Below are 144,179 nucleotides of genomic sequence, written 5' to 3'. Positions count from 1 at the left end.
AGAACTTGTTCTTTATTATTTTTTTTTTTGGTTTTTCGAGACAGGGTTTCTCTGTGGTTTTGGAGCCTGTCCTGGAACTAGCTCTTGTAGACCAGGCTGGTCTCGAACTCACAGAGATCTGCCTGCCTCTGCCTCCCAAGTGCTGGGATTAAAGGCGTGCGCCACCACCGCCCGGCAGAACTTGTTCTTGTGGGTGTTTTACAGTCTTTGGTCTCCTCAATGCCATGTGCAATATTCCTTCCCACTTAGGTTCTAATGGGGCACTTTCTTCCAGGCCCGAAAGAAAGTGAAACTCAGCTTGATTTTCTTATCTAAAAATTCAGCTTTCCTGTCTGGTCCTCTCTGGTCTCTCTGTCTCTTTGAGTCTTCAGCCATTTTATCCTGTGACTTCGCCTTATGTACCCTCCTTACTGGGTCACTTTGGGAACTCATTGTGCCTTGTTTTGTCCTTGACCTTACATGGAAAGAATGACTGCATCAATTGTTTTTGCCTCCCTGCCTCCTACTCTGTCAATGTCTCCTGCTTTCTCTGATGACCTGTTTAGCTGGCTCCTCTCTGCTCTGTGTAAGGTGACACTGTTTTGTGTTAGTCCGCTTTGTGTCCCCATCAGAAGCAGCCCCCTCTGATGCTGGCTTCCCTTTAGGGGCAACCTTTCTTCTGCAAATTCAACATTCAGAATCCACAATGTACCTGCTTTCTGTATCTCTGTTTCTCCTGAGCAGCAGTTGACCCTTCCTGCTACTTCCATTTGTACAACTTCTCCCACATTTGTGTTATATCCAAGATTATTTTCCAAAAATGACTGAATCAGATTAATACAAGTTTTTCCTACCTGCTTCTCTTTCAATTTTTCTTTTCACCTAACAATGTGTATGTGCTCTCAGATTTTAAAATCCATCAGTGGTTCCTAATTTATCTTTTATTCTTAGATTTTCTCACCCTTATTCCATTATAAAGAAGCCTGTGCTCTTCTCTATTTTCTTTTATTTAAATAACATTTTAAAAATTATTTTACATACCAAGAAATTTCCCTCCCCCCTCTCCTCCTTTCCCCTTCCTTTTTTATCTACCTTTCTCCCCATCCACTCCTCCTCCATCTCCATTCAGAAAGGGACAGGGCTCCTATGGGCTTGCACAAAGCATGGCCATCAAGTTGAGACAGGTCCGAACTCCTCCCCTGCCAGGGCCAGGGAATCCATCAAGTTACCAGGGGAAGTTCTGCTCTGCTAGAAGCCTTACTAAGACGCCAAGATACAGAATGGTCACACACATGCAGAGGGCCTAGGTCAGTCCCATTCAGGCTCTCTGACTGTTGGTTCAGAATCCATGAGCTGTCTCTGTGGGTTTCCCCATCAAGAACCCCCTGGTTAGTATAATCCCTCCTCCTTTTCTTCCTCAAGACTCTCAGCAGAGCACTTTTCTGTGGATCTCTGCCTCTGCTTCAATCAGTTACTGGATAGAGTATCTCTGATGCCAATTGGGAAGTCACCAATCTGCTTACAGTAGATGGCCAGTTCAGGCACCATCTCCACCATTGCTAGGAGTCTTAGATGGGGTCATTTTTGTGGGTTTCTGAGAGTTTCCCTGGCACCATGTTTTTCCCTAACCCCAAAATGCCCCCCATCAAGACATCTCTTTTGTTACTCCTATGCTCTTCTTTCTAAAGCCTGAGATTACCAACCACTTGCCTGAATTTACAGATGGAAGAAAGAGGATTGTGTGTGGGGTGGGGGGGACCCAACTTCCTGCCAAATATATACTTCCAATACCCATGATATCTGACTAAAGATGAAATTATAAATTATAAAAACACAACAATAGGATCTCTGTGAGTTCGAGACCAGCCTGGTCTACAAGAGATAGTTCCAGGACAGGCTCCAAAACCACAGATAAACCCTGTCTCGAAAAACCAAAAAAAAAAAAAAAAACAAAAAACAAAAAACCAAAAAAAAAAAACCACAACAGTAAAAACAGTCTTACAGGCATTACACAGATGAAGAGGCAGAAACATGTACAATTGAGCAATGTGTTTATTAGGAGGAAAAACTAATTAAATAAATACTGTGCAGGAAGTTTTGGTCAAGTGCTAGCAAAATGGCCCATTGAGCAAAGGCTTCTGTTGCCAAGTCTGATGACATTAGTTTGATCTCTGAGACCCCAATACTGGTATAACACCTGATTCTGTGTTACCCTCTCAGTACAGTTGGTGTGCCACTGTACAGTACATGAGTCAGGCAAGGGCCTGGAGATTGAAAGAACACATAAGAGATTTACTTGAGCTTGCCTTTGGCTCCGGCACCATGAAACCATGAAGATGATGCTCCAGCACCTATAAGCACTCCTTAAGGAGGCTGTGCCTGCTCAGTCCTTAATAAGTCTGCCCGCAAATTGGAGCCCTTTAAGTAAGGTCTCAGCACTGGTGGGAGGAACCCTGGTATAGTTAACTAGAATAATCTCAAGAGCCAATTTGTAAATAGTGCACTTCAGGGCTCGTGAATAACAGCAATAAGCCTTTTACTGTATAACCTAGCAGTGTCCTTCAACCACAACCAATACATAATTAACTGCAATATTCATTTGTAAATTTAGCTCAATTTGGATGGCCAAGGCATTTGCAACCTGCTCTGAGAAGGTATTGATTGTTCTAGCAGAAACAACTGACTAATGAAAAATCTAGCAGCCATAGCCGCTCTGGCAGCCACAGCAATCACCGACATTATCATGGGATGGGTTTATAGAGGAATAATCCTTAGCACTCGGACTACTACAGCCAGCTCCTCAGGATCCCAGCAACTCTTCAGTTGACAAGCCAGTGTCTATTTGATCTCTTGGCTCTGTACTGTCTTTAGGCTTCTGGACAGAAAAATCGACAGCATGCACCAGATGCTCAGGTACCCATATTGGACAGTCAGTGTCCTGTGGGAAAACACAAACAGTCCCTCTTCCCCACACCAGTACAGGATCTGGACCATACCAGGTGCCATCTGCTAGATTCTTCCATTTGACATGAGGCATCCTGGAAGAATCTGGCCGCCAATGCCAGTCGAAACAGTATGAGATTGAGCATCAAAAGTCAAAAAATTTAAAATGTATAAAATAAAAGACAAATGGTCTCTGGGGGTGCAACCATATTCCCCCTTTTTTGTTTTATGCAAATAGGCTTTGAGCTTACGATGTGCTCGCTCCCCTATAGCTTGTTCTTGAGGAATAGGGTATTCCTGTTTTATGAGAAATGGAGAACTCAGCAAAAATTAGCAAAGCCAGTGCTGGTGTAGGCTGGCCCATTGTCAGTTTTTACAGTTTTTTGGAACTCCTATGTTCCAGGCAAAAGCCTGGAGACAGTGACTTCTAACATCCCCTAATTTTTCTCCTGTATGGGCTGAGGCAAAAATAAGATGAGAATATATATCCACAGTAACATGAACATATTGCATGCTCTCAAAAGAAGAAACATGGGTAACATCCATTTGCCATAAATAATTAGGAGCAAGCCCACAAGGATTAACTCCTAAACGGGGAACAGTTAAAAGTTCTGTACACAGAGAGTATTTTTAAACAATATCAGTGGCTTGTTCTTGAGAAATCTTAAAATGAAATCTTAAAGAACCAGCATTGAGATGAAAATGACTATCAGCTTTTTCTGTAGCTTTATAAAATTTTTGACTCACTGTACAAATTTGTTGGTTAAGCTGATCAGCCAATGTATTCCCCTTGTTCAAGGGACCAGGAAGGTCAGTATGAGCCTGCAAATACCCTATGTAAATGGGAACAGATTGGGCCCAAAGCAAAGATGGAATAACCAATAACTAAATCTGGACTCGAGATACAAAGGCAAAATAAGCTGCAGTTTCCAAAGGAGCAAGAATTTTGCTTATATATTGACTGTCAGTAAAAAGGTTAAAAGGAATATCAGCATATTTCTCTAAGGCCATTTGTAAGGCGATCAATTTAGCCACCTGAGCAGATTTAGCATTAACAGGCTGAATATCAAAATCAGGAGGGGAGGCCACCACAACTCACCGGGTGGAAAACCCATCAGTAAACACATTTCGTGCCCCTGCCAGAGGCTGCAAAAAAAATGACTTTAGAAAAGCATACCGGATGATTGAAAAAAGGGGATCAGCTTATCAGAAGAATAACAAGGTTATGCTGGGGGAAACCTGCAGAGATTAGTGTATAAAAACAAGGTCCAGGCCGGGCGGTGGTGGCGCACGCCTTTAATCCCAGCACTCGGGAGGCAGAGACAGGCGGATCTCTGTGAGTTCGAGACCAGCCTGGTCTATAAGAGCTAGTTCCAGGACAGGCTCCAAAACCACAGAGAAACCCTGTCTCAAAAAACCAAAAAAAAAAAAAAAAAAAAACAAGGTCCAATCTTTAGCAAAATTTTGCGGCCAAGTTATTTCTGCCTGGGTATATGGTGTAATAACCTTATTAGGTAACATTCCAAAGGCTTGCTAACAAAGTTTGTACCCTTTCTGAATAACATGTAGCACAGTAGATGGACAGGAGATAACAATTTTTACAGGTAACACATGTTCATGTACCCATAGGATGGGTCCTTACTGCCAAAAAACTCCAGTAGCACTATGCTGAGAGGGAAAAATTATCAACAGAAGTGGTTGACTATAATGAATATGAGCAAAGGCAAACTTTTCCTCAATTAAAGTAATACATTGCCTTGTCTGAAGTGTCAACTTACAAAAGGAGGTTGCATCTGGATTCCCCTATAAAATGTCAAAAAGTGGTTTTAAGAATCCAGTATGAAGCCGGGCGGTGGTGGCGCACGCCTTTAATCCCAGCACTCGGGAGGCAGAGGCAGGCCGATCTCTGTGAGTTCGAGACCAGCCTGGTCTACAAGAGCTAGTTCTGGGAGAGGCACCAAAGCTACAGAGAAACCCTGTCTCGAAAAACCAAAAAAAAAAAAAAAAATCCAGTATGAATTCCCAGACTGGGCCAGACCCAATTGAGGTCTCCAAGCAATTTTTGAAAATCATTCTTAATTACAAAGATAGGAGTTTCCAAGGAGAAGTGGATGGCACTACACGTCCAGCTTCTAGCTGTTTTGGAACTTACTGTATGGACCAGACTGGCCTTGAACCCACAGATACCCATCCTACCACAGCCTCCCCCAAGTGCTGGGATTAAAGGCTTGTGCCACCACACCTGGCTTTTTCCCAGGTCTGATTAACCTTCCCTTTACCCACGCATGGCAATTCCTTTTTACGAATCCTGACCTCTTGCAGACAAAAACAATTCCTTGATCTAGCTCCACCTGACTCTCCCTAAGGGCAGAAACAATTACCTGAGCCACACGTGAGTGCCATCAAAGTCTCCACACAACCAATAAAGTTATTTAAATTACTATTTCTAAGGGGCATATATCCTCTTGACACTATTTGTTAGTATTTTCCAAGGATAATTGCTTTATGACCTGCATACCTGAGTCCACAACCCCAAAAATGCAACTTTCTACGTGTAACAGGTGGTCAACCAACTCAGAGTAAGATTCTGAAGGTCCTTGAAGGACCTTAGACAGCAGTTCCCTGCTCCTTTGTTAGGTAGAGCTTTCTGCACTTTATCGCAGCTGAGCATAAACAGCAGGATCATAAGTGATCTGTGCTGCTAAACCAACATACTGTCCTGCACCAGTTAACATGTCAAGGTTATGCTGGGGGAAACTTGCAGTAGCATTACTCAGTGTGGTATTTTTGCAATTTTCCTGCATTTCACCTCTCCATAACAAATAACACCCCCCCCAAGACAAGTCCTGCAAAGCTGCATCCAATCACTGGTGTAAAGTTGAGTTCTGCAAAGGATTCCATTAAAGCCGCAGTGAAGGCAGCATGAGTTCCATAGGCCATAACTGCTTCTTTTAGTTACTTCATGTCCTAAAAGGCCAGAGGGTTATGCTGCCTGATCCTCTGTCCTTGCGGATCAATAATTTAATCTGTGCTGCTAAACCTAGGTACCTTCCTGCACCAGCCAACATGCCAAGGTCATGCTGTGGGGAAACCCCACCATAGCATCACAATTATCCTGCATTTTACCTCTCCACAAAAATCTCTTTCTGGCCAGGCGGTGGTGGCACACACCTTTAATCCCAGCACTCGGGAGGCAGAGGCAGGCGGATCTCTGTGAGTTCGAGACCAGCCTGGTCTACAAGAGCTAGTTCCAGGACAGCCTCCAAAACCACAGAGAAACCCTGTCTCGAAAAACCAAAAAAAAAAAAAAATCTCTTTCTGAAAGACAGGCTCTGCAAAGCTTTCTTTCCTTCTTTTACTAACTTCTTTTGTATCAGTGCAATCTCCTTTTCTAAAGTTTCTTTTTTCTCTTTTAAATCCCTTTTATGGCATTTAACTTCCCACTCCTCAAAACTCTTAATAGAACTCACAGATTCTACATCCTGAATCTCCTCAAAGGTTTTGGTCAAATTATCTAATTGCTCTTTTACTTTGACATCATCACTGAGAAGAACATCTCTGACTAAGCACCATAGTGAAAATATCACTGTGGGGAATTCTTCTGGCCCTCACTCTTTCAGTGCTTTTTGAAGGTCAGCCTTTACCTTTTCCCAATTAGTAATATTAAAGCCCCCTGTGTGTAGAAACCAGGGACTAAACTCTCTCAAAAAATTAGGCAATAAGCCGGGCGGTGGTGGTGCTCGCCTTTAATCCCAGCACTCGGGAGGCAGAGGCAGGCAAATCTCTGTGAGTTCGAGGCCAGCATGGTCTACAAAGAGAGTTCCAGGACAGGCTCCAAAGCTACAGAGAAACCCTGTCTCGAAAAAAAAAATAGGCAATAATCTACCTTACACAAAGAAAACTGTCTTAAGGAACTCTTGTGCTGTCTTATTTTAATACCGGTGCCTAGCTGGGCGATGGTGGCACACGTCTTTAATCCCAGCACTCGGGAGGCAGAGGCAGGCAGATCTCTGTGAGTTCAAGACTAGCCTGGTCTACAGAGCTAGTTCCAGGACAGCCTCCAAAACCACAGAGAAACCGTCTCGAAAAACAAAACAAAACAACAAAAAAAAGATGAACCCCAGGAGCAGGGGTAGACCCAGACCCTACACCTGGAAAGACAGAAATGAGTCCCACAAGTTGTCCTCAGACCTACACACACACACACACACACACACACATGACTATTCCAGTGGTCACTTTGGACTCTTCCTTTTCCTCACAAAGGAATTAACCAAGGTAGCTCAGCTACCTAAACCCCTGTTTCCTCTGACTTACTTTCTAAGTAATGTATATGCTGTATGGTATAATAGAAAGGAGAGCTGTAACTATAAAATGTATTGGTAAATTATGTGTCATTATAAAAAAATAACTGGGAAAAACTTAAAAAGAGGAAAGTCTCATTTTGGCTCCAAGTTTTAGAGGTTTCCATCTATGGTAAATAGGTTCTGTTACTGTGAGCCTGGGTACAGGTGGAAGAGCTAGTCTACCCATCTCATATTAGCTGGAACTGGAGGGAGAGGGAGACTGGGAAAGAAAGGGAGGGAAGGCCGGGTGGTGGTGGTGCACGCCTTTAATCCCAGCACTTGGGAGTTCGAGACCAGCCTGGTCTACAAGAGCTAGTTCCAGAACAGGCTCCAAAGCCACAGAGAAACCCTGTCTCAAAAAACAAAAAAAAACAAAAAAACAAACAAACAAAAAAAACCAGAAAGGGAGGGAAGGAGGGAGAGGGAGCAAACAAAATATACTCTAAGGGCATGAGCTCAGCAACCTGATGCCTATAACTACACAATTCGACCAAATCTCCAAAACTTTTCAATGCCTCTTATCAGGCTTTGAATCCACCAAAGACTTTATTGAACAATCCACTCATAATCTACAGAACACTGTGGAACTGGAGAGCAAGCCTTTAGAACATGAGCCTTAGCTCAGAGTATTTTACCACAGCAGCAGAGAAGGAACTATGACACCAGTGATGAAGGGTAAAAGAGCCTCTTGCACTGCTAGCAGTAAAGTCCTAGAGAAGAGTTACTAAGTCATTCCAGCTATAGTCACATTGACAACCAAGAACAGTCATCGCCTGGAGGGTCTTTTTTTTTTTTTTTTTTTTTTTTTTTTTTTTTTGGTTTTCCGAGACAGGGTTTCTTTCTTTTTCTTTTCTTTTTTTTTCTTTTGGTTTTTCGAGACAGGGTTTCTCTGTGGCTTTGGAGCCTGTCGTGGAACTAGCTCTGTAGACCAGGCTGGTCTCGAACTCACAGAGATCCGCCTGCCTCTGCCTCCCAAGTGCTGAGATTAAAGGCGTGCGCCACCACCGCCTGGCCACCGAGACAGGGTTTCTATGTACCTTTTGTGCCTGTCCTGGAACTGGCCTGGAACTCCCAGAGATCTGCCTGCCTCTGCCTCCTGAGTGCGATTAAAGGCATGCAACACCACCGCCCGGCGAAGGTCTTTTTTTTTTTTTTTTTTTTTTTTTTTTTTGGTTTTTCGAGACAGGGTTTCTCCGTGGTTTTGGAGCCTGTCCTGGAACTAGCTCTGTAGACCAGGCTGGTCTCGAACTCACAGAGATCCGCCTGCCTCTGCATCCCAAGTGCTGGGATTAAAGGCGTGCGCCACCACCGCCCAGCGAAGGTCTTAAATCCAAACCAAACCAAAAATTTAGGTGCCATATTATCCAACTATTCTATTCCCGAGTGTATATTCAAAAGAACTGAAGTCAGCCCACAAAAGAAATGCCTGCATGCTTTTGTTTATTGAGAAAGTATTTACAATAATGAAGATATTGAATCAACTTAGATTTTCATAAATAGAAGAATGGATAGAGAAAAAATATACACAATTGAATATTATTGAACTATGAAAAAATGAAATCTTGTACAGTCAAATAATGCAATTAGGCTATAGCGTTAAATGAAATAAGCTAAACACAGAAATCAGAGTACCACATGTTTGTTCTCTCATGTGGAAATCAAAGCAATCAATGTCCAAGTAGAATAATTTTTACGAGGGGTGAAGAATGATATGAAGGCACTGTGAAGGTAAATAGGCAGATGGTCATGTAAGATCAATCTTTAGTACATAGAAACATAACATTGTCTCATTAACTTATATATATATATATAATTTGTATGAATTAATAAAAGCTAAAAATATAATAAAAACAATTGAGTTCTTAGAGAATTCCCCTTGGATAACAGTACCTGAAATTGAAGCAAAAGCCAGTTTTTTTTTTTTCGAGACAGGGTTTCTCTGTGGTTTTCGAGCCTGTCCTGGAACTAGCTCTTGTAGACCAGGCTGGTCTCGAACTCACAGAGATCCGCCTGCCTCTGCCTCCCGAGTGCTGGGATTAAAGGTGTGCGCCACCATCACCCGGCTCAAAGCCAGTTTTTTTTTTTTTTTTAAGATTGAAAGATGATAAATGAATATTAGTTTATTTCTGAGATACCTAATGGTCATTTTCCAGCATCACAAATATCTAAGTTCTACAGAATCATTATCAATGGAAAGCCAGTTTGCACAAATGTGTCACCTTTCCTTGGGATCTGTAAGGTCTCTGCTACAGATAGGAAGACCTTGGTGAGAGCAATATAGAACATTTAGGAGGTTGACATTGAATGAATCATTGAAGCTGCATTCAGCCTCCATACTGTATTCTTTATGGATAGACACAAGCATTTGTAAAGTGTGCACAATGTCTTGCAAGTTGTGTTATTCAAATATATTCCTTCTTATCCATACCATATTTCTTTCTGCTAGGTAGTTTCTATGGCCATTCTGTAAGTGGGAAAGCGTGAATTCACAGAGAAGTGATCTGTGCTCAGGCCTCACAGCCAGTAAGTGGCTAAGTGGGAGTCAATAATAAAGTCCATTTGATTTGACCCTCAAACCTGCCCTCAAATACTGAAGCACAGCACTTGGATAACCCAAGACAGGGTGCACGTGAGAGGGCCATTTATGAACCAGGACTGAGGTCCTTAGGACACAGCAAATATGCAGACACTATTGTGAACAGCATACCTCTCCATGGACAGACCACTGAGGGAAGTTCTAACATGGGCCCAAACTCACATAGACAGAGAAAGACGCAAAGAATCAATTACCTTAGAGACTGTCCAAATTCTGGTGATAAGACTGTGGGCAGAAACATGCACGGTAGAAGCTGTGCAGGTGAGGAGCACATTACTGGGAACTGGAAAAGGTTCTGTCACACAGAGTCAATGACCTTGACTGCATTGTTCCTGTGTTCCAATGTTTTCTGAGTATTAGCCTTCAGAGTTATAAAGGGTTGGATATTTGCATGAAGATGTTTCTAAAATGGTTCAGGTTTCTGCTGAACGTCTATAGTAAAATGCAGAAAGATAAACACTCAAAGACAGAGTTCTTAATTAGAATACGACATGGGTTCTTAGCTTAATAGTACAAAAAAATGAGAAAAGTGTGGTGAGTCAGCTGTCCAATGCTGAGATTATTAGTAAGTGTGGGCTAGTGGCTTTTCAGAAATGACCTTACACACTTCTCAGGAATGCTCACCATTGCCACACACATCATACCTCAAGCAGCCAGGGCATGACAATTGTTTCAAAGGAAGGGGCCTAAACCTTTCTGCCCAGCCCTCCTCAATATCATCATTGCTCAGCTCACTGTACCGTTATAGAGTTTCTGCATTGCTTCAGGCATAGCTCCAAGGAGCTCTGGGGGTGGTGGTGGAAGCTTCTTCTAGCTCCTGGGGGTCAATGCAGATGCCTCCCCCTAGAAGCTTTCAGCAGATCCCCTGGTGAGCCACAGAACCCACCCAGGAGGCCACTTTAGGATTTACTTAGCTTTCAGATTAATAGATGAACAAAAATGAACTTCTACTCCAAGATGGCTGTAGGTACGCGACCAAGGAATAAAGTTTCTACTGAGCTGGGACTATGACCTGAAACTGCCTTGGGAGACAGGGCTCCCCAGTACCACCAAGGCAGCGTTCCACCTAGCTTCAAAGACAAGGCCTCTGCTCTGTTGAATTCACATGGCAGAGAACTGAGTCAATAAAGGTGAGTCTGCACTTGGACTTGCTCAGAGTCTATTACTGCTTCCTTCATTTGTACTGCTCCTGTGCTGGGATGTCGGGTCGTGTCCATATTGGTTTGATTACACCAGTTCCCATTCGGTGTAATCCCAATTTATCCAAGAACAAATGGCGACTGATTTAGATGGTTTTCAGATCGAACTTTAACGTTTAAGTTAGGTTGATGCTGAAATATATAAAGATTTGGGGATTGTTTTTTCTTTTCTTTTTTTTTTTTTTTTTGGTTTTTCGAGACAGGGTTTCTCTGTGGTTTTGGAGCCTGTTCTGGAACTAGCTCTTGTAGACCAGGCTGGTCTCGAACTCACAGAGATCTGCCTGCCTCTGCCCCCCGAGTGCTGGGATTAAAGGCATTCGCCACCACCGCCTGGCTGGGGACTGTTTTTTTTTCATTGGAATAAATCTATTTTACAAAATGCGAGTGACATAAATTTGAGACACTTGGGCCAAAAGTATTATGGTATGAATACTTGTTGTCTACATGAAAATGTGTGTGATTGTGTATATTTTATTGTTTATTCACATATAATTCATACCCCACTTGCCTCAAACATGAGTATTCAAACAAAGGAAACCTCAGAGTAGTATAGACCTGATTGTCATTGATGGCATAGTAATAAAGTATGCTAATGCATGACCCATGGCATTTCCATCCTCGTCAGGATGACTGAGGCCTCAAGCACTACTGAAGGTTATCCCAATCTGATGACCCAAGGGATGGGATTGTGTACAATGACCATCAAGGAAGTCACAGAGTGAGGTAGGGTCTTTTGTGGGTGACAAGGTTTTTGGGGGAAAGTCTAAATAAGTAATATTTGTACATTTAGAAAACAGGCCTTAGCCGGGCGGTGGTGGCACACGCCTTTAATCCTAGCACTTGGGAGGCAGAGGCAGGCAGATCTCTGTGAGTTCGAGACCAGCCTGGTCTACAAGAGCTAGTTCCAGGACAGGCTCCAAAACCACAGAGAAACCCTGTCTCGAAAAACCAAAAAGAGAAAAAGAAAAAAAGAAAAAAAGAAAACAGGCCTTTAACTACTTAAGTTACCCAAAAACATGGCAAAGAGCTGGCTGTCTAAAACCTATGAGTAAGGAACCCTCACCAAAGACAGATGATATCGCTAATTGATTATGGGCTTCTCCACCTCCATAACTGATCAGTGAACTGATCAGTTCTTTCCAACCAAAAAAAAAAAAACTGATGGCATATTGTTTTTAAAATATTTATTTAGCCGGGCGGTGGTGGCGCACGCCTTTAATCCTAGCACTTGGGGGGCAGAGGCAGGCGGATCTCTGTGAGTTCGAGACCAGCCTGGTCTACAAGAGCTAGTTCCAGGGCAGGCTCCAAAACCACAGAGAAACCCTGTCTCAAAAAAAATAACAAAACAAAAAACAAAATTTATTTATTATGTATACAGGGTTCTTCCTGCATGTGTCCTACAGTACAGAAGAGGACACCAGATTTTATTACAGATGATTGTGAGCCACCATGTGGTTACTGGGAATTGAACTCAGGGCCTCTGGAAGAGAGGCCAGTGCTCCTTGCCTCTGAGCCATCACTCCATCCCCCCGATGGTATATTTTTGTAGAAATTAAATTATAGTGAGATACCATGTGGTACTTAGAGGATATGCACAATACCGCAATGTTTTAATATAGTTGTCTATTTTAATGTATAATTGATAAATATGTATATATACAAGAGTGTATGTTTGTGTGTGTAGGTACAGGTTTGCTATGGTTTGCATATGACCACACCAAGTTAATAGGCTTTCTGTACCCAATAATAGTTTTCTTTGCCAAAGCATTAAGACAGATCAAGCCAAATTAAAAAGTAAAATACCAGATTTTTGCTGAGCAAAGCAACTCACTGGTGACTCCTTCAGCCTCCAAAGATTGTGCCCAATTATGGTACCCATTAGTCAGGGTCTTGTGATGTTGGCAACTTCAAACTTTGGGGGAGGAGCCAAAAACATCAAGAATGTGGAACTGAGCTTTTGACATCTTTCTTTGGAAGAAGGTCTCTTTCTCTGAGATAGTGGGATTTGGGCAGAGAGAACCAGTAAAGAGAGAGAGAAAAAGAGAGTTGAACATTAAGGACTTCTCAGGAATATGTTCTTTCCTTCCACCTTATTCGGAGGCAGGGTGTCTCTTGTGCTTTCTGGCTGATGATACTCTGTATACACCAGGTAACACATTTTGGAGCTTCTGAGTCTGTCTCTACCTGCTTTCTCTCACTAGGGGCACTGGGATTGCATTGCTCCATATCTGTCTTTCTATGTGTGTTCTGAGGATCAAACTCTCTGACCTATCTTCCCAGCCCATGTCTAACATGTTTAAACCACGATTTTATGGATATTCAGCATTCATATACATTTTTTCTAAAGGAACATAACTAAAAGAGACAGTCAACAATACTAGACAAATAGTACCATTAGCATGAAAATTTGCATAATGGTTCAGTGATTGACTAGATTTTTGAGACTGTACCCTCTACATGGGGATGAATGCCTGTCACAGTACAATAAAGACCAAAAAGCACTTGGCAGGTGTGAGTCACATCTAGACTCTTGTTCTTTACACCTTGGTAATCCAAATAAATGCTTGCATCTAAGATCCTGCTTCAGCTGTTCTGCTGGAACTGGAGATGATGAGAGGCACAGCGATGGGAGTAGATACGTTTTGTGTTTTCAGAGTCTGTCAGCTTCTATCCTTCCAGAGGGTGAGCTGGAGCACACTCAATAGCCCCTCCGACATAAGCACCCTCTTCAGTAATGTGATCATAGCAAAATATGCAAGATCATTTGGTGTCAGTGTTGTCAGTGTGTGAGCAGGGACTGTGATTATTTTTCGTACTAAAGAGAACTAAAGGCATTGTGTTCTTTTTTTTTTTTTTTTGGATTTTCTGAGACAGGGTTTCACTGAAGTTTTTGGTGCCTGCCCTGGAACTAGCTCTTGTAGACCAGGCTGGCCTCGAACTCACAGAGATCCACCTGCCTCTGCCTCCTGAGTGCTGGGATTAAAGGCGTGAGCCACCACTGCCCAGCAAGGCATTTTGTTCTTATAATTTTGACTATAGAATACAATCTATAAATTGTCTGAATTATGATCACCATAGGATGGGGTGGGAGAAACTCCTGAGCAGCTTAATTTTTATGGGAACTGAATAATTGAAACCTCTCTCCAGGACTATTCCCTTGGGTAGTGACTGTGTTTATGACTGTGGGCTCATCAGACCCAGAGTAAAACATTTAGAAGTTCCAATTCTTCAGAGACAAACATTTGGTTACTTTTTTATGTATAATTCATATCCCACCTGGCTCAAAACATTTGTTACAACAAAGAAAAAGTTACAATAATCTATACTTGATTGGTACTGAAGGCACAGGAATACACTATGTTAACATGCACATAATACGCTATGTTAATGACTGGTGTATAGTATTTTCTTTCCCTTCAAGTTGACTGATGACTCAAAGACCATTCCAGGTTCTTCTTTCTGAGGCTCCTCCGGGCACAGCAAAGGTAGAACAAAAACACTTAGAGATAAAAAACACCAACAAAGCCTTTCAGGATCTGATGATCCAGTTTGATTTCTGTATAGATACACTTAATGATTCCAAGTATTCAGTGCCTTCCTATTTCAAACCATTTATAGATAAGCACGTTAGCAATACAAAGGGTTAAAGAAAGATGTTTCTTTTTTTTTCTGGACGAGGTAGGTATGTTTAAGAATGGTAGGAATATTTCTGGAAGACATCAGAAGTAGCCGCTATTAGAGCTGTTGTCTGATTTCTCACTGTAGAATAACCTACTTAGGAAAATAATATGAGACACAGCTGCTCCCATTTTAAAAGACATGGGCTTAGGTTCTTAATTCTCATCACTCTGCATAGAAATCCATTTCTCTCTTTGCTATCCTTTTCAAAAAACCTTTGTTTAATAATGTTCAGTAAATTAGGCCTCCATAGGCTTGGCTTTACCCCATCCAACCAGTTGCCTTCCTTTGTTGTTGTTGTTTTACTGGGTTTGTGTGTGTTGTGTGTGTGTGTGTGTGTCCCCCCCCCAGTCCTTAAAATAGCGGCTCAAAGTCCTTGATTTGAAATGTTAATTAAGATGAGCCTGGCCTCGTGTTACAGTTTGTATCTCTTTTTACATGCAAAAGGATATGCTAATTAGGCTACTTTTCACCCAGGGTCCAAGAGAAAGGCAGTCAGAGTCACTGAAGTCCAGGAAGATCCCAGTTCTACTGTCCTTCTCCCAAGGTAAGACAGATGCTGAAATGTGTTCTCCACACAGGAGCACATGGGGTTAATGTCTAGCCACCCTTTCCTTTCCTAATCTCATGGTGTTATTTGTACACAACTACCATAGATAGGAATTGATTTAATTACTGTTCATAAAGTCCATAGACTCAAACAATCCCTTTTTACTGATTCAAGCAGTCAGACTACCTTGAGTATTTTTGAAGCTTGGATGATGGTCTCAAGGGGATTTTTCAGTGGGGTGTTTACTTTTAGTCTTTTGGTAACTTTTAAACATAGAGATGTTATTAGTCACACTGAAGTACTGTTGCTGATGTTCTGTGCACTGTGTGTGGTGTGGGTACAAATGGGAGGTGGCTGGAAATAGTGTGTACGAGGTTGCAAATGTGCTCACTACACAGCCCTACTGGCAAGCAAGATTTAGAAAGGCAATAATCTACATTTGAAAGCAAGGTCATCCTAGGTGTTAGCTTTAAATTATGTAATACGGGGTACAAAGAAATTTATATTGTTGTGGAGAAGTATTCTAAATTAGCCTCCAGAGACAGAAATTGCAAAAAAAAAATTGCAAAAGTTATACCTTTAATTACTGCTGTGGAAACTTTGAGATTTTGAAACATGATTTTGTAGAAATAACACTGGAAAGTATTCGCAGACACTTTTGAGTATAATGTTGGAGATGAGGACTGGTAGATTTCATTATTCTCATACTTGAGATGTTTAAAGTTTTCCCTTTTATTAACGTGAACATATTGCGTCTGGAGTTGATAATCATTCAGGCATACACAACGGTATTGAGTAAGGAACGTCTATTTTCGGGAGTCTCAGCTCTCTGGTTCTTTTCCTCATGGTGAGGTGGTCTTCCTTTCAAGCCGGAGTTTTAGTATGTGATAGAAAAGAGAGATGCTGGTGTATAGTAACCAGGGCTAAGGGCTCCAGGAAACGTTGTGAAAGCTGTTGATTCAATGATTTGTGTGCCTGTTCCATAAACTGGAAACAGTTCAGAGTCTTTGGATCCTCCATGAACAAGGCCGGTGGCATATGTGCCTTACTGCTTATATATGATAAGATGTTTTGTTTTTCTTTTTTTTCTTTGTTTGTTTGAGACAGGGTTTTTCTGTGGTTTAGGAGCCTGTCCTGGAACTAGCTCTTGTAGACCAGGCTGGTCTCGAACTCACAGAGATCCACCTGCCTCTGCCTCCCAAGTGCTGGGATTAAAGGTGTGCGCCACCACTGCCCGGCGAAGTTTCGTTTTTCTGTGACACAGACAATATTCTGATTTCATTCAAATCAGACTTTGATGTGTTTAGGCTTTGGCTTTAATAATTTTGACAATTACATGAAATGAAGTCTGTTAAACACGAACAACCATACCTCCCCATCCCCGGAAACCTACCAATTTTTGAAAGTAGTCAGAATTGAGAGAGAATCCCTACCTGCTGGTGTCAGCTTGGTATAGAGGGTTTTTGAAAGAGGAACTCCTTAGTAATGTACTCTGCCTTTCAGACACATTGGAGAGATGTGTGGTTGAATGATTTTTATTTTCTTCTTTAATATAATTTGAATGCTATATATTGTGGTTCCAGCATTTTAACAATTAAGTGTATCAATGTTTTGGTTTTTTTTTTTTTTTTTTTTTTTTTGGTTTTTAGAGACAGGGTTTCTCTGTAGCTTTAGTGCCCGTCCCAGAACTAGCTCTTGTAGACCAGGCTGGTCTCGAACTCCCAGAGATCCGATCCCCCTGCCTCTGCCTCCCGAGTGCTGGGATTAAAGGCGTGTGCCACCAACGCCTGGCATCAATGTTTTTAAGTACTGTGGATGGCATGCTTTCTTTGTTTTAGTATGTGATAGGAAAAAAAGATGCTGGTTTATAGTAAACAGGCCTAAGGGCTCCAGGGAACTTTGTTAAAGCTGTTGCTTCAATGATTTGTTCGCCTGTTCCATAAGCTGGAAACAGTGTCTTCGCGTCCTCCACGAACAAGGCGGGTGGTGTATTTTATGTGTTAAAATGCTTTTAACACATAAGGCTAATTTGTACAGACTAATTCTCCTGTAAAATCTGGAATTTTTCTAAATATAGAAATGTAAATGAAAACAGAGTATAGCTATGTTTAAGTAAACCTTGAAATTGAAAAGCATGAGTTTACGTTCATTCAAACTGTCTCTTCTAATAGTACAAATAGCCACCCTGCCTGTGACACCAAAAAATAAGTAAAATACATATGTATTCTTACTACAGTGATTCTCAGCAACAGAGTCTCACAGTTAAAGTCATTCTTTTCCTTTTGGGAAACTGATTATGTGAGCCTGGGAAGGTGAATTACATTAGGGAGGACCCAAGATTCAAGGAACTGGAGGAAATCACTTCTAAGTGTCCCCCTCTTCTGCGTTGAAATATCAACCTGCAGCTTCTAGATTCTTTTCTAGTTCTCGTGTTCTTTCCCACATTCTTTCACTTCATTTTTTTTTTAATTTTCTTCCACAGACTTGAGCAGGATTTTGGACTCTTGTCAATTTTATTCCTAGTCTGAGGATTCCCCCATATTTTAAAAACATAGGTAGCTTCTTACTTACACAACTAGTAATAAAAAAGATTCCACTTATGTTGTTATCAGATAATTTCAGATTGGTCCAAATTCGAAAGCTTCATATCGATTAAATTTCATGTCAGGAACAAAGAGATCTGTTTGTGACTTTAGTAAATCCCATTAATTTGGTTTTGTGATATGGTATCTGTTTCACAAAATGCTAAACCATTAACAAAGTTACTTTTCTGGTGTTTAAGCTGTGTATTTTAACTACAATGGAAAATAAATTCCATCAGATGCCCTTACATTCTGCAAATACGGCCTTTTGTTTTCTGTTTTAAAATATACTAATTACTTAGTTATGTATTTAGCATTTTAGTTTTTATTTCTCCATAGTTCTTCTAACATCAAAAAATGAATAGAAACAAATCAGAGAATAAAATATTCTTGTTCTCGATCAAACAATGCTTTAAAAATGGAAGATTCATTGCAGAGTGTTCGAAAGGAACACATGTTTTGTATTACCTGCAATTCCCAGACTCTATCTTCTCTATTTTACTTCATTTATGAAACAAATACTTTATTATTATCAGATGAATTAAGTGAAATGTGAAGGTCCTCACCTTGCCAAGTTCTATAAGCAACAAGGGGCTGTCCAGGCCGAGCTCTGCTCTTTCTCCAGTTCATTTGCATTCACGTGTGTGGGAAAACATGTTTGTAACTATCCAGAATAGATCAGAGACCATCTTCAACAGAGCCCTCTGTGAGCTTAGGGAATCAGAGGATGCAGATCCTGTGTCTGCATTTTAACAGTGAGAGTGTGAGAGATTTTTTTTTATATAATTTCTCACTCAAATACACCCTTTCCAGAGAAAATCCAGCCCACTGTTAGCTGGAAGCCATTCTCACAATGCAGCTTACTTCATTTCTGACTGTAGGTACAGTACTAAAGAATGGGTAACTCAGACTCTGGTGGACGCCCCTGGCGCACCTCGTTCCTGAGTCTGCAAGCTTGATTTGGCTGCTGTTTCCTATGTGGCAGTGTGTCCCAGCTCAGCATTTACCAGCCCCTGAAGAGGTTAGACTTTCATAGCCCTGCGGTTATGTCAGAAAAGATATTCTGAAGAAGTCCACCCTGATGGAAACTGAGAAAATTAAAGCCCTTCTCTTTCTTACTTCTTTTTGCTGCTAAGTTTCTGTGGATCTGTTAGGGAAATCACGATGATGCCTGGTTTAGAACAGTAAATGTCATTAACTTCTATCATGGGCATTCAAGCAAGGTGAGTGGTTGGGAGGAGAATAAGGAATCAGAATATTTTGTCTTCTATTCCCAGGCTCATTACTGACTTGCTAGGGCTGGATGAATACATCACAAATAAATAAATAACCAAAACACTTAACATTTCTTCAGTTTAGTTTCAGCACAATGTGAGCCAAAGCCTTTAGTTTTTAAGGGCTTTGAAATCATCAACTCAAAGAGTGGCAAAGCTCATTAAGTTCTCTGTGTCTCAGCCTTTTTTATTGTGCTCTGAGTGTTTGCTTTTCATTTTGGAAATGAAATATTTCCTTAACACTGATATGTGGTAACTATAGAAATTAGCGAAACCTGCCAGTTTCTCAGAAAAAATCAGTGGACAAAGGAGTCAGGCAGTTAATTATGTGAAAGAATAGATTAGGAGAAAGGACAGCTTCGGGAGTCTCCAGATTGTTGTCCCAAGTCCATGGTGACAACTTTGGAAGGTAAAAGAGAGGGTGCAGGTTATAGAGATGAAAGGACCAGGTTCCTGCTTCCTAGCCCAGCTCTTCCAGCCTCTGCCAGGATTTCTTAAGGATTTGCATCCTTTTTACTTGCAAGACCTACAAGCTCTTCCTGCAGGGTCAGACTTCTCTGCTTTGTAATTTTTAGGCCATTGCCATTCCTTGATATGCTGTTAATTATGGAAAAAAACCTACTTTAAGAAGTCATGTTCATAATTTTCTTCTATATCATCTGCAAACATATCCTTGAAAGTACAGGCACACATCCCTTCGCATATGTACAAAGATGCAATAAATACACATGTAATTTTGTTGTTTGCATGAGTGACAGGGAGTAAAACAAATCACACTGTTAGTCAATTGCTATAATTCTCTTAATAATTTTTAAATAGTGAGTATAGCGAATCACTAAAACATTGAAATGCTGAAGCATTACCATCATTTTGCTTCTGTGCATAACGCAGAAAAGAAGAGTTATGGTTTGTTGGCCAAATGAGATCTGTTATACTTCTTATCAATCTTTTATTCAGTGTGTTTTGTCAAAAGTCACTATTATGTTGGTGAAAAGCATAAGGTGCAGCAAGAAATGAGTTTTTATAAACTTGCATCATGTGATGAGCTTTCTGTTGCATTTTAATAGATCTCACTTTTATTTGAATTTGGGGTTGCATTTTAGTGTGCATGTGAATAGGCCCTTTCCTTAAGATTTTGTGGACTCCACGCTTATTTTTTTATATATGGATGCACAAAGCAGTTATCAATAACAATGTGTGTGTGTGTCTTCAGCTTTTGCTGTAGCAGGGTTTGTCATAGAACAATTCTCCAAGCAACTACTGTAAACACACCAACAAGCCACAGATCTGTTGACACACATCCAGATATTGTCCTTGTGTTGATATTATTTGAAGGAAATCTTAGAGTGCTCGCGAATTTAAATACTTTCCTATGAGCCACGTAAATATATTGATTAACAATCTGCTATATTCACAATTAAGGACATGAGGTTTAGTGTTTTCCTAATTACATAGACTCGTGTGGGAAGCTGTGACTACTAAAGAAGATTATGCCATTTGTATTTGTTCATCACTGCCTTATAGCATTAATGCAGAAACTCAGTCCCGCTGCATTGAAGGCTGAAGAATTTGATTAGCAGAGCCATGGAGCCAACCAATCTTGGCTTGAGATGGCAGACTCCGTTAATTGTCTACCAGCAGTGTATTAGCTGTATCATCTACCCACAGCCTCGTTATTGATAAGGACATTTGAAATCTGATGAAAATTACTGTTTAATAATAAAGAGTTGGAAAAAGCCCACTTGGCAGATGCATTTCTTACCCCCCTTCACTTATGAATGAGAGAGAAAAAAAAACAAACCTTGCCAAACTTACAATATTGATTTTTTTCCTTTAAAATATAAAAATATTTTGGCCAGGCTGTGGTGGCGCACGCCTTTAATCCCAGCACTCGTGAGGCAGAGGCAGGTGGATCTCTGTGATTTTGAGGCCAGCCTGGTCTACAGAGCAGAACATAGGACAGCTAAGGCTACACAGAGAAATCCTGTCTTGGAAAAATAAAAACAAATAACAGAAATAAACAAAAAACTAAATATGCTGGCAAAGGAGGGAATTAAATTTCATTTCTTGTCATTCATTTCCTTTGCTTTGCTTCACAGTTCTCATGAGCACTGTTAGCCTTATATTTCTCATGCCCTTTTATGGTTGAATATGGGGGCTGCTCATGGTGGTGGGAGTTTCCACTTAGCTGTGGCTCTGAAGCTCACCATTCTGTACAATTCACACAGGGGGCATAGCCATTTCACATTGTACAATCAGGAATCTGGTTAGTATTTAGTCACATGTAGTAGCTTTTATTTATTGTGTGTGGTATATTTGTTTGCCAAGGCTCATAATCTGTGTGGGTCAGAGTTAAACTTGAAGTCTGTTGACTCCTTAGAACTCTCAGGGAAAGAATTTAGGTCATCAGGCTTAATAGCAAATACGTTTTTTTTTGATGAGTCTCTGACCCCTATATTACATAAATGTAAGCATGCCAATTTCAGTATGGTTTTTTTTGTGTGTGTGTGCCTGTGAATGTGTGTGCACACACACACATGTGCACTTGTAGAACAGAGGTGTCATTTGAAATAGTCTTATATTCTTCTTCCACCTTATTCCCTTGAGACAGAGTTTTCCAAACAAACCCAGAGTTCATTGATGCAGTGTTCCCCATATCAGCTTGCTTGTGGTCCCTCCCTTGGCCTCATCCATCTGAATCAGTAATTACAGGAAGGCTGGCACTTGTAATTGGGCATTGGCATTGGGCATTGATGCTGCTCCTGTTGACACAAACTTGGGCCTCTTGCTTTCTTATAACCCTTCAACCATGGAATCCCTCAGAGATAGAGAGTCAAAGATTTATTTATTTTTATTCTGTGTGTCTGAATATTATGCTTGAATGAAAGTATGAGCAGCACATGTAAGCTGGGTGCACATGGAACTCAGGTGGAGTCAGATCCTTTGGATCTGTGGATGGTTCTGAGATATCATGTGAATGCCGGGAACCAAACCCAGATCCCATGTAAGAACAGCCCTCAGTTTTATGTATGATGAGTTTAGTATAATCCCCAAAAGGAAACCTTTTGTTTATTAAGAAAAATTTTTGTTACATACATAGCACTCTAAAACCGAACGTATTGGATGGGGTTACTTGGGCAAGCTGGGTACCAAAGCAACCAGGCCTTATTTGCTAGGTTTGAAGAAACAGATATTTATTGATGTTAGACGTTCATATCCTCCCACTCAAGTGAGCTTCCCAGAGAGTTTTTTGTTAAGAGATTTTCAGTGTTTCGTTCCTGAGTGCTGACAGTTCTGTGCACAGAAAGAGTCCCTTAAATGGTCCTCCACTTTTCCCTGAGACAAAGTCTGCAGTGAGCTTGTGAGCATACCAAGCACTGTCACTCAGCTCTGGGAGCCTCACGCTGTATTTTGCAGGCCTGAATTTCAGATGGAGCAGGTTTGCAATTACTTGAGTTAGACCTTTACTGTGGGCCTCTGAGTCTGTATTGTTACGGGAGAGATTCTGTTCTGGGAGCATGCCTAATACACGCTTAGAGAACCCTGCTAAATGTTTTGTATGCTCTCTTCTCAGCACTTGAATTTCTGAGAAGCCCTTGTAGAAACACAGAAATGAAGGATTGGAGAAACAGAAAGCAGGCTGGTGAAGGGAGAACAAACAAAATAAATGCTGCTTTAGTAATAAGAACTCAGCAAGATTCTCCCAGTAGCTGATAACTGAGAGTTGGTTTCTAGCTCCACACCTCCTGCAGTGAACAGTCTACACATTGAGAAAAGCAGCTTGATAACCTAGGTTTAGAGTCACGTTTTGAATCTCAGCCTTGTGGTTTTTTTTTTTTTTTTGTTGTTGTTGTATTTTTTTTTTTTTTTTGGTTTTTTTCTAGACAGGGTTTCTCTGTGGTTTTGGAGCCCGTCCTGGAACTAGCTCTTGTAGACCAGGCTGGTCTCGAACTCACAGAGATCTGGCTGCCTCTGCCTCGGGAATGCTGGGATTAAAGGTGTGTGCCTCCACTGCCCGGCTAGCCTTGAGTTTTTTAGACAGGAATGCTTACACAGATCATTTCTTTTCTATTTTTCTTTTCTTTCTTTTGGATTTACAAGTCAGGATTTCTCTGTAACAGCTCTAGCTGTCTTTGAACTAGCTCTTGTAGACCAGGCTGGCCTTGAACTCACAGAGTTCAAGGCCTTTCTCTGCCTCCTGAGTGCTGGAATTAAAGGCGTGCATTACCACCGCCAGGCTACAGATGATTTCTATTAAGTCCCATTTTCCTTGTTTCTGATTATGCTTGCAGGCAAAGTGGTACATACATACATCGAAATGAACAGAATTAGCAAATAACCCCATATTCCTTGAGAAGCCTCATTAGAGGCTCTCCTTCCAACCTAGTCATTCCTTTAATACATGTATATTGATATGCCTGCTTATCCTCTGCAGAGCCTAGTTATTCCCAAAAGTTGATCTTAAGACAGTAGGGGAAAAATGATGCAGATACTTCTGAAAAATTTGGAATAGAAATCGTTTTTTTTCTATCCTTAATCTATGAAGGATGCCAGTTGTCTAGGTGTATATTTTGCCACTAATCATTAAAGGGTCCATTTATTATATAAATAAGTATAACTATAAGTATAACTATATATATATCTATATATATAAAATCTTGGCATAGTTTTTTTTTGGGGGGGGGGAACAGTCTCACTGGGTGTCCCAGATCATCATCCAACCGTAAATCTTTCTGTTTCATCTTCCTATGTAGCTACAAATGAGGTAATCTACTACCTAATTTTGTATGTCATTGTATGTCCTTTGACTGTTAGTACTGACTGCTCAAGTGTAAGATAATCTTTGACTCAGCTACACTTTGGAATGTTTATTACATTTGTTCTCTAGTGACTGCATATTAAGCTAAATCAGGAAAGAGAAGGGATCATCCTTAGTATTTTCCAGATAACAGTCATTTTAAAAGGAAGGTCTACTGGATGGAGGTGGGTGGTCCTTGGACTTCCCACAGGGCAGGAAACCCTAATGCTCTTTGAGCTGGTGAGGGAGGGGAACTTGATCCAGGGAGGGGGAGGGAAATGGAAGGTGGTGACAGGGAGAAGGCAGAAATCTTTAATAAATTAATAAATAAATAAATAAATAATAAAAAGAAAGGTCCAGGACCCAAATAAACATTAAACAAAAATAAAGCTAGGGCACAGAGATTGTTCATTCTTCAACTGACAACTGTGCTTTTAAAAAAAGTAAAATTGAGCCGGAAAATGGTGGTGCACGCCTTTAATCCCAGCACTCCGGAGGCAGGCAGATCTCTGTGAGTTCGAGACCAGCCTGGTCTACAGAGCTAGTACCAGGAAAGGCTCCAAAGCCACAGAGAAACCCTGTCTCGAGAAACCAAAAAAAAAAAATAAAATTGTATTTTTAGATTATCCTTTCATCAAATAAAGTTACCATCTGTAATATAAAACTCTTTCACATTGTCAGTTTATAGGTTATTTTCAAACTGGCTGTCAGTTATGCATCCAGCTCAGAGGAGCAGGGAGCTTATCCTTTTCAATATCTTTCTTAAGACTTTATTATGTTATTGTCCATTGATGAAATGGGTGAATGGTGTGAGGGAAATTAGTCTCAACACGTGCACATGTGTGTCAGGTTCCAAACTGTTCAGAATTTGTAACCAAACATTTCTTCTAGATTTTGAGAATGTGAAATAATTGTATGTTTTCTTTGTTAAGGGTTGCACATTTACCCAATGTATATCCATGGGATTCTTCAAAATCAAAAGTGATAAGAGATTATAGTATGAGACTTACAATTTTCCACACGAGATAGTATTTGAATTGAAAGTATATTGAATTCTTTAAATTTAAGGAATGTGGTTCCTATTATTACTTGATTCATCAAAAACAATAAATAATATGTACAAAATTGAAATCCATAGGTAGTTAAAAATTCCAGTAATTAATTTGTATACAAGATTATAGAGAATAAAGTGAAAAATTTTTTGATTGGTGGTAAGATTTTTGTTTGTTTGTTTGTTTTTTGAGACAGAGTTTCACTGTGGTTTTGGAGCCTGTCCCGGAACTAGCTCTTGTAGACCAGGCTGGTCTCGAACTCACAGAGATCCGCCTGCCTTTGCCTCCCAAGTGCTGGGATTAAAGGCGTGTGCCACCATCGCCCAGCCTCAGTCGTAAGATTTTTACAGTAAATATATGCACGGAAAATATTTGACAAAAAAATATTAATTATGAAACTTGGTTGTAATAGTTGCAAGTTAATTATTGTGACATGAAATGAATATCAGCAGGAGAATAGAAATTGATGTCAGGTGAACGTGGAAACTCCCTGGAATGCACTTGATCCCAAATGCAGTGCCTGGAAAAGCAAAAAGGCTATTGTGATGTGGGCACACATCCCTTGACAAAGCCCAATTAATTCTAAAAGTTGATATTAAGTCAGTGGGGGGAAAGTCCCCATCGATCCTTTTATAAGAGTTTGATTAGATTAGCCTGTTTCCCATCTTTAACGTAGGAAGAATGCGGTTTGTCTAGGAGAATATTTTGCCACTATTCATTGAAGGGTCCACTGAGCCTTTCATCCACCACCTTCCTCCTCCTGCAATTGTTTCAGGTCCCATAATACTGAGTGTAATTTGTTCTTTTTTTATTTTCTTCTCTTTATATTTTTAAATTTTTTATTATTTATTTTTTTTTATTGAAAAAAAATTTCCGCCTCCTCCCTCCTCCTGCCCCTCTCCCCCTCCCCCCACTCCTCTTCTCCTCCCTCTCGAGTCTGAAGAGCAGTCAGGGTTCCCTGCCCTGTGGAAAGTCTAAGGTCCTCCCTCCTCCATCCAGGTCTAGGAAGGTGAACATCCAAACTGGCTAGGCTCCCACAAAGCCAGAACATGAAGTACGATCAAAACCCCGTGCCATTGTCCTTGGCCTCTCATCAGCTCTCATTGTCCGCCATGTTCAGAGAGTCCAGTTTTATCCCATGCTTTTTCAGTCACAGTTCAGCTGGCCTTGGTGAGCTCCCAATAGATCAGCCCCACTGTCTCAGTGGGTTGGTGCACCCCTCATGGTCCTGACTTCCTTGCTCAAGTTCTCCCTCCTTCTACTCCTCATTGGGACCTTGGGAGATCAGTCTGGTGCTCCAGTGTGGGTCTCTGTCTCTATCTCCATCCATCGCTAGATGATGGTTCTATGGTGATATGCAAGATATTCATCAGTATGGCTATAGGATAGGGTCATTTCAGGTTCCCTATCCTCAGCTGCCCAAGAAACTAACTGGGGACATTGCCCTGGGCACCTGGTAGCCACTCCAGGTTCAAGTCTCTTGCCAACCCTTAGGTGGCTCCCTTAGGAAAATATGTGCTTCCCTGCTCCCCTATCCAACCTTCCTTTATCCCCAATCATCCCTTTCCCCAAGATCCCCCCATCCTCTCCTTCACACTTTTCTCTCCCCATCTCCCCTTACCCCCATCCCACCCCACCCCCAAGATTCCATTTTTTTGGCCGGCAATCTTGTCTACTTCCCATAGCCAGGAGGATAACTATATGTTTTCCCATGGGTTTACCCTGTTATTTAGCTTATTTAGGATCACAAATTATAGACTCAGTGGCCCCTATCCATGGCTAAAAACCAATTATGAGTGAGTACATCCCATGATCTTCTTTTTTGGGTCTGGGTTACCTCACTCAGGATAGTATTTTCTCTTTCCATCCATTTGCATGCAAAATTTGAGAAGTCATTGTTTTTTACCGCAAAGTAGTACTCTAATGTGTATATATTCTACACTTTCTTCATCCATTCTTCCATTGAAGGACATCACGGTTGCTTCCAGGTTCTGGCTATTACAAATAATGTTGCTATGAACATAGTTGAACAAATGCTTTTGTCATATGATAGGGCATCTCTTGGATATATTCCCAAGAGTTGTCTTCTCTTTATATGAAAGGAGAAGCATGTGGCTTTTAGATTCTTTTGTTTCATAACATGGCAAATTAGGGATCCTTCCACTAGCCTGGTTTTGACATTTCATTAATTCTGGGCCAAGCAATGAGAGGAAGAAAGCACTGACAATACTGGCAAAGCGACATCTCTTGATTTCTCTTTCTTGTTTCAGCATTAGGTGTAGAGGGGCTGGGAATCTCTGCTGATGGAAGCTGAAGATGTTTTAGCTGTTTATTAAGCCTGTGCTATCTATAAAATCTGTATTGGTTTACTGTCAGCTTTTGTTCCTAAACTTAGAATTTTAGGAGACAAATGTGAAAAGCATACACATCTATATTTCACACAATTTCTAATAGTTGCCTTAATATTTAAAATTAAGGATCTAGAAATTGAAGAGAAGGCTCAGGGGTTGGGAGCTCTACTGGTCTTGCAAGGCTGGAGTTCTATTCCTAGCACCTGGGATGGGCAACTTACAACTCCAGCTTCAGAGCCTCAGTGCCTCTGGCCTCCAGGGACACCTCTACTCACATGTAAAGTCTCTGCTCTCCATATGCATAATTAAAAATAAATAAGCAAGGAAATCTTTAAGAGAAAGAATTGAGGGTTACAAATGGACACCAGGAGGATGTTCTACCGCCCTCCTGGTTTGACTTGGCAGATCCAGTATACACACTGTCCAGGTACACACATTAGCCTCTTTTGTCTTTGACAGTGCTGCATGAGGAGTGTTAAATGTGGTTCTAGTAGTAATCAGAATTAAAGAAAACATGTATCTAACATACCACCTTTGCCATAAAAAGAGAAACAATCAAAGGCTTGTTTATCATGATTCTGATTCCTTAAAGCTATTCCCTGGGATACCATCAATGCATTTACCCCTCTCAGGTCCTGGCCCTGAATGAACTAAGCTCATTTTTCATTTTCACACCCATCCTCTTTATAGATGGTGTTGTAGATGGAGTACTAAGAAATAGTACTAGGGTACTATTTCACGTATTTTAGTGTATGAGGCTATTACCTAGAAAATGAGTTGACTAAATATTAATTTTATGTGTATGCATGGTATCTGAGTGTGTATTTGTGCACCATGTACAGGAGCCCACAGAGACCAGAAAAGGCATTGGGTCACCTGGAACTGGAGTTACAGCAGATTTTAATGGACACATGAGTACTGGGGACTGAATGTGTGTCCCCTGCAAGAGCAGCAAGTGCTCTTCTGGCTTGAGCATGCTCTCCAGCCTTAGATGACTGAATCTTACAGCATATTCCCTCTTTCACAGTTGTCCTTGCTGACATCTCAGCTCCGATTATGACACCCAGCAATTGTCCCCCACATTATTTTGTACTGTTTCATTTTGAATGTCATTAGATTTTCATAGATGTCATAACAGGTATTTGTGGGTGCTTAGCAAAATATTGCTATTCCTAGATGTTACAGTAGATAGTGTTTTCTCATAAATGAAGTTGGTTTTGAGAGCCTGAAATTATTTCACAAGGGCCTAAGTCTCTTCTAAGGAACAGAGTATAAGCTCATACGTACAGCAATATGCAGCTGAGTCATCTCTGGTTTTCACTCATGTCCTTGTACTTGCTACCTAAAAGATTCCATGACAATCTGTCGTCCTTTTCCTTACAAGCTCTTGTCCTCAGAAAAACCCTTATAGCTGCTGGGATTCGGTGAGTTAGCACCCTCTTCCTCCATTATGAAGCCCTACATTGTTCATAGCTTGTCAGTTTTCTACATAGCTGTGTCTGCTTTGGAAAAGAAACATTTTTTGGGGTGGGGTGTTATCTAGTGTATTAACATGTATGTTCATGTTACAGGGATTTAGTACATACATTTCAAAATTTAACTGTGGGAAAAGCAATACATTGTAATATGAAATAAATCTACCAAAATTACTATAGCTTATTCCAACATATAATAGAGCTTCACTTGCCCTGTTTGGTGGGATGAGGTGCATTGCATATGGAACATTTGAAGATTATAAAGGCATATTTATGGTCCCATTTTTGACAGCTACATTTTCACTAAAAATGGCTCTTATATGTATGGAATGTTTTCATATCATAGCATGATATGAAATATATCATAGCCAACAGGAGTTAACATTTTCTTAATGACTTTAGGGTCTTTATCATAAAAATCAATTGTTCTGCTCTCTGTTACCCTTAGAACTTCTGACCTCTGTGCTCTTCTAGAAAATACCAGAGAGGTGAGGTTGCACTATGATTTTCATGTTAGTATTGCTGTTTTTTCTTTGTTAGAATACAGTTTTCACTTGGCCAACAACACAGTTTTAGGAAGACTAGAGACACTGTGAATGAGTTGGAATCAGAGATCACCCTGGGAGTTCCCTTCCCAGACATCTTTGAGTTACTGCTTCATTATCAGCTTTTGAATCATTTTCAACAGACTTCTCTGCTTTTGTACTATTCAAATGTATAGCATAGGGATGGGGAGTGGTGTTTGTGTACTGTCCTCAAGAATTGGCTAACCTTTCCTCAGGTGAAAAGGAGCCTGTGCTGTCACTGCCTATACAAGCCACCAAGTTACAACAGACATATTTCCTGCATTTCATTTAAGGGGGAGGAACATTAAGGTCACTTTCTGCATTTGAATAGATGAAAAAAACAAGTACCTCTATAAAATATGGATAAAACATCAATCAAAGCTGCTTTTTGCCCCTGTGTATGCTATGGTAATACCAGCTATATGGCTCAGTTGCCTTTTATTTTTAAACACAACTAGAACTAGTACATTGGCAGCTCTTCTCTCCTTCTTTTCCTTCTCCTTCAACTCCCAACTTTAAAAAAGACAGAGCCTTCAAACTCTTTTCATTGCCAGGCTTGGAAATGCTGCCAGGTTAAAAAAAATGTTTTTGAAAACCTTTCTCCCCTTATAGGCTCATTTTGACAGGAAATCTTTCAGAGGCAGCGGCAGTGAGGTGCCCAGAGATTTCATCTCTCTTCTTTTGCTTTAGGAGATGCTGAGCACAACGCTTCCTATTAGGCAAATAGAAAGAGCAGCAAATCCACCCCCCACCCAACAGTCATCTTCTCCTGGTGCCTAGGCTGACAGCCTTCTGTGCCCTGGACCTCCAGACAGAGCTGGCACTGAGGAGCCTAGCATAAAGATGCATGTGAAAGTTTCTGACAGTGTCTCACAAAAAATATTTTTTTGTCTCTATTTACAGATTATTTAGTGCTATAAATTTTGTATGGCCTAATCAGAATACAATCTATGATCCCCAGAAGGCATTCCTTTGCAGGGTCTCTATTTCTGTTCTACAGAGTTTTGACATGGGCTTCCTGTCTGGGTCTGTCCCTTTGTCACTGTGTGTGATTGATTGAATTTCATGAGCCATTAGCAGCGACTTTGTAATATTTGATAAGAGGAGACTGTTATTTTCAGAGTTTTTTCTTTTTGTTTTTTATGGGCAGAAGTCAAGTTTAAATTTCAGACAAACAGGGGCTGGAGAGATGGCTCAGTGGTTAAGAGCATTGTCTGCTCTTCCAAAGGTCCTGAGTTCAATTCCCAGCAACCACATGGAGGCTCACAACCATCTGTAATGAGGTCTGGTGCCTTCTTCTGGCCTGCAGGCATACACATAGACAGAATATTGTATACATAATAAAAATTTTAAAAAGAATTCAGACATGGCCGGGTGGTGGTGGCGCACGCCCTTAATCCCAGCACTCGGAAGGTAGAGACAGGCAGATCTCTGTGAGTTCGAGGCCAGCCTGGTCTACAAGAGCTAGTTCCAGGACAGGCTCCGTAGCTACAGAGAAACCCTGTCTCGAAAAACCAAAAAAAAAAAAAAAAAAAAAAAAAAGAATTCAGACAAACATATCAAAATACAAAATGCCAGCTTATGGAAATGTTGCAAAAATATAAGCAGATACACTTTAGAAAATAATTAGAATATATAAAACTCATACTTATTTATGTTAGTTTGTATTTTTCTTTTCAAAAAATGCCTAAAATTAGAAGTGTAAATTTGTGAATAATTTTAACAAAAGTGTGATAGAATGCAGGATATATAATATACTATGTGTGAAATTAATCATACTATAGATCCAAATATAGATTAAATTGCCTGTGTCCCAGGAAGCAAAAGCAAGGCAAATGTGGATATAGTATTTCTAACATCCCAAAGTAGCAGAATTGCTTATATCTGTGAAGAGAAAACAATTCCAAATAGGCTGATTGTCATCCCCTCTTTCTTTTCTTTACAGTGTATTAAAATTAATTTGTGTCATGTAGGTTCCTATGTTTGCCATTAGTACTGAGCTAAAGTAATGAGAACAATAGATGCAGAGAAATTAAGTACAGGATCTGAGGGTAAGGTATTCAGGGGACCCTGGTGCTTCTCATTCCTGCCTGGGCTGAGCAGGTCCTGTCACCAAGCAAGGACATCTGGGTGCTTCTCAGTTGTTGTGGGCTGAACAGGTCCTGCCGGCAAGCAAGAGCATCTCGGTGTTTCTCAGTTCTTCCTGGGCTGAGCAGGTCCTGCCACCAGCAAGGGCATCTGGGTGCTTCTTAGTTTTGCTTGCGACCAAGCAAGGGCATCTGAGTGCTTCTCAGTTCTTCCTGGGCTGAGCAGGTCCTGCCAGCAAGCAGCTGCATGACGATAGTCTTCCAAGTTGAAAGTACAGTGTCACACTTCTTTACAGAAATTCTTTAGCAAGTTCTGATGTGGAGATATCCAGGTCTCTCTTGATGATCCTGCCCTGTATCTAAGGTTACTGTCTTAACGTAAACTTTTTCACTATCCTGACTGATCCTATGATGTTAACTAAATACTTTCTGTGATGTAGCAGCCTGAATACATCACCATTAATTAATTGGTTGCTCCGGGTGGTGGTGGCGGCACATGCCTTTAATTCCAGCAGGCGGATCTCTGGTAGTTCGAGGCCAGCCTGGCCAGCCTGGTCTACAAGACCTAGTTCTGTGATGGGCACCAAAGCTACAGAGAAACCCTGTATCGAAAAACCAAAAAAAAAAAAAAAAAGAAAAGAAAAAAAATCAATTAGTTGCTATAAATAAGTCGAAGATAAATGAATATTTTGGTTACCTCTTCAGCATTCCTTTTCCCAGCACCTCTTTTGATGTTTTGTTGTTTTGGGGTGTGTGGGTGTGTGTGTTCAGGTCCCCATCTGGACTTGTGAGGTACGGGGATCCCTCATTGGCCCAGTCTACAGAGGCCAGCTTTCAGATTGTATAAGCCAATCAGAGCACACTGCACCTCTCTTAGTTCAGTAAAGGGTCTGTGTGAGGGGAGATTTTGGGGAAACTTCTTAAAGTGTTCCAAGGAATGAGTAATTCTGTTGCTCTTAGGAACCCAATTCTAGTTACGAATTTTGTTTGGCAACCACTCCAGTCAGCTGGTGAGATGACTTTCCATGTATTGTTGTTTAAGTATTTTAATGGTTAGGTTCATGCTTGAATCATGTATTTTAAGGATTTTGTATAACAAACCACTAGAGAATTTTCAAGATTACATGTAGAATGTTCCCACAGAAAGGCTCAGTGTCCAGGGTCACAGGTGATTATGGTGTATTATATGTATGCATTTAAATGTCAAACTGTGTCCTTATGGTCATTTACTATGTGCCAGTTAAAATTAAAAACATTTTAAAAATCATGCCTGGAGAGTCAAAAAGACATTGAATCATCAATTGAAATAAAGGATACGAAATGTCCTAACGTAGAATGTACTAGCAATAAACTTCAGAAAGTGAATGCAGTCTGAGTATGGATTCTTTTCATTTTCTCTCAGGTTTAGTATGTGGTAATCAGTAAAGGATGTTTAAAAGACGATGTCCCATCATAAGAGATGGAACATGTAGACAGTCAGGAAATTATTTGAATTTTCAGTATTTTGGAGGAAGGCGAGTGATGGGAAATAAGAACTGATCAAACAGAGCTCTATGGGAGCCTGCCCTACGTACTCCCTGTGGGTGTTAAATCTGACTTCAGGAAACATGGTTCCCTAGTGTCCTTTCCCTGTAGAGAGGGTTGCCTCCCTGACAGTCAGCAGGAGGTCAGGTTGGAATTGAGGTAGAGAAGATCTTCACACTGCAGCACCCGCTGCACCAGCCGATAAACCTCACCAATGTGGAGAGCGGTTTACATCTGCCTCAGCACATAGACTTAAAAACTTACAAGCCTTGCGTGTGTCATGGGTACACACCTCTACAGACATGTGGAGGTCAAAGAACAATTTGCAGAAGTCGGCCTCTCTTTCCACTACAGGGGTTTTGAGGATTGAACTCAGGCCTCAAGGGTCAGATAACTGTTTATTGAATTGAGGAACTCATTTGTCATTTGAAGAAAGCTTACAAGGAGAGAGATGTAAATAAAAACAAGGAAAAAATGGAAAAAAATTTTGCCCAACAGAAATAGAATTTTCTCCTGTGAAAATTCTCTCAAAAAGCAAATTTTAAAAATGTGTAGAATTCCTTGAAAATATCAAGTCATTAAAAATATATATGAGATAATATGAAGGAGACACAAAATATAAGGGACTGAGAAATCAAAATGGTGTCTGCTAATTTTTTAAAAAAACAATAAACCATAATGCAATGGTGCTACAAGAGTTAAAAAGAGGGACCAGGCAATCCCAGCACTTGGGAGGCAAAGGTAGGCAGATCTCTGAATTTGAGGGTAGCCTGGACTACAAGAGCTAGTTCCAGGATAGGCTCCAAAGCTACAGAAAAATTCTTTCTCAAAAAACCAAAAAAAAAAAAAGTTTAAAAAAATGGTGAGAAAGAATAGATACAATTATTCTACCTGGCAAGTCCTGTTCCCAATATTAAGAATGCCAAAACTGAATGAAAAATAAAGGAGAGATATTAATGAAAGTATCCCCAAATGGAAATAACACACAGTTTCAGAGAATGTTGACCAAACACCAGTGGAACTTTGTAATAAATAAGTAGTGTTATGATTTTTTAAATAATCTATTGCAGCCTGGGTGTGGTGGCACACGCCTTTAATCCCAGCACTTGGGAGGCAGAGCCAGCAGATCTCTGGGAGTTCGAGGCCAGCCTGATCTACAAGAGCTAGTTCCAGGACAGGCACCAAAGCTATAGGGAAACCCTGTCTCGAAAAACCAAAAAAAAAAAAATCTGTCACAAGATCCCTGGTGGCAGCAGAAATGCTGTGGGTCCCCAAATGGTGGAAGCAGGCCATGTGGCAAGCCACGCCCACTCCCTCCCCCATCCACTGAGGCAGGCTGATAATCAGTTTCTGGCCTGAGTTTGTGCTCTTCCCGCTCTTTTTCAAGTTCCCACCCTTCCCGCGCTTTTCTCAGTTCTCGCCCTTCCCGCGCTTTTCTCAGTTCCTGCCCTTCCCGCTCTTTTGCGGCTGGCTCCTAGAGGGGCAGCTTCGCTTCTGCCTCCCAGAGAGGCAGACATGTCTCCCTGCCTGGAACCAGCCACCGCTCAGGGGAACTGCAGCATCTCTGGCTGGGACTGGCTGCTCCGAGGGCCTGCTGCCTGCTGCCACATGACCCGCAACCACCATTGGTAAGTACAAATTAAATATTTTATATATCATTATGAAATTTTAGAACACTACAAATGTGGAAACCTCAACAATTTCAGAAAGAAAGACGAGGAAGAGAAAGATGTCAGGAGGAAGGGAAGAAAAAGGAAATTACTTATTTAAAACAAAAGGCCAAACAATTATTGTTATCTGTTATGAGCTGGGGGACTTCAGCTCCAGGTTCTTTTTGAGTAATATCTATGAGGACTCTGTGCCCTTCTCCCCAGAGAGTGATGAGTAACCAGACTGTAGTGAGCATGGAAACAGATTCCTCTGAATGAATAAATAAAGGGGAATCTGTAGTGTAGATAGAGCAGGAAATTTATAGAATAAGAATGAATGTTCCTGTGCCATTCTTCTTGGCCTCTCGTCAGCTCTCATTGTCCGCCACATTCCGAGAGTCCGGTTTTATCCCATGTTTTTTCAGTAGCAGTCCATTGTGAGAAGTGAGATAACCGTCCTGCTTCAGCCACCTCTTTTAAGTTAGTTTGAAACTGCCCCTCATTTGATCCTTCCAATAACCAGGTGTCCTAGGTTATCAGTATCAACTGGCCACAGAAGGGTGGGGGTCCCTCTTGTGTGACAAGATTATTTCCTTACCACGGTTGCTGGGTGCAGCCCCCACATCTGGCAAGGCCAGATGGGTGTGGCAGCCTTCAAGTGGGCAAATGTTCTCTTAATATTTCACCTTAGTAATTTTCCAAACCACACACAAGAAGAAATGCTTTTACATTACACCAAGTTACATTCATTCTTATTCTATAAATTTCCTGCTCTATCTACACTACAGATTCCCCTTTTTTTATTCATTCAGAGGAATCTGCTTCCATGCTGATTACATTCCATCCCCTGACTCCTGATATGTTGTCACCATTAAAGGAGTCACTATGAGGCTTGCAGGCCTGAGGATTTACATAGGCTATCGGTTGTCTTCTATAGGCTATGTAGGCCATCTGTTCATTTACTGATCTTAAATTCCAATCTATAGGTGTCCATGCTGGTATACTCTGTAGGGTGCATTCTTTATGGCAGTTTTGTGCGCATTTTATGGGCATGAAGCTAATAACCCTGCAATTCCCACTCTTCCACATTTTATATCCATCATACCAGTCCAAATAAGCGCAATATTCAAAAAGCATATCTTCTGAAAATATTTTTTTTTTGAGACAGGGTTTCTCTGTGGTTTTGGAGCCTGTCCTGGAACTAGCTCTTGTAGACCAGGCTGGTCTCAAACTCACAGAGATCCGCCTGCCTCTGCCTCCCGAGTGCTGGGATTAAAGGTGTGCGCCACCACCGCCCGGCCTGAAAATATTTTTGATATTGCTCTGATGCAATAACTTTCTAAGCTCTTAGGTGTATGAATTCTATGTAGTTTACTCATTTGGCTCTACCAGTCTCCTTCTAGTAATGCAAATGCTCCCCATCGGGAGGGGGAGGAAAATGGGAGGCGATGGCAGGGAGAAGGCAGAAATCTTTAATAAATAAATAAATTAAAAAAATTCTCCCCATCTATCATGTTTTATCATACTTCTGATTAATTCATAATGTGTATAACTTCATTTACTAAGAAAGCAACTGACTAAACTAGCTAAGACCTGAAGCATATGATCAAATGGGTGTTTATACCCTCTTTTTTTTACTCCATGTTTCATGTACCAAACTATATGACTAAGTAAGCATGCCATCAAATCTTGTTTAATACTCATAGTTCCTAGAAACATCATATTATATTTACTCTTAGAAAAATGACATCTATCTCTATCTGTCCCTCTATCTATTCCAATTCTATTAAACAAGTCCACAAGTACACTCCAGTGTTTATTATAATAATGCCAAATTACCCTTCCCATACCTCCTTTAGTTAGTAGGTCCAAATTCCTTTTAGAGGGTCCGTTTCTTCCCATTGTGGCACCTTAAAAAGAGTAATGCTATCCTTCTTACTTTTTGTAATCTTGGTTTGGTTATACTGTTGGTGCTGGCTATAATTATTTGCCAACAAAATGCCACCAACAAAAGGTAATGTTTACAGTTAAATCTTTTGTGTATACTGTTTTGCTCCCTTTATTTCTATTGAATGATTGTATATATTCAAACATAATTCTCCTTTTAGAGTTACATTGATTATTGGTATCACCAGGTATATGCTGATTAGGCACAGTGCCAGGCACATGTAAAGTGTCCTGCACTGTGTTTTCCAGGAGGGCCATTTGCAACCCATTCCTCATGCAAGATTTTCTAATCTTACCAATTTTAGGTCACCTTTACCTTGTGATGTCCACACGTTATTTGCGTGCCCTTCTGTTATTATTTCTGCAGGTGATATTTCCTGGTTTTTAGGGTTCCTGTAAATGGCATGATTAGGTCTAATTAGTTATCTTGTACTTCTGGGTATTTTATTCTTATATTTTTATGAATGGCTTCCTGTATTGGTGACTGTCTGTTTAGCCTTGGTCTTTTATTTAATTCTATTACTGCTAAATGTAAGGCTTTCCATAGTGGTTACTCTTTATTCAACAGTTGTGCTTTTGTTTTTTTTTGTTTTTTGTTTTTTTTTGTTTTTTGTTTTTTTGTTTTTTCGAGACAGGGTTTCTCTGTGGTTTTGGAGCCTGTCCTGGAACTAGCTCTTGTAGACCAGGCTGGTCTCGAACTCACAGAGATCCGCCTGCCTCTGCCTCCCGAGTGCTGGGATTAAAGGCGTGCGCCACCACCGCCCGGCAACAGTTGTGCTTTTAATAAGCCATTAAATCTTTCTATACTTCCTGCTGCTGTGGGTGTATAGGCTTGATTTAAATTCCCATAGTATTCCTAATTGTTTGGCCAATCACGTTAATTTTCCTGTAAAAGTGTGCCTTGATCACGCTGTATTATATCTGGCTGTCCATATGCTGCTGTCTATGCTAATATTGTTATGCATGTTTTCTGATCGGTTTACGTCCGTCTTTTGCCATCCCCAGACCTGTACAAATAGCTACCATTGTACATGCATATCTGTTCCTAAATTTTGCTAGTGGGCCTATAAAATCTATTTGTACTATTTTATTAAAGTACCATCTAGGTCCCACTGTACCTCTATAATTATGTGTAAATCTTTTACTTTGTGATGGACAATTATTGCAAAATTTTATTACTGATTTGATTTGGGACCAACTTGATTTTATATTTTGTTGGTCAAACCTTTGTTTTAGTGCATGTGTTCCTATGTATCCCAATTCTTCATGTAATTTTAGAACTTCTTGTGGGTGTACCTCTTTAGTTAGGTCTGGGTTTGAGATTTTAATCCAATCTTGTTTTATCTTTATTTTGTTTCCTTCCTAGGGTATTGTTTTGTAAATTGCCTTTAATTTAATTGCCGCTGCTGCCAGTTTATCTACAGTGTCATTATATTTATGCATTTCATCTGTTTTACCTGTATGTGCATCCACATGGAACACTATGGTTTTCATCGTTTTTGCTGCTTCTGCCATTTCTATCCATGCTTCTTTGGACCAGATATCTTTGCCTGCTATTTTCCAATTATTTTGTTTCCATTTTCCTGACCAAATCGCTATACCATTGGCTACACATCAAGAATCAGTAAATACATGTTTAATATTCTGTTTTTCTCTTTGAGAGTGTGCTATAGCTAGAGCTGCAGCTGTAACTTCTGCATGTTGTGCTGACTTGCTCATACCACTATTTGTTAATATTGTGCCATCTTTGGGTCTATATGCTGCTGCTTTCCAATGTATAATAATAAGATTTTTTGAGATTGAGGATCCATCTGTAAACCACGCATTTATCATCCCTGGATTATATTCTTCTGTCCCCCACAGCCCTATTGGCTTTGGTTTATCAGGAGTTTTGGTTATTTCTGGCAATTTTAATGTTGGTTTTTGTAAAATTTTTTCTGAAATGTTAGGTATGTTTCCTTTTTGGGATAACTGGTTACTTTTCAAAAATTCTTGTAAATACCATTTCCATTGTAGGACTTTATCATCCATTGGTAATCCTGACCATGCTTCTCCTGGTGCCTTAATCCAGTCCATTATTGGTGTGATTGTTCTTATGATTATTGCATTATTTCGTAATAATGAATGTATTGTTTTTAATGGCTCATATACTGTCCAAATAGTTTTTTCAAATAAACTAAATTTATTTTCAGACCAGGGAAAGCGTCTACTATCAAAACCTACTGGTGTAATAGATTTTTTTTCTCGTTTTTTTTTATTCTTTTTTAATTAAAATTTCCAACTGCTCCCCGTTTCCCATTTCCCTCCCCCTCCTCCCACATATTGCCCCTCCCCCGCTCCCTTCGCCCTATCCCCACTCCTCTTCTCCTCCCCCCAGTCCATTCCTCCTCCCTCTCGATACTGAAGAGCAGTCCAAATTCCCTGCCCTACAGGAAAACCAAGGTCCTCCCACTTCTATCTAGGTCCAGGAAGGTGAGCATCCAAACAGGCTAAGCTCCCACAAAGCCAGTTCATGTATAAGGATTGAAACCTAGTGCCATTGTCCTTGGCTCCTCATCAGCCTTCATTGTCCGCCATGTTCAGAGAGTCCAGTTTCAACCCTTGTTTATTCAGTCCCAGTCCAGCTGGCCTTGGAGAGCTCCCAATAGATCAGTTCCACTGTCACAGTGGGTGGGTGCACGCCTCGTGGTCCTGATTTCCTTGCTCATGTTCTCCCTCCTTCTGCTCCTCATTTGGACCTTAAGAGCTCAGACCGTTGCTCCAAATTGGGTCTCTGTCTCTCTCTCTCGATCCATCACCAGATGAAAGTTCCCGTGCCATTCTCCTTGGCCTCTCGTCAGCTCTCATTGTCCGCCACATTCAGAGAGTCCGGTTTTATCCCATGTTTTTTCAGTAGCAGTCCAGCTGGCCTTGGTGAGCTCCCAATAGATTGGCCCCACTGTCTCAGTGGTTGGGTGCACCCCTCATGGTCCTGACTTCCTTGTTCATGTTCTCTCTCCTTCTGCTCCTCATTATAACCTTGGGAGCTCAGTCCGGTGCTCCAGTGTGGGTCTCTGTCTCTATCTCCATCCATCTCTAGATGAAGGTTCTATGGTGATATGCAAGATATTCATCAGTATGATTATAGGATAGGTTCATTTCAGGTTCCCTATCCTCAGGTGCCCCAATGAACTAACTGGGGACATTGCCCTGGGCATCTGGTAGCCATTCCAAGTTCAAGTCTCTTGCCAACCCTTAGGTGGCTCCCTTAACTAAGGTATGAGTTTCCCTGCTCCCCTATCCAGCCTTCCTTTATCCCCAATCACCCCGATTCCCCCAGTTCCCCTCATCCTCTCCTTCACACTTTTCTCTCCCCATCACCCCTCATCCCCATCCCACCCCACCACCAAGATTCCAATTTTTTGCCCAGCAATCTTGTCTATTTCCCATAGCTGGGAGGATATCTATATGTTTTTCCTTGGGTTTACCCTCATGTTTAGCTTCTTTAGGATCACAAATTATAGACTCAGTGGCCCCTATCCATGGCTAGAAACCAATTATGAGTGAGTACATCCCATGATCTTCTTTTTGGGTCTCGGTTACCTCACTCAGGATCGTATTTTCTATTTCCATCCATTTGCATGCAAAATTCGAGAAGTCATTGTTTTTTACCACAGAGTAGTACTCTAATGTGTATATATTCCACACTTTCTTCATCCATTCTTACATTGAAGGGCATCTAGGTTGCTTCCAGGTTCTGGCTATTACAAATAATGCTGCTATGAACATAGTTGGACAAATGCTTTTGTCATATGATAGGGCATCTCTTGGGTATATTCCCAAGAGTGCTATTGCTGGGTCCAGGGGTAGGTTGATCCCAATTTTTCTGAGAAACCGCCACACTGATTTCCAAAGTGGTTGCACAAGTTTGCAGTCCCACCAGCAATGGATGAGAGTACCCCTTTCTCCACAACCTCTCCAGCAAAGGCTATCCTTGGTGTTTTTGATTTTAGCCATTCTGACAGGTGTAAGATGATATCTCAAAGTTGTTTTGATTTGCATTTCTCTGATCACTAAGGAGGTTGAGCATGACCTTAAGTATCTTTTGGCCATTTGAACTTCTTCTGTTGAGAATTCTCTGTTCAGTTCAGTGCCCCATGTTTTAATTGGGTTAATTATCCTTTTAAAGTCTAGTTTCTTGAGTTCTTTATATATTTTGGAGATCATACCTTTGTCTGTTGCGGGGTTGGTGAAGATCTTCTCCCAGTCAGTAGGCTGCCTTTTTGTCTTAATGACAGTGTCCTTTGCTTTACAGAAGCTTCTCAGTTTCAGGAGGTCCCATTTATTCAATGTTGCCCTTAATGTCTGTGCTGCTGGGGTTATACATAGGAAGCGATCTCCTGTGCCCATATGTTGTAGGGTACTTCCCATTTTCTCTTCTATCAGGTTCAGTGTGTTCAGATTGAGATTGAGGTCTTTGATCCATTTGGACTTGAGTTTTGTGCATGGTGATAGATATGGGTCTATTTTCATTCTTCTACAGGTTGACATCCAATTGTGCCAGCACCATTTGTTGAAGATGCTTTTTTTCTTCCATTGTATACTTTTAGCTCCTTTATCGAAAATGAGGTGTTCATAGGTTCGTGGGTTAAAATCCGGGTCTTCTATACGATTCCATTGGTCGACTTCTCTGTTTTTATGCCAGTACCACGCTCTGGTGTAATAGTTTTATCTGTTTTTCTAAAAATATTCTAATTGCCATATCCTTGATAATATAAAATATCCAATATTACTGTATGTTCTGGTTGTATAAATTCCTTAACATATTCTTGGCATGTTTTTAATGCCTCTTCCTGTTCTTTTTGCCACATAAAGTCCTCTGATTTTCTTATTATTTTATATAAAGGTTGTAAAATAAGCTGTAAATAAGGAATGTGTTGTCTCCAATACCCAAAGATTCCTATAATATGTTGTACCTCAGTCTTAATTTTTGGTGGTTCTAGGGCTTGTTGTATTTTATCAATGACATTGTCTGGTAATTTAGGTCCATCAGTGCTCCAATGGACTCCTAAAAATTTTACTTGTGCTGGACCTTGTATCTTATCCATATTGATTTTCCATCCATTATCTCTTAAAATTTGGACTAAAATTCTTAATGTTTCTGTAGCATCTTCCTTTAGTTGTGCTATAATTAATACATCATCTACATATGATAATATTTTACCTTTAACTTCTGGTAATGTTTCTAACGTTGTCATCAGTGTTGCATGTGCTATAATTGGACTATTTAAATATCCTTGTGGCAGTCTTTTAAATCTACATTGTTTATTTTGCCACATAAATGTTGTAATTTCCTGGCTTTCTGGAAGCAACGGTATCCCAAAGATCCTATCAGTCAAGTCTATTGTTGCTAGCCATTTTGGTGCATATTGTCTTATTTGTAGAAAAATATCTTCTACATATGGTAGATTACCTGGCATTCTGGAGGATTTTTCATTAATCCTCCTGTAATCTACTGCAAATCTATATTTCCCATTTGGCTTCAGTATTGGCCACACTGTTGAGTTGTAATTAAAAGATTGTGCTTGTTCTATAATGCCCTCTTTTAAAAGAGTCTGGACCATATCTGAAATTTCATCCATACCTCCTTTTATGGGGTATTGTGCTGTAAAAGTTGGAGGAATTTTTGGTAATTTTACTGGTTCATTTTTTACTTCTGCTAAATTTACATAGTATTTCCTTATGGACTTGTAATTCAAGAAGAATGGGAATAGTTTACTAATTTCTTTTTTTTTTTTTTCGAGACAGGGTTTCTCTGTGGTTTTGGAGCCTGTCCTGGAACTAGCTCTTGTAGACCAGGCTGGTCTAGAACTCACAGAGATCCGCCTGCCTCTGCCTCCCAAGTGCTGGGATTAAAGGCGTGCGCCACCACCGCCCAGCTTACTAATTTCTTTAATTACTAAACTATTTAATGGTGCGGGAAAACTAGCTACTTCTATCTTATGCTTAACATCATAACATTGAATAATTTTTTCTATTACTGGTACTGTTCTTTCTGTATTAACTCCTTGTATTCTAATCTGTTTTTTATTTTTATAATTATCTGTAAATTCTGTGTAGATACTTATTTCATTTCCTGTATCTAAAAGCCATTTTGTTGGTACTGTTATTCCTTTTTTAACTACTGGCAGGTTTATCATTGGTCTTAGTGGCTGCTGTTCCTGGGTGTGGCATTTTTGTCTCTGCCACCTGTTTTGCTACCTGTTTTTCCCCCTTGGTATGGGTATTGATCTGCTCCTGTTTGGTTGCCATCTGTTTTGTTGAATTTGTATGTGAGGACCAGTATTTGCTGGTCCTCTGTTGTACCCTAAAAAAGGTCTCTGTGGGAATGGTTTTCTTCTTTGTCCTACTACAGCCCTCCATGGGTTCCATGGTTGATTAGGTCTTATGGGAAGCCCTGTTCTAGCATATCCAAGAGGTTTAATTTTCCTTATATTTTGCAAAAATCCTCTTGGTTTCTTACTGACTGGAAATGACAGTACTTTATCATTATCCATCTCTCTGAAGTTTTTGAAAAAATTAATGGCTTCTGCCACTGTTTGGCAATTTTGAATTGGTCCTGCTAAACTCATTCTGAAGTGTGGTGGCGCTTCCTTAATTATTATTTTCTCAAATTGTGGAATTAGTGGAGCTGCCTGTGGTGTGTTTGTTTCATTGTATATGAAATACAATATGCCTAATTTTCTTGCTAGCTGTATACCTTCCTGGTATGTCATCCATTTACCTGATGCTTCAAACTGGGTAAGACCCATAGTAGGGAATGCATGTCTCCAAGCTGCTGTAATCCAGTCTAATAGGGCGTGGGTATCACCCTGGTTTATGTTCAAACAATGCTCTAGAGCTTCTGCTATACTCGGATTTTCTACTATATTACAGATTTTTCTCATTTCATGTTCTGTCAACATAACTGTGTCTGCACCTTTCCCCCACAGTTTCACTATCCATGTGGCATCTTTTATGCTATTTTGGGCATATTCTTGTCTTAACTCACTTAACTCCCCTGGAGTAAATGGTCTTAACTCCTCTACTCATTCACCTCTGTGCGGTCCAGTATCTTCTATATTTGGTCCATCCCCAGATCGGGGAATCCACCATGACCATCCCTTTAATTTTGCCAATAGAGGAGTCTTTTTTGTTACTGTACTTACTGGAAAAGAGGGAGCGGCTTTCAAATGGTGGCTTGACTGGCCAGGTCTGCCCTACGTCTGATAGTATTCAAGGCTAGCCTTTTTCCCATTAATCTATCTTTATCAATATCTTGTATTGTTTTTACCAATATTGCTGCTACTTCTTTCTTGGGGGCCCTATCTAGAATTGGATTTAGCACCTGTGGATCTGTTAATTCCATTTTTATGTCTGTTGGTTTCATATACCCTATCTTGTCTTTTGTTATTTTTCCTGTATCACACCATTTTTGTTCTACCTCTGTTGCTGGTTCTTTTCCTGTTACTGGTGTTACCTTGAGTGTCCTCAATTTTTGGGTTAACTTGTTCATTTTAGTAGGTCCCATTTGCCAGCCAATACAGAGTATATATGAGTAGTACATTTTCAGTCTCAAAGTTTTTTTTAAGTGTGTACCAAGTAAAAATATTAGAACAAACAGCTAATAGCGGAAAGAGAGCAGAAAATCACCAAATGGGTCACATCCAACATCTATCAGATAAGATGTAGTAAGATGACTGAGAGAGCAAACAGTAGTAACGCCATCGAGATAGACATTTGCCACATCCAACAGAAACTAGTGAGGGAACTCCACCTAAACAATCAGGCTGGGGTTCTGGACTGAGGGATGGGCAGAGCACATTGGTCCCTTCATGGACGACGGACTTCTTGTTCCCACAGCAGACCCTTTAATATTGTGAGGATGAATAACAGTGCCCTGTTTCAGAAACAGTTTACACTTTAAGGGAGGACATTTGAAATGAACATGCTGGAGGAGAGGGAAAGGAGTCTTTCCTTACTCCCAAAGTCTGCATTCAACAACAGAAACAGAGCCGGGCAGTGGGGGCGCATGCCTTTAATCCCAGCACTCGGGAGGCAGAGGCAGGCAGATCTTTGTGAGTTAGAGGCCAGCCTGGTCTACAAGAGCTAGTTCCAGGACAGGCTCCAAAGTTACAGAGAAACCCTGTCTCAAAAAACAAAACAAAACAAAAAAAACCCAACAACAACAAAAACAGCACACGACAACACTATTGTAATTTATCTAGGGAGAACCCAAGAATTGGGCAGCAGGTGAATAGTTGGCTAAACCAGGATCCGACTTAAGAAAAGAAGCCGAAACTTCTGGATTCTTCAGTTGAACCCATAGGAAACATAGCCAATTTTAAATACCCTTCTCAAATTTGACTAAAATACAAAGGAAACGAAAGGTTTTCATACCTAAGTCACTTGCTTTAGTCATATCTGGTGTCTGTTTCATGTTTTAGTGTACGAAATTTGGGGCTCTAAGTGCCACTGAGAATCTTTCTATATGCCAGATCCTTAGCTTGCTAAAAGAAATATTCACATGTGTCCAACCTTTTGAAATTGCACAGTGCTATCTATCCTCTACAGATTAATGTTCAAGAACTACAAATTGACTCTCACACCCCTCTCCCAATTACTTAAACAGTCATGAACTTATTTGTAGGTTAGCAGTTTCATGACGGACTATGTTCGTGTTGTTTCTAGCCTTTATGGATGCTACAACCTGCAGGTTTAGAAGTTCTAAAGAAGAATTAAAAACTATGCTCCAAGTTTGTAGACAGTATCTTCTAGAGAGTAAACCATGCATTAGTGGACAAATCTCATAAGATCATTTGCATCTACCCTTACTTGTACAGGCAAGGCACTGCTAGTCAGCGAGTGCTTCAGATGTGTCCATTTCCTGCATTTGAGTTTGAGTTTGGCCCATTTGATGCTGACTGTCTTGAGCAAGTTGTTTAATTGCTAACGGTCTCAGTATCTTCATTTGCAAAATGAAGATAACATTTGCCCCAGTAGGTTATACTAACAAACAGCACTATTGTGACTGAACCTTAATTCATTACTTGCTGATACCTTTTTAAAGCAGATCCCGTGCATTTGCTATGAGTTGTCAGCACATTTACAGAGTGACTTTACTTCAAAATGGTAACAGCTTCCTGGCAGTGGTAGAATCATATGCTTAAGGAGTCTTTCTTCCTTAGTTGGAAGGAAAAGGAATTTTCTAGGGTTTGAGTGTTCCATACATTCCTGTGTTGGAAACTTCATCCCCAGCTCTGCTGTGCTGAGACCTGGACAGAGGCAGAGCAGGCTGATTGGATCAAGAGAGCTCTGCCCTCAAGAATACTCTTGCAGGGGGTGGATTTACAAAAGAACAAAGGAGCGCCCTCACTACCTGCCTCACCTTTGACCACTCCTGACCTTTTGCCCTGGCAGTGAGGTGATACAATACGAAGACTCTCCTGAGATGCCAGCACCATACTTTTGAAATTTCCAGTGTGCAAAACTATGAACTGAATGGATATCTGCTCTTTATAAATTACCCAATCTGTAGTTTCCTGGTACAGCTGCGGAGAACACTGTACTAGCAATGGTGTAACTAAGGTTTGCCTCTGGTAGTGTTTACTGTTGCTATGTAAATAATCCTCATGTTTGCTTTGTTTTTTACGGATTTGTGAAAAATAACCTTATTGTGAACTTAGATAGTTCTATATTTAGTTGCATCCTAAGAATGTGTCATCAGAAATTGATGCATTAGATCTATAAGAAAATACTCACTCTGTGACCCTGGTATAACCCAGAAGATTCATATGAACAGCCATTAAGTAAAAGAATATTTTAATATTTTTTCACACAGTCCTTTCCTCTATTTACATGATATGAGATATTTTCATAAAAAATTTCACAACCATCCTTTTATTATATTTTCAAAGACTATACCCTCTGCTTCCTATCCCTCTTCCTTAAAGGTAAATTGAAAAAAGAAGTCTCAATATTGAAACGGCATGTAATTAATTTTTCAAAGGAATGGTTTCCATCTGTCTGTAGGTATGTGAGCTGCGTGGATTCAGTGAGTGTGAGGCTAACAGGGGTGAGGAGTCACTCTTGTTCTCCCAGTTCTCCATGCATAAACCCAAACAGTGGCTGTGGTGTGATGGGACTGCTTCTCCCAGTCTCCTGCTGGAATCTTAATTTTGGGGTAATGGGGGGGCAGTTGGAGCCTTTGGGGAAGTGTTTAGGTTGTGGGGTGGAGACCTTGTAAAAGCTGTTAGGGGGCTCATAAAATAATCACATGAGAAGGCTATTTATGAACCAGGACTGAGATCCTCAGGACATAGCAAATATGCAGGCATTTGCACTTGAATGACCCAGCCTTCAGAGCTTTGAGAAATGCATGTACACACACACACACACACACACACCACCCAGTTACGATATTTTATTAAAGCATTCTTAATGGTCTAAGAGAAAGAGAAACCTGCACCATGGAGTGAGAATGTTGCTTTAACCAGAACCCCAAAGCCTAAGAGTGGTTTCGAGACTGGGTTAATAAGTAGACGTAGGGCAAGGTTTTACGCTATTGTGAACAGCATACCTCTCCATGGACAGACCACTGAGGGAAGCTCTAACATGGGCCCAGACTCACATAGACAGAGAAAGGCACAAGGAATCAGTCACATTAGAGACTGTCCAAATGCTGGTGATAAGACTGTGGGCAGAAACATGCATGGTCGAAGCTGTGCAGGAGCACATTACTGGGAACTGGAAAAGGTTCTGTTACACAGAGTCAATGACCTTGACTGCATTGTTCCTGTGTTCCAATGTTTTCTGAGTATTAGCCTTCAGAGTTATAAAGGGTTGGATATTTGCATGAAGATGTTTCTAAAACGGTTAAGTTTCTCCTGAACGTCTATAGTAAAATGCAGAAAGATAGAGAAACACTCAAAGACAGAGTTCTTAATGAGAATATGACATGGGTTCTTAGCTTAATAGTACAAAAATGAGAAAAGTGTGGTCAGTCAGCTGTCCAATGCTGAGATTATTAGTAAGTGTCGGCTAGTGGCTTTTCAGAAATGACCTTACACACTTCTCAGGGATGCTCACCATTGCCACACACATCATACCTCAAGCAGCCAGGGCATGACAATTGTTTCAAAGCAAGGGGCCTGAACCTTCCTGTCCAGCCATCCTCAATATCATCATTGCTCACTGTACTGTATAGAGTTTCTGCATTGCTCCAGGCATAGCTCCAAGGAGCTCTGGGAGAGGGGGGTGGAAGCTTCTTCTAGCTCCTGGGAGTCAATGCAGATGCCTCCTGCTGGAATCTTTCAGCAGATCCCCTGGTGAGCCATAGAATCCACACAGGAGGCCACCTTGATATTTACTTAGCTTTCAGTTTAATAGATGAACAAAAATGAACTTCTACTCCAAGATGTCTGTAGGTACATGACCAAGGAATAAAGTTTCTACTGAGCTGGGACTACCACCTGAAACTGCCTTGGGAGACAGGGCTGCCCAGTGACACTAAGGCAGCATTCCACCTAGCTTCAAAGGCAAGGCCTCTGCTCTATTAAATTCACATGGCATAGAATTGAGTCAATAAAGGTGAGTCTGCACTTGGACTTGCTCAGAGTCCATTACTGCTTCCTTCATTCGTACTGCTCCTGTGCTGGGATGTCGGGTCGTGTCCATCTTGGTTTGATTACACCAGTTCCCAGTTAGTTGAATCCCAATTTATCCAAGAACAGATGACGACTGATTTAGATGGTTTTCAGATAAAACTTTAACTTTTAACTTAGGTTGATGCCGAAACATATAAAGATTTGGGGACTGTTTCTTTTTTTATTAAGATAAATCTATTTTACAAAATGAGAGTGACATAAATTTGAGACACTTGGGCCAAAAGTATTTTGGTCTGAATACTTGTTGTCTACATGAAAATGTGTGTGATTGTGTATATTTTATTATTCATTCACATATAATTCATACCCCACTTGCCTCAAACATGAGTATTCCAACAAAGAAAACCTCAGAGTAGTATAGACCTGATTGTCATTGATGGCATAGTAATAAAGTATGCTAATGAATGACCCATGGCATTTCCTTCCTTGTCAGGATGACTGAGGCCTCAAGCACTACTGAAGGTTATCCCAACCCGGATGACCCAAGGAATGGGATTATGTACATTGACCTTCAAAGGAAGTCACACAGTGAGATAGGGTCTTTTGTGGGTGACAAGGTTTTTGGGGAAAACTCAAGTAATATTTGTACATTTAAAAAACAGGCCTTTAACTATTTAGTTACCCAAGAACATGGCAAAAAGCTGGCCTTGTGCAACCTAGGTGTAGGGAACCCTCACCAGATACAGATGATATCGCTTATTGATTATGGGCTTCTCCACCTCCATAACTGATAAGTGAATTTCAGTTCTTTCCAACCAAAAAAACCTGATGGCATATTTTTTTAAAAAAATTTATTTATTATGTATACAGGGTTCTTCCTGGATGTATCCTACAGTACATAAGAGAAATCAGATTTTATTACAGATGGTTGTGAGCCACCATGTGGTTGCTGGGAATTGAACTCAGGACTTCTGGAAGAGCAGCCAGTGGTCTTTGCCTCTGAGCCATCTCTTCATTCCCTGATGGTATATTTTTGCAGAAATTCAAATATAGTGAGATACCACGTGGTACTTAGAGAATATGCACAATACCACAATGTTTTAATAGTTGTGTATTTTAATGTATAATTGATATATATGTATATATGCAAGAGTGTATGTTTGTGTGTGTAGGTACAGGTTTGCTATGGTTTGTATATGACTACCCCAAGTTAATAGGCTTTCTGTACCCAATAATAGATTTCTTCGCCAAAGCATTAATACAGATTAAGCCAAATTAAAAAGTAAAATATCAGATTTTTACTGAGCAAAGCTACTCCCTGGTGACTCCTTCAGCCCCCAAAGATTGTCCCCAAATATGGTACCCGTTAGTCAGGGTCTTGTGATGTTGGCAACTTCAAACTTTGGGGGAGGAGCCAAAAACATCAAGAATGTGGACCTGAGATCTGACATCTTCCTTTGGAAGAAGGTCTCTTTCTCTGAGATAGTGGGATTTGGGCAGAGAGAGCCAGGAGAGAGAGAGAGAGAGAGAGAGAGAGAGAGAGAGAGAGAGAGAGAGAGAGCGCTGAACATTAAGGACTTCTCAGGAGTCTGTTCTTTCCTTTCACCTTGTTCGGAGGCAGGGTGTCTCTTGTGCTTTCTGGCTGATGCTCTGTATACACCAGGTTAACACATTTTGGAGATTCTGGGTCTTTCTGTCTCTATCTGCTTTCCCTCACTAGGGGCACTGAGATTGCATTACTCCATATCTGTCTTTCTATGTGTGTTCTGAGGATCAAACTCTCTGAACTATCTTCCCAGCCATGTCTAACATGTTTAAACCATGTTCATGGATATTAGACATTCATATATATTTTCCTTAAGGAACATAACTAAGAAACAGTCAACAATACTAGACAAATACTACCATCAGCATGAAAATTTGCAAAATGGTTCAGTGATTGACTAGATTTTTGAGACTGTACTCTCTAAATAGGGATGAATGTCTGTCACAGTACAAAAAAAACCAAAAAGCACTTGGCAGTTGTGAGTCACATCTAGACTCTTGTTCTTTTTTTTTTTTTTTTTTTTTTTTTGGTTTTTCGAGACAGGGTTTCTCTGTGGTTTTTGAGCCTGTCCTGGAACTAGCTCTTGTAGACCAGGCTGGCCTCGAACTCACAGAGATCCGCCTGCCTCTGCCTCTCAAGTGCTGGGATTAAAGGCGTGAGCCACCACCGCCTGGCCTATTACACCTTGGTAATCCAAAGAAATGCCTGCATCTAAGATCCTGCTTCAGCTGTTCTGCTGGAACTGGAGATGATGAGAGGCACAGCGATGGGAGTAGATACCTTCTGTGTTTTCAGAGTCTGTCAGCTTCTATCCTTCCAGAGGGTGAGCTGGAGCACACTCAATAGCCCCTCTGGCATAAGTATCCTCTTCAGTAATGTGATCATAGCAAAATATGCAAGATCATTTGGTGTCAGTATTGTCGGTGTGTGAGCAGAGACTGTGACCATCGTTTGTACCAAAGACAAGTAAAGGCATTGTGTTCTTATAATTTTGACTATAGTACACGATCTATAAATTGTCTGAATTATGATCACCATAGGATGGGGTGGGAGAAACTCCTGAGCAGCTAAAGTTTTTCATGGGAACTGAATATTTGAAACCTCTCTCCAGGAATATTCCCTTTGGTAGTGACTGTGTTTATGACTGTGGGCTTAACAGACCTGGAGTAAAACATTTATAAGTTCCAATTCTTCAGAGACAAATATTTTGGTTACTTTTTAATGTATAATTCATATCTCACCTGGCTCAAAACATGTGTTACAACAAAGAAAAAGTTACCATAATCTATACTTGATTGGTACTGAAGGCACAAGAATACAGTATGTTAACATGCACAGTAATACACTATGTTAATGACTGGTGTATATTATTTCCTTTCCCTTCAAGTTGACTGATGACTCAAAGACCATTCCAGGCTCTTCCTTCTGAGGCTCCTCCGGGTACAGCAAAGGTTGAACAAAAACACTTAGAAATAAAAAACACCAATAAAGCCTTTCAGGATCTGATGAATCCAGTTCGATTTCTGTATAGATACACTTAATGATTCCAAGTATTCAGTGCCTTCCTATTTCAAACCATGTATAGATAAGCACATTAGCAATGCAAAGGGTTAAGGGAAGATGTTTCTTTTTTTTCTGGACGAGGTAGGTATGTGTAAGAATGGTACGAGTATTTCTGCAAGACATCAGAAGTAGCCGCTTATAGAGCTGTTTTCTGATTTCTCACTGTAGAATAACCTACTTAGGAAAATAAAATGAGACACAGCTGCTCCCATTTTAAAAGACATGGGCTTAGGTTCTTAATTCTCATCACTCTGTATAGAAATCCATTTTTCTCTTTGCTATCCTTTTCAAAAAACTTTGTCTAATAATGCTCAGTAAATTAGGCCTCCATAGGCTTGGTTTTACCCCATCCCCCCCCCCAGTTGCCTTCCTTTGTTTTTGTTGTTATTGTTGTTGTTTTACTGTGTTTGCGTGTGTTTTGTTTGTGCCCCCCCCCCACCAAGTCCTTAAAATAGCGGCTCAGAGTCTTTGATTTGAAATGTTAATTAAGATGAGCCTGGCCTCCTGTTACAGTTTGTATCTCTTTTTACATGCAAAAGTATATGCTAATTAGGCTACTTTTTACCCAGGGTCCAAGAGAAAGGCAGTCAGAGTCACTGAAGTACAGGCAGATCCCAGGTTTACTGTCCTTCTCCCAAGGTAAGACAGATGCTGAAATGGGTTCTCCACACAGGAGCATGTGGGGTTAATGTCTAGCCACCCTTTCCTTTCCTAATCTCATGGTGTTAAGTTTGTACACAACTACCATAGATAGGAACTGATTTAATTACTGTTCATAAAGTTCATACACTCAAACAATCCCTTTTACTGATTCAAGCAGTCAGACTACCTTGAGTATTTTTAAAGCTTGGATGATGGTCTCAAGGTGATTTTTCAGTGGGGTGTTTACTTTTAGTCTTTTGGTAACTTTTAAACATAGAGATGTTATTATTCACCTGAAGTACTGTTACTAATGTTCTGTGTACTTTGTGTGGTGTGGGTTCAAATGGGAGATGGCTGGAAATAGTGTGTATGAGGTTGTAAAGGCACTCACTACACAGCCCTACTGCCAAGCAAGATTTAGAAAGGCAAAAATCTACATTTGAAAGGAAAGTCATCCTAGATATTAGCTTTAAATTATGTAAGATGAGGCACAAAGAAATTTATATTGTTGTGGAGAAGTATTTTAAATTAGCCTCCAGAGACAGAAATTGCAAAAAAAATGCAAAAGTTATACCTTTAATTACTACCGTGGAAGCTTTGAGATTTTGAAACATGATTTTGTAGAAATAACACTGGAAAGTATTCGCAGACTCTTTTGATTATAATGTTGGAGTTGAGGACTGGTAGATTTCATTATTCTCATACTTGAGATGTTTAAAGTTTTCCCTTTTATTAACGTGAACATACTGCTTCTGGAGTTGATAATCATCAGGCATACACAACGGTATTGAGTAAGGAATGTCTATTTTTGGGAGTCTCAGCTCTCTTGTTCTTTTCCTCACAGTGAGGTGGTCTTCCTTTCAAGCTGGAATTTTAGTGTGTGATAGAAAAGAAAGATGCTGATGTACAGTAAACAGGGCTAAAGGCTCCAGGAAACGTTGTTAAAGCTGTTGATTCAATGATTTGTACACCTGTTTTATAAGCTGGAAACAGTTCAGCTTTTTCGGGTCCTCCGCGAACAAGGCGGGTGGCAGTATGTGCCTTACTGCTTATATCTGATGAGATGTTTTGTTTTGCTGTGACACAGACAATATTCTGATTTCATTTAAATCAGACTTTGATGTGTTTAGGCTTTGGCTTTAATAATTTTGAGATTTACATGAAATGAAGTCTGTTAAACACGAACAACCATACCTCCCCATCCCCGGTTATCCACCAATTGTTTAAAGTAGTCAGAATTGAGAGAGGATCCCTTCGTGCTGGTGTCGGCTTGGTATAGAGGGTTTTAGAAAGAGGAACTCCTTAGTAATGTACTCTGCCTTTCAGATACATTGGAGAGATGTGTGGTTGAATGATTTTTATTTTCTTCTTTAATATAATTTGAATGCTATTTATTGTGGTTCCAGCATTTTAACAATTAAGTGTATCAATTTTTTTAAGTACTGTGGATGGCACGCTTTCTTTGTTTTAGTATGTGATAGGAAAGAGAGATGCTGGTATATAGTAAACAGGATTAAGGGCTCCAGGGAACTTTGTTAAAGCTGTTGCGTCAATGATTTGTGCACATGTTCCATAAGTTGGAAACAGTTCAGTGTCTTCGGGTCCTTCCCGAATAAGGAGGGTGGTGTATTTTATGTGTTAAAATGCTTTTAACACATAAGGCTAATTTGTAAAAACTAATTCTCCTGTAAAATCTGGAATTTTTTACATAGAGAAATATAAATGAAAACAGAGTATAGCTATGTTTAAGTAAACCTCGAAATTGAAAAGCATGAGTTTACTTACATTCAAACTGTCTCTTTTCTAATAGTACAAATAGCCAGCCTGCCTGTGACACCAAAAATAAGTAAAATACCTATGTATTCTTACTCCAATGATTCTCAGCAACAGAGTCTCACAGTTAAAGTCATTCTTTTCCTTTTGGGGAACTGATTATGTGAGCCTGGGAAGGTGAATTTCATTAAGGAGGACACAAGATTCAAGGAATCGGAGGAAATCACTTCTAAGTGTTCCCCTCTTCTGCATTGAAAGATGAACCTTCAGCTTCTAGATGCTTTTCTAGTTCTCATGTTCTTTCCCACATTCTTTCACTTTATTTGTTTTTTTTTTTTTTTTTTGAATTTTCTTCCACAGCCTCGAGCAGGATTTTGGAGTCTTGTCAATTTTATTCCTAGTCTGAGGATTCCCCCATATTTTAAAAACATAGGTAGCTTCTTACTTACACAACTAGTAATAAAAAAGATTCCACTTATGTTGTTATCAGATAATTTCAGATTGGTCCAAATTCGAAAGCTCCATACCGATTTAATTTCATGTCAGGAACAAAGAGATATGTTTGTGGCTTTAGTAAATCCCATTAATTTGGTTTTATGATATGGTATCTGTTTCACAAAATGCTAAACCATTAACAAAGTTACTTTTCTGGTGTTTAAGTTGTGTATTTTAACTACAACTGAAAATAAATCCCATCAGATACCCTTACATTCTGCAAATATGGCCTTTTGTTTTCTGTTTTAAAATATACCAATTACTTAGCTATGTATTTAGCATTTTAGTTTTTATTTCTCCATAGTTCTTCTAGCATCAAAAAATGAATAGAAGCAAATCAGAGAATAAAATGCTCTTGTTCTTGATCAAACACTCTTTAAAAATTGAAGATTAGTTGCAGAGTGTTCGAAAGGAACACATGTTTTGTATTACCTGCCATCCCAGAATCTATCTTCCCTGTTTTACTTCATTTATGAAACAAATACTTTATTATTATCAGATGAATTAAGTGAAATGTGAAGGTCCTCACCTTGCCAAGTTCTATAAACAGCAAGGGCTTGTGTCCTGGCCGGGCTCTGCTCTTTCCCCCGTTCATTTGCATTCACGTGTGTGGGAAAACATGTTTGTAACTATCCAGAATAGATCAGAGATCATCTTCAACTGAGGCCTCTGTGAGCTTAGGGAATCAGAGGATGCAGATCCTGTGTCTGCATTTTTAACAGTGAGAGTGGGAGATATATTTTTTTTATGATTTATTACTCAAGTAACCCTTTCCAGAGAAAATCCAGCCCACTGTTAGCTGGAAGCCATTCTCACAATGCAGCTTACTTCATTTCTGACTGTATGTACAGTACTAAAGAAATGGTAACTCAGATTCTGGTGGACGCCCCTGGCGCTCCTCGATCCTGAGTCTGCAAGCTTGACTTGGCTGCTGCTTCCAATGTGGCAGTGTGTCCCAGTTCCGCATTTACCAGCCCCTGAAGAGGTTAGACTTTCCATAGCCCTGAGGCTATGTCAGAAAAGATATTCTGAAGAAGTCTACCCTGACAGAAACTGAGAAGACTAAAGCCCTTCTCTTTCTTACTTCTTTTTGTTGCTAAGTTTCTGTGGATCTGTTAGGGAAATCACAAGTCTTTGTTACATAAACAAAAAGCCATTTAAACAGTGTGTGCACTTGTGTGTGCACATGTGAGTGTGTTCTCCTTTGTGTTACTGGTTTGTAGAGTCCTATGGCACTTTTCTAGATATTTTTTTTATAATTACCCCAAATCAAATTTAAGTGATGATTGCTTATGGGGACTATCATTTTTGTTATTTTGAGAATTTTTGTGATTCTAATGTTTTCTTGCTTTAGAATATTGAAATTAAGCAAAGAAAACAAACATTAAATTGTACATATTTTCAATTGGCTATATCATCCTCCTAGTTCCATAGATAAGTGAGTTGAGGGTGGGTTTTTCATTCCTTAGATGCTGTAAATTACTGTTTAGTTTTTTTGTCTGTTCAGTTATTTTATAAAGTCACATAAAGACTTACCCCTAGGAACATCACTGTAGAGGGTTAGTCTTGCATAATGCAGACTGCTGCTTGAGAGCCAAGTAGAAGCTGACACCATTGTCCAGAAGGTTCACAGCCTCACTCAGCCTGACAGTTACCTAAGACTGAGTCAGAAAGGAACACCCTTCCTTAAAAACAATGGTGAATGAAATACCATCATTTGGATGGATTTTAGAATTATTGTCTCATCTTTCATGCATGATGAATACATGCTCAAATAAGAATATGTAGTATAAACATTACAGCTCATGGAAAATATGTTTGAAATATGGCCAGGTCTTTTGAATGACACCTAATGTTTCTTGGTTCAAACAATATCGTGAATGAAATACAGAATATCTAGATATCCTCCTTCACCCTGAAAGCAGAAAATGTCTTGTCTCATTTCTGACTCATTAACTGTGAATGGATTCACTTCCCTATGTAATGTGTCTGACTGCCTACCATTGTATAGCACTACATGGGGAAGTTAGCAGAGGTAGGTTTGCAGGAAAGATGATGTTATTGGTGTGAAAAGGAGAGCCGAGAGCAGACAGTTCAGTTTAAGCTGTAAAGCACTTGCTTCAGATGAAATACACACATGCACACACACACACATATTTTCAAATATGACTAGCAACTGCTAACTAATCAGTTTGGTTCTTAAAATGTGACAGAGAAAAAAAGGACAAATGAGGAAATTGTAAATAGAAAGAGTACCGAGCCTCTGTGAGACTTCAAAGGGTACAGCTGGTGAGAGAATGCACAGACCCCTGAGATCTAGGGATGAAAACTGTAAACTTCTCCTCTAATGTCTTTTCTCCTGACCTTGTGCCAAGGTTAAGACGGAAGTTTTCTTATGACTTTGAAACAGAGTTAAGGTGAAAGAATTTGATGCAAACAGATAGAGGCCTGGACCCTTCATTTCCTACAGGGTAGAGCTCCTGCGAGGAGGCCCTTACATCTTCCCAGCATCCTCCCATCTGTATGGGCTGTTACTGCAGGACAAGTGTCTTTAATTTCTATCATCATGTATTCTGATCACAGGCAGGCCATGGTGCCGGGGCTTGGGTCAGACAGATGTTTAGGTGTAGGTGTGTCTTTGTCAGAGTGGTCCTGGCCTCTGGCATTACCCAAGATAAGTGCTAGAAAAATAGTAGCAGAGACTTCTGAAACTGAGAGATGCACGTACCTACTAACTTCCTATAAAGGGTGTTTGGTGATGCTCTGTGAGGCTGCTGTGCCTTGCGTAACACACAAACTCATTGTAAAAGCGCTAAAATTCCTAGCAGTGTGGAATGTTCTGTCTTCCAGAGCAGCAGATTATTAAATAGAATTGTGCAACTGGTGCACAATTCCACAGCACACGGGGACAGTGCTCTTTATTGTGCACGGGAAAAGTGTACCATATGAAATCGGATATGTCTGTGGCATAGTCATGATGCTTGTTCTCCCAAGCTTACATGACATTTAGTACACATCCATGTAGTCAATGTACCGTGTGCAAACAGAAGCATGCTCCATGCCCTGTGTATTCTTGAGTTGAGAAATTGGGGCAAAGACTCTGAAAAGTCGTTTTAATTCTATTTCTGCAGCTGGTCGACTACAGTGTTGTGGGCAAATTATTAGATCTCGTGTCTCAATATCCTTATCTATAAAATGGGAAGAATAACACCTGCCTTACAAGGGTATTATATGGATAATTACTTAGTGTGTGCAAAGAGCTTTGAAGATGGAATATGTGAAATCTTATGATTGTTTTAAACTACATATGCAGCAGTATGTCACAGGCATAAAATTAGAGAGTGGTTTAATGAGCTTAGAAAATTGGAGGCCTCTGGTTTTGTGTAAGATTGTCTGGAGACCAAGCAAAGCTTTGTCTACTTTACTGTTCTTGCAAATAGCTTCTCCTAGAATAGTATGTGAAGAGCTGGATTGCTCAGCAATTGATTTTGATGCTATTCTTTCTAGAAATCCTGGGTTTCCAGGGAGATGATAATGCTATGTTACAGGCTGCTCTTGCTCTAGTGTACTTCATGCCCTCGCCCCCAGCTCCCATCCCCACTGCCAATTCATTGAAAAATTGATCTATTTCAAATAGATCTGGGAGGAATTGAGTGAGTCTGTATGGAGATTTTTCCAGATGAAATTAGTGTCTTCAGGAATACCTTGTTAACATTTTTACCAGCAGAGGGTCCCTCTCCTCACACCAGCAAGGGAGCCCTTTTATGGGAAGCAAGATTGTCAGAAAAACACCCCAGTAATTAGGCATGCATTATTAATTTGTTCACTTAAACAACAAATATTGACGATATGCTATGAGTTAACTACTATTTTAAGTCCTTAGAGCAGTTTTTTCTCAACCTGTGGGTCCTGACCCTTCACATAACAAATATCATGCATATCAGATATTCACATTAAATTCATAACAGTAGCAAACTCACAGTTATAAAGTAGCAATGGAATAATTAATGATTGGAAATCAGCACCACATGAGAATCCTTATTAAAACTTTGCAGCCTTAGGAAGGTTGAGAACCACCACTCTAAAGCATACAGTTAAATGTTAAAACATGGGGCCAGCCCCCAAGCTTTTTCCCAATGGGCCAGGGAAGGGCGCCTTGTGCAGTGGCTCCAGAAGAGTGTGCTGCATGTGAGTTTGATGAACACAGAACTCTAGTTGGTTCAGGAGTATTGGAAGTGACGAACAAATTGAGGAGTCATTGCACTGGAGCTGGGCCTCGTGTACAGGAAGCATTTCAGAGACAGTCAGGAGGAAAAGGAAGGTAGAAAGGACATACCATACAATTCCTGGGGGAGGAGAAGGAAACAGAAGGTAGATCTCAAGCAGTCTAACCTGTCTAGAACATTCAGTATGCAGTGGAGCATGCCAGGAGATGACCATAGAGCACAACTCTATGCGGCTTCATTTCCCCTGCATAAAAATAATACACTATTAAAAATCCAGTGTCAGTTTTCTGTTCCTCCCTGTACCAAATATTGCATTATTTGTTAAATATATGTTAAACAACAAATAAGGGACAAAGCTAACAGCCATGAGCTTGTCCAACAGGCAGCAGAGGGCTACAGGGAGTGTCTCCCTCAAACTTGGAGAACAGGGACACTGTTGAGAAATTGCTGCACATGTCCCAGAGTGGGCTGAAGTGCTGTAAACCAGGGCAGTACTAATGTGGAAGAAAATGGTCTCAGGGCTTAGAGAAGATGCCAGGAGAGAGACTGTGGTACAAGATTGCACTTAGAAGAAACCGAGTAGCCAGAGAACTGAAATTTGGAGGGACAGATGGAGGGGACAAGTGGCTCATAGCTGAGTCTGGGATAGCCTTAGGGCATTCAGGAGAGCCTTCTAGAGCTCTGGAAAGCAGACAATAAGTTGGGTGAAAAAAATCTATATGGAGGCTTGCTTTTCTTGTGTGTGTGATATGTGGTAAGATGTGGATGCATTTGTGTGTGTGTGTGTGTGTGTGTGTCTCTGGTGGTCAGAGTACTGTTTTTGGAGATGATCTCACTGGCCCAGTAGCTCACAGACTGACTAGATGGGCCAGTGAACTTGAGGGATATACATACGTTGCCCATGCTGGGATTGCAGGGTCATAATGCTGCACTCAGCCTTTTGTGGGTCCTGATGATTCCAAATCAGGTCCTTATGGCTCTGTGGCAAGTAATTTAATGACTTAACCATCTCCTTTGCCCCACGATATACCTCTCAATGTTATCCATGTAGATTTAAGACTTAAACCCTGGGATCATTGATGGAAGAAGCATAAAAAGGAAAGATAAAAGACCTCAAAGAGACACACATTTAAGAGGTGGGATGAGAGAAAGAACCAAGTGAGAGACATTGGGAGTCTAATTTTCAATGAACAGAGAAACAGCAAGGTATATATGTTCCCGAGGCATTCAAAGAATATAGCTGAAATTCCAAGTGGAGGAAGACTCAGAGAACCACTGAATTTGATTATTTAAACTTCACTGTTGATTTTTAAGAGGTTCCTTGGGTTCATTAATAACAGTGTGGTGTTAAGAGATTAGGGCATGAATAAATGAGTTCTCGAAGAAGCAAAGGGTATCACTGTAAACCCTTCCTTTTACAGGTTGGCAGTGGCAAGAGCAGAGAAACAGGAGTATAATCTGAGAAAGTATCAAAAAAAACCCTGCAAGCTTATCAGTGTGAAAGTGTCTGCCTGAGAAAGTCCACCACTCAAATCCATTTCCCATATGGCAATGTCTAACTGTGTAGAATCTTGTAATAGTAGCCTTAAATTAATGATTTCCATTTCCGATGGACAAAAATTCTTTCTTAGTGCCTTGGTGTCTTTGTTCAGGATATATGTTGCTCAAAAATGCCCAGTTCTGACCCCACAGATAATGATTATATTCTCATCAAATGATAAGATAACTTGAGTCTAGATACCAAAGCTTCTAAAGAATTAAATCTACTCTTAAGCACTAAAAAATGATGAGATATTCTTATACTGCTTTCTGGGTAGGGAGTATGTATTTCAAATACACATTTTGGCCACACATCCATTTGTGATGTATTTTTATGCTTTTGATTATGGGCCTCCATGAGTATACTATGGTTTTTGCTTATCAAAGAATAGGTTTAAATTTTACATCAGAAGGTGGAGACTGTGTCTATGTCTGGAGCAAAGGACAAATATGAACTAGTCAATTCCCAGTAACATTACCCACTTGTTGTATGTCTATTATTTGACAATTGTCATGCTACCCTGAATGATGGACATCTGTGGGCAGCAGTACAAAAATAGTCATCTTCTTACGGCTGCTGCTGTGAATTAAGCAAAGGCTTTGTCAGTTTCAGGTCTTCAGGTGTGTTCAAACTCTTTAAAATGAGGCACACCAAGACCTAGCTTCCAGATATAACAAACACTTTCCAGGTTTTACACATACATTAGTACCACTCAAATAATCAAACCATTTCCCTGTATCAGAAAATACACCGGAAGTCTAAGTTGGAAGTCCAAAGTATTATAATCCAACCAATAGCCATAAGAACTAGGGCTGATGATGATCATGATATCATGGACTGATGAGCCAAACAAATGACCTTTGCCTCCTACCATCCTAAGAGGAGAGATGGCACCTGTTCAGCAGAGTATATTCCATGATGCATTAGAGCCTTCTCTGGTTAGGACTTCTTTAAGCCGATGTCTGGGTACACAAGTGTGCTTCCTCTTCACCAGCCTCCTAATAATACATCAAAGCTTATTTTCTTTTGTACCTTAGAGTCAATATAGCAATTGAGTTTACATTCCTTACATCTCTAAAATTTAAAAAATGCCTTGTAAAATTGTTTAGTAATTGATAGTGAAATAAAAACTCAGATTTTAGTTCAATGTGCATTTACAGCAAATAGCCTAGTCAAAATAGTCCCCGTTAGACCTCCCCAAAGCAGAAAAGACACAATTGTGTTGCAATAGTTAGAAACTGAAATAATATTTATTTTATGACAGGATATTACTATGTAGCTCTGCCTATCCTGGAACTTATACAGATCAAGATGGCCTCAAAGTACATCTTACTATCTCCCAAGTGTTGGTGTTAGGGTATGTGCAACTACACACGGCTATAATGGTCTCTTAAAAACTCTTCCCCTCCAAAAAATTCTTTCTCTGTGTTGGTGTGTGTTCATAGTTGCAAATAACATTGTTAAACAGTTTGATAGATGTAAATTCATTTTTGTACTAAATTCCATGCATTTGTATTAAATATATATCCAACTGCTAGTATCTTGATATAGAAGAGGGATGCAAAATGCAGCCAGTGTCCTTCAAAGAAAAAAACAACAGAGGAACAGAAGTCAGATTCATGCAACCTAAGCCCCTTGCCCCAGTCCTTACTTGTTGTATGCTTGTGCCAAATGACTATTCAATTTCCTTGTGTTTTCTGGAAAGTTGACTCACTGTAGTAGATTGGAAAGTCTGTTACATGTTTTCACTAACTCGGTGCACTAAATGCCCTTAGCATGGTGCATGTCACACAGGGACAACACTCTCGGAGACTCATCGAGTAACTCTCTCGGTTCCCTCCACAATTCCTTATGTTCTCATGGCTCAGAATATCTTTGCTATGAACAGCCTGGACCTTTCACACCTTTTCCAATTGTAGCAGAGGCTTGTCACCTTGATCACGATGATGCCTGGCTTAGAACAGTAAATGTCACTAACTTCTACCACGGGCATTTAAGCAAGGTAGTGTTTGGGAGGAGAATAAGGAATCAGAATATTTTGTCTTTTATTCCCAGTCCCATTACTGACTTGCTAGGGAAGGATGAATACATCACACATAAATAAATAAACAAATCACTTAACATTTCTTCATTTCAGTTTTTTATTTGGGAAATGAAATGTTTCCTTAACACTGATATGTGGTAACTATAGAAATTAGCGAAACCTGCCAGTTTCTCAGATAAAATCAGAGGGCAAACGAGTCAGGCAATGAATTATGTGAAAGAATAGATTAGGAGAAAGGACAGCTTTGGGAGTCTCCAGATTGTTGTCCCAAGTCCATGGTGACAACTTTGGAAGGTAAAAGAGAGGGTGCAGGTTATAGAGATGAAAGGACCAGGTTCCTGCTTCCTAGCCCAGCTCTTCCAGCCTCTGCCAGGATTTCTTAAGGATTTGCATCCTTTTTACTTGCAAGACCTACAAGCTCTTCCTGCAGGGTCAGACTTCTCTGCTTTGTAGTCTTTAGTCCATTGCCATTCCTTGATATGCCTTTAATTATGAAATAAAACCTACTTAAAAAGTCATCTTCATAATTTTCTTCTATATCATGTGCAAACATATTCTTGAAAGTACAAGCACACATCCCTTCGCATATGTACAAAGATACTATAAATACACGAGTAATTTTGTTGTTTGCATGAGTGACAGGGAGTAAAACAAATCACACTGTTGTTAGTCAATTGCTATTCTTATTCTCTTAATAATTTTTAAATAGTGAGTATAGCGAGTCATTAAAACACTGAAACGCTGAAGCATTACCATTGTTTTGATGTGTGCATAAGGCAGACAAAGAAGAGTTATGGTTTGTTGGCCAAATGAGATCTGTTATACTTCTTATCAATCTTTTATTCAATGTGTTTTGTCAAAAGTCACTATTATATTGGTGCAAAGCATAAGGTGCAGCAAGTAATGAGTTTTTATAAACTTGATTCACCTGACGAGCTTTCTGTTGTGTTTTAATAGATCACACTTTTATTTGAATTTGGGGTTGCATTTTAGTGTGCATGTGAATAGGCCCCTTCCTTAAGATTTTGTGGACTCCTCGCTTATTTCTTATATATGGATGGACAAAGCAGATATGGATAACAATTTGTGTGTGTGTCTTCAGCTTTTGCCGTAGCAGGATTTGTCATAGAAAATTCTCCAAGCAAGAACTGTAAACACACCAACAAGTCACAAACCTGGTAACACATCCAGTTATTGTCCTTGTGTTGCTATTCTTTGAAGGAAATCTTAGAGTGCTCGTGAATTTATTTATTTATTTTTTGTTGTTTTTTTTGTTTAAATATTTATTTATTTATTATGTATACAATATTCTGTCTGTGTGTATGTATGCAGGCCAGAAGAGGGCACCAGACCTCATTATAGATGGTTGTGAGCCACCATGTGGTTGCTGGGAATTGAACTCAGGACCTTTGGAAGAGCGGGCAATGCTCTTAACCACTGAGCCTTCTCTCCAGCCTGTGCTTGTGAATTTAAATACTTTCCTATAAGCCATGTAAATATCCTGATTAACAATCTGCTATACTCACAATTCAGGACATGAACTTTAGTATTTTCCTAATTACATAGACTTGTGTGGGAGGCTGTGACTGCTAAAGAAGATTAAGCCATTTGTACTTGTTCTTCGCTGCCTTATAGCATTAACGCAGAAACCCAGTCCCACTGCATTGAAGGCTGAGGAATTTGATTAGCAGAGCCATGGAGCCGGCCAATCTTGGCTTGAGATGGCAGACTCCATTAATTGTCTACCAGCAGTGTATTAGCTGTATCATCTTCCCACAGCCTTGCTATTGATAGGGACATTTGAAATCTGATGAAAATTACTGTTTAATAATAAAGAGTTGGAATAAGCCCACCTGGCAGATGCATTTATCACCCCCCCTTACTTAAGAACTAGAGAGAGAGAGAGAGAGAAAAAAAAAACCTCACTAAACTTACAATGTTGATTTTTTTTTCCTTTGAAAAATAAAAATATTTTGAAAATGGGTTTTACAAATATGTGAGCCAGGCGGTGGTAGCGCCTGCCTTTAATATCAGCACTAGGGAGCAGAGGATCTCTGGGAGTTCGAAGCCAGCCTGGTCTACAGAGTAGAACATAGGACAGCTAGGGCTACACAGAGAAATCCTATCTTGGAAAAATAAAAACAAATACAGAAATAAACAAAAAAACTAAATATGCTGGCAAAGGAGGGAATTAAATTTCATTACTTGTTATTCATTTGCTTTGTTTTGCTTCACAGTTCTCATGAGCACTGTTAGCCTTAAATTTATTATGCCAGTTTATGGTTGAATATGGGGGCTGCTCATGGTCGTGGGAGTTTTCACTTAGCTGTGGCTCTGCAGCTCACCATTCTGTACAATTCACACAGGGGGCATAGCCATCCCATATTACACAATCAGGAATCTGGCTAGTATTTAGCTACATGTAGTAGCTTTTATTTATTTTGTGTGGTATGTTTGTTTGCCAAGTCTTATAATCCATGTGGGTCAGAGTTAAACTTGAAGTCTGTTGTCTCCTTAGAAGTCTCAGGGAAAGAATTCAGGTTATCAGGCTTAATAGCAAGTACATTTTCCTGATGAGTCTCTGACCCCTATATTACATAAATGTAAGCATGCCAATTTCAGTATGGTTTTCTTTGTGTTTGTGCATGTGTGTGTGTATGTGTGTGAATATGCACACATGTGCACTTGTAGAACACAGGTTCATTTGAAATTGTCTTATATTCTTCTTCTACCTTATTCCCTTGAGACAGAGTCTTCCAAACAAACCCAGAGTTCATTGATGCAGTTTGTCCCCCTAAGCAGCTTGCTTCTGGTCCCTCCATTGCCCTCCTCTGTCTGAATCAGGAATTACAGGAAGGCTAGCACTTGTAATTGGGCATTGGCATTGGGCATTGACGCTGCTGCTGTTGACACAAACTTGGGCCTCTTGCTTTCCTATAACACTTCAACCATGGAATCCCTCAGAGATAGAAAGTCAAAGATTTATTTATTTTTATTCTCTGTGTCTGAATATTATGCTTGGGTGAATGTATGAGCAGCACATGTAAGCTGGTTGCACATGGAACTCAGGTGGAGTCAGAACCTTTGGTCTGTGGATGGTTCTGAGACAGCATGTGAGCGCCAGGAACCGAAACCAGATCCCATGTAAGAACAGTCCTCAGATTCATGTATGATGAGTTTAGTATATCCCTCCAAAAGGAAACCTTTTGTTTATTAAGAAAATTTTTTTTACATGCATAGCACTCTAAAACAGAACATATTGGATGGGGTTACTTGGGAAAGCTGGGTACCAAATCAACCAGGTCTTATTTGCCAGGTTTGAAGAAACAGATATTTATTGATGTTAGATGTTCATATCCTCCCACTCAAGTGAGCTTCCCAGAGAGTTTTATGTTAAGAGATTTTCATTGTTTTGTTCTTGAGTGCTGACAGTTCTATGCACAGAAAGAGTTCCTTAAATGGTCCTCCACTTTTCCCTGAGGCAAAGTCTGTGGTGAGTGAGTGTAGACTGTGAGCATACCAAGCACTGTCACTCAGCTCTGGGAGCCTCATGCTGTATTTTGAAGGCCTGGATTTCAGATGGAGCAGGTTTGCAATTACTTGAGTTAGATCTTTACTATGGACCTCTGAGTCTGTATTGTTTTGGGAGAGATTCTGTTCTGGGGGCATGCCTAATACATGCTTAGAGAACCCTGCTAAATGTTTGGTATGCTCTCTCCTTGGCACCCGAACTTCTGAGAAGCCCTTGTAGAAACACGGAAATGAAGGGTTGGAGAAACAGAAAGCAGGCTGGTGAAGGGAGAACAGAATAAATGCTGCCTTAGTAATAAGAACTCAGGGAGATTCTCCCAGTAGCTGAGAACTGAGCATTGGTTTCTAGCTCCACGTCTCCTGCAGTGAACAGTCTACACCTTGAAAAGCAGCTTGATAACCTAGGTTTAGAGTCACGTTTTGAATATCAGCCTTGAGTCTTGTAGAAATGAATGCTTACACAGATCATTTCTTTTCTTTTTTTCTTTTTCTTTTCTTTCTTTTGGATTTTTGAGGTAGGTAGGATTTCTCTGTGTAACAGTTCTAGCTGTCCAGGAAGTAGCTCTTGTAGATCAGGCTGGCCTTGAACTCACAGAGATCTGCCTCCCTCTGCCTCCCAAGTTCTGGAATTAAAGGTGTGCATGACCACCGCCCAGCTACAGATGATTTCTATTAAGTCCCATTTTCCTTATTTCTGATTATGCTTGCAGGAAAAGTGGTACATAGAAATGATCAGAATTAGCAAATAACCTCATATTCCTTGAGAAGCCTCATCAAAGACTCTCTCTCCTTCCAACCTAGTCATTCCTTTAATACATTTATATTGATATGCCTGCTTGTCCCCTGCAGAGCCTAGTTATTCCAAAAGTTGATATTAAGACAGTAGGGGAAAATGATGCTGATAATTTTTAAAAATTTGGAATAGAAATTGTTTTTTTTTTCCATCCTTAATCTATGAAGGATGCCAGTTGTCTAGGTATATATTTTGCCACTAATCATTAAAGGGTCCATGATTTAATATATACTATATATTTTTGTGGAACAGTCTCACTGGGTGTCCCAGATCAGTATCCAACTGGAAATCTTTCTGCTTCATCTTCCCATGTAGCTTTGAATCAGGTACTCCACTACCTAATTTTGTATGTCATTGTATGTCCTTTTGACAGTGAGTACTGACTGCTCAAGTGTAGGATAACCTTCAACTCAGCTACACCTTGGTATGTTTATTACATTTGTTATCTAGTGACTGCATGTTAAACTAAATCAGGAAAGAGAAGGGATCATCCTTAGTATTTCCCAGAGAACAGTCATTTTAAAAGAAAGGTCTAGGACCCAAATAAACATTAAACAAAAATAAAGCTAGAGCCCAGACATTGTTCTTTCTTCAACTGACAACTGTGCTTTAAAAAAAGTAAAATTGTATTTTTAGGTTATCCTTTCATCAAATAAAGTTCCCATCTGTAATATAAAACTCTTTCACCTTGTCAGTTTATAGGTTATTTTCAAATTGGCTGTCAGTTGCGCATCCAGCTCAGAGGAGCAGGGAGCTTATCCTTTTCAATATCTTTCTTAAGACTTTATTATGTTATTGTCCATTGATGAAATGGGTGAATGGTGTGAGGGAAATTAGTCTCAACACGTGCACATGTGTGTCAGGTTCCAAACTGGTCAGAATTTGTAACCAAACATTTCTTCCAGATTTTGAGAATGTTAAATAATTGTATGTTTGCTTTGTTAAGGGTTGCACATTTACCCAATGTATATCCATGGGATTCTTCAAAATCAAAAGTGATAAGAGATTATAGTATGAGACTTACAATTTTCCACTAGACAGATGAGATAGTAGTTGAATTGAAAGTATATTGAATTCCTTAAATTTAAGGAATGTAGTTCCTATTATTACTTGATTCATCAGAAATAATAATATGTAAAAAGTTGAAATCCATAGGTAGTTAAATTTTCCACAGGAATTAATTCCTATACAAAATTATAGAGAATAAAGTGTAAGGATTTTTTGATTGGTTGTAAGATTTTTACAGTAAACATATGCACAGAAAATATTTGACCAATAAAATATTAATTATGAGACTTGGTTGTAATAGCTGCAGGTTAATTATTGTGACATGAAATGGATATCATCAGGAGCAGGGAAATTGATGTCAGCTGAACATGGAAACTCCCTGGGATGCACTTGATCCCAAATGCAGTGCCTGGAAAAGCAAAAAGGCTGTTGTGAATGTGGGTACACATCCCCTGACGAAGCCCAAAATTTGATATTAAGTCAGTGGGGGGAAAAGTCCACACTGATCCTTTTACAAGAGTTTGATTAGAAACCCCCTGTTTCCCATCTTTAATGTAGGAAGAACGCGGTTTGTCTAGGAGAATATTTTGCCACTATTCATTAAAGGGTCCATTGAGCCTTGCATCCACCACCTTCCTCCTCCTGCAATTGTTTCAGGTCCCACGATACTGAGTGTAATTTGTTCTTTTTTTTGTTGTCTTCTGTTTATGTGAAAGGAGAAGCATGTGGCTTTTAGATTCTTTTGTTTCATTACATGGAAAATTAGCGACCCTTCCACTAGCTAGGTTTTGACATTTCATTAATTCTGGGCCAAGCAATGAGAGGAAAAAAGCACTGACAATACCTGGCAAAGCCACATCTCTTGATTTCTCTTTCTTGTTTCAGCATTAGGTGTAGAGGGGCTGGGAATCTCTGCTGATGGAAGCTGAAGATGTTTTAGCTGTTTATTAAGCCTGTGCTATCTATAAAATCTGTATTGGTTTACTGTCAGCTTTTGTTCCTAAACTTAGACTTTTAGGAGACAAATGGGAAAAGCATACACATCTATATTTCACACAATTTCCAACAGTTGCCTTAATATTTAGAATTAAGGATCTAGAAACTGAAGAGAAGGCTCAGGGGTTAGGATCTCTACTGGTCTTGCAAGGCTGGAGTTCTATTCCTAGCACCTGGGATGGGCAACTTACAACTCCAGATTCAGAGACTTGGTGCCTCTGGCCTCCAGCGACAATTCCACTCACATGTCAAGTCTCTGCTCTCCATATTAATAGTTAAAAATAAATAAGCAAGGAAATCTTTAAGAGAAAGAATTGAGGGTTCCAAATGGACACCAGGAGGATGTTCTACCTCCCTCCTGGTTTGACTTGGTAGATCCAGTATACACACTGTCCAGGTATGCACCTTAGCCTCCTTAGTCTTTGACAGTGCTTGATGAGGAGTGTTAAATGCAGCCCTAGTAGTAATGAGAATTAAAGAAAACATGTATCTAGCATACCACCTTTGCCATAAAAAGAAAAACAGTCAAAGGCATGTTTATCGTGATTCCATTTTGTAAAGCTATCTCCTGGGATACCATCAATGCATTTACCCCTCTCAGGTCCTGGCCCTCAATGAACTAAGCTTATTTTTAATTTTCACACCCATCCTCTTTATAGATGTTGTTGCAGATGGAGTACTAAGAAATAGTACTAAAGTACTATTTCACTTATTTCAGTTCATGAGGCTGTTATTACCTAGAAAATGAGTTGATTGAGGGTTGTTTTGAAATTATTAATTTTATGTGTATGTATGTGTATCTGAATGTGTATTTGTGCACCATGTACAGGAGCCCACAGAGACCAGAAAAGGCATTGGGTCACCTGGAAATGGAGTTACAGCAGATTTTAATGCACACATGTGTACTGGGGACTGAATGTGGGTCCCCTGCAAGAGCAGCAATTGCTCTTCCAGCCTGAGCACACTCTCCAGCCCTAACTGACTGAATCTTACAGGATGTTCCGTCCTTCCCAGCTGTCCTTGATGACATCTCAACTCCAATTCCAACACCCAGCAATTGTACCCCACATTATTTTGTACTGTTTTGTTTTGTATGCCGTCAGATTTTCATAGATGTCATAACAGGTATTTCAATGTGGGTGCTTAGCAAAATATTGCTATGCCTAGATGTTACAGTAGATAGTGTTTTCTCATAAATGAAGTTGGTTTTGAGAGTGTAAAATTATTTCAAAATGGCCCAAGTCTCTTCGAAGGATCAGAGTATATGCTCATACATACAGCTATATGCAGCTGAGTCATCTCCGGTTTTCACTCATGTCCTTGTACTTGATACCTAAAAGATTCCATGACAATCTGTCATCCTTTTCCTCACAAGCTCCTGTCCTCAGAAAAACAAGATTCATTATTATAGCTGCTGGGATTCGGTGAGTTAGCACCATCTTCTCCATTACCATAGCATGTCAGTTTTCTGCATAGATGTGCCTGCTTTTGAAAAGAAACATTTTTTGGGGGGGGAATGTTATCTAGTGTATTAACATGTATGATCATGTTACAGGGATTTTGTCCATACATTTCAAAATTTAACTGTGGGAAAAGTAATGCATCATAATATGAAATAAATCTACCAAAATGACTATGGCTTACTCCAACACATAATAGAGCTTCACTTGCCCTATTTGGTGGGATAAAGTGCATTCTATATGGCACATTTCCATATTATAAGGCCATATTTATGGTCCCATTTTTGATAGCTACATTTTCATTAAAAATGGCTCTTAAATGTATGGAATGTTTTCATATCATAGCAAAATATGGACAACAGGAGTTAACATTTTCTTATTGACTTTAGGGTCTTTATCATAAAAATCAATTGTTCTGCTCTCTGTTACCCTTAGGACTTCTGACCTCTGTGCTCTTCTAGAAAATACCACAGAGAGGTGAGGTTGCATTATGATTTTCATATTAGTATTGCTGTCTTTTTTTGTCAGCATACATTTTTCACTTGGCTAATGTCACAGTTTTAGGAAGACTAGAGACACTGTGAATGAGTTAGAATCAGAGAACACCCTGGGAGTCCCATTCCCAGACATCTTTGAGTAACCTCTTCATCATCAGCTTTTGAATCATTTTTGTCAGAGTTCTCTACTTTTGTGCTATTCAAGGGCATAGCATTGGGACAGGGAGTGGTGTTTGTATACTGTCCTCAAGAATTGACTAAAAAGGGCTTTCAGGAATGGGACAAAAGTAGCCTCTGTGGCAAGGATCTGCAAGCTTGTTTGGCAGTTGTGGAAAAGGGATCAATGCCTTGGAAGCTCTGGGGAATGCCTCCCATTACTGCAGTCAGCCCAGATGGAATGTCGTCCCAGGAGCCAAGGCTCTGTAACTTTTCCTGGTACTGGGTATTTGGGTCTGAGTGGGCAGCAGTTAGAAGGTAAAGGGCAGGAAAAAAATAAGAGAAGGTGGTAAAGGGCAGGCTGATAAGCTTTCCTCAGGTGAGAGGGAGCCTGTGCTGTCACTGCCTATTCAAGCCGCCAAGTGTCCTGGAAATGGTTACAACAGACACACTTCCTGCATTTCAGTTAAGGGGGAGGAACATCAAGGTCACTTTCTGCATTTGAACAGATGAAATAAAAATAAGTACCTCTATAAAATATGGATAAAGCATCAATCAAAGCTGCTTTTTCCCCCCGCGTATGCTGTGGTAATACTAGCTATATGGCTCAGTTGCCTTTTATTTTTAAACACAACTAGAACTAGTACATTGGCAGCTCTTCTACCCTTTTTTTTCTTCTCCTTAACCCCCCAACTTTAACAAAGACAGAGCCTTCAATCTCTTTTCATTGACTGGCTTGGAAATCCTGCCAGGTTAAAAAAAAATAGATTTTTGAAAACCTTTCTCTCCTTATAGGCTCATTTTGACAGGAAATCTTTGAGAGGCAGCGGCAATGAGGTGCCCAGAGATTTCATCTCTCTTCTTTTGCTTTAGGAGTTGCTGAGCACAAGGCTTCCTATTATGCAAATAGAAATAGCAGCAAATCTACCCCCCACCCCAACAGTTATCTTCCCCCATGCCTGGGCTGACAGCCTTCTGTACCCTGGACCTCCAGAAAGAGTTGGCACTGATGAGCCTAGCATAAAGGTCCATGTGAAAGTTTCTGGCAGTGTCTCACAAAAAATGTTATTTTGTGTCTATTTACAGATTATCTGGCACTATAAATTTTGCATGGGCTAATCAGAATAAAATCTATGATCCCTGGAAGGCGTTCCTTTGCAGGGTTTCTGCTTCTGTTCTGCACAGTTTTGACATGGACTTCCTGTCTGGGTCTGTCCCTCTGACACTGTGTATGATTGGTTGAATTTCATGAGCCATTAGCAGTGACATTTTAATATTCGATAAGAGGAGGCTGTTGACTTCAGAGGTTTTTATTTTTTTCATGGGCAGAAGTCAAGTTTAAATTTCAGACAAACGTATCAAAATACAGAATGCCAGCTTATGGGAGTTTTGCAAAAATATAAGCAGATACACTTTAGAAAATAATTAGGCTTTGTAAAACTCATAGTGGAAGTTCAGAATAATCTCATGATTTCAGGCATACTTATTTATGTTAGATTCTATTTTCTTTCAAAAAATGCCTAAAATTAGAAGTTTAAGTTTCTAAATAATTTTAACAAAAATGTGATCGAATGCAGGATATATTATGTGCAAAATGAATCATACTGTAGATTCAAATATAGATTAAAAAGCCTTTGTCCCAGGAAGCAAAAGAAAGGCAAAGGTGGATACAGTATCTGTAACAGCCCAAAGTGGCAGAATTGCTCATATCTGTGAAGAGAAAACAATTTCAAGTAGGCTGATTGTCATCCCCCCTTTCTTTTCTTTACAGTGTATTAAAATTAATTTGTGTCATCTAGGTTCTGAGAACAATAGATGCAGAGAAATTAAGTACAGGATCTGAGGGTAAAGTATGCAGGGGCACGCTGGTGCTTCTCAGTCCTGCCTGGGCTGAGCAGGTCCTGCCACCAAGCAAGAGCATGTGGGTGCTTCTCAGTTCTTCCGGGGCTGAGCAGGTCCTGCCAGCAAGCAGCTGCATGGCGATAGTCTTCTAAGTTGAAGGTACAGAAATTCTTTAGCAAATTTTGATGTGGAGATATCCAGGTCTCTCTTGATGATCCTGCCCTGTATCTAAGGTCACTGTCTTAACATAAATGTTTGCACTATCATGACTGATCCTATGACGTTAACTAAATACTTTCTGTGATGATGTAGCCTGTGTACATCACCCCTAATTAATTAGTTGCTATAAATAGGTGGAAGATAAATTAATATTTTGGTTACCTCTTTAGCATTCCTTTTCCCAGCACTTCTTTTGATGTTTTCTTGTTTTGGGGTGTGTGTGTGTGTGTGTGTGTTCAGGTCCTTAGCTGGTCTTGAGAGGTAGGGGACCCCTCATTGGCCCAGTCTACATAGGCCAGCTTTCAGATTGTTATAAGCCAATCAGAGCACACTGCACCTTTCTTAGTTTAGGAAAGGGTCTGTGTGAAGGGAAATTTTGGGGGAAGTTCTTAAAGTGTTCCAAGGAATTAGTAATTCTGTTGCTCTTAGTAACCCAATTCTAGTTATTAATTTTGTTTGGCAACCACATCAGTCAGCTGTGAGATGACTTTTGATGTATTGTTGTTTAAGTATTTTAATAGTTAGGTTCATGCTTGCATCGTGCATTCTACAGGATTTTGTATAACAAACCACTAGAGAATTTTCAAGATTACATGTAGAATGTTCCCACAGAACCTCAGTGTCCAGGGTCACAGGTAATTATGGTGCATTATATGTATATATTTAAATGTCAAACTGCGCCCTTATGGGCAATTACTATGTGCCAGTTAAAATTAAAAACATTTTAAAAATCATGCCTGGAGAGTCTAAAAGACATCAAATCATCAATTGTAATAAAGGTTATGAAATGTCCTAATGTAGAATGTACTAGCAATAAACTTCAGGAAGTGAGTACAGACTGAGTATGGATTCTTTTCATTTTCTCTTGGGTTTAGTATGTGATAGCATGACTTTAGTAAAGGATGTTTAAAAGACGATGTCCCATCATAAGAGACAGAACATGTAGACAGTCAGGAAATTATTTGAATTTTCAGTATTTTGAAGGAAGTCGGGTGATGGGAAATAATAACAGATTGAGCAGAGCACTATGTGAGCCGGCTCCACATACTCCCTGTGGGTGTTAAGTCCGACTTCAGCAAACAAGGTTCCCTAGTGTCCTTTCCCTGTAGAGAGGGGTTGCCTCCCCGACAGTCAGCTGGAGGTCATGTTGTGATTGAGGTAGAGCAGATCTTCACACTGCAGCACCCGCTGCACCAGCTGATAAACCTCACCAATGCGGAGAGGGGTTTACATCTGCCTCAGCACATAGACTTAGAAACTTACAAGCCTTGTGTGTGTCAGGGGTACACACCTCTACAGACATGTGGAGGTCAAAGAACAATTTGCAGAAGTCTACCTCTTTTTCCACTACAGGGGTTTTGAGGATTGAACTCAGGCCTCAAGGGTCAGATAACTGTTTATTGAATTGAGGAACTCATTTGTCATTTGAAGAAAGCTTACAAGGAGAGAGATGTAAATAAAAACAAGGAAAAATGGGAAGAAATTTTGCCCAACAGAAATAGAATTTTCTCCTGTGAAAATTCTCTCAAAAAGGAAATTTAAAAATGTGTAGAATTCCCTGAAAATATCAAGTCATTAAAAATATGTATGAGATAATATGAAGGAGACACAAAATATAAGGGATTGAGAAATCAAAATGGTGCCTGTTAATTTAAAAAAACAATAAACCAGCTGAAGTATAGTTTAAAAAGTTAATGCAATGGTGCTACAAGAGTTAAAAAGAGGACCAGGCAATCCTAGCACTTGGGAGGTAAAGGCAGGCGGATCTCTGTGAGTTTGAGGGCAGCCTGGTTTAAAAGAGCTAGTTCCAGGATAGGCTCCAAAGCTACAGAAAAATTCTTTCTCAAAAAACCAAAAAAAAAAAAAAGTTTAAAAAAATGGTGAGAAAGAATAGATACAATTATTCTACCTGGCAAGTCCTGTTACAAATATTAAGAATGCCAAAATTGAATGAAAAATCAAAGAGAGGATTAGTCTCTATATAAATACTTAATGAAAGTATCCCAAAATGGAAATAACACATAGTTTCAGAGAATGTTGACCAAATGCCAGTGGAACTTTGTAATAAATAATTAGTGTTATGATTTTTTTTTTAAAAAAACTGTTGCAAGATCCCTGGTGGCAGATGGCAGCAGAAATGCTATGGGTCCCCAAATGGTGGAAGCAGGTCACATGGCAAGCCACGCCCACTCCCTCCCCCATCCACGGAGGCAGGTTGCTCTTCAGCTTCCATCCCCAGTTCGCGCCCTTTCCCAGTTCCCGCCCCTTTCCCAGTTCCCGCCCTTTTCTCAGTTCCTGCCCCTTTCTCAGTTGCTGCCTCTTTCCCCAGTTTGCACTCTTTTCTGACAGCCTCCCAGAGAGGCAGGCGAGGCCGCTCCGCTCCTCGGCGAGTCCGCTCCGCTCCTCGGCGAGGCCGCTCCGCTCCTCGGCGAGGCCGCTCCGCTCCTCGGCTAGGCCGCTTCACTTCTGCCTCTCTCCTTATTTCCCCACTTCCCCCTTTTTCTCTCTCTGTCCTCTTCTCCTTTCTCCCCTCCCCTCCCTCCCTCCCTCCCTCCCTCCACTTCTATTGTCAGTGTGACTTCTACCTCACACTGTCGTCTAGCTGGGACTAGCGTGCCCTTCACGTGTCTCTCTGCCTGGAACCCGCAACCGCGGCAGCTCGGGACCGGCAGCTTGGGCCGTGTTTCTGCTGCCTACTGACGCCTGGGATGTTGCAGCACTTTTAAAAAAATCATAACAATTGGTAAGTACAAATTAAATATTTTTTATATCATGAAATTTTAGAATACTACAAATGTGGAAACCTCAACAATTTCAGAAAGACGAGGAAGAGAAAGAGATGTCTGGAGGAAGGGAATAAAAAGAAAATTCCTTATTTAAAACAAAAGGCCTAACAATTATTGATATCTGTTATGGGCTGGGGGACTTCAGCTCCAGGTTCTTTTCGAGTAATATCTATGAGGACTCTGTAACCTTCTCCCCAGAGAGCGATGAGTGACCAGACCAAGCAGGAGAATTGTTTTTATGATGACTCTTTACTAGCAACTTCAATATCCAATACATCAATCAGGTTTACAATCTTAGTAGGCATGGGGGATTGGTGATGGGCAAAACACAGGCAATTCAATATCACAATTATTAATCCTACTAAACCTAATACATAAAACCAATTCATAACTTTAATCTAATCTATCACTTATCCATAAAACACTTCTTAACCTTAATATAACTTCTCCATTACCTATCTATAAAACACTTCTTAACCTTAACCAATCCATTAATATTTCCTAATCTTATCAATTATCCATAAGATATCTCTTAACATTTCACATACTAAACATATGTAGTAACACGCCCATGCTCTTCTCTTAACATCTCATACACGCATGAAATAGCATCATACGACCTGGTTTTCTTCAGCTTAAAAGGGCTTTTGAATTTCTTCAGGCTGAACACCTGACCACACTGGGGGCCGGATAGCAAGGCTCTACTCTTGACCCCTTAGTCTGTGCTTGGGAGATAAGGTTCCGATGTCCTGTTCCAGGCTGGTACCGGGTGGGTGCTGGATCAATCCTTGACCGCCTAGTCTGTGGTCTATCTCAGAATGTAGGACCTTGGACTTGGCTTTTCGGGTGACCAAGACTTAGGAGACAAGGCTTTTAGCTTGCTACTCTTGAAGACGAAGCTTTGCTCTCGGGATGGCAAAGCGTTCTGAAAGGCAGAGTATCTTGTCTGTTCTTGGGAGACAGACCTTTAATGTCCACTATCAGGAAATGCGGCTTTGCATTTGGGATGCAAGGTGTTAAATGTCTGTTTTTGGGAGATGAAGCTCTGTACTCTGGCAACAGATCATTAAATGTTTAGGCAAGGCATTTAATATTTCTGCTTTTTGGGAGGCAGGCTTGGAGGATCTCCATTTCCACAGAGCCCTGTTGCCAGAGCCATTGTGAGAAGTGAGAAAACTGTCCTGCTTCAGCTCTCTCTTTATGCCAGTTCGAATTGCCCCTCGTTTGATCCTTCTGATAACCAGATGTCCTGGGTTATCAGTATCGACTGGCCACAGAAGGGTGGGCTTCCCTTTGTTACCACACTTGCTGGCTGCTGCCTCCCCATCTGGAAGGGCCAGATTGGGTGTGGCAGCCTTCAAGCGGGCAAATGTTCTCTTAATATTTCACCTTAGTAATTTTCCACACCACACAGAAGAAGAAATGCTTTTACATTATACCAAGTTGCATTCATTATTATTCTATAAATTTCCTGCTCTATCTACACTACAAATTCCCCTTTATTTATTCATTCAGAGGAATCTGTTTCCATGCTCATTACAATATCCTACAGTATCTGTATGAGTTAATACAATTTAGTGGAAATATGCTTTTGAATTTTGAGGTAAAATAACCTTTGATCTAAAAAGGGTACATTGAACCAAAGCAGTATTTCATAAATTCAACCAGAATAAGGACTTTAGGCACTGTTATGACTGCACTGGTTTAGAAAGTTCTGCAGCATTCTTAAAGGGTAAATAAAGAACAAAGACCTGATTCAGAAACTTATAGAGGTTGTCATGGGATCATAAATATCTAGTAGTTGAGTGTAGCCAGAATGAGGCGACTTCCAACATGAAGATGTCCTTGTGGGAAGGAGTGGCAGCCAGAACTGCCTGCTTTCTGGTCCTATGACACAATGTCTGTGCTAATGAATTTAAAATGAGCAGACTTGTATCATGGCTCACAGGTTTTTGGAATTTTTAGTCCAAGATAGTCTCTTCCTGTTGCCTTTGATGAGGACTAAACCTTATCAGTCAAGGAATGAAGAAGAAAGCAAGGTATCATAATTCCACTGGGTACTTTTCCCATCCCATCTAAGAACCACCCATGAGGCCAGATTTCTTGGAAGTCTCTAGTCTTTCTTTATAAGTGCCACTTATAAAGGGTGGGGACCGACCCTTTAGTACATGGAAGTTGAGGGATGTCCAAAAATCTAATCTTCAGGAGATTTGAAGGGGAATTAATAAGAAATGAAAATTTGGGGTAGCAATGGCAATTTAAGCATTGGATGAGAAAATCCAGGAGACCCCTCTATGATGAAGAGTGTTTTCTGGGCTTGAGAGATGACTTAGTGCTTAAGAGGCCAGAAGAGGGCATCAGACCTCATTACAGATGGTTGTGACCCACCATGTGGTTGCTGGGAATTGAACTCAGGACCTTTGGAAGAGCAAGCAATGCTTTTAACCACTGAGCCATCTCTCCAGCCCATAAATAAATATTTTTTAAATAAAAAGATTTTTACATTGTAGTCATCATGGAACAGTCTGTAACACAGAAAAATGGTCTTTAAAACCCTGAAAGGCAGGCAACCTCCCAGGCCCCATTGCCAGGGGTTCACACTAATCTACCCCTCCTAGCAGGCACTCCCTGGGAGCCCACAGGCTACTATGAACAGAGAAGCAAGTAGAATAGCTGCAGATTTTCACCAATCTACCTCCCCACCAAATCCCATCCTCTAGTTCCTCTCCTCAGTCTGCAGCAGAACACCCTCTGAACAGCCCTGCCCCCATCTCCTGTGGCACACACAGATCTTCTCCCCTCCCGAGTTCATTGCTTTATTCCAGACCCCAACTCCAGCAGGCTTTCTCTGGGAACCTAAAGGCTGCTCAGTGAAAAGTGCCATCAGGGGAGTATAGCTTACCTCCCTGGGACACTAATCATAACAGCCTGGATTATAAATCCCAGCTGTGTGTGTGTGTGTGTGTGTGAGAGAGAGAGAGAGAGAGAGAGAGAGAGAGAGAGAGAGAGAGAGAGAGAGAGAGAGAGAGAGAGAGAGAGGCATGGTGGAGAGGCAGGACTTTGAATGGACTGTCCTTTGTTGGACAGGATGATCACCCATTTCTGAAAATGAAATGGGAGGCAGAGGCAGAAACAGCAGTCTTGATGGCTACACAACTGTATGGTACGAGGACATTCAAGGAAGGCTAAATGGCATCAGAGCAGAGTGAAGGTCAAGGCCATTGCTGAAAGTGGGAGGTGAGGATACCATTTCTTTAAGTGCACAGCTTAATTTTCCTGCTTGGAGTCTTGACCATGATGAAACACAAAGTTTTTCAAGCTGTCTAGCAATCCAGCAAGCAAATTGCCAACATAACACTAGAGAGGCAGAGACTCCACCAGCCCCTTCTTACTTCCTGTCATCTTGGGGTCCAGTATTATTTCCTCACAGATTGCTCCAGATGTTCTGAGTATCTCCAACATGGCCAGTACTAGTCATTTCAAGTTAGCATAGAGGCTACAGAGGCCGCTCAGTGGTTAAGAGCCCTCACTACTCTTCCAGAATTTGGTTCCTAGAACCCAGGTCAGTAGGTTACATGCTTCTGTTCCAGGGAAAACAATATTCTCTTTTAGCCCATCCACATACCTGAAAACAAATGGCATACACCCACATTGACACATACATAGGCAAATTAAACAAATTAAAAACATATCTTTAAATGTAACCTAGATCATATTGCAAGTGAAAATAGTAGTATAAGAAAACAAGGAAGCATTTAACTATAATCTTCTATTACAGAAATACAAATGGAATGGTCTTTTATTAAAAAAAATAAACAAATTTGACGTGTTTAAAACACTTCTGTTGACTACCTTATCATTGCCCTTAAAGGTATTTCAAACTCCTGGGCCTTACCCCTCCTTTTCATCTGCCCTCCTCTGCTCTCTACTTTATGGGATTCTTGTGTGTGCACTTTCCTCTGACAAGCTCATGCTTTCCCTTCTATACAAACGGTCTCTTGGAATCCCAGGTGTTATCTGTCACCTGAATTTGCACAACTAATTTGTGGTACCTGTCTCAGTAAACTTGCTGTTACTTTAGGTCCTGCAAGGCTTCTACGCTGTAAAAGGCCAACATATTCTTTTGTGTGTTTATCACCAAATCCCTAGGTATCTGTATCTCTGCCTCCCATTTACTAGGTGTACAAAATAAATGTTTACTGAACAATCAATTAGCATGAAAATTCAGTTTAAAGGTGAAACTCATTTTTATTATTATTAGATAATACAAAGCAGTTAGGTTTTTACAAGCCAGCTTCTACTGTAATACTTGTGTCTGATTGTTTATTGCTATCATCCTCTGAGGACTTAGGTCTGAGGATTTTCCGAAAGCTCTTGCGAGCAGAATTTTAGGTTTATATCTGTTGAATATAGTCTAAAGAATGATGAAGGGAGGTGTGATTTGCTTTTGAATGAGTGAGTTATTTAGCATACAGCAAGCAAAAATAAGGAACAGAAGACAGGGCAGCTAGATAGAGGCAGGAGAGAAAGAACAGAATGATTAATCCTGCTGGAGAAGTAAACTGTGCTGATTTCTGACATGTATAAAGTTATGGGCAGGTCAGAGCCATGTCTCCTGGATGAACTTTGGGCTTCCATTCCCACTTCCAGAATCTTGATGCCATAGAATAACCAGTAGTAATCTTTTTGGGGCATGGCTTCTCTTTCCGTTTTCAAGAGCATGGTGCTTTGTTTCTTGGACTGATTTGCCTTTTTTCTCTGCCTCTGTCACTGGCTTAGGGGGCCAGCCTGATATAGGCCAGGGGTGTCTGGAGGATACTTGACATGAACAAGTTTGTCTGAGATAAGGAACGGCTTCCTCACTCCCAGAGTCTGCTTTCCACAAGCTTAAACAGCACGTGACAATTAACCAATACAACACACGCTGCACACCTCAGGAGAACCAAGACATTTAGGCAAAAGCAAAAAGCAGAGCTCACTGAGACAGCTCCTCTGACAACAGAGGACAGACAACCAGTCTCTTACAAATGGGACCACAGCAGCCTCATGCACCTCATTTTCAGTTTTGCATCTCTTTTCTGTGTTGTCACTGGTTAGTTTCTGAGACTCCTGCAGCTTCTACCTCCTTTTTTTTTCAGACAGGATCTCACATATCCACACTAACTTTGGATGCCATATGTAGTTAAAAACAACTTGCCTTTTGCCATGCCTTAGAAATTATGTTTGAAAGTAAGTCCAGAGCATTGGGGTCACTCCAGTTTTTTTTTTTTTACAACAAACCATTCACTGATGCATCTGGAGAAGTGTTTGACTCCTAAACCAACAAATAGTCATACTTGGTCATATGAATAACAACATCACAAACTAATGTATTTCAGCCTCATATGCAAAGTGGTGAAGTTGTACATGAATGGAAAGCAAGAAAAATTAGCTTAAATTAAATTTGAAAATTATGACTGATTTTGAAATTTCTAAATTCTAAATGTTAATTTTAAATATTTGAATGAATTTAATGATGTGTTGCTACTACAACTTAGGCAGATATCAAAAATACTTTTCTGCAAGTAGTAAATGTTAATACATGTTTCCTTTGCTGAGTTTTTTAAACAAATGAATTCAAAATCATTACTGTATCTAAACACAATTCAGACTATTTTAACCATTAAATATACATCAAAATTTCATGTATTTCTAAATATCAAACAGCAAATATTTAGCTATTTTACTCAACTTTTTCAAGATATGTTAATATGCAATATATGTTGGAGGGAGGGGGCTGCTTGTTTTTCCCAGCTGCCCGGCTAGCCTACACCTCAAATAAACACAGAAGCTGTATTAATGAAAACATTGTTTGGTCCATTGGCTCTAACTTCTTATTGGCTAACTGTTACATCATAATTTACCCCATTTCTATTAATCTGTGCATCACCACGAGGTCGTGGCCTATCAGCAAAGTTTCAGCACATCTATCTCTGCCTGCAGTGGATCCATTATGTCTCTCTGACTCTACCCTTCTTTCTACCAGCATTCAGTTCTGTCTTTCCTACCTACCTAAGTTCTGCCCTAGCAACAGGCCAAGGCATTTTCTTTATTCATTAATGTTAATCACAGCACACAGAGAGGACTCCCACATCAAATATATGTATTTCAATGATAGGTAGCCAGAATAGAGGTTGCTGTAAGAACAGAGAGGTGTCTATGCTGAGAACATATTTATTATCTACACACGAAAGCCAAATTTTCTTTGCTTAGAACACAAGTCACAAAGTTTGTGTGAAAGTCCTTTTCATAATTGCACTTATATGACTTCTGTTCACTCTGTGTCACAGGACAAGAGAAAGCTGTAACCTGAGAAAGAAAACAAGAAGTGTTGCTTTGAAATATTTCTGCTAAGTACAGTGTTCATCCACAATGTTTATTCCCAAGGAGAAAGCCACTTGTCCCTGTAGTGCCAATGGATTTCTTTGATGGTTGTAAAACCTTTAGCACTTTAAAACTATTAAACTGAAAGAAAATCTATGCACCAAGTTGACCGAGTCATTTGACTCCCCAAACCCTCATTCTTTACAAAGTAAACTATAAAAATGAAATAAGAGTTATGAAAATCAGTTCCCAATCATAGTATGTGCACAGACCAAGTCAACAATATTAAAACACCTGCTTTATGCATGCTACTTGTTTGTATACTTAGAACTCACTATTGGCTTGCCTGCTGATGAATCCCATAAAGACACAAAGCAAAATAGAAAAAGAAAAATCAAGGTCAAATTTAAAATTTCAGCTGCTGTAATTCTGGAAGGTTGGCTCAGGGTGAAATCAGGGCTAAGGAAACTTCAGCTCTTTAATTTGACACAGTGAGCCTTCATTGATTGGTTCCTCTATTCTAAGTCTTAAGGCAGTTATAAAATGAACTGGAAGGTAGCATGTTTTGGAGTCAGAAAACATTTTCAGCAATTGTTGGAGAAGTAGGATCAATGAATTCAGACAAATGAGGATAACCAAGCCAAGTGTGCTTTCTCTGTGTCCAGCAAGGTTGGTTTCCTTGCTGGAGCCCCTTCTTGAAATATGGACTGCCAACAATGTACAGAGCATGAATGTCACTGTGTGTCACTATTTGGTTGTTAATAGTCAGCCTTGAAATATTTTTGACTTAGTGATAATCACCATGGTCTAAGTGGTCTCCAAATTTACTAGGTTGGAACTGAACTGTGCTATAACTTGGTTGAGGCAAACTCTGCCTAAGTTAGTAAACCAAAGAATAAATGGCCTCAGTGAATGCCTTGCTGGCTTTTGGCTTCCTTTGACACTCAAGACAACAAACATTACTGGGATACTCTGGAGGATGCATTAATAAGATGCCATCCCCAAAGTCAGGGACTGGCCTTCACCAGGCACCAGCTGTTTCATATATTGGTAAGAGAGTGCCCAGCTCCAGACCATTTTTTTAAGTCATGTAGTCAGCAGTCTTTTGCTCTACTTGCCCAGATGGAGAAAACAAAAGTACCATGACAAGGGATACCATTTTCCAAAAACATGGTCCAAATGGGGCTTACAGGTGAATTCATGTGGCACAAAAAAGAAAAACAAGTATTCCACGGTCCCCACCTAATGCAAATACTGGGTTTATTAAAGTTGAACCAGCTTCTTGCCTGTACAAGTTCTATGCAAAACGGTTTCAAGAAGGGATGATAAAATGCTAGGCTCCAATCAATTTACAAAATGTCTGTGTTATAGAAAAATGCCCAAAAAGCATAACCAACAACTTGCAGTCAAAATGCATTTAACCATCTTGATTTCCTGTACTCTTTCTAAGCAGCTAGTTCAAATGTTGCTATGGCTTAGCCAGTAGCAATCCTGTTTTCTATTGCCATATTTAAACACTGGAAGCAAACACATCAAAATTCTGGTATCTTTTTATCCCTTACAGATGTCCTTGTTCCCTGGTAAAGAAACCAGTGGATTGTTGCCATTTTAATTAGGCTTAGCTACAAAAAAGTCTTAATCTGCCATTGAGATGTTTATTTGCCTAATTTATTAAAGCTTAGTGGATGGGGAAAGGTAACTTCCCATTGCAGAAATTATGTAAAGTACCGATAAACCTTTTCCAAGAGAGTTTTACAATTTAGAGCAAATTTGAAACATAATTGATGAGTTTGAAACTCTTGCCAAAATAAAGAACAATTTTATGGTATTTTTAATAATCATATTTTTTCTGTCATTATTGAAGTGATTATTTCTTGGAACAGTTTTAGTTGCTATAATGTTTTATGACAGAAGAACCTCCCGGTGGTATACCAAGTACTTTTTCAGGATAAATACCACTAGGTGTTAAAGGGGCTTCAAATTGGGATGCTACTAGCCTGCTATCATAAAGTACTTCTGACTTTTATTCTGAATAGATGATTGCACAAACTTTGAAAATTATAAATTGCTTTTCTTGGAATTTTTTAAGACTTAATTTTGTATATCTTTGGTCCAAATTATTCTGGGTTTATAGAACTATTTTGGTATTAATATTTATTTTAACACAATACATTTCTAAAGATAAAAGATGATGAAAGTGGAAGAGTATCATAAACAGGGCTCAAAAGCTAGGCTTGGTTCCACACACCTTTAATCCCAGCACTTGGGAGGCAGAGGCAGGTGGTTCTCAAGTCTGAGACTAGCCTGATCACATAGCTGGTTCCAATCTCAAACCAAGGAAACAGGGATGCATTAGGTAGAAGCCCACTGCTTAGTCTGAAGGTCTGATAAATGTGTATATTTAGTGTATGTTTAGAATGATGTGCCCAGAGATTAGTCCAACCCCTGATATCTTAGAAATGACATGTAGGGGCTGAAGAAATCACTCAGTGGCTAAAAGTGTTGATTGTCCTTGCTGAAGATCCATGCTAGGTTCCCAGTACCCATGTTGGGCAACTTTAGGCCTTGAACTCTAGTCAATGGAATCTGATGCCTCTTTTGGCCTCCTTTGGCCTTTGTTCATGCATTTGCATGAATGTTTGCATGCATGCATTTTAAAATATGGAGTGCAGGAGTGGAAAGAGACAAAGACAATGACAGATAAGCCCTGTCTGCTCCTTATGGCCTGTGTGACCTTGGAAAAGCCTCAAACCACAGTGCCTCAATCTCACAAACAAAAAGAGAATATGACTAACTACTTGAAAACTTTAGAGACTAAACAAGCTGACATTCAGGAAGTGCCGCGAATAATGCCCCACATGTAGTTCCCATAAAACAAACTGGCTTTGTCGCCACAGATGTAAAATTCATTTCAGATTGTCTCATTTCACTGTTAGACATTTTGGTTCCATACCTGTCTTTACCTGCTGTGGTTGCCTTAGGCTGCCCAAATGCTTCCAGGTGAACAAGTAAGAGTGGGTCAGTGTGCTGGAGACATCTGGCTGTGAAAAGCTTTAAACTGGGAGTCATGGGATATGGGATGCTTGATACCAAAGTCCCCACATCTCCAAAAACGTTGACACAAGAGGACCACGTTCAACTTTCCAACCAAATTACAAGTCCATGGCTAACCTTTTTTCTAAAATATTATTGAATAGAATCATCAAGGGGTCAGAGATGGCTCTCATGAACATAATTTTTCCAACTAATGCATCTTTGACAAATACCTGAATTGGGGGGAAAATGCTATTCACATAGTGCCCCTCGAACCCCACTTGTAATTAGGAAAATATGCTTCAGGACACTTAATTGTCTTTATTATTTGCACACTATATGTTTGAACAATATTTGTATTCTGAAAGTTGTAAAATGAGTCATTTACTTGAGACTTCAGTTTGTCATTGAAAGGAAACATGGCAGGTGCTGCTTAAAATGCCACAGCGATGGGGCCCTTGAAGTATTCAGTGCAAGTTTCCTGGGTGCAGAGCCGGGTTCTCTTTGTTATTGTCTTTACCCATACTTTTTGGTGCCTTCATGCCCAAGTATCATGCAGTGTACTCCATCAACCTACCAAAGCCTGAAGATGAGGCAGGGCTGAAAGGCACAAGAAAACTAAAGGGATATGGGTAGGGAGAGGACCACTAACTCCAGAGTCTGGTTAAAATCTCTTACCAGGTCAGAGAAGAGAATGCTAGCAAAATCCACAAAATTTTCTGGGAATATTACCTCCCTGGAGACAATATTCCTTTTATATATATATCTCAAATGAGAATGGTAAAGTAGTACTGAGCCTTGCTTAGGGCTCTATCATCTATGACCTTTGAGTTAACACCCCTTTCCCCTTCCCAGCTAACAATCTGCATGTTTTAAAGAATCTTTTGAGTTAGATGCTACACCTTTTCTCTAGTCCATATACGTAGTGAGTACTATTGGGGACATGTGGTCTTTGGCTTTATCAGTCTTTATTCCCATTCACGAAACCTGAGAAATCATCCCATGATATTCTAGACTCTGGAGATCACCTCTCATCATCTCTTGTTACAGAATTCTCTTCAGACTTCCACTGAGCAGAGTCTTCCCAACCCAGACAAGGGGCGCCCTGTTCCCTCCCCACCCAAGGCTTCAGAGGAATCTGGAGGAAAACTGTGGCTCTGGCTGAACCACAGTTAGAACTTCCAGGCTGACACTGGTCCCTCTGTGCAGAGAGAAGTAAGTCAAAACCATCTGTGGAAAAGCAGGCAGAGTATTCGGGATATGGGTAAAGCAGGTAAACTCTTGGCTACAGTGGTTCCACAGTTGGGTGTAAGAGCATTATTTTAAAAGTGGACTTTTTGAAAATACAGTCTGATGCTAATGACAGATAAAGAAGGAAGGAAAATAAAAGGCAAGAGAATTTCGAGGAAAATATGTTTTTAAAGTTGTGTGCTTACTTTGACTAATTTTTAAACTCCAAATTGTACTAATTCTAACACAAATAGAACCATTTGGTCAGAAATTGATAATAGAAGCTAGAAGTGTATATATATTAATCACATAGAAATGATGCAACTTCTTATGAAAAATAATTATACTGAGATTTTTTTCTTATGGATCAAAACAACAACTCACACCAGATTCTGTCAATTATACATTCAACCTGTTTGTCTTTCCCTTCTTGGTTCTTTCCTCAAAAACAAGTAATATAAAGCCTAGAGCGTAAGAATGTGGTCAAAATTGGGCTTTCTGTAAAAAGAGCAGCCAGCAAGAGAAGTCAGTCTTTTCCTGTGGCTGGAACTTGGTCTCTTGGTGGGGCAGATAGCACATAAAGAGGGTGGGAATGTCATTTGGGAAAGTCTACTTCACAGGAGCAACTTGCTCTATGTAGCAGATTCCTAGTAGGATACACTGTTTCTGGCAATGTAAAGCATCCGCCTACATCCCTGCCTCTATGGAATTAGATTCCGGGGGGTATTAACAAAATCAAAACAGAGATCACCATACGGAACTCAGTCCTGTATGCGACAGCATCACATTAATTTAATTACAACACAGCATATACCTTAAATATTTACTCCCCTAATGTGTTACCTTTTTAGAAAAGAAAGGGAGTTAGCAAAGAGTGCCGAGGCACAGAGGGTAAAATTCCAGCCATGTGACGTCCTTTTACTCCATGCCTATGACAGTCCTTGTGATAGCTCTTGGAAAGACCATCTTTTTATGATTAGAGCAGAGGGTGCAATGTCTTGCTGACTAAATTGCCCTCTCTGATATCTGATGTACCCACCCACCATGTCAGACTCTCTAGTGCTAATATTTAGGTTCCTTTCAACCAGTAGGTTACACATCAAACTTCGGGTTTGAAGTTCTGGAAGATTCTCAAGGATGACAGGTTAAAATCTCACCAGGTCCAACACCAGCTTTCATTCTTCCAGAAGGGATAAATCAGCTGGCACATACTTCACCGTATTGGGGTGTTTCAGATGGGAACTTATAAACTTAGAAGCCTTTGCTTTGTAATGACATTAAAGGACTCATGGAGTATTTGATCTAAGGGCTGGAGACCGTTCTTAAACCTTGAGCCGTTTTTGCTTATCTTGAAGTCTGGATGGTGGGATGTTTGGACACTAAAAGGATAGTAAGGTTTTGATCACCCACATTGAGTTATGAAAAATAAATTATTTTGAAGCACTTGCGGAATTAACGTTGTCTACAGCTATAGATTACCTGTATGCTTGTCCCATTTTCTTCTCTTGTAATAGAAAAGAACTTTCTGTGCTTGTCAGTTTCATAACATGGCATAGTTGACCTGGTGTCTGGTTTTTTTTTGTTTGTATTTTTATTTTGCCTGTGTATGTGTTTGTGTTCTTGTGTGTGTGTGTTTGTGTGTGTATGTGTGCCTGTAGGGACCAGTGGACAACCTCAGCTTATACTGAGTAAGTTATCGAGCCTCAGCCCCCTGTGTTTTAATAAGTCCTAATCTCCTAGTATAAGATGCAATTTTAGCATCATGATGTGCCACATATTGAAGCCTCTGGTGATATCTTTGTGCTAAAGACCCCAAAGACTTTTTGAAGACTTTAATAATTGCCCTGCACCTGAAGGAGTCTGCCTGGATCACCCCTTGCTCTGCACTATAGTATAAGCATTTATCTTTGGATTTCAATCTCTGTTTTCTGTGCTTTTCTTTTTTGTGTTATTGCTTTGAACTGCTGCTTGCTCCATTGTTTTTGATGGGTTGATCTATCTTTCTGGCAAGAGAATAAACAAGGATGCAAGTGGAGGCACCATAGGAGAAGGTGTGAGGATGGATAAAGGAGACAGACTCTCAACATCAGCATTTAGATGTCACTGTGGATGATGTGAGATTAGAGTTCACTGCAGAAATCACTAAGAGCAGCTTAAACTACTTTGTATTTCACATTTGGGCTTCTTTTTATTTGTTCAAGAGCAAGCTTTATTCAAGGGTTTATTTTCATTTAATTGCAAAGCAAGATCCCGTGGGATCATTATACCAAACATTTTCACATCCCACTCGTAAATCCTGATATGGAAGTTGTCCTGTTGGAAATGGCCAAAGAATTATGGGAAAGTAATGAAATGAAACTTTTTAAAAAATTCAAATATTTAAACTTATCTGTAAAAACTCATTGCTTATATAAAACCTTGCACATCCAGTCCCTACAATATCAGAATATTTCTATTGTAAAGTCTTTTATAGACCTCCATTGTTGGTGTGTTTCCTGCTCTGTCCATTTCCTTTGTTGTACTCACAGACCTAAGGAACATCACCCTTTTCCATGCACATCACCATAGTTAGTTTAATAAGCTCCTTGCAGCCTGAGAATTTAATTTTTGTTTTCTTGGAAGTTAACAGAACAAATCCAGGGAGTTCCTGTGAATGGAGATGCCACATCTTTATGCACCTGAATGAATCTCCCTTTCTGTATTTAGTATGACCTGGGTTTTCTGCCAAAACTCTTAATGTCATCTCATTCGTCATTCTGCTCCCTTGGACCCTTTGGTATCTTTCCCCCCGGAATTCATTTACTGATAAAACATAATTATATCTCCCTCATTTTAGGCTGCATACTTTTTGAAAAATAGTATAATTAAGAACCCTAAATCCTTGTTTGATTTTAATTTAGGCTTCTAAAATACGGTACAATGTAAAGTTTCAGAGTTCTATAATAGCTGTCAAACAGGTTGGCATATGTATATGCATTCTTTGGTGACAGACCTTTGCTGTCTCATGAGCCTGAATCAGTCTTAAACAGCACAGAGCAGAGGTTTGTTGAATAAACAGAATCACCTATCAATTTCTATGAAGTTCTGTATATGCAGTGAACTGCATGAAAATTTTACATATGAAAAACTAAATGTTAGCAATTAATTAGAAGCATTACAACAAGGCAGGCAAAGGATCCTAATAAATGCTCCCCTAAAGTGACTAACTTATGTGTCCTGTGGGTCCACTCACTTTCTAAATTCACCGTGTAAAGATGGTACATTACATACATTCACTTCACACATACAGGTTGAGTCTCACCATATAAAATTTTACAGTGCACTAAGAATTCATGCATTTGTGTATCTACAACTCATTATATAGCATGACTATATCCATATTTTCAAGGGAGAAACCTGAGGTTAAGAAAACATTAAGTCATTAAACAAAAATGGAATAATTAGTAGGAAATAATGATTATAAGTGAATAGTCAAGTTCTAATTTCTCCCCAGTATAAATCATTGCTTGTAGGGAGAACTATGGAGATCACCAAATATGACCCATTCCTACATTTATCTTCAGTAAGACAGTGTTTCCTACCTCGCGGTATTGGAGAAACAAGCATACATTAACATCATAAATTTTAAATATAGTGAAAATATTATAGTTCCAAGAATCATAACAATAGTATCTCAATATACATATTTGTTCAATTTGTCCAAATCATTATTAGGCATTTCTAAAATATTGATATGGGTAAATCCTAAATCTAATGAAAAATTTATTTACGTATCACACAGGCAAGATTCCATTTTACAAGCTTCAAGGTCCTGTAAAACCTAGTTCCCACCAACCCATCTATCCAACATTTCTATCATTCTAAAATCTAGGAATATAGAAACAAACTGTGTCTAGCTTTATCTAGAAGACTGCTAACTTAGTATCATTTATCTCACTAAAGTATTTCCCCACTCTTTCTACCTTAAACTACTATCATTAACATTCATCTCAAATGCTACTCCTTTAACTGTTTTCCACTCAGAATACCCCACTCTTTTGCACATGGCAAGACACTGGTCACACTAGAGGTTGCCTACCACTGCCTGAACTGAACCCTAAACTTAGAGAAGGAAACTTTAGGGATATGATGTGCAGCTGAGTAATTGAGAACACTTAGCTATGTGCCAAGAAGAGGCAGTGAATTTTGACTATAGACATAGGAGCCAAGAAGGTAAATGACAAGCAGTAGAGGGACACCTGATTAGAAGCAACACCATGGGCAGAACGCTTGATGAGCAACTAAAGACGGTGGTGGTGGCAGATTTGGATGAAGTCTTGAGATATTATCTAAAAAGATAACACAGGTAGAGAATCTTAGTTTCCTACCATAAGCTCCTTGAAATTATGCTTCTGTTGACTGGGTGCCACTTCCAGTTGTGGAAAACTTGCACTCCATGCTTTAGGGCTTTCCTAGACCATATTTCCTTCTTTGTCTCTCTGCATATAAAGAGTAATGCAGCCATGACACAGAGGTGCTGCAGAATTCATGATGCCGCTCCAGAACTGCCATTTGAGACCCTTGCCTGGGGGGTACTGACGACATGACTGAAAAGTCCCTGCTTGTTCAAACTTGAAGTGAGAAAATTCAGTTCCACATACCACAGAGTCTCAATGTTGCTCAGTGAGGGGGGAGCTTGGAAACCTTAATATTCCATTTTTAACTGGGCCCTCTGCCTTCTCCACCTAACTTCTCCACCTACCCACCATTGTGCTTTCTGACTTCACTATGCCAAATAAGCTACTTGGATTTGTACCTGCTTTCAAAGGACACAATGAAAACTACAAATGCTGACAGTCATTCAGGAAAGCAGATTCTTAAAATGTGATTCAAATATTGGATTGTTTTGCTTGCCGTATGAAAAAAAAAGTCTGATTGTTATTGATGAATGGACTAGTGAGACTATCAGACTTGTGATCATCCAGAATTAACAAGACTTTGACTTGTGCTAAAATGAGTTTTGGAGCTACAGTGAAAAAGATCTTATCAAAGTTATAGAGAAATCAGCTTTCTGTAATAACCATCAAGGCTGTGAAGAAAGACAGTGACAAATCTCATTAATGAGGTATTAGCCTAAGCAAGTCATTGGAAGCAGAAAAAGCAGAATTGGTTCTCTGGAGTTAGTAAAGTTTTCTGAATGACACAGCCAGGATCTGATTTCAAAAATAGAACACAAATACTAGGTAGATTAAATTTGAATTCACAATCCTCCTAAAGTTCCTGATACATTTGATTCAGTCCAATTGGAAATCTTGAAGCCTTATAAGCATGTATTGGCATGCACGTCCTATCAACTGTAGGGTAACAGGTTCCTCTCTCTTAGAGGACATTCTTCAGCTGCTCTTGACATGATTGCTTTGCAAGAAGATGCTCAGGTTAACTCCAGATCCACCACATGCCTGACTTTTAGTTCAATTGCCAAAGACAAAGACTAGCTTTTCCCCACTGGAAGAGAGTAACCCATGCTATAGAAACAGAACTTTCACATTAAAAGGGCGAATAAGCTCAATGGTACTGGGATAATATGTGTGACAATGATATTCGGGGTTCTGGGCTAATGGGTAGATTGTAAAGCTGGACAAGAGAGATATATTGATATGGAGGCAAGTTTTGGTTACTTTGAATTTAATGTCCTGGCAAGGACCACTGGAGCCAACGCTAATGGTACTGCTTGAATAGTTCCTTGAAGTTTGGATAAAAATTATGGCTTATAATAAAAGGTGGATATGCCTGGACTGTTTTGGCAAAGTGTCATGGAAAGAATTTTCAAAGGTTCTGAGAGAACTGCTGCATCATTGTGTGACTTGAGTCTAGCAGCCTGACTAGGGTAAAGAAAAAGAGACAGACATGTTGGGGTGGCAACAATGAGAATGGCCTGCATTGGCTCATGCATTTGAATACTTGGTCCCCAGTTGGTAGACCCTTTGGGGGTGGGTTATAAAGTGTGGACTGTTTAGAAGAGTTGCATATAGGGCTTTTGCTTTTGAGCCACCAACCAGCTCCCAAATCATGACACAGAGACTTATGAGTTTTGGATGCTTGGTCTTAGCTTAGGTCTTTTCTGGTTAGTTTTTATACTTTAGCTGGCTTCTCTTCGTCTACCCTTTGCTTCGAGGTTTATTTATTTTTCTTTTAATCTTCTCTTACTTTCTTGCTGTCTCTATGTCTGGTTGGTGACTGCCTGACTTCAGGCTCCAGGTTTCTCCCTTGTCCTCTTCTCTCCTCCTTTTTCTCCTTCTCATGTGCCTACATTTTTCCCATGTATTCTCTCTGCCTGGGAGCCCCATCTATCCTTTCTCTTGCCAAAGTATTGACTGTTCAACTCTTTGTTAGACCAGTCAGGTGCCTTAAGCAGGTGAAGCAAATGCAACACAATCTTTTCATCATTAAACAAATGCAGCATGAACAAGTGTAGCAGATCCTTACTTCATTAAATAAATGAAGCATAACACATGTAACACACCTTTACAGTTCAAGTAATATCCCATAGCATAAACAAATGGAAAACATCTTTACCTAGTTAAAATAATATTCTATGACAGAGGCATGTCATGAGGCGTGGGCTTTGAGGTTTCAAAAGCCCACCCCATTCTTATTTAGTTCTTTCTCTGCCTGTGCTTGTTGATCTAATGTGAGCTCTTGACTTCCCTTGCAGCACCGTGCCCGCCTGCCTGCTGCTGTGCTGCTCTACCATAACAGTTATGGATTTTTACCCTCTGCAACTGTGAGTCCCCAAATGAAATGCATTTTTTTCTCTAAGTTATCTTGGTCATAGTATATATTCATGGCAGTAAAAATGTAACTGAGACCAGCATGAACACAGACAAGTTGGAATTGAGTGGTCTGAGCTCCCTGGAGAAGCTGCAACACTCTAGAATTTCCATTTCTTAATACACATGATTGAAGAGAGGGTTATTGCACATGGTTGAACAAGGAGGCAAGTTAGCTAATCTCAGTTGGAAGTCTCTGTAGATGAGAGTCTTCAGGCTGTATCTATCCATGGAGTAGAAAGCTATATTGACCATTTTCTTCACATGCTATCAACATCCCCACATATGGACCAGTAAAGGGCTTTGCCATTTACCTGTTCTTTCATTTCCCATGTGCCTAAGGCATTGGGGTTCTTGACAATGGTCATGCCTATGCCCATTGGAAACAACAATACATTTTCACTCAGGATATCCCTCATTTCCCTACAAAAACTTCACATGGATTTAATGTATCAAATCGAAGAACTCATTGTCTAGTTATGCTCCCTGGATCATCTCAATGTATGCTCTTTTCACATAAGGGACAGGAAATATCCACTCTATCTTCCATCATAAACATTCCCCATCGCCCTCTTCCTTCATAATGCATGCTGATTTTTTAGACATAAAACCCATATGCACAATAGAAATGAAAGTAGATTAGTTTTACCCACTCTTCTATCCCAGGCTCAAGAGATTTGCTCATATTTCACCTTTGAATGAAAGATAAATTTATTTACTTTTTATCCAAACAATTTTATGTTGATTTTATTTTATTTTTATTTTAAAACTGGCTTATTTAACCCTCTACAGTGGTTATTTTGAGACCCAATAAGGCAGGGAAGTTAACAATATCTTACATGTGTCCAATCACTCACTACCATACTGAGTAGATCAAAGATTTCTTTTTCCTTTTTATAAACTAAGGATATCTCTTGCCTATTTCATCAGTTCGAATTCAATATAGGGCTTCAGTACAGAAAAAGAAATACATCTTGGGAAAGCTTAACTACTATTGCTTTTTGTTATTTTAATTAATTATTTTTTCCCAACCTGATCATAGTTTCCTTTCTTCCCTTTCTTTCCCTGTCCCTTCCTATTAGAAAAGTGGAGTTCTTCTGTGTATATCAGACAGCCTTGGGAAATCAAGCTGTGGTCAGCCTACATACTTCCTCTCTTGTTAAGGCTAAACGAGGTAAGGATGAAAAGGATGCAAGAACTAGGTAAGAGAGTCAGAGGCAGGCCCCACTCCCTTTGCCAGGAGTCCCATGAGAAGACAAAGCCACACAACTGTAACACCTGATCAGAGGGCCCAGACCAGTCCCACAAAGGATCTCTGGTTGGCGGTTCAGTCTCCATGTGTTCCCATGAGCCCAGGTCAGTTGTACCCTTTATGATTTTGTATGGAAGTGTTGGTCTCTCTGGCTCCCATAATCGTTCCTCCCCATCTACCCAGGTCAATTGCCCCCTTTATGTTTTTGCAGGGAAGTGTTGGTCTCTCTGGCTCCCATAATCATTCCTCCCCATCTTCCCAGGTCAATTGCCCCCTTTATGTTTTTGCAGGGAAGTGTTGGTCTCTCTGGCTCCCATAATCATTCCTCCCTATATTCTGTAGGATTTCCTGAGGTGCACCTAATGTTTGGCTGTGGGTCCCTGCATCAGTTGCTGGGTGAAGCATCTCTGATGACAACTGGGCTCAGCATCAATCTATGAGTACAGCAAAGTATCACTAGGAATCATTTCATTGATGTTTTCCTTCTCTTTTTGCCTATCATGTTTGGTTCTATCCTACGTCTTTGAGCTATTTCTTCTTTCTTTCTTTCTTTCTTTCTTTCTTTCTTTCTTTCTTTCTTTAAAATTTCCACATCCTTCCATCTTCCCATTTCCCTCCCACTCCCCCAACTCTGCCTGCGATGATCTATGCTGTGAGCAAGCTTTATTGCCATTGGTTAATAAAGAAGCTGCTTTCAGCCAACAGAATATAGCCAGGCTGGAAGAGATATATTTATAGAGGGAGTAGGCAGAGTCAGAGATAAGCTGTGGAGCCACCAGTGAGAAGCCTTGTAGCCATTACCTGGGACAGATGCCTTTCCTGGAGCCCACTAAAACTTTGCTGGTAGGCCATGACCTCATGGTGATACACAGATTAATGGCGATGGGTTAGTTTAGGATATAAGAGTTAGCCAGAAATATGCTTAAACTATTGGCCAAACAGTGGCTTAATTAATAAAGTTTCTCTGTAATTATTTTGGATCTGGGAGGCCAGAAACAAATGAGCAGCCTTCCACCAGCTTTTGTAGATCGAAGAGGTTGTAGCTATGTGATATTGATGATTAGCTTTCTCTAGTAACTTTTAGCACCAGGAATTCTTCTGGGTAGAACTGAAGCTCAGAACTGAGTACTAGTTTGATGTTTTTTCCTCCTGTGTTTGATGGGATGTGACAGCCAGTTGTTTAACAACAGAACCTTACAGTCAGGTTGTGGTGGGTAGCTGATAGCCTTGACTCTAATTTCTGTAGTTTGAGTTATTTTTGAGATCCCTTTGGCCCATGACTCAATAAGGTATAACCCTGTCCACACAATGGAAGTTATGCTTGTTGGCATAAGATGTTTAGTTGGGACATTTCTTTTCCCATCATATGGTGACTCCATTTAAATTCATTTCAAATGTACATACATTTAGGATGTGCTCACATGGGGTAGCTTTCCATGGCTTTTTAAAAGGCCTTTAGGGTTCATACAACCATTATGGAAATCACTGTGGATGTTCTCTAAAAATCTGAAAGTTGAACTACTAAAATATCCAAGAATATCACTCTCAGGAGTATAACCAATGGATTCTACTTTCTACTTCAGGGAAACTAGCTCATCTGTGTTCATTGCAGTTCTGCTCATTAGAGCTTTGACAAACTCTTGTAGACAGCATTCTACTTTTAGTTGGTTTAAAAATAGGTAAACTCTAAATATTCTTTCGGTTTAGTAATGGGTTATGATGATTATTCCTGGAGAAAAGATCAAAAAACTGGAAGGTTTGTTGATTTGTTTGTTGTTTGGAATTTTGTTTGTTTGTTTTGATTTATTTCAACTTACTGATTTTGAGTGGCTACTAAACAGTTATTATGAAGCTGCATCATAGAAGCTCACCAGGTATCCAGCCAGGAAAGGAGGTAAGATAACTGCAGTATTTCACCTCTCTCTAAGTTTCTCCAAGTTCAATCTCCTAATTTTATTCACACATCTGCAGTAGAACACCCTCACCCTTATTTCATCTCAGTAGATCCAGCAGAATTTCATTCTTCACCTACCTCTTCCAACTCAGTGATTGTCCCAGTCCTCAACTCCACCAGTAGAACCCACTGGTTACTCATGCCTGTGAAGCAGGTAGGATTTGTATATATCTTCCCCTCTGCCCCATCTTTGAGAACCTGTCTCTCACTTTCACCCATGAATCTACAGTAGAATGTCAGCTGTTGACTCCCTCTACCCCTTTTATCCTGGTCCCATCTCCAGAAGATGTCACAGATCTTTGTGTCTCTTAATTCCGTCGTCTCAGCAATTGATTGGTCCCAGTCATCAAATCTACTAATAGCACCAATAGCTATTCATACCAGTGAATCAGCTAAGATAAAAATTGATCTTGCATTCTTCCTCTGGTCCTCACCATCCCATCACAAAGTACCATCTAGAGATATGTAGTAGAAAGTATGCTCAAACCTGTTTCATACCTCCAGCAGATCACATAGACCTTCATTCCTCACCATTAATCTCCAACTCATCGATTAGACACTGACCAAAATCTACCAGGAACTCCCTAGAAACAGAGAGGTAGTCCTGCCCGCAATTCAGATTGACATCATAGAGCTCTTTAACTCTACGACTGATCTTCAAGATCTGATCCTGTTTCATTTGGATCCACCTTAGACTATCTGCTGGCAAGAAAGCCTATAGCACTCACCCTGCTTCCTTTTCCAATAGACACTGCAGATCATTACCCCTCAAGGCCCTCCGACTACATCAATATATCTGAGCTGCCAAATACAGCAGGATTGCCATGAGAACATAGAGGTCACTCCACCTAGTGGTGTTTAGAACGAACGTAGAGATGAACTTCAATTACTCATCCTTAAGATCCAAGCCCTAAGTTTCATTTACAGTTATGAACAGGACCTCATGCTTGGGCATCGCTCTATCCATCCATGACTGCACCTATTTCCCATAGACATCATAGATCTTCGAAATCACCTACCTTGTACAGTTCATTGATTTCTCCCTGGCCCCAGTTTGACCAGAACTCGATGTGAAATACTATACCGCTCATGGCAGTGAAGCAGGTAAGATGAATACAGATATTCAACTCCACCTCTAAGGCTAGAGGGCAAGTCCCTGAGGTCCTGAGTTCCCTTCACAGATTTCCAGCAAAACATCTGTTTATGTGTCCCCACATCCATATTTCAACTCTAGAAAACCCATACCTAACTCATTGATTTACACTAGTCACCAAAGCAAAAAACTCCCTAGCACAAATAGTCCACACATACCAGAAGTTCAAATAAGATGACTGCAGATCATCAGTAGTAACGCTGATCCCCATGATATGGTCCCCATGGTTCTTCCACTGACCTGCAGGAGGGTATCTGCGGCTAATACCCCATATCATGCAGACTACTCATTTTCAGTAGATGCCAGAGATCTGCATCTGTCATTTACCAACTCTGAGTCATTGATTGCTCAAAGATCTGAATTGTACATAGAACTCCCAGGACTTCACAAGACACTCATGAGAGGAAATATGGTAGTAGAAATATAGATTGGCATTCTAAATGAGATCAACGAGACTAAATACCCCAGTTTAATGCAGAGACCAGGAATAGAAAATCTTTTGCACAGTTACACTAAATTCATTCCCTGTTGACATCTGCAAGAGATTCTAGACACTTTAAATGACAAGTACTTCCTCTAACACATGTTTATATCCCAGACACCCAAATAGACATCACTCCCTGGGAAACCAAAGGCCACTTCTACCAGTGAAGCAGAAAGTCTCCTTAAGAGTTTGTGCTTCACCTCTGACCCAAGCGGTCCAGGCCCCATTCTCATCCACAGTTCTGCAGTACAACACCTGCCACTGATGCAGATAACCTGCCCACATTTTCAACTCTGTCTGATCATTGAGATCATTCCATCCATAATCTGCATTAAAGCATGAGCTGCTGAGTCGTCGTATGACCGACTTTGCGCTGCCATCTCAAAGAGATGCCAGATATCTTTACCCCTCAACTACCTCCTCCAACTAACTGATTCACCCCAGCTCATAAATCACCAGGTGCTAACTGCCTGGGAACCCATAGCCCACGTCAAGAGTGAAGGAGGTAGAAAGGATGGAAATATAAACATGTAAACCTCTAACTCTGATCTTCAAGATCTCGTTCCCTGTCTCTATCCTAAGATAGTCAGTGGAATACACAGGTCACTGCTGCCAGTGACGCTGTAGCATGAACACAGATGTTGCCTTGTGTCTCTCATCCTTGTCAGTCGAGCCGAGTTTCATTTACCGATCCGCGGCAGGCTTCAAGCCTAAGGCCTCGCTCTATGGGACCATGGGTGCACCCATCTCCAGTAGACCTCATCGACATCTCCCATTCCCTCCCTCCTTGCACACATTGATTTGTCCCCGCCCTTGCCCTCGCCCCCGCCCCCGCCCCAGCCCCCGCCCCCGCCCCAGCCCCAGCCCCAGCCCATGCCCCAGCCCCAGTTAGCCCCAGCCCCAGCCCCAGCCCCAACAATGGCCTGGAACGCCCTGTAAAACCATATAGCTCTCATGGCAGTGAAGCAGGTAGGAGGAATAGAGATATACAACTCCACCTCTGAGCCTGGAGAGCGAGTCACTGAGTGCCTGAGTTCCGTTCACAGATCTGTAGCAGAACATCTGCCTATGAGTCCCTACACCCATATCCCAACTCCAGAAATCCCACACCCAACCACTCATTGATTGACACCAGTCCCCAAAGCAAGAAACACCCTAGCACACATAAGGCCGCTCATACCGGTGATTCAAATAAGATGACTGCGGATCTTGAGCTGTAAAACTGAATACCATGATCCGGTCCCCGTGGTTCATCCACTGATCTGCAGGAGGGTATCTGCCGCTAATTCCCCCTCTCAAACAGACTACTCCTCCCCAGTAGATGCCACAGATGTGCATCTGTCACTTACCTACTCTGAGTCACCGATTGCTCACAGATACCAAATGCAAGAGGAACTCACTGGAGTGTACAGGCCACTCCTTACAGTGGAACTGGTAGTAGAATTACAGATTGTCAATCTACATCCTAGCCACCAGATCCAATTGCCCAGTTCAATGGACAGACCTGGAATCGAACATCTGTGGTTGAGTTCCTCTAACCCCACCGCCTGTGGCCATCTCCAAGAGATCCCAGACACTTTACCTCACCAGTAACCTCCTCCACCTCATGGTTATGTCCCAGCCCCCAAATCCACCAGATACCCCTGCCAGTGAAGCAGATAGTCTCCTTAAGGGTTTCTGCTTCTACCTCTGACCCTAGCGGTCCAGGCCCCATTCTCATCCACAGTTGTGCAGTACAACCCCTGCCACTGATGCAGATAACCTGCCCACATTTTCAACTCTGTCCGATCCTTGAGATCAAGTCCTCTCGTTCCATCCATAATCTGCAGTAAAGCATGAGCTGCTGAGTCGTCGTATGACCGACTTTGCGCTGCCATCTCAAAGAGATGCCAGATATCTTTACCCCTCAACTACCTCCTCCAACTAACTGATTCGTCCCAGCTCATAAATCACCAGGTGCTAACTGCCTGGGAACCCATAGCCCACGTCAAGAGTGAAGGAGGTAGAAAGGATGGAAATATAAACATGTAAACCTCTAACTCTGATCTTCAAGATCTCGTTCCCTGTCTCTATCCTAAGATAGTCAGTGGAACACACAGGTCACTGCTGCCAGTGACGCTGTAGCATGAACACAGATGTTGCCTTGTGTCTCTCATCCTTGTCAGTCGAGCCGAGTTTCATTTACCGATCCGCGGCAGGCTTCAAGCCTAAGGCCTCGCTCTATGGGACCATGGGTGCACCCATCTCCAGTAGACCTCATCGACATCTCCCATCCCCTCCCTCCTTGCACACATTGATTTGTCCCCGCCCTTGCCCTCGCCCCCGCCCCCGCCCCAGCCCCAGCCCCAGCCCATGCCCCAGCCCCAGCTTAGCCCCAGCCCCAGCCCCAGCCCCAGCCCCAACAATGGCCTGGAACTCCCTGTAAAACCATATAGCTCTCATGGCAGTGAAGCAGGTAGGAGGAATAGAGATATACAACTCCACCTCTGAGCCTGGAGAGCGAGTCACTGAGTGCCTGAGTTCCGTTCACAGATCTGTAGCAGAACATCTGCCTATGAGTCCCTACACCCATATCCCAACTCCAGAAATCCCACACCCAACCACTCATTGATTGACACCAGTCCCCAAAGCAAGAAACTCCCTAGCACACATAAGGCCGCTCATACCGGTGATTCAAATAAGATGACTGCGGATCTCGAGCTGTAACTCTGAATGCCATGATCCGGTCCCCGTGGTTCATCCACTGATCTGCAGGAGGGTATCTGCCGCTAATTCCCCCTCTCAAGCAGACTACTCCTCCCCAGTAGATGCCACAGATGTGCATCTGTCACTTACCTACTCTGAGTCACCGATTGCTCACAGATACCAAATGCAAGAGGAACTCACTGGAGTGTACAGGCCACTCCTTACAGTGGAACTGGTAGTAGAATTACAGATTGTCAATCTACATCCTAGCCACCAGATCCAATTGCCCAGTTCAATGGACAGACCTGGAATCCAACATCTGTGGTTGAGTTCCTCTAACCCCACCGCCTGTGGCCATCTCCAAGAGATCCCAGACACTTTACCTCACCAGTAACCTCCTCCACCTCATGGTTATGTCCCAGCCCCCAAATCCACCAGACACCCCTGCCAGTGAAGCAGATAGTCTCCTTAAGGGTTTCTGCTTCTACCTCTGACCCTAGCGGTCCAGGCCCCATTCTCATCCACAGTTGTGCAGTACAACCCCTGCCACTGATGCAGATAACCTGCCCACATTTTCAACTCTGTCCGATCCTTGAGATCAAGTCCTCTCGTTCCATCCATAATCTGCAGTAAAGCATGAGCTGCTGAGTCGTCGTATGACCGACTTTGCGCTGCCATCTCAAAGAGACGCCAGATATCTTTACCCCTCAACTACCTCCTCCAACAAACTGATTCGTTCCAGCTCATAAATCACCAGGTGCTAACTGCCTGGGAACCCATAGCCCACGTCAAGAGTGAAGGAGGTAGAAAGGATGGAAATATAAACATGTAAACCTCTAACTCTGATCTTCAAGATCTCGTTCCCTGTCTCTATCCTAAGATAGTCAGTGGAACACACAGGTCACTGCTGCCAGTGACGCTGTAGCATGAACACAGATGTTGCCTTGTGTCTCTCATCCTTGTCAGTCGAGCCGAGTTTCATTTACAGATCCGCGGCAGGCTTCAAGCCTAAGGCCTCGCTCTATGGGACCATGGGTGCACCCATCTCCAGTAGACCTCATCGACATCTCCCATCCCCTCCCTCCTTGCACACATTGATTTGTCCCCGCCCTTGCCCTCGCCCCCGCCCCAACCCCAGCCCATGCCCTAGCCCCAGCTTAGCCCCAGCCCCAGCTCCAGCCCCAACAATGGCCTGGAACTCCCTGTAAAACCATATAGCTCTCATGGCAGTGAAGCAGTTAGGAGGAATAGAGATATACAACTCCACCTCTGAGCCTGGAGAGCGAGTCCCTGAGTGCCTGAGTTCCGTTCACAGATCTGTAGCAGAACATCTGCCTATGAGTCCCTACACCCATATCCCAACTCCAGAAATCCCACACCCAACCACTCATTGATTGACACCAGTCCCCAAAGCAAGAAACTCCCTAGCACACATAAGGCCGCTCATACCGGTGATTCAAATAAGATGACTGCGGATCTTGAGCTGTAACTCTGAATGCCATGATCCGGTCCCCGTGGTTCATCCACTGATCTGCAGGAGGGTATCTGCCGCTAATTCCCCCTCTCAAGCAGACTACTCCTCCCCAGTAGATGCCACAGATGTGCATCTGTCACTTACCTACTCTGAGTCACCGATTGCTCACAGATACCAAATGCAAGAGGAACTCACTGGAGTGTACAGGCCACTCCTTACAGTGGAACTGGTAGTAGAATTACAGATTGTCAATCTACATCCTAGCCACCAGATACAATTGCCCAGTTCAATGGACAGACCTGGAATCGAACATCTGTGGTTGAGTTCCTCTAAGCCCACCGCCTGTGGCCATCTCCAAGAGATCCCAGACACTTTACCTCACCAGTAACCTCCTCCACCTCATGGTTATGTCCCAGCCCCCAAATCCACCAGACACCCCTGCCAGTGAAGCAGATAGTCTCCTTAAGGGTTTCTGCTTCTACCTCTGACCCTAGCGGTCCAGGCCCCATTCTCATCCACAGTTGTGCAGTACAACCCCTGCCACTGATGCAGATAACCTGCCCACATTTTCAACTCTGTCCGATCCTTGAGATCAAGTCCTCTCGATCCATCCATAATCTGCAGTAAAGCATGAGCTGCTGAGTCGTCGTATGACCGACTTTGCGCTGCCATCTCAAAGAGATGCCAGATATCTTTACCCCTCAACTACCTCCTCCAACTAACTGATTCGTCCCAGCTCATAAATCACCAGGTGCTAACTGCCTGGGAACCCGTAGCCCACGTCAAGAGTGAAGGAGGTAGAAAGGATGGAAATATAAACATGTAAACCTCTAACTCTGATCTTCAAGATCTCGTTCCTTTTCTCTATCCTAAGATAGTCAGTGGAACACACAGGTCACTGCTGCCAGTGACGCTGTAGCATGAACACAGATGTTGCCTTGTGTCTCTCATCCTTGTCAGTCGAGCCGAGTTTCATTTACCGATCCGCGGCAGGCTTCAAGCCTAAGGCCTCGCTCTATGGGACCATGGGTGCACCCATCTCCAGTAGACCTCATCGACATCTCCCATCCCCTCCCTCCTTGCACACATTGATTTGTCCCCGCCCTTGCCCTCGCCCCCGCCCCAGCCCCAGCCCTAGCCCCAGCCCATGCCCCAGCCCCAGCTTAGCAACAGCCCCAGCCCCAGCCCCAACAATGGCCTGGAACTCCCTGTAAAACCATATAGCTCTCATGGCAGTGAAGCAGGTAGGAGGAATAGAGATATACAACTCCACCTCTGAGCCTGGAGAGCGAATCACTGAGTGCCTGAGTTCCGTTCACAGATCTGTAGCAGAACATCTGCCTATGAGTCCCTACACCCATATCCCAACTCCAGAAATCCCACACCCAACCACTCATTGATTGACACCAGTCCCCAAAGCAAGAAACTCCCTAGCACACATAAGGCCGCTCATACCGGTGATTCAAATAAGATGACTGCGGATCTTGAGCTGTAACTCTGAATGCCATGATCCGGTCCCCGTGGTTCATCCACTGCTCTGCAGGAGGGTATCTGCCGCTAATTCCCCCTCTCAAGCAGACTACTCCTCCCCAGTAGATGCCACAGATGTGCATCTGTCACTTACCTACTCTGAGTCACCGATTGCTCACAGATACCAAATGCAAGAGGAACTCACTGGAGTGTACAGGCCACTCCTTACAGTGGAACTGGTAGTAGAATTACAGATTGTCAATCTACATCCTAGCCACCAGATCCAATTGCCCAGTTCAATGGACAGACCTGGAATCGAACATCTGTGGTTGAGTTCCTCTAACCCCACCGCCTGTGGCCATCTCCAAGAGATCCCAGACACTTTACCTCACCAGTAACCTCCTCCACCTCATGGTTATGTCCCAGCCCCCAAATCCACCAGACACCCCTGCCAGTGAAGCAGATAGTCTCCTTAAGCATTTCTGCTTCTACCTCTGACCCTAGCGGTCCAGGCCCCATTCTCATCCACAGTTGTGCAGTACAACCCCTGCCACTGATGCAGATAACCTGCCCACATTTTCAACTCTGACCGATCCTTGAGATCAAGTCCTCTCATTCCATCCATAATCTGCAGTAAAGCATGAGCTGCTGAGTCGTCGTATGACCGACTTTGCGCTGCCATCTCAAAGAGATGCCAGATATCTTTACCCCTCAACTACCTCCTCCAACTAACTGATTCGCCCCAGCTCATAAATCACCAGGTGCTAACTGCCTGGGAACCCATAGCCCACGTCAAGAGTGAAGGAGGTAGAAAGGATGGAAATATAAACATGTAAACCTCTACCTCTGATCTTCAAGATCTCGTTCCCTGTCTCTATCCTAAGATAGTCAGTGGAACACACAGGTCACTGCTGCCAGTGACGCTGTAGCATGAACACAGATGTTGCCTTGTGTCTCTCATCCTTGTCAGTCGAGCCGAGTTTCATTTACCGATCCGCGGCAGGCTTCAAGCCTAAGGCCTCGCTCTATGGGACCATGGATGCACCCATCTCCAGTAGACCTCATCGACATCTCCCATCCCCTCCCTCCTTGCACACATTGATTTGTCCCCGCCCTTGCCCTCGCACCCGCCCCAGCCCCAGCCCCAGCCCCAGCCCCAGCCCATGCCCCAGCCCCAGCTTAGCCCCAGCCCCAGCCCCCGCCCCAACAAAGGCCTGGAACTCCCTGTAAAACTATATAGCTCTCATGGCAGTGAAGCAGGTAGGAGGAATAGAGATATACAACTCCACCTCTGAGCCTGGAGAGCGAGTCACTGAGTGCCTGAGTTCCGTTCACAGATCTGTAGCAGAACATCTGCCTATGAGTCCCTACACCCATATCCCAACTCCAGAAATCCCACACCCAACCACTCATGGATTGACACCAGTCCCCAAAGCAAGAAACTCCCTAGCACACATAAGGCCGCTCATACCGGTGATTCAAATAAGATGACTGCGGATCTTGAGCTGTAACTCTGAATGCCATGATCCGGTCCCCGTGGTTCATCCACTGATCTGCAGGAGGGTATCTGCCGCTAATTCCCCCTCTCAAGCAGACTACTCCTCCCCAGTAGATGCCACAGATGTGCATCTGTCACTTACCTACTCTGAGTCACCGATTGCTCACAGATACCAAATGCAAGAGGAACTCACTGGAGTGTACAGGCCACTCCTTACAGTGGAACTGGTAGTAGAATTACAGATTGTCAATCTACATCCTAGCCACCAGATCCAATTGCCCAGTTCGATGGACAGACCTGGAATCGAACATCTGTGTTTGAGTTCCTCTAACCCCACCGCCTGTGGCCATCTCCAAGAGATCCCAGACACTTTACCTCACCAGTAACCTCCTCCACCTCATGGTTATGTCCCAGCCCCCAAATCCACCAGACACCCCTGCCAGTGAAGCAGATAGTCTCCTTAAGGGTTTCTGCTTCTACCTCTGACCCTAGCGGTCCAGGCCCCATTCTCATCCACAGTTGTGCAGTACAACCCCTGCCACTGATGCAGATAACCTGCCCACATTTGCAACTCTGTCCGATCCTTGAGATCAAGTCCTCTCGTTCCATCCATAATCTGCAGTAAAGCATGAGCTGCTGAGTCGTCGTATGACCGACTTTGCGCTGCCATCTCAAAGAGATGCCAGATATCTTTACCCCTCAACTACCTCCTCCAACTAACTGATTCGTCCCAGCTCATAAATCACCAGGTGCTAATTGCCTGGGAACCCATAGCCCACGTCAAGAGTGAAGGAGGTAGAAAGGATGGAAATATAAACATGTAAACCTCTAACTCTGATCTTCAAGATCTCGTTCCCTGTCTCTATCCTAAGATAGTCAGTGGAACACACAGGTCACTGCTGCCAGTGACGCTGTAGCAAGAACACAGATGTTGCCTTGTGTCTCTCATCCTTGTCACTCGAGCCGAGTTTCATTTACCGATCCGCGGCAGGCTTCAAGCCTAAGGCCTCGCTCTATGGGACCATGGGTGCACCCATCTCCAGTAGACCTCATCGACATCTCCCATCCCCTCCCTCCTTGCACACATTGATTTGTCCCCGCTCTTGCCCTCGCCCCTGCCCCCGCCCCAGCCCCAGCCCCAGCCCCAGGCCATGCCCCAGCCCCAGCTTAGCCCCAGCCCCAGCCCCAGCCCCAACAATGGCCTGGAACTCCCTGTAAAACCATATAGCTCTCATGGCAGTGAAGCAGGTAGGAGGAATAGAGATATACAACTCCACCTCTGAGCCTGGAGAGCGAATGACTGAGTGCCTGAGTTCCGTTCACAGATCTGTAGCAGAACATCTGCCTATGAGTCCCTACACCCATATCCCAACTCCAGAAATCCCACACCCAACCACTCATTGATTGACACCAGTCCCCAAAGCAAGAAACTCCCTAGCACACATAAGGCCGCTCATACCGGTGATTCAAATAAGATGACTGCGGATCTTGAGCTGTAACTCTGAATGCCATGATCCGGTCCCCGTGGTTCATCCACTGATCTGCAGGAGGGTATCTGCCGCTAATTCCCCCTCTCAAGCAGACTACTCCTCCCCAGTAGATGCCACAGATGTGCATCTGTCACTTACCTACTCTGAGTCACCGATTGCTCACAGATACCAAATGCAAGAGGAACTCACTGGAGTGTACAGGCCACTCCTTACAGTGGAACTGGTAGTAGAATTACAGATTGTCAATCTACATCCTAGCCACCACATCCAATTGCCCAGTTCGATGGACAGACCTGGAATCGAACATCTGTGTTTGAGTTCCTCTAACCCCACCGCCTGTGGCCATCTCCAAGAGATCCCAGACACTTTACCTCACCAGTAACCTCCTCCACCTCATGGTTATGTCCCAGCCCCCAAATCCACCAGACACCCCTGCCAGTGAAGCAGATAGTCTCCTTAAGGGTTTCTGCTTCTACCTCTGACCCTAGCGGTCCAGGCCCCATTCTCATCCACAGTTGTGCAGTACAACCCCTGCCACTGATGCAGATAACCTGCCCACATTTTCAACTCTGTCCGATCCTTGAGATCAAGTCCTCTCGTTCCATCCATAATCTGCAGTAAAGCATGAGCTGCTGAGTCGTCGTATGACCGACTTTGCGCTGCCATCTCAAAGAGATGCCAGATATCTTTACCCCTCAACTACCTCCTCCAACTAACTGATTCGTCCCAGCTCATAAATCACCAGGTGCTAACTGCCTGGGAACCCATAGCCCACGTCAAGAGTGACGGAGGTAGAAAGGATGGAAATATAAACATGTAAACCTCTAACTCTGATCTTCAAGATCTCGTTCCCTGTCTCTATCCTAAGATAGTCAGTGGAACACACAGGTCACTGCTGCCAGTGACGCTATAGCATGAACACAGATGTTGCCTTGTGTCTCTCATCCTTGTCAGTCGAGCCGAGTTTCATTTACCGATCCGCGGCAGGCTTCAAGCCTAAGGCCTCGCTCTATGGGACCATGGGTGCACCCATCTCCAGTAGACCTCATCGACATCTCCCATCCCCTCCCTCCTTGCACACATTGATTTGTCCCCGCCCTTGCCCTCGCCCCCGCCCCAGCCCCAGCCCCAGCCCCAGCCCCAGCCCATGCCCCAGCCCCAGCTTAGCCCCAGCCCCAGCCCCAGCCCCAACAATGGCCTGGAACTCCCTGTAAAACCATATAGCTCTCATGGCAGTGAAGCAGGTAGGAGGAATAGAGATATACAACTCCACCTCTGAGCCTGGAGAGCGAGTCACTGAGTGCCTGAGTTCCGTTCACAGATCTGTAGCAGAACATCTGCCTATGAGTCCCTACACCCATATCCCAACTCCAGAAATCCCACACCCAACCACTCATTGATTGACACCCGTCCCAAAAGCAAGAAACTCCCTAGCACACATAAGGCCGCTCATACCGGTGATTCAAATAAGATGACTGCGGATCTTGAGCTGTAACTCTGAATGCCATGATCCGGTCCCCGTGGTTCATCCACTGATCTGCAGGAGGGTATCTGCCGCTAATTCCCCCTCTCAAGCAGACTTCTCCTCCCCAGTAGATGCCACAGATGTGCATCTGTCACTTACCTACTCTGAGACACCGATTGCTCACAGATACCAAATGCAAGAGGAACTCACTGGAGTGTACAGGCCACTCCTTACAGTGGAACTGGTAGTAGAATTACAGATTGTCAATCTACATCCTATCCACCAGATACAATTGCCCAGTTCGATGGACAGACCTGGAATCGAACATCTGTGTTTGAGTTCCTCTAAGCCCACCGCCTGTGGCCATCTCCAAGAGATCCCAGACACTTTACCTCACCAGTAACCTCCTCCACCTCATGGTTATGTCCCAGCCCCCAAATCCACCAGACACCCCTGCCAGTGAAGCAGATAGTCTCCTTAAGGGTTTCTGCTTCTACCTCTGACCCTAGCGGTCCAGGCCCCATTCTCATCCACAGTTGTGCAGTACAACCCCTGCCACTGATGCAGATAACCTGCCCACATTTGCAACTCTGTCCGATCCTTGAGATCAAGTCCTCTCATTCCATCCATAATCTGCAGTAAAGCATGAGCTGCTGAGTCGTCGTATGACCGACTTTGCGCTGCCATCTCAAAGAGATGCCAGATATCTTTACCCCTCAAGTACCTCCTCCAACTAACTGATTCGCCCCAGCTCATAAATCACCAGGTGCTAACTGCTTGGGAACCCATAGCCCACGTAAAGTGTGAAGGAGGTAGAAAGGATGGAAATATAAACATGTAAACCTCTAACTCTGATCTTCAAGATCTCGTTCCTTGTCTCTATCCTAAGATAGTCAGTGGAACACACAGGTCACTGCTGCCAGTGACGCTGTAGCATGAACACAGATGTTGCCTTGTGTCTCTCATCCTTGTCAGTCGAGCCGAGTTTCATTTACCGATCCGCGGCAGGCTTCAAGCCTAAGGCCTCGCTCTATGGGACCATGGGTGCACCCATCTCCAGTAGACCTCATCGACATCTCCCATCCCCTCCCTCCTTGCACACATTGATTTGTCCCCGCCCTTGCCCTCGCCCCCGCCCCAGCCCCAGCCCCAGCCTCAGCCCCAGCCCCAGCCCATGCCCCAGCCCCAGCTTAGCCCCAGCCCCAGCCCCAGCCCCAACAATGGCCTGGAACTCCCTGTAAAACCATATAGCTCTCATGGCAGTGAAGCAGGTAGGAGGAATAGAGATATACAACTCCACCTCTGAGCCTGGAGAGCGAGTCACTGAGTGCCTGAGTTCCGTTCACAGATCTGTAGCAGAACATCTGCCTATGAGTCCCTACACCCATATCCCAACTCCAGAAATCCCACACCCAACCACTCATTGATTGACACCAGTCCCCAAAGCAAGAAACTCCCTAGCACACATAAGGCCGCTCATACCGGTGATTCAAATAAGATGACTGCGGATCTTGAGCTGTAACTCTGAATGCCATGATCCGGTCCCCGTGGTTCATCCACTGATCTGCAGGAGGGTATCTGCCGCTAATTCCCCCTCTCAAGCAGACTACTCCTCCCCAGTAGATGCCACAGATGTGCATCTGTCACTTACCTACTCTGAGTCACCGATTGCTCACAGATACCAAATGCAAGAGGAACTCACTGGAGTGTACAGGCCACTCCTTACAGTGGAACTGGTAGTAGAATTACAGATTGTCAATCTACATCCTAGCCACCAGATCCAATTGCCCAGTTCGATGGACAGACCTGGAATCGAACATCTGTGTTTGAGTTCCTCTAACCCCACCGCCTGTGGCCATCTCCAAGAGATCCCAGACACTTTACCTCACCAGTAACCTCCTCCACCTCATGGTTATGTCCCAGCCCCCAAATCCACCAGACACCCCTGCCAGTGAAGCAGATAGTCTCCTTAAGTATTTCTGCTTCTACCTCTGAACCTAGCGGTCCAGGCCCCATTCTCATCCACAGTTGTGCAGTACAACCCCTGCCACTGATGCAGATAATCTGCCCACATTTTCAACTCTGTCCGATCCTTGAGATCAAGTCCTCTCGTTCCATCCATAATCTGCAGTAAAGCATGAGCTGCTGAGTCGTCGTATGACCGACTTTGCGCTGCCATCTCAAAGAGATGCCAGATATCTTTACCCCTCAACTACCTCCTCCAACTAACTGATTCGTCCCAACTCATAAATCACCAGGTGCTAACTGCCTGGGAACCCATAGCCCACGTCAAGAGTGAAGGAGGTAGAAAAGATGGAAATATAAACATGTAAACCTCTAACTCTGATCTTCAAGATCTCGTTCCCTGTCTCTATCCTAAGATAGTCAGTGGAACACACAGGTCACTGCTGCCAGTGACGCTGTAGCATGAACACAGATGTTGCCTTGTGTCTCTCATCCTTGTCAGTCGAGCCGAGTTTCATTTACCGATCCGCGGTAGGCTTCAAGCCTAAGGCCTCGCTCTATGGGACCATGGGTGCACCCATCTCCAGTAGACCTCATCGACATCTCCCATCCCCTCCCTCCTTGCACATATTGATTTGTCCCCGCCCTTGCCCTCGCCCCCGCCCCCGCCCCCGCCCCAGCCCCAGTCCCAGCCCCAGCCCCAGCCCCAGCCCATGCCCCAGCCCCAGCTTAGCCCCAGCCCCAGCCCCAGCCCCAAAAATGGCCTGGAACTCCCTGTAAAACCATATAGCTCTCATGGCAGTGAAGCAGGTAGGAGGAATAGAGATATACAACTACACCTCTGAGCCTGGAGAGCGAGTCACTGAGTGCCTGAGTTCCGTTCACAGATCTGTAGCAGAACATCTGCCTATGAGTCCCTACACCCATATCCCAACTCCAGAAATCCCACACCCAACCACTCATGGATTGACACCAGTCCCCAAAGCAAGAAACTCCCTAGCACACATAAGGCCGCTCATACCGGTGATTCAAATAAGATGACTGCGGATCTTGAGCTGTAACTCTGAATGCCATGATCCGGTCCCCGTGGTTCATCCACTGATCTGCAGGAGGGTATCTGCCGCTAATTCCCCCTCTCAAGCAGACTACTCCTCCCCAGTAGATGCCACAGATGTGCATCTGTCACTTACCTACTCTGAGACACCGATTGCTCACAGATACCAAATGCAAGAGGAACTCACTGGAGTGTACAGGCCACTCCTTACAGTGGAACTGGTAGTAGAATTACAGATTGTCAATCTACATCCTAGCCACCAGATCCAATTGCCCAGTTCGATGGACAGACCTGGAATCGAACATCTGTGTTTGAGTTCCTCTAAGCCCACCGCCTGTGGCCATCTCCAAGAGATCCCAGACACTTTACCTCACCAGTAACCTCCTCCACCTCATGGTTATGTCCCAGCCCCCAAATCCACCAGACACCCCTGCCAGTGAAGCAGATAGTCTCCTTAAGGGTTTCTGCTTCTACCTCTGACCCTAGCCGTCCAGGCCCCATTCTCATCCACAGTTGTGCAGTACAACCCCTGCCACTGATGCAGATACCCTGCCCACATTTTCAACTCTGTCCGATCCTTGAGATCAAGTCCTCTCGTTCCATCCATAATCTGCAGTAAAGCATGAGCTGCTGAGTCGTCGTATGACCGACTTTGCGCTGCCATCTCAAAGAGATGCCAGATATCTTTACACCTCAACAACCTCCTCCAACTAACTGATTCGTCCCAGCTCATAAATCACCAGGTGCTAACTGCCTGGGAACCCATAGCCCACGTCAAGAGTGAAGGAGGTAGAAAGGATGGAAATATAAACATGTAAACCTCTAACTCTGATCTTCAAGATCTCGTTCCCTGTCTCTATCCTAAGATAGTCAGTGGAACACACAGGTCACTGCTGCCAGTGACGCTGTAGCATGAACACAGATGTTGCCTTGTGTCTCTCATCCTTGTCACTCGAGCCAAGTTTCATTTACCGATCCGCGGCAGGCTTCAAGCCTAAGGCCTCGCTCTATCTGACCATGGGTGCACCCATCTCCAGTAGACCTCATTGACATCTCCCATCCCCTCCCTCCTTGCACTCATTGATTTGTCCCCGCACTTGACCTCGCCCCCGCCCCAGCCCCAGCCCCAGCCCCAGCCCCAGCCCCAGCCCCAGCCCATGCCCCAGCCCCAGCTTAGCCCCAGCCCCATCCCCAGCCCCAACAATGGCCTGGAACTCCCTGTAAAACCATATAGCTCTCATGGCAGTGAAGCAGGTAGGAGGAATAGAGATATACAACTCCACCTCTGAGCCTGGAGAGCGAGTCACTGAGTGCCTGAGTTCCGTTCACAGATCTGTAGCAGAACATCTGCCTATGAGTCCCTACACCCATATCCCAACTCCAGAAATCCCACACCCAACCACTCATTGATTGACACCCGTCCCCAAAGCAAGAAACTCCCTAGCACACATAAGGCCGCTCATACCGGTGATTCAAATAAGATGACTGCGGATCTTGAGCTGTAACTCTGAATGCCATGATCCGGTCCCCGTGGTTCATCCACTGATCTGCAGGAGGGTATCTGCCGCTAATTCCCCCTCTCAAGCAGACTTCTCCTCCCCAGTAGATGCCACAGATGTGCATCTGTCACTTACCTACTCTGAGACACCGATTGCTCACAGATACCAAATGCAAGAGGAACTCACTGGAGTGTACAGGCCACTCCTTACAGTGGAACTGGTAGTAGAATTACAGATTGTCAATCTACATCCTAGCCACCAGATCCAATTGCCCAGTTCGATGGACAGACTTGGAATCGAACATCTGTGTTTGAGTTCCTCTAAGCCCACCGCCTGTGGCCATCTCCAAGAGATCCCAGACACTTTACCTCACCAGTAACCTCCTCCACCTCATGGTTATGTCCCAGCCCCCAAATCCACCAGACACCCCTGCCAGTGAAGCAGATAGTCTCCTTAAGGGTTTCTGCTTCTACCTCTGACCCTAGCGGTCCAGGCCCCATTCTCATCCACAGTTGTGCAGTAAAACCCCTGCCACTGATGCAGATAACCTGCCCACATTTTCAACTCTGTCCGATCCTTGAGATCAAGTCCTCTCGTTCCATCCATAATCTGCAGTAAAGCATGAGCTGCTGAGTCGTCGTATGACCGACTTTGCGCTGCCATCTCAAAGAGATGCCAGATATCTTTACCCCTCAACCAACTCCTCCAACTAACTGATTCGCCCCAGCTCTTAAATCACCAGGTGCTAACTGCCTGGGAACCCATAGCCCACGTCAAGAGTGAAGGAGGTAGAAAGGATGGAAATATAAACATGTAAACCTCTAACTCTGATCTTCAAGATCTCGTTCCCTGTCTCTATCCTAAGATAGTCAGTGGAACACACAGGTCACTGCTGCCAGTGACGCTGTAGCATGAACACAGATGTTGCCTTGTGTCTCTCATCCTTGTCACTCGAGCCGAGTTTCATTTACCGATCCGCGGCAGGCTTCAAGCCTAAGGCCTCGCTCTATGGGACCATGGGTGCACCCATATCCAGTAGATCTCATCGACATCTCCCATCCCCTCCCTCCTTGCACACATTGATTTGTCCCCGCACTTGCACTCGCCCCCGCCCCAGCCCCAGCCCCAGCCCCAGCCCCAGCCCATGCCCCAGCCCCAGCTTAGCCCCAGCCCCAGCCCCAGCCCCAACAATGGCCTGGAACTCCCTGTAAAACCATATAGCTCTCATGGCAGTGAAGCAGGTAGGAGGAATAGAGATATACAACTCCACCTCTGAGCCTGGAGAGCGAGTCACTGAGTGCCTGAGTTCCGTTCACAGATCTGTAGCAGAACATCTGCCTATGAGTCCCTACACCCATATCCCAACTCCAGAAATCCCACACCCAACCACTCATTGATTGACACCCGTCCCCAAAGCAAGAAACTCCCTAGCACACATAAGGCCGCTCATACCGGTGATTCAAATAAGATGACTGCGGATCTTGAGCTGTAACTCTGAATGCCATGATCCGGTCCCCATGGTTCATCCACTGATCTGCAGGAGGGTATCTGCCGCTAATTCCCCCTCTCAAGCAGACTTCTCCTCCCCAGTAGATGCCACAGATGTGCATCTGTCACTTACCTACTCTGAGACACCGATTGCTCACAGATACCAAATGCAAGAGGAACTCACTGGAGTGTACAGGCCACTCCTTACAGTGGAACTGGTAGTAGAATTACAGATTGTCAATCTACATCCTAGCCACCAGATACAATTGCCCAGTTCGATGGACAGACCTGGAATCGAACATCTGTGTTTGAGTTCCTCTAAGCCCACCGCCTGTGGCCATCTCCAAGAGATCCCAGACACTTTACCTCACCAGTAACCTCCTCCACCTCATGGTTATGTCCCAGCCCCCAAATTCACCAGACACCCCTGCCAGTGAAGCAGATAGTCTCCTTAAGGGTTTCTGCTTCTACCTCTGACCCTAGCGGTCCAGGCCCCATTCTCATCCACAGTTGTGCAGTACAACCCCTGCCACTGATGCAGATAACCTGCCCACATTTTCAACTCTGTCCGATCCTTGAGATCAAGTCCTCTCGTTCCATCCATAATCTGCAGTAAAGCATGAGCTGCTGAGTCGTCGTATGACCGACTTTGCGCTGCCATCTCAAAGAGATGCCAGATATCTTTACCCCTCAAGTACCTCCTCCAACTAACTGATTCGCCCCAGCTCATAAATCACCAGGTGCTAACTGCTTGGGAACCCATAGCCCAAGTAAAGTGTGAAAGAGGTAGAAAGGATGGAAATATAAACATGTAAACCTCTAACTCTGATCTTCAAGATCTCGTTCCTTGTCTCTATCCTAAGATAGTCAGTGGAACACACAGGTCACTGCTGCCAGTGACGCTGTAGCATGAACACAGATGTTGCCTTGTGTCTCTCATCCTTGTCAGTCGAGCCGAGTTTCATTTACCGATCCGCGGCAGGCTTCAAGCCTAAGGCCTCGCTCTATGGGACCATGGGTGCACCCATCTCCAGTAGACCTCATCGACATCTCCCATCCCCTCCCTCCTTGCACACATTGATTTGTCCCCGCCCTTGCCCTCGCCCCCGCCCCAGCCCCAGCCCCAGCCCCAGCCCATGCCCCAGCCCCAGCTTAGCCCCAGCCCCAGCCCCAGCCCCAACAATGGCCTGGAACTCCCTGTAAAACCATATAGCTCTCATGGCAGTGAAGCAGGGAGGAGGAATAGAGATATACAACTCCACCTCTGAGCCTGGAGAGCGAGTCACTGAGTGCCTGAGTTCCGTTCACAGATCTGTAGCAGAACATCTGCCTATGAGTCCCTACACCCATATCCCAACTCCAGAAATCCCACACCCAACCACTCATTGATTGACACCAGTCCCCAAAGCAAGAAACTCCCTAGCACACATAAGGCCGCTCATACCGGTGATTCAAATAAGATGACTGCGGATCTTGAGCTGTAACTCTGAATGCCATGATCCGGTCCCCGTGGTTCATCCACTGATCTGCAGGAGGGTATCTGCCGCTAATTCCCCCTCTCAAGCAGACTACTCCTCCCCAGTAGATGCCACAGATGTGCATCTGTCACTTACCTACTCTGAGTCACCGATTGCTCACAGATACCAAATGCAAGAGGAACTCACTGGAGTGTACAGGCCACTCCTTACAGTGGAACTGGTAGTAGAATTACAGATTGTCAATCTACATCCTAGCCACCAGATCCAATTGCCCAGTTCGATGGACAGACCTGGAATCGAACATCTGTGTTTGAGTTCCTCTAACCCCACCGCCTGTGGCCATCTCCAAGAGATCCCAGACACTTTACCTCACCAGTAACCTCCTCCACCTCATGGTTATGTCCCAGCCCCCAAATCCACCAGACACCCCTGCCAGTGAAGCAGATAGTCTCCTTAAGTATTTCTGCTTCTACCTCTGAACCTAGCGGTCCAGGCCCCATTCTCATCCACAGTTGTGCAGTACAACCCCTGCCACTCATGCAGATAATCTGCCCACATTTTCAACTCTGTCCGATCCTTGAGATCAAGTCCTCTCGTTCCATCCATAATCTGCAGTAAAGCATGAGCTGCTGAGTCGTCGTATGACCGACTTTGCGCTGCCATCTCAAAGAGATGCCAGATATCTTTACCCCTCAACTACCTCCTCCAACTAACTGATTCGTCCCAGCTCATAAATCACCAGGTGCTAACTGCCTGGGAACCCATAGCCCACGTCAAGAGTGAAGGAGGTAGAAAAGATGGAAATATAAACATGTAAACCTCTAACTCTGATCTTCAAGATCTCGTTCCCTGTCTCTATCCTAAGATAGTCAGTGGAACACACAGGTCACTGCTGCCAGTGACGCTGTAGCATGAACACAGATGTTGCCTTGTGTCTCTCATCCTTGTCAGTCGAGCCGAGTTTCATTTACCGATCCGCGGTAGGCTTCAAGCCTAAGGCCTCGCTCTATGGGACCATGGGTGCACCCATCTCCAGTAGACCTCATCGACATCTCCCATCCCCTCCCTCCTTGCACACATTGATTTGTCCCCGCCCTTGCCCTCGCCCCCGCCCCCGCCCCCGCCCCAGCCCCAGTCCCAGCCCCAGCCCCAGCCCCAGCCCATGCCCCAGCCCCAGCTTAGCCCCAGCCCCAGCCCCAGCCCCAAAAATGGCCTGGAACTCCCTGTAAAACCATATAGCTCTCATGGCAGTGAAGCAGGTAGGAGGAATAGAGATATACAACTACACCTCTGAGCCTGGAGAGCGAGTCACTGAGTGCCTGAGTTCCGTTCACAGATCTGTAGCAGAACATCTGCCTATGAGTCCCTACACCCATATCCCAACTCCAGAAATCCCACACCCAACCACTCATGGATTGACACCAGTCCCCAAAGCAAGAAACTCCCTAGCACACATAAGGCCGCTCATACCGGTGATTCAAATAAGATGACTGCGGATCTTGAGCTGTAACTCTGAATGCCATGATCCGGTCCCCGTGGTTCATCCACTGATCTGCAGGAGGGTATCTGCCGCTAATTCCCCCTCTCAAGCAGACTACTCCTCCCCAGTAGATGCCACAGATGTGCATCTGTCACTTACCTGCTCTGAGACACCGATTGCTCACAGATACCAAATGCAAGAGGAACTCACTGGAGTGTACAGACCACTCCTTACAGTGGAACTGGTAGTAGAATTACAGATTGTCAATCTACATCCTAGCCACCAGATCCAATTGCCCAGTTCGATGGACAGACCTGGAATCGAACATCTGTGTTTGAGTTCCTCTAAGCCCACCGCCTGTGGCCATCTCCAAGAGATCCCAGACACTTTACCTCACCAGTAACCTCCTCCACCTCATGGTTATGTCCCAGCCCCCAAATCCACCAGACACCCCTGCCAGTGAAGCAGATAGTCTCCTTAAGGGTTTCTGCTTCTACCTCTGACCCTAGCCGTCCAGGCCCCATTCTCATCCACAGTTGTGCAGTACAACCCCTGCCACTGATGCAGATACCCTGCCCACATTTTCAACTCTGTCCGATCCTTGAGATCAAGTCCTCTCGTTCCATCCATAATCTGCAGTAAAGCATGAGCTGCTGAGTCGTCGTATGACCGACTTTGCGCTGCCATCTCAAAGAGATGCCAGATATCTTTACCCCTCAACAACCTCCTCCAACTAACTGATTTGTCCCAGCTCATAAATCACCAGGTGCTAACTGCCTGGGAACCCATAGCCCACGTCAAGAGTGAAGGAGGTAGAAAGGATGGAAATATAAACATGTAAACCTCTAACTCTGATCTTCAAGATCTCGTTCCCTGTCTCTATCCTAAGATAGTCAGTGGAACACACAGGTCACTGCTGCCAGTGACGCTGTAGCATGAACACAGATGTTGCCTTGTGTCTCTCATCCTTGTCAGTCGAGCCGAGTTTCATTTACCGATCCGCGGCAGGCTTCAAGCCTAAGGCCTCGCTCTATGGGACCATGGGTGCACCCATCTCCAGTAGACCTCATTGACATCTCCCATCCCCTCCCTCCTTGCACACATTGATTTGTCCCCGCACTTGCCCTCGCCCCCGCCCCAGCCCCAGCCCCAGCCCCAGCCCCAGCCCATGTCCCAGCCCCAGCTTAGCCCCAGCCCCAGCCCCAGCCCCAACAATGGCCTGGAACTCCCTGTAAAACCATATAGCTCTCATGGCAGTGAAGCAGGTAGGAGGAATAGAGATATACAACTCCACCTCTGAGCCTGGAGAGCGAGTCACTGAGTGCCTGAGTTCCGTTCACAGATCTGTAGCAGAACATCTGCCTATGAGTCCCTACACCCATATCCCAACTCCAGAAATCCCACACCCAACCACTCATTGATTGACACCCGTCCCCAAAGCAAGAAACTCCCTAGCACACATAAGGCCGCTCATACCGGTGATTCAAATAAGATGACTGCGGATCTTGAGCTGTAACTCTGAATGCCATGATCCGGTCCCCGTGGTTCATCCACTGATCTGCAGGAGGGTATCTGCCGCTAATTCCCCCTCTCAAGCAGACTTCTCCTCCCCAGTAGATGCCACAGATGTGCATCTGTCACTTACCTACTCTGAGACACCGATTGCTCACAGATACCAAATGCAAGAGGAACTCACAGGAGTGTACAGGCCACTCCTTACAGTGGAACTGGTAGTAGAATTACAGATTGTCAATCTACATCCTAGCCACCAGATCCAATTGCCCAGTTCGATGGACAGACCTGGAATCGAACATCTGTGTTTGAGTTCCTCTAAGCCCACCGCCTGTGGCCATCTCCAAGAGATCCCAGACACTTTACCTCACCAGTAACCTCCTCCACCTCATGGTTATGTCCCAGCCCCCAAATCCACCAGACACCCCTGCCAGTGAAGCAGATAGTCTCCTTAAGGGTTTCTGCTTCTACCTCTGACCCTAGCCGTCCAGGCCCCATTCTCATCCACAGTTGTGCAGTACAACCCCTGCCACTGATGCAGATACCCTGCCCACATTTTCAACTCTGTCCGATCCTTGAGATCAAGTCCTCTCGTTCCATCCATAATCTGCAGTAAAGCATGAGCTGCTGAGTCGTCGTATGACCGACTTTGCGCTGCCATCTCAAAGAGATGCCAGATATCTTTACCCCTCAACCAACTCCTCCAACTAACTGATTCGCCCCAGCTCTTAAATCACCAGGTGCTAACTGCCTGGGAACCCATAGCCCACGTCAAGAGTGAAGGAGGTAGAAAGGATGGAAATATAAACATGTAAACCTCTAACTCTGATCTTCAAGATCTCGTCCCCTGTCTCTATCCTAAGATAGTCAGTGGAACACACAGGTCACTGCTGCCAGTGACGCTGTAGCATGAACACAGATGTTGCCTTGTGTCTCTCATCCTTGTCAGTCGAGCCGAGTTTCATTTACCGATCCGCGGCAGGCTTCAAGCCTAAGGCCTCGCTCTATGGGACCATGGGTGCACCCATCTCCAGTAGACCTCATCGACATCTCCCATCCCCTCCCTCCTTGCACACATTGATTTGTCCCCGCCCTTGCCCTCGCCCCCGCCCCAGCCCCAGCCCCAGCCCCAGGCCATGCCCCAGCCCCAGCTTAGCCCCAGCCCCAGCCCCAGCCCCAACAATGGCCTGGAACTCCCTGTAAAACCATATAGCTCTCATGGCAGTGAAGCAGGTAGGAGGAATAGAGATATACAACTCCACCTCTGAGCCTGGAGAGCGAGTCACTGAGTGCCTGAGTTCCGTTCACAGATCTGTAGCAGAACATCTGCCTATGAGTCCCTACACCCATATCCCAACTCCAGAAATCCCACACCCAACCACTCATGGATTGACACCAGTCCCCAAAGCAAGAAACTCCCTAGCACACATAAGGCCGCTCATACCGGTGATTCAAATAAGATGACTGCGGATCTTGAGCTGTAACTCTGAATGCCATGATCCGGTCCCCGTGGTTCATCCACTGATCTGCAGGAGGGTATCTGCCGCTAATTCCCCCTCTCAAGCAGACTACTCCTCCCCAGTAGATGCCACAGATGTGCATCTGTCACTTACCTACTCTGAGTCACCGATTGCTCACAGATACCAAATGCAAGAGGAACTCACTGGAGTGTACAGGCCACTCCTTACAGTGGAACTGGTAGTAGAATTACAGATTGTCAATCTACATCCTAGCCACCAGATCCAATTGCCCAGTTCGATGGACAGACCTGGAATCGAACATCTGTGTTTGAGTTCCTCTAACCCCACCGCCTGTGGCCATCTCCAAGAGATCCCAGACACTTTACCTCACCAGTAACCTCCTCCACCTCATGGTTATGTCCCAGCCCCCAAATCCACCAGACACCCCTGCCAGTGAAGCAGATAGTCTCCTTAAGCGTTTCTGCTTCTACCTCTGACCCTAGCGGTCCAGGCCCCATTCTCATTCACAGTTGTGCAGTACAACCCCTGCCACTGATGCAGATAACCTGCCCACATTTTCAACTCTGACCGATCCTTGAGATCAAGTCCTCTCGTTCCATCCATAATCTGCAGTAAAGCATGAGCTGCTGAGTCGTCGTATGACCGACTTTGCGCTGCCATCTCAAAGAGATGCCAGATATCTTTACCCGTCAACTACATCCTCCAACTAACTGATTCGTCCCAGCTCATAAATCACCAGGTGCTAACTGCCTGGGAACCCATAGCCCACGTCAAGAGTGAAGGAGGTAGAAAGGATGGAAATATAAACATGTAAACCTCTACCTCTGATCTTCAAGATCTCGTTCCCTGTCTCTATCCTAAGATAGTCAGTGGAACACACAGGTCACTGCTGCCAGTGACGCTATAGCATGAACACAGATGTTGCCTTGTGTCTCTCATCCTTGTCAGTCGAGCCGAGTTTCATTTACCGATCCGCGGCAGGCTTCAAGCCTAAGGCCTCGCTCTATGGGACCATGGGTGCACCCATCTCCAGTAGACCTCATCGACATCTCCCATCCCCTCCCTCCTTGCACACATTGATTTGTCCCCGCACTTGCACTCGCCCCCGCCCCAGCCCCAGCCCCAGCCCATGCCATAGCCCCAGCTTAGCCCCAGCCCCAGCCCCAGCCCCAACAATGGCCTGGAACTCCCTGTAAAACCATATAGCTCTCATGGCAGTGAAGCAGGTAGGAGGAATAGAGATATACAACTCCACCTCTGAGCTGGAGAGCGAGTCACTGAGTGCCTGAGTTCCGTTCACAGATCTGTAGCAGAACATCTGCCTATGAGTCCCTACACCCATATCCCAACTCCAGAAATCCCACACCCAACCACTCATTGATTGACACCAGTCCCCAAAGCAAGAAACTCCCTAGCACACATAAGGCCGCTCATACCGGTGATTCAAATAAGATGACTGCGGATCTTGAGCTGTAACTCTGAATGCCATGATCCGGTCCCCGTGGTTCATCCACTGATCTGCAGGAGGGTATCTGCCGCTAATTCCCCCTCTCAAGCAGACTACTCCTCCCCAGTAGATGCCACAGATGTGCATCTGTCACTTACCTACTCTGAGTCACCGATTGCTCACAGATACCAAATGCAAGAGGAACTCACTGGAGTGTACAGGCCACTCCTTACAGTGGAACTGGTAGTAGAATTACAGATTGTCAATCTACATCCTAGCCACCAGATCCAATTGCCCAGTTCAATGGACAGACCTGGAATCGAACATCTGTGTTTGAGTTCCTCTAACCCCACCGCCTGTGGCCATCTCCAAGAGATCCCAGACACTTTACCTCACCAGTAACCTCCTCCACCTCATGGTTATGTCCCAGCCCCCAAATCCACCAGACACCCCTGCCAGTGAAGCAGATAGTCTCCTTAAGCGTTTCTGCTTCTACCTCTGACCCTAGCGGTCCAGGCCCCATTCTCATTCACAGTTGTGCAGTACAACCCCTGCCACTGATGCAGATAACCTGCCCACATTTTCAACTCTGACCGATCCTTGAGATCAAGTCCTCTCATTCCATCCATAATCTGCAGTAAAGCATGAGCTGCTGAGTCGTCCTATGACCGACTTTGCGCTGCCATCTCAAAGAGATGCCAGATATCTTTACCCCTCAACTACCTCCTCCAACTAACTGATTCGTCCCAGCTCATAAATCACCAGGTGCTAACTGCCTGGGAACCCATAGCCCACGTCAAGAGTGAAGGAGGTAGAAAGGATGGAAATATAAACATGTAAACCTCTACCTCTGATCTTCAAGATCTCGTTCCCTGTCTCTATCCTAAGATAGTCAGTGGAACACACAGGTCACTGCTGCCAGTGACGCTGTAGCATGAACACAGATGTTGCCTTGTGTCTCTCATCCTTGTCACTCGAGCCGAGTTTCATTTACCGATCCGCGGCAGGCTTCAAGCCTAAGGCCTCGCTCTATGGGACCATGGGTGCACCCATCTCCAGTAGACCTCATCGACATCTCCCATCCCCTCCCTCCTTGCACACATTGATTTGTCCCCGCCCTTGCCCTCGCCCCTGCCCCCGCCCCAGCCCCAGCCCCAGCCCCAGCCCATGCCCCAGCCCCAGCTTAGCCCCAGCCCCAGCCCCAGCCCCAACAATGGCCTGGAACTCCCTGTAAAACCATATAGCTCTCATGGCAGTGAAGCAGGTAGGAGGAATAGAGATATACAACTCCACCTCTGAGCCTGGAGAGCGAGTCACTGAGTGCCTGAGTTCCGTTCACAGATCTGTAGCAGAACATCTGCCTATGAGTCCCTACACCCATATCCCAACTCCAGAAATCCCACACCCAACCACTCATTGATTGACACCAGTCCCCAAAGCAAGAAACTCCCTAGCACACATAAGGCCGCTCATACCGGTGATTCAAATAAGATGACTGCGGATCTTGAGCTGTAACTCTGAATGCCATGATCCGGTCCCCGTGGTTCATCCACTGATCTGCAGGAGGGTATCTGCCGCTAATTCCCCCTCTCAAGCAGACTACTCCTCCCCAGTAGATGCCACAGATGTGCATCTGTCACTTACCTACTCTGAGTCACCGATTGCTCACAGATACCAAATGCAAGAGGAACTCACTGGAGTGTACAGGCCACTCCTTACAGTGGAACTGGTAGTAGAATTACAGATTGTCAATCTACATCCTAGCCACCAGATCCAATTGCCCAGTTCAATGGACAGACCTGGAATCGAACATCTGTGTTTGAGTTCCTCTAACCCCACCGCCTGTGGCCATCTCCAAGAGATCCCAGACACTTTACCTCACCAGTAACCTCCTCCACCTCATGGTTATGTCCCAGCCCCCAAATCCACCAGACACCCCTGCCAGTGAAGCAGATAGTCTCCTTAAGGGTTTCTGCTTCTACCTCTGACCCTAGCGGTCCAGGCCCCATTCTCATCCACAGTTGTGCAGTACAACCCCTGCCACTGATGCAGATAACCTGCCCACATTTTCAACTCTGTCCGATCCTTGAGATCAAGTCCTCTCGTTCCATCCATAATCTGCAGTAAAGCATGAGCTGCTGAGTCGTCGTATGACCGACTTTGCGCTGCCATCTCAAAGAGATGCCAGATATCTTTACCCGTCAACTACATCCTCCAACTAACTGATTCGTCCCAGCTCATAAATCACCAGGTGCTAACTGCCTGGGAACCCATAGCCCACGTCAAGAGTGAAGGAGGTAGAAAGGATGGAAATATAAACATGTAAACCTCTACCTCTGATCTTCAAGATCTCGTTCCCTGTCTCTATCCTAAGATAGTCAGTGGAACACACAGGTCACTGCTGCCAGTGACGCTATAGCATGAACACAGATGTTGCCTTGTGTCTCTCATCCTTGTCAGTCGAGCCGAGTTTCATTTACCGATCCGCGGCAGGCTTCAAGCCTAAGGCCTCGCTCTATGGGACCATGGGTGCACCCATCTCCAGTAGACCTCATCGACATCTCCCATCCCCTCCCTCCTTGCACACATTGATTTGTCCCCGCACTTGCACTCGCCCCCGCCCCAGCCCCAGCCCCAGCCCATGCCATAGCCCCAGCTTAGCCCCAGCCCCAGCCCCAGCCCCAACAATGGCCTGGAACTCCCTGTAAAACCATATAGCTCTCATGGCAGTGAAGCAGGTAGGAGGAATAGAGATATACAACTCCACCTCTGAGCTGGAGAGCGAGTCACTGAGTGCCTGAGTTCCGTTCACAGATCTGTAGCAGAACATCTGCCTATGAGTCCCTACACCCATATCCCAACTCCAGAAATCCCACACCCAACCACTCATTGATTGACACCAGTCCCCAAAGCAAGAAACTCCCTAGCACACATAAGGCCGCTCATACCGGTGATTCAAATAAGATGACTGCGGATCTTGAGCTGTAACTCTGAATGCCATGATCCGGTCCCCGTGGTTCATCCACTGATCTGCAGGAGGGTATCTGCCGCTAATTCCCCCTCTCAAGCAGACTACTCCTCCCCAGTAGATGCCACAGATGTGCATCTGTCACTTACCTACTCTGAGTCACCGATTGCTCACAGATACCAAATGGAAGAGGAACTCACTGGAGTGTACAGGCCACTCCTTACAGTGGAACTGGTAGTAGAATTACAGATTGTCAATCTACATCCTAGCCACCAGATCCAATTGCCCAGTTCAATGGACAGACCTGGAATCGAACATCTGTGTTTGAGTTCCTCTAAGCCCACCGCCTGTGGCCATCTCCAAGAGATCCCAGACACTTTACCTCACCAGTAACCTCCTCCACCTCATGGTTATGTCCCAGCCCCCAAATCCACCAGACACCCCTGCCAGTGAAGCAGATAGTCTCCTTAAGCGTTTCTGCTTCTACCTCTGACCCTAGCGGTCCAGGCCCCATTCTCATCCACAGTTGTGCAGTACAACCCCTGCCACTGATGCAGATAACCTGCCCACATTTGCAACTCTGTCCGATCCTTGAGATCAAGTCCTCTCGTTCCATCCATAATCTGCAGTAAAGCATGAGCTGCTGAGTCGTCGTATGACCGACTTTGCGCTGCCATCTCAAAGAGATGCCAGATATCTTTACCCCTCAACTACCTCCTCCAACTAACTGATTCGTCCCAGCTCATAAATCACCAGGTGCTAACTGCCTGGGAACCCATAGCCCACGTCAAGAGTGAAGGAGGTAGAAAGGATGGAAATATAAACATGTAAACCTCTACCTCTGGTCTTCAAGATCTCGTTCCCTGTCTCTATCCTAAGATAGTCAGTGGAACACACAGGTCACTGCTGCCAGTGACGCTGTAGCATGAACACAGATGTTGCCTTGTGTCTCTCATCCTTGTCACTCGAGCCGAGTTTCATTTACCGATCCGCGGCAGGCTTCAAGCCTAAGGCCTCGCTCTATGGGACCATGGGTGCACCCATCTCCAGTAGACCTCATCGACATCTCCCATCCCCTCCCTCCTTGCACACATTGATTTGTCCCCGCCCTTGCCCTCGCCCCTGCCCCCGCCCCAGCCCCAGCCCCAGCCCCAGCCCATGCCCCAGCCCCAGCTTAGCCCCAGCCCCAGCCCCAGCCCCAACAATGGCCTGGAACTCCCTGTAAAACCATATAGCTCTCATGGCAGTGAAGCAGGTAGGAGGAATAGAGATATACAACTCCACCTCTGAGCCTGGAGAGCGAGTCACTGAGTGCCTGAGTTCCGTTCACAGATCTGTAGCAGAACATCTGCCTATGAGTCCCTACACCCATATCCCAACTCCAGAAATCCCACACCCAACCACTCATTGATTGACACCAGTCCCCAAAGCAAGAAACTCCCTAGCACACATAAGGCCGCTCATACCGGTGATTCAAATAAGATGACTGCGGATCTTGAGCTGTAACTCTGAATGCCATGATCCGGTCCCCGTGGTTCATCCACTGATCTGCAGGAGGGTATCTGCCGCTAATTCCCCCTCTCAAGCAGACTACTCCTCCCCAGTAGATGCCACAGATGTGCATCTGTCACTTACCTACTCTGAGTCACCGATTGCTCACAGATACCAAATGCAAGAGGAACTCACTGGAGTGTACAGGCCACTCCTTACAGTGGAACTGGTAGTAGAATTACAGATTGTCAATCTACATCCTAGCCACCAGATCCAATTGCCCAGTTCAATGGACAGACCTGGAATCGAACATCTGTGTTTGAGTTCCTCTAACCCCACCGCCTGTGGCCATCTCCAAGAGATCCCAGACACTTTACCTCACCAGTAACCTCCTCCACCTCATGGTTATGTCCCAGCCCCCAAATCCACCAGACACCCCTGCCAGTGAAGCAGATAGTCTCCTTAAGGGTTTCTGCTTCTACCTCTGACCCTAGCGGTCCAGGCCCCATTCTCATCCACAGTTGTGCAGTACAACCCCTGCCACTGATGCAGATAACCTGCCCACATTTTCAACTCTGTCCGATCCTTGAGATCAAGTCCTCTCGTTCCATCCATAATCTGCAGTAAAGCATGAGCTGCTGAGTCGTCGTATGACCGACTTTGCGCTGCCATCTCAAAGAGATGCCAGATATCTTTACCCGTCAACTACATCCTCCAACTAACTGATTCGTCCCAGCTCATAAATCACCAGGTGCTAACTGCCTGGGAACCCATAGCCCACGTCAAGAGTGAAGGAGGTAGAAAGGATGGAAATATAAACATGTAAACCTCTACCTCTGATCTTCAAGATCTCGTTCCCTGTCTCTATCCTAAGATAGTCAGTGGAACACACAGGTCACTGCTGCCAGTGACGCTATAGCATGAACACAGATGTTGCCTTGTGTCTCTCATCCTTGTCAGTCGAGCCGAGTTTCATTTACCGATCCGCGGCAGGCTTCAAGCCTAAGGCCTCGCTCTATGGGACCATGGGTGCACCCATCTCCAGTAGACCTCATCGACATCTCCCATCCCCTCCCTCCTTGCACACATTGATTTGTCCCCGCACTTGCACTCGCCCCCGCCCCAGCCCCAGCCCCAGCCCATGCCATAGCCCCAGCTTAGCCCCAGCCCCAGCCCCAGCCCCAACAATGGCCTGGAACTCCCTGTAAAACCATATAGCTCTCATGGCAGTGAAGCAGGTAGGAGGAATAGAGATATACAACTCCACCTCTGAGCTGGAGAGCGAGTCACTGAGTGCCTGAGTTCCGTTCACAGATCTGTAGCAGAACATCTGCCTATGAGTCCCTACACCCATATCCCAACTCCAGAAATCCCACACCCAACCACTCATTGATTGACACCAGTCCCCAAAGCAAGAAACTCCCTAGCACACATAAGGCCGCTCATACCGGTGATTCAAATAAGATGACTGCGGATCTTGAGCTGTAACTCTGAATGCCATGATCCGGTCCCCGTGGTTCATCCACTGATCTGCAGGAGGGTATCTGCCGCTAATTCCCCCTCTCAAGCAGACTACTCCTCCCCAGTAGATGCCACAGATGTGCATCTGTCACTTACCTACTCTGAGTCACCGATTGCTCACAGATACCAAATGCAAGAGGAACTCACTGGAGTGTACAGGCCACTCCTTACAGTGGAACTGGTAGTAGAATTACAGATTGTCAATCTACATCCTAGCCACCAGATCCAATTGCCCAGTTCAATGGACAGACCTGGAATCGAACATCTGTGTTTGAGTTCCTCTAACCCCACCGCCTGTGGCCATCTCCAAGAGATCCCAGACACTTTACCTCACCAGTAACCTCCTCCACCTCATGGTTATGTCCCAGCCCCCAAATCCACCAGACACCCCTGCCAGTGAAGCAGATAGTCTCCTTAAGCGTTTCTGCTTCTACCTCTGACCCTAGCGGTCCAGGCCCCATTCTCATCCACAGTTGTGCAGTACAACCCCTGCCACTGATGCAGATAACCTGCCCACATTTGCAACTCTGTCCGATCCTTGAGATCAAGTCCTCTCGTTCCATCCATAATCTGCAGTAAAGCATGAGCTGCTGAGTCGTCGTATGACCGACTTTGCGCTGCCATCTCAAAGAGATGCCAGATATCTTTACCCGTCAACTACATCCTCCAACTAACTGATTCGTCCCAGCTCATAAATCACCAGGTGCTAACTGCCTGGGAACCCATAGCCCACGTCAAGAGTGAAGGAGGTAGAAAGGATGGAAATATAAACATGTAAACCTCTACCTCTGATCTTCAAGATCTCGTTCCCTGTCTCTATCCTAAGATAGTCAGTGGAACACACAGGTCACTGCTGCCAGTGACGCTATAGCATGAACACAGATGTTGCCTTGTGTCTCTCATCCTTGTCAGTCGAGCCGAGTTTCATTTACCGATCCGCGGCAGGCTTCAAGCCTAAGGCCTCGCTCTATGGGACCATGGGTGCACCCATCTCCAGTAGACCTCATCGACATCTCCCATCCCCTCCCTCCTTGCACACATTGATTTGTCCCCGCACTTGCACTCGCCCCCGCCCCAGCCCCAGCCCCAGCCCATGCCATAGCCCCAGCTTAGCCCCAGCCCCAGCCCCAGCCCCAACAATGGCCTGGAACTCCCTGTAAAACCATATAGCTCTCATGGCAGTGAAGCAGGTAGGAGGAATAGAGATATACAACTCCACCTCTGAGCTGGAGAGCGAGTCACTGAGTGCCTGAGTTCCGTTCACAGATCTGTAGCAGAACATCTGCCTATGAGTCCCTACACCCATATCCCAACTCCAGAAATCCCACACCCAACCACTCATTGATTGACACCAGTCCCCAAAGCAAGAAACTCCCTAGCACACATAAGGCCGCTCATACCGGTGATTCAAATAAGATGACTGCGGATCTTGAGCTGTAACTCTGAATGCCATGATCCGGTCCCCGTGGTTCATCCACTGATCTGCAGGAGGGTATCTGCCGCTAATTCCCCCTCTCAAGCAGACTACTCCTCCCCAGTAGATGCCACAGATGTGCATCTGTCACTTACCTACTCTGAGTCACCGATTGCTCACAGATACCAAATGCAAGAGGAACTCACTGGAGTGTACAGGCCACTCCTTACAGTGGAACTGGTAGTAGAATTACAGATTGTCAATCTACATCCTAGCCACCAGATCCAATTGCCCAGTTCAATGGACAGACCTGGAATCGAACATCTGTGTTTGAGTTCCTCTAACCCCACCGCCTGTGGCCATCTCCAAGAGATCCCAGACACTTTACCTCACCAGTAACCTCCTCCACCTCATGGTTATGTCCCAGCCCCCAAATCCACCAGACACCCCTGCCAGTGAAGCAGATAGTCTCCTTAAGCGTTTCTGCTTCTACCTCTGACCCTAGCGGTCCAGGCCCCATTCTCATTCACAGTTGTGCAGTACAACCCCTGCCACTGATGCAGATAACCTGCCCACATTTTCAACTCTGACCGATCCTTGAGATCAAGTCCTCTCATTCCATCCATAATCTGCAGTAAAGCATGAGCTGCTGAGTCGTCGTATGACCGACTTTGCGCTGCCATCTCAAAGAGATGCCAGATATCTTTACCCGTCAACTACATCCTCCAACTAACTGATTCGTCCCAGCTCATAAATCACCAGGTGCTAACTGCCTGGGAACCCATAGCCCACGTCAAGAGTGAAGGAGGTAGAAAGGATGGAAATATAAACATGTAAACCTCTACCTCTGATCTTCAAGATCTCGTTCCCTGTCTCTATCCTAAGATAGTCAGTGGAACACACAGGTCACTGCTGCCAGTGACGCTATAGCATGAACACAGATGTTGCCTTGTGTCTCTCATCCTTGTCAGTCGAGCCGAGTTTCATTTACCGATCCGCGGCAGGCTTCAAGCCTAAGGCCTCGCTCTATGGGACCATGGGTGCACCCATCTCCAGTAGACCTCATCGACATCTCCCATCCCCTCCCTCCTTGCACACATTGATTTGTCCCCGCACTTGCACTCGCCCCCGCCCCAGCCCCAGCCCCAGCCCATGCCATAGCCCCAGCTTAGCCCCAGCCCCAGCCCCAGCCCCAACAATGGCCTGGAACTCCCTGTAAAACCATATAGCTCTCATGGCAGTGAAGCAGGTAGGAGGAATAGAGATATACAACTCCACCTCTGAGCTGGAGAGCGAGTCACTGAGTGCCTGAGTTCCGTTCACAGATCTGTAGCAGAACATCTGCCTATGAGTCCCTACACCCATATCCCAACTCCAGAAATCCCACACCCAACCACTCATTGATTGACACCAGTCCCCAAAGCAAGAAACTCCCTAGCACACATAAGGCCGCTCATACCGGTGATTCAAATAAGATGACTGCGGATCTTGAGCTGTAACTCTGAATGCCATGATCCGGTCCCCGTGGTTCATCCACTGATCTGCAGGAGGGTATCTGCCGCTAATTCCCCCTCTCAAGCAGACTACTCCTCCCCAGTAGATGCCACAGATGTGCATCTGTCACTTACCTACTCTGAGTCACCGATTGCTCACAGATACCAAATGCAAGAGGAACTCACTGGAGTGTACAGGCCACTCCTTACAGTGGAACTGGTAGTAGAATTACAGATTGTCAATCTACATCCTAGCCACCAGATCCAATTGCCCAGTTCAATGGACAGACCTGGAATCGAACATCTGTGTTTGAGTTCCTCTAACCCCACCGCCTGTGGCCATCTCCAAGAGATCCCAGACACTTTACCTCACCAGTAACCTCCTCCACCTCATGGTTATGTCCCAGCCCCCAAATCCACCAGACACCCCTGCCAGTGAAGCAGATAGTCTCCTTAAGCGTTTCTGCTTCTACCTCTGACCCTAGCGGTCCAGGCCCCATTCTCATTCACAGTTGTGCAGTACAACCCCTGCCACTGATGCAGATAACCTGCCCACATTTTCAACTCTGACCGATCCTTGAGATCAAGTCCTCTCATTCCATCCATAATCTGCAGTAAAGCATGAGCTGCTGAGTCGTCGTATGACCGACTTTGCGCTGCCATCTCAAAGAGATGCCAGATATCTTTACCCCTCAACTACCTCCTCCAACTAACTGATTCGTCCCAGCTCATAAATCACCAGGTGCTAACTGCCTGGGAACCCATAGCCCACGTCAAGAGTGAAGGAGGTAGAAAGGATGGAAATATAAACATGTAAACCTCTACCTCTGGTCTTCAAGATCTCGTTCCCTGTCTCTATCCTAAGATAGTCAGTGGAACACACAGGTCACTGCTGCCAGTGACGCTGTAGCATGAACACAGATGTTGCCTTGTGTCTCTCATCCTTGTCACTCGAGCCGAGTTTCATTTACCGATCCGCGGCAGGCTTCAAGCCTAAGGCCTCGCTCTATGGGACCATGGGTGCACCCATCTCCAGTAGACCTCATCGACATCTCCCATCCCCTCCCTCCTTGCACACATTGATTTGTCCCCGCCCTTGCCCTCGCCCCTGCCCCCGCCCCAGCCCCAGCCCCAGCCCCAGCCCATGCCCCAGCCCCAGCTTAGCCCCAGCCCCAGCCCCAGCCCCAACAATGGCCTGGAACTCCCTGTAAAACCATATAGCTCTCATGGCAGTGAAGCAGGGAGGAGGAATAGAGATATACAACTCCACCTCTGAGCCTGGAGAGCGAGTCACTGAGTGCCTGAGTTCCGTTCACAGATCTGTAGCAGAACATCTGCCTATGAGTCCCTACACCCATATCCCAACTCCAGAAATCCCACACCCAACCACTCATTGATTGACACCAGTCCCCAAAGCAAGAAACTCCCTAGCACACATAAGGCCGCTCATACCGGTGATTCAAATAAGATGACTGCGGATCTTGAGCTGTAACTCTGAATGCCATGATCCGGTCCCCGTGGTTCATCCACTGATCTGCAGGAGGGTATCTGCCGCTAATTCCCCCTCTCAAGCAGACTACTCCTCCCCAGTAGATGCCACAGATGTGCATCTGTCACTTACCTACTCTGAGTCACCGATTGCTCACAGATACCAAATGCAAGAGGAACTCACTGGAGTGTACAGGCCACTCCTTACAGTGGAACTGGTAGTAGAATTACAGATTGTCAATCTACATCCTAGCCACCAGATCCAATTGCCCAGTTCGATGGACAGACCTGGAATCGAACATCTGTGTTTGAGTTCCTCTAACCCCACCGCCTGTGGCCATCTCCAAGAGATCCCAGACACTTTACCTCACCAGTAACCTCCTCCACCTCATGGTTATGTCCCAGCCCCCAAATCCACCAGACACCCCTGCCAGTGAAGCAGATAGTCTCCTTAAGGGTTTCTGCTTCTACCTCTGACCCTAGCGGTCCAGGCCCCATTCTCATCCACAGTTGTGCAGTACAACCCCTGCCACTGATGCAGATAACCTGCCCACATTTGCAACTCTGTCCGATCCTTGAGATCAAGTCCTCTCGTTCCATCCATAATCTGCAGTAAAGCATGAGCTGCTGAGTGGTCGTATGACCGACTTTGCGCTGCCATCTCAAAGAGATGCCAGATATCTTTACCCCTCAACTACCTCCTCCAACTAACTGATTCGTCCCAGCTCATAAATCACCAGGTGCTAACTGCCTGGGAACCCATAGCCCACGTCAAGAGTGAAGGAGGTAGAAAGGATGGAAATATAAACATGTAAACCTCTACCTCTGATCTTCAAGATCTCGTTCCCTGTCTCTATCCTAAGATAGTCAGTGGAACACACAGGTCACTGCTGCCAGTGACGCTATAGCATGAACACAGATGTTGCCTTGTGTCTCTCATCCTTGTCAGTCGAGCCGAGTTTCATTTACCGATCCGCGGCAGGCTTCAAGCCTAAGGCCTCGCTCTATGGGACCATGGGTGCACCCATCTCCAGTAGACCTCATCGACATCTCCCATCCCCTCCCTCCTTGCACACATTGATTTGTCCCCGCCCTTGCCCTCGCCCCCGCCCCAGCCCCAGCCCCAGCCCCAGCCCATGCCCATGCCCTAGCCCCAGCTTAGCCCCAGCCCCAGCCCCAGCCCCAACAAAGGCCTGGAACTCCCTGTAAAACTATATAGCTCTCATGGCAGTGAAGCAGGTAGGAGGAATAGAGATATACAACTCCACCTCTGAGCCTGGAGAGCGAGTCACTGAGTGCCTGAGTTCCGTTCACTGATCTGTAGCAGAACATCTGCCTATGAGTCCCTACACCCATATCCCAACTCCAGAAATCCCACACCCAACCACTCATGGATTGACACCAGTCCCCAAAGCAAGAAACTCCCTAGCACACATAAGGCCGCTCATACCGGTGATTCAAATAAGATGACTGCGGATCTTGAGCTGTAACTCTGAATGCCATGATCCGGTCCCCGTGGTTCATCCACTGATCTGCAGGAGGGTATCTGCCGCTAATTCCCCCTCTCAAGCAGACTACTCCTCCCCAGTAGATGCCACAGATGTGCATCTGTCACTTACCTGCTCTGAGTCACCGATTGCTCACAGATACCAAATGCAAGAGGAACTCACTGGAGTGTACAGGCCACTCCTTACAGTGGAACTGGTAGTAGAATTACAGATTGTCAATCTACATCCTAGCCACCAGATCCAATTGCCCAGTTCGATGGACAGACCTGGAATCGAACATCTGTGTTTGAGTTCCTCTAACCCCACCGCCTGTGGCCATCTCCAAGAGATCCCAGACACTTTACCTCACCAGTAACCTCCTCCACCTCATGGTTATGTCCCAGCCCCCAAATCCACCAGACACCCCTGCCAGTGAAGCAGATAGTCTCCTTAAGGGTTTCTGCTTCTACCTCTGACCCTAGCGGTCCAGGCCCCATTCTCATCCACAGTTGTGCAGTAAAACCCCTGCCACTGATGCAGATAACCTGCCCACATTTTCAACTCTGTCCGATCCTTGAGATCAAGTCCTCTCGTTCCATCCATAATCTGCAGTAAAGCATGAGCTGCTGAGTCGTCGTATGACCGACTTTGCGCTGCCATCTCAAAGAGATGCCAGATATCTTTACCCGTCAACTACATCCTCCAACTAACTGATTCGTCCCAGCTCATAAATCACCAGGTGCTAACTGCCTGGGAACCCATAGCCCACGTCAAGAGTGAAGGAGGTAGAAAGGATGGAAATATAAACATGTAAACCTCTACCTCTGATCTTCAAGATCTCGTTCCCTGTCTCTATCCTAAGATAGTCAGTGGAACACACAGGTCACTGCTGCCAGTGACGCTATAGCATGAACACAGATGTTGCCTTGTGTCTCTCATCCTTGTCAGTCGAGCCGAGTTTCATTTACCGATCCGCGGCAGGCTTCAAGCCTAAGGCCTCGCTCTATGGGACCATGGGTGCACCCATCTCCAGTAGACCTCATCGACATCTCCCATCCCCTCCCTCCTTGCACACATTGATTTGTCCCCGCACTTGCACTTGCCCCTGCCCCAGCCCCAGCCCCAGCCCATGCCATAGCCCCAGCTTAGCCCCAGCCCCAGCCCCAGCCCCAACAATGGCCTGGAACTCCCTGTAAAACCATATAGCTCTCATGGCAGTGAAGCAGGTAGGAGGAATAGAGATATACAACTCCACCTCTGAGCTGGAGAGCGAGTCACTGAGTGCCTGAGTTCCGTTCACAGATCTGTAGCAGAACATCTGCCTATGAGTCCCTACACCCATATCCCAACTCCAGAAATCCCACACCCAACCACTCATTGATTGACACCAGTCCCCAAAGCAAGAAACTCCCTAGCACACATAAGGCCGCTCATACCGGTGATTCAAATAAGATGACTGCGGATCTTGAGCTGTAACTCTGAATGCCATGATCCGGTCCCCGTGGTTCATCCACTGATCTGCAGGAGGGTATCTGCCGCTAATTCCCCCTCTCAAGCAGACTACTCCTCCCCAGTAGATGCCACAGATGTGCATCTGTCACTTACCTACTCTGAGTCACCGATTGCTCACAGATACCAAATGCAAGAGGAACTCACTGGAGTGTACAGGCCACTCCTTACAGTGGAACTGGTAGTAGAATTACAGATTGTCAATCTACATCCTAGCCACCAGATCCAATTGCCCAGTTCAATGGACAGACCTGGAATCGAACATCTGTGTTTGAGTTCCTCTAACCCCACCGCCTGTGGCCATCTCCAAGAGATCCCAGACACTTTACCTCACCAGTAACCTCCTCCACCTCATGGTTATGTCCCAGCCACCAAATCCACCAGACACCCCTGCCAGTGAAGCAGATAGTCTCCTTAAGCGTTTCTGCTTCTACCTCTGACCCTAGCGGTCCAGGCCCCATTCTCATTCACAGTTGTGCAGTACAACCCCTGCCACTGATGCAGATAACCTGCCCACATTTTCAACTCTGACCGATCCTTGAGATCAAGTCCTCTCATTCCATCCATAATCTGCAGTAAAGCATGAGCTGCTGAGTCGTCGTATGACCGACTTTGCGCTGCCATCTCAAAGAGATGCCAGATATCTTTACCCCTCAACTACCTCCTCCAACTAACTGATTCGTCCCAGCTCATAAATCACCAGGTGCTAACTGCCTGGGAACCCATAGCCCACGTCAAGAGTGAAGGAGGTAGAAAGGATGGAAATATAAACATGTAAACCTCTACCTCTGGTCTTCAAGATCTCGTTCCCTGTCTCTATCCTAAGATAGTCAGTGGAACACACAGGTCACTGCTGCCAGTGACGCTGTAGCATGAACACAGATGTTGCCTTGTGTCTCTCATCCTTGTCAGTCGAGCCGAGTTTCATTTACCGATCCGCGGCAGGCTTCAAGCCTAAGGCCTCGCTCTATGGGACCATGGGTGCACCCATCTCCAGTAGACCTCATCGACATCTCCCATCCCCTCCCTCCTTGCACACATTGATTTGTCCCCGCCCTTGCCCTCGCCCCCGCCCCAGCCCCAGCCCCAGCCCCAGCCCATGCCCCAGCCCCAGCTTAGCCCCAGCCCCAGCCCCAGCCCCAACAATGGCCTGGAACTCCCTGTAAAACCATATAGCTCTCATGGCATGAAGCAGGTAGGAGGAATAGAGATATACAACTCCACCTCTGAGCCTGGAGAGCGAGTCACTGAGTGCCTGAGTTCCGTTCACAGATCTGTAGCAGAACATCTGCCTATGAGTCCCTACACCCATATCCCAACTCCAGAAATCCCACACCCAACCACTCATTGATTGACACCAGTCCCCAAAGCAAGAAACTCCCTAGCACACATAAGGCCGCTCATACCGGTGATTCAAATAAGATGACTGCGGATCTTGAGCTGTAACTCTGAATGCCATGATCCGGTCCCCGTGGTTCATCCACTGATCTGCAGGAGGGTATCTGCCGCTAATTCCCCCTCTCAAGCAGACTACTCCTCCCCAGTAGATGCCACAGATGTGCATCTGTCACTTACCTACTCTGAGTCACCGATTGCTCACAGATACCAAATGCAAGAGGAACTCACTGGAGTGTACAGGCCACTCCTTACAGTGGAACTGGTAGTAGAATTACAGATTGTCAATCTACATCCTAGCCACCAGATCCAATTGCCCAGTTCGATGGACAGACCTGGAATCGAACATCTGTGTTTGAGTTCCTCTAACCCCACCGCCTGTGGCCATCTCCAAGAGATCCCAGACACTTTACCTCACCAGTAACCTCCTCCACCTCATGGTTATGTCCCAGCCCCCAAATCCACCAGACACCCCTGCCAGTGAAGCAGATAGTCTCCTTAAGGGTTTCTGCTTCTACCTCTGACCCTAGCGGTCCAGGCCCCATTCTCATCCACAGTTGTGCAGTACAACCCCTGCCACTGATGCAGATAACCTGCCCACATTTGCAACTCTGTCCGATCCTTGAGATCAAGTCCTCTCGTTCCATCCATAATCTGCAGTAAAGCATCAGCTGCTGAGTGGTCGTATGACCGACTTTGCGCTGCCATCTCAAAGAGATGCCAGATATCTTTACCCCTCAACTACCTCCTCCAACTAACTGATTCGTCCCAGCTCATAAATCACCAGGTGCTAACTGCCTGGGAACCCATAGCCCATGTCAAGAGTGAAGGAGGTAGAAAGGATGGAAATATAAACATGTAAACCTCTAACTCTGATCTTCAAGATCTCGTTCCCTGTCTCTATCCTAAGATAGTCAGTGGAACACACAGGTCACTGCTGCCAGTGACGCTATAGCATGAACACAGATGTTGCCTTGTGTCTCTCATCCTTGTCAGTCGAGCCGAGTTTCATTTACCGATCCGCGGCAGGCTTCAAGCCTAAGGCCTCGCTCTATGGGACCATGGGTGCACCCATCTCCAGTAGACCTCATCGACATCTCCCATCCCCTCCCTCCTTGCACACATTGATTTGTCCCCGCCCTTGCCCTCGCCCCCGCCCCAGCCCCAGGCCCAGCCCCAGCCCCAGCCCATGCCCCAGCCCCAGCTTAGCCCCAGCCCCAGCCCCAGCCCCAAAAATGGCCTGGAACTCCCTGTAAAACCATATAGCTCTCATGGCAGTGAAGCAGGGAGGAGGAATAGAGATATACAACTCCACCTCTGAGCCTGGAGAGCGAGTCACTGAGTGCCTGAGTTCCGTTCACAGATCTGTAGCAGAACATCTGCCTATGAGTCCCTACACCCATATCCCAACTCCAGAAATCCCACACCCAACCACTCATTGATTGACACCAGTCCCCAAAGCAAGAAACTCCCTAGCACACATAAGGCCGCTCATACCGGTGATTCAAATAAGATGACTGCGGATCTTGAGCTGTAACTCTGAATGCCATGATCCGGTCCCCGTGGTTCATCCACTGATCTGCAGGAGGGTATCTGCCGCTAATTCCCCCTCTCAAGCAGACTACTCCTCCCCAGTAGATGCCACAGATGTGCATCTGTCACTTACCTACTCTGAGTCACCGATTGCTCACAGATACCAAATGCAAGAGGAACTCACTGGAGTGTACAGGCCACTCCTTACAGTGGAACTGGTAGTAGAATTACAGATTGTCAATCTACATCCTAGCCACCAGATCCAATTGCCCAGTTCGATGGACAGACCTGGAATCGAACATCTGTGTTTGAGTTCCTCTAACCCCACCGCCTGTGGCCATCTCCAAGAGATCCCAGACACTTTACCTCACCAGTAACCTCCTCCACCTCATGGTTATGTCCCAGCCCCCAAATCCACCAGACACCCCTGCCAGTGAAGCAGATAGTCTCCTTAAGTATTTCTGCTTCTACCTCTGACCCTAGCGGTCCAGGCCCCATTCTCATCCACAGTTGTGCAGTACAACCCCTGCCACTGATGCAGATAATCTGCCCACATTTTCAACTCTGTCCGATCCTTGAGATCAAGTCCTCTCGTTCCATCCATAATCTGCAGTAAAGCATGAGCTGCTGAGTCGTCGTATGACCGACTTTGCGCCTGCCATCTCAAAGAGATGCCAGATATCTTTACCCCTCAACTACCTCCTCCAACTAACTGATTCGTCCCAGCTCATAAATCACCAGGTGCTAACTGCCTGGGAACCCATAGCCCACGTCAAGAGTGAAGGAGGTAGAAAAGATGGAAATATAAACATGTAAACCTCTAACTCTGATCTTCAAGATCTCGTTCCCTGTCTCTATCCTAAGATAGTCAGTGGAACACACAGGTCACTGCTGCCAGTGACGCTGTAGCATGAACACAGATGTTGCCTTGTGTCTCTCATCCTTGTCACTCGAGCCGAGTTTCATTTACCGATCCGCGGTAGGCTTCAAGCCTAAGGCCTCGCTCTATGGGACCATGGGTGCACCCATCTCCAGTAGACCTCATCGACATCTCCCATCCCCTCCCTCCTTGCACACATTGATTTGTCCCCGCCCTTGCCCTCGCCCCCGCCCCCGCCCCCGCCCCAGCCCCAGTCCCAGCCCCAGCCCCAGCCCCAGCCCATGCCCCAGCCCCAGCTTAGCCCCAGCCCCAGCCCCAGCCCCAAAAATGGCCTGGAACTCCCTGTAAAACCATATAGCTCTCATGGCAGTGAAGCAGGTAGGAGGAATAGAGATATACAACTCCACCTCTGAGCCTGGAGAGCGAGTCACTGAGTGCCTGAGTTCCGTTCACAGATCTGTAGCAGAACATCTGCCTATGAGTTCCTACACCCATATCCCAACTCCAGAAATCCCACACCCAACCACTCATTGATTGACACCAGTCCCCAAAGCAAGAAACTCCCTAGCACACATAAGGCCGCTCATACCGGTGATTCAAATAAGATGACTGCGGATCTTGAGCTGTAACTCTGAATGCCATGATCCGGTCCCCGTGGTTCATCCACTGATCTGCAGGAGGGTATCTGCCGCTAATTCCCCCTCTCAAGCAGACTACTCCTCCCCAGTAGATGCCACAGATGTGCATCTGTCACTTACCTACTCTGAGTCACCGATTGCTCATAGATACCAAATGCAAGAGGAACTCACTGGAGTGTACAGGCCACTCCTTACAGTGGAACTGGTAGTAGAATTACAGATTGTCAATCTACATCCTAGCCACCAGATCCAATTGCCCAGTTCGATGGACAGACCTGGAATCGAACATCTGTGTTTGAGTTCCTCTAACCCCACCGCCTGTGGCCATCTCCAAGAGATCCCAGACACTTTACCTCACCAGTAACCTCCTCCACCTCATGGTTATGTCCCAGCCCCCAAATCCACCAGACACCCCTGCCAGTGAAGCAGATAGTCTCCTTAAGGGTTTCTGCTTCTACCTCTGACCCTAGCGGTCCAGGCCCCATTCTCATCCACAGTTGTGCAGTACAACCCCTGCCACTGATGCAGATAACCTGCCCACATTTTCAACTCTGTCCGATCCTTGAGATCAAGTCCTCTCGTTCCATCCATAATCTGCAGTAAAGCATGAGCTGCTGAGTCGTCGTATGACCGACTTTGCGCTGCCATCTCAAAGAGATGCCAGATATCTTTACCCCTCAACTACCTCCTCCAACTAACTGATTCGTCCCAGCTCATAAATCACCAGGTGCTAACTGCCTGGGAACCCATAGCCCACGTCAAGAGTGAAGGAGGTAGAAAGGATGGAAATATAAACATGTAAACCTCTAACTCTGATCTTCAAGATCTCGTTCCCTGTCTCTATCCTAAGATAGTCAGTGGAACACACAGGTCACTGCTGCCAGTGACGCTGTAGCATGAACACAGATGTTGCCTTGTGTCTCTCATCCTTGTCAGTCGAGCCGAGTTTCATTTACCGATCCGCGGCAGGCTTCAAGCCTAAGGCCTCGCTCTATGGGACCATGGGTGCACCCATCTCCAGTAGACCTCATCGACATCTCCCATCCCCTCCCTCCTTGCACACATTGATTTGTCCCCGCCCTTGCCCTCGCCCCCGCCCCAGCCCCAGCCCCAGCCCCAGCCCATGCCCTAGCCCCAGCTTAGCCCCAGCCCCAGCCCCAGCCCCAACAATGGCCTGGAACTCCCTGTAAAACCATATAGCTCTCATGGCAGTGAAGCAGGTAGGAGGAATAGAGATATACAACTCCACCTCTGAGCCTGGAGAGCGAGTCACTGAGTGCCTGAGTTCCGTTCACAGATCTGTAGCAGAACATCTGCCTATGAGTCCCTACACCCATATCCCAACTCCAGAAATCCCACACCCAACCACTCATGGATTGACACCAGTCCCCAAAGCAAGAAACTCCCTAGCACACATAAGGCCGCTCATACCGGTGATTCAAATAAGATGACTGCGGATCTTGAGCTGTAACTCTGAATGCCATGATCCGGTCCCCGTGGTTCATCCACTGATCTGCAGGAGGGTATCTGCCGCTAATTCCCCCTCTCAAGCAGACTACTCCTCCCCAGTAGATGCCACAGATGTGCATCTGTCACTTACCTACTCTGAGTCACCGATTGCTCACAGATACCAAATGCAAGAGGAACTCACTGGAGTGTACAGGCCACTCCTTACAGTGGAACTGGTAGTAGAATTACAGATTGTCAATCTACATCCTAGCCACCAGATCCAATTGCCCAGTTCGATGGACAGACCTGGAATCGAACATCTGTGTTTGAGTTCCTCTAACCCCACCGCCTGTGGCCATCTCCAAGAGATCCCAGACACTTTACCTCACCAGTAACCTCCTCCACCTCATGGTTATGTCCCAGCCCCCAAATCCACCAGACACCCCTGCCAGTGAAGCAGATAGTCTCCTTAAGTATTTCTGCTTCTACCTCTGAACCTAGCGGTCCAGGCCCCATTCTCATCCACAGTTGTGCAGTACAACCCCTGCCACTGATGCAGATAATCTGCCCACATTTTCAACTCTGTCCGATCCTTGAGATCAAGTCCTCTCGTTCCATCCATAATCTGCAGTAAAGCATGAGCTGCTGAGTCGTCGTATGACCGACTTTGCGCTGCCATCTCAAAGAGATGCCAGATATCTTTACCCCTCAACTACCTCCTCCAACTAACTGATTCGTCCCAGCTCATAAATCACCAGGTGCTAACTGCCTGGGAACCCATAGCCCACGTCAAGAGTGAAGGAGGTAGAAAAGATGGAAATATAAACATGTAAACCTCTAACTCTGATCTTCAAGATCTCGTTCCCTGTCTCTATCCTAAGATAGTCAGTGGAACACACAGGTCACTGCTGCCAGTGACGCTGTAGCATGAACACAGATGTTGCCTTGTGTCTCTCATCCTTGTCAGTCGAGCCGAGTTTCATTTACCGATCCGCGGTAGGCTTCAAGCCTAAGGCCTCGCTCTATGGGACCATGGGTGCACCCATCTCCAGTAGACCTCATCGACATCTCCCATCCCCTCCCTCCTTGCACACATTGATTTGTCCCCGCCCTTGCCCTCGCCCCCGTCCCCGCCCCCGCCCCAGCCCCAGTCCCAGCCCCAGCCCCAGCCCCAGCCCATGCCCCAGCCCCAGCTTAGCCCCAGCCCCAGCCCCAGCCCCAAAAATGGCCTGGAACTCCCTGTAAAACCATATAGCTCTCATGGCAGTGAAGCAGGTAGGAGGAATACAGATATACAACTCCACCTCTGAGCCTGGAGAGCGAGTCACTGAGTGCCTGAGTTCCGTTCACAGATCTGTAGCAGAATATCTGCCTATGAGTCCCTACACCCATATCCCAACTCCAGAAATCCCACACCCAACCACTCATGGATTGACACCAGTCCCCAAAGCAAGAAACTCCCTAGCACACATAAGGCCGCTCATACCGGTGATTCAAATAAGATGACTGCGGATCTTGAGCTGTAACTCTGAATGCCATGATCCGGTCCCCGTGGTTCATCCACTGATCTGCAGGAGGGTATCTGCCGCTAATTCCCCCTCTCAAGCAGACTACTCCTCCCCAGTAGATGCCACAGATGTGCATCTGTCACTTACCTACTCTGAGTCACCGATTGCTCACAGATACCAAATGCAAGAGGAACTCACTGGAGTGTACAGGCCACTCCTTACAGTGGAACTGGTAGTAGAATTACAGATTGTCAATCTACATCCTAGCCACCAGATCCAATTGCCCAGTTCGATGGACAGACCTGGAATCGAACATCTGTGTTTGAGTTCCTCTAACCCCACCGCCTGTGGCCATCTCCAAGAGATCCCAGACACTTTACCTCACCAGTAACCTCCTCCACCTCATGGTTATGTCCCAGCCCCCAAATCCACCAGACACCCCTGCCAGTGAAGCAGATAGTCTCCTTAAGGGTTTCTGCTTCTACCTCTGACCCTAGCGGTCCAGGCCCCATTCTCATCCACAGTTGTGCAGTACAACCCCTGCCACTGATGCAGATAACCTGCCCACATTTTCAACTCTGTCCGATCCTTGAGATCAAGTCCTCTCGTTCCATCCATAATCTGCAGTAAAGCATGAGCTGCTGAGTCGTCGTATGACCGACTTTGCGCTGCCATCTCAAAGAGATGCCAGATATCTTTACCCCTCAACTACCTCCTCCAACTAACTGATTCGTCCCAGCTCATAAATCACCAGGTGCTAACTGCCTGGGAACCCATAGCCCACGTCAAGAGTGAAGGAGGTAGAAAGGATGGAAATATAAACATGTAAACCTCTAACTCTGATCTTCAAGATCTCGTTCCCTGTCTCTATCCTAAGATAGTCAGTGGAACACACAGGTCACTGCTGCCAGTGACGCTGTAGCATGAACACAGATGTTGCCTTGTGTCTCTCATCCTTGTCAGTCGAGCCGAGTTTCATTTACCGATCCGCGGCAGGCTTCAAGCCTAAGGCCTCGCTCTATGGGACCATGGGTGCACCCATCTCCAGTATACCTCATCGACATCTCCCATCCCCTCCCTCCTTGCACACATTGATTTGTCCCCGCCCTTGCCCTCGCCCCCGCCCCAGCCCCAGCCCCAGCCCATGCCCTAGCCCCAGCTTAGCCCCAGCCCCAGCCCCAGCCCCAACAATGGCCTGGAACTCCCTGTAAAACCATATAGCTCTCATGGCAGTGAAGCAGGTAGGAGGAATAGAGATATACAACTCCACCTCTGAGCCTGGAGAGCGAGTCACTGAGTGCCTGAGTTCCGTTCACAGATCTGTAGCAGAACATCTGCCTATGAGTCCCTACACCCATATCCCAACTCCAGAAATCCCACACCCAACCACTCATGGATTGACACCAGTCCCCAAAGCAAGAAACTCCCTAGCACACATAAGGACGCTCATACCGGTGATTCAAATAAGATGACTGCGGATCTTGAGCTGTAACTCTGAATGCCATGATCCGGTCCCCGTGGTTCATCCACTGATCTGCAGGAGGGTATCTGCCGCTAATTCCCCCTCTCAAGCAGACTACTCCTCCCCAGTAGATGCCACAGATGTGCATCTGTCACTTACCTACTCTGAGTCACCGATTGCTCACAGATACCAAATGCAAGAGGAACTCACTGGAGTGTACAGGCCACTCCTTACAGTGGAACTGGTAGTAGAATTACAGATTGTCAATCTACATCCTAGCCACCAGATCCAATTGCCCAGTTCAATGGACAGACCTGGAATCGAACATCTGTGTTTGAGTTCCTCTAACCCCACCGCCTGTGGCCATCTCCAAGAGATCCCAGACACTTTACCTCACCAGTAACCTCCTCCACCTCATGGTTATGTCCCAGCCCCCAAATCCACCAGACACCCCTGCCAGTGAAGCAGATAGTCTCCTTAAGGGTTTCTGCTTCTACCTCTGACCCTAGCGGTCCAGGCCCCATTCTCATCCACAGTTGTGCAGTACAACCCCTGCCACTGATGCAGATAACCTGCCCACATTTTCAACTCTGTCCGATCCTTGAGATCAAGTCCTCTCGTTCCATCCATAATCTGCAGTAAAGCATGAGCTGCTGAGTCGTCGTATGACCGACTTTGCGCTGCCATCTCAAAGAGATGCCAGATATCTTTACCCCTCAACTACCTCCTCCAACTAACTGATTCGTCCCAGCTCATAAATCACCAGGTGCTAACTGCCTAGGAACCCATAGCCCACGTCAAGAGTGAAGGAGGTAGAAAGGATGGAAATATAAACATGTAAA

The sequence above is a fragment of the Chionomys nivalis genome, chromosome 14 (genome assembly GCF_950005125.1).
Source record: "Chionomys nivalis chromosome 14, mChiNiv1.1, whole genome shotgun sequence".
NCBI lineage: Eukaryota > Metazoa > Chordata > Mammalia > Rodentia > Cricetidae > Chionomys > Chionomys nivalis.
Note: the sequence above shows the minus strand (reverse complement) of the source record.